General features: G+C 42.5%; 1 protein-coding gene and 1 long non-coding RNA gene across 2 annotated transcripts; both read left to right on the plus strand.

Moving 5' to 3' along the window:
• The first annotated feature begins 37,364 nt into the window (after window positions 1-37,364).
• On the plus strand, window positions 37,365-98,835 carry NMBR (neuromedin B receptor). The gene is made up of 4 exons (XM_053460265.1): window positions 37,365-37,511; window positions 49,025-49,512; window positions 88,187-88,535; window positions 98,437-98,835. The coding sequence occupies exons 1-4, from the start codon at window positions 37,365-37,367 to the stop codon at window positions 98,833-98,835; spliced, it is 1,383 nt and encodes a 460-aa protein (XP_053316240.1).
• A 32,459-nt stretch (window positions 98,836-131,294) lies between these two features.
• Window positions 131,295-131,670, plus strand: LOC128484488 (uncharacterized). The gene is made up of 2 exons (XR_008351160.1): window positions 131,295-131,351; window positions 131,612-131,670. It is a non-coding gene; the product is annotated as an uncharacterized LOC128484488 (long non-coding RNA).
• Window positions 131,671-144,179: the final 12,509 nt, after the last annotated feature.

Raw genomic sequence — 144,179 nt, forward strand, 5'->3', positions numbered from 1 at the left:
CACTCTGCCTACAGAAAAGCCTTATGCCCCCTATATGCCCCTCTGCCTCCCCAATATGCTTTATACCCTCCTATATGCCCCTCTGCCCCATGACATCCCTTTTAACTCCCTTTATGCCACTCTGCCTCCAGATATGCCGTTGACCCCCTATATGTCACTCTGCATCCAGAAATGCCTTATACCCCTATATGCCACTCTGGCATATAGGGGGTTAAAAGGCATATCATGGGACAGAGTGGCATATAGGGGGGTATAAGGCATTTCTGGAGGCAGAGTGGCATAAAGGGGGTGAAAAGGCATATCATGGGGCACTCTGCCTCCAGAAAAGCCTTATACCCCCCCTATATGCCACTCTGCCTCCCTGATATGCCTCAACCCTCCTATATGCCACTCTGTCCCATGATATGCCTTTTAACCCCCTATATGCCACTCTGCCATATAGGAGGTTAAAAGGCATATCATGGGACATTTTTGTTTACTTTATATGGCAAGCCGATCCAGCTTGCCATATTAAATAAAAAATAATATATGCCACTCTGTCCCATGATATGCCTTCTAACCCCCTATATGCCACTCTGCCATATAGGGGGTTAAAAGGCATATCATGGGACAGAGTGGCATATAGGGGGTATAAGGCATTTCTGGAGGCAGAGTGGCATGAAGGGGGTTAAAAGGCATATCATGGGGCACTCTGCCTCCAGAAAAGCCTTATGCCCCCTATATGCCACTCTGCCTCCCCGATATGCTTTATACCCTCCTATATGCTCCTCTGCCCCATGATATACCTTTTAACCCCCTTTATGCCACTCTGCCTCCAGATATGCCTTTTGACCCCCTATGTCACTCTGCATCCAGAAATGCCTTATACCCCTATATGCAACTCTGGCATATAGGGGGTTAAAAGGCATATCATGGGACAGAGTGGCATATAGGGGGGTATAAGGCATTTCTGAGGCAGAGTGGCATATAGGGGGACACACTTACATACACACACATGCCGATTTTTTTTGTTCTTAACAAATACAAAAAACATACAGTACAAAAAATACATTATTTTACTCACCTTCTACTTCTCTTGACTTCTTGGCAGCTGCACACTGTTCTCTATGCTGACAGGATGCCACTGACCTGACATCCGGTGCTGCAGCAGTCTGAGCGCGAGGGGGCGGAGCTTCCACCTCACGCTGCTCCCATCACTATGCGGCCATCAGATTGCTGGGAATGTAATCTGAACGGCCGGTGCGTGCTGATGCCGCCGGCCGGAGCTACTTTAACACTTTTTTTTTTTTATTTATATGGTAAGCTGGATCGGCTCGCCATATAAAGTAAAAAAAAAAAAGTATTAAAGCAGAGGCGGCCGGCGGCATCAGCACGCATTGGCCGTTCAGATTACATTCCCAGCAATCTGATGGCCGCATAGTGATGGGAGCAGCGTGAGGGGTGAAAGGTCAGTGCGAGGGGGCGGAGCTTTCACCCCTCACACTGCTCCCATCACTAGACGGCCATCGCACACGGCTGCTGGGTGCTGATGCCGGCCGACCGCATCAGCACCCAGCGGCCGCTTTGATTAGATTTCGGGCAGCCTGGGGGCAGCTCAGCGGCTGTTTTCATGGCCGCCCAGCCCCCGGACCTTCCGGCCCACCGGGAAATTTCCCGGTATCCCGGTGGGCCAGTCCGGCCCTGGACAGAGCAAGGAACATAACCATACATGATACAGGGCACAACAAAGGACAGGGAACAAGGCAAGGAACACAGGGGAAGGCGTGAGGAGCCGGAATCCTCGGACGCTTCTCCTTTAAGCAAGGATAGGACATATTAACTGGGACATGGAGAGAGGAGAGAGGAACCAGAATCCTCAGATGATTCAGGGAAGAAGGGCAAAGGTACATAAGAGACAGACAAACATGAATACAGGAACTAGCCTAGGACTAAAAGATAACAATTGGAGATTCCGTCACATATATGGCCATAGTATGCTTAGCCCACCGCTATGCCAAAGTACTCCAATGACGGTGGGTCCTAACGCTAAGCCCTGCATACAAAAATACTGATAAACCAAACATTGAATCCAAACACAGAACCGAGAAGGACATACCTTTAGGCTGCAGATTGAGACAAACAGAACAAACGGGTGGGACACACCTTATAAAGGAAACAGAGCTGAAGCTAAGAGCAGACTGGAATCAAGGAATCAGAGGTACAGAACAGAGCATACGGAAATCCAGGAGTGGACCACAGTAAAACACGGGAACTGAGGCAAGGCAGGGAAAAAAGAGATATGCAGCTCTGCAGCCTGGATGGACCCTGACACTCCTGTACTTTTGATATTTTTTGATTTTTTTTTTTCTATCCTCATCCAGAGACTGCCTAATTATAGTTTATACTCAGCTCAGTGTGGTTATACATTTGCAAAGTCATCTTCAGGAGCAAACGCTGTGAACCTGAGTGCAATTTTGCTTGATAATATGCCTATGAAATTGTCTTTAGAAATTTAATTATCATCAATCGTAATTAACGCTAACTATTTATCACGGATGACTTACAGAAAATTGCCTTTTCGACTTTTTAAACGTGATACATCGTATATGGCAGAACTGGAAGAATATAATAAATGCTATTTGAATTTCTATAAAACTGCCTAGAAAGAGAAAAAGCGAGAGAGAAGAGCGAAGAGAAAATCACACAAAGAATCTATTTATCCACCAGTATAGGTGTGGGTTAAATTGTTTCGTTCTATCTGCTCTCACCCAAAAAAGGCTGTTTGTTTACACGTCAATATTGGACAATATCGTATGGCTTTATTCTGCAAATGAGTAAAGAAAATTGAGATAGTGGTTACAAAGCCCTATTTTACTCGTATTCCACAGTCTGCGTGATCAAAAATAATGATAAAGGGAGAATAAGAAAAGGGGGGAAAAAGGGAGGGAAAAAGGAAAGGAAAAGAAAAAGGGAACAAAATGCCTCCAAAACACTCACAGAGCATACAGCAAAAAAAAAAAGATAAGGAAAGAAAAAAATCTAAAATGCATAAAACAGATAAAAGATCCTCTGCCTCAACCTTGGCTTTCGTCTCCCCACATCAATTAAAAAACAAATCATCTAGTAAAAATATGGAAACCTCCCAATCTATGGATGACTCTTCTGAAAGTTTTATGGAGCCTTTAACGCTATCTCAATCATATTTAAAGAACTGTCTAGACTCTCAAGCGAGCGTCTTAAAACTAGAGATTAATAAAAGTACTGAGGAACTGAATAACAAACTGGAACAACTAACTGATAAACTAAAGGCCATAGAATCAAACATAGAAGATTTAACTGAAATAAAACAGACTATAAGAGGGCTGGAAGAAAAAGCAATTAAAATGGAAGACAAAATAAGTGATCTTGAAGACCGAGAAGAAGGAGGAGGAGGAATAATCTGAGAATCAGGAATATTCCGGAAACAATAACTCAAGATAAATTAAAAACCTACTTGGAAGAGTTCTTCAAATCTATGATTAAAGACATCCAGCAACATAACACTCAAATGGAAAGATATCGTTTAAACAAACCTAAAAGTGCTCCTGAAGCAGTACCCAGAGATGTCATTATCTATTTTCAATCTTTCCTTTTTAAGGAACTCATTCTCCAAGCAAACAGAAAAAGGAATATAGAAGATAATATGTATAAAAACATCATGATTTTTCCAGACTTATCATTCCATACGCGTGCATGGAGAAGATCCTTTTTGGAAGAACTAAAAATTTTACGCGACTTATACTTGGGGTTTCCCTAAAAAACTTAAAATCATTTGGGAAGGCCATCCAACTATATTTAACCAAGCTGCTGAACTGAAAAATTGGTTAGAACTGAAAAAAATATTATGAAGCCACCGTTATAAGATATTATATATAATTTATCCTAAATTAATTGACGTTGCCTTTGGGTACCTAGCAGTTAGATGGGGTCTTTGCACTATACTGCTTTGCACCGTTCATGCTATGGACATATTTATAATATTACTTAATTTAAGGTTTCATTGGAAAGAAAAAAAAAAGGGGAGAATTTTTTTTTTTTGTATAATCTATATTTAAAAGTAGTAAGATTCCTGCACATCTTCTCCACCATAAGGCACTTTATACACTAATAAATCAAAAATGTAGGGGGAAAAAACAACACAATATAGTGTAGATGGTATGTTCAATTTTAGTGATTAAGTGATATATTGCACTCACAAATGAAGGAGGTGAATCCAACCCATCAATATGGACTATAAAAAGCTTTAATGTTCTTCATATGAAAATCTAAAAGACAAGTGTACCAATAAGAATGCACTCACAATTTTTCATGCACAAAAGTGCATATGCAGGCGTTTGGTCAAACGTCCATCAAAATGTAAAGTGTAATGAGGTCAAATTGAGTCTTTCTACGCGTTTCGCCCCTTGGGCTTCTTCAGGAAATCAATTGGTAAAGATGTCAGTAAGTTATCAGCAAAAATCAGCGATCTGTGTGTACTTCCGTTCCTTCTATCTGCTCTTTTATAGCCGTTTCTGTATGTGTTTCCGTATTTGTCATTGTGCATTGACCTTTTCGCTTTGTTGTCATCGCGTCTCATCTGTTTTTTTCTAGTTGTTCTCCCGTTTGTTGATAAAGTTTGCCGGCGAAAAAAAACGAACGAAAGAAACAGAGGCCGCACTGCCTATGTACGTGAGGATCTTCAGGATGCGTCACTCGAGGGTTAAATGTCATGAGGTCTGTGGAACATCTTTCCAAAATATTGTTCCACTTATCCATAAAAGATTTATCATCTTGTCCAAATGCTGGGTATTTGTTTATTCTTAAACCTCTAGGTATTAATTTATTTTTGGACCCTTTACAACAACAATTTATTATAAAATGTATCAAGTTCATTCTTACACACAATTATTTTTGGTTTCAATCTAATTACTTTCTGCAATTGTGCGGGACCGCCATGGGGACCAGATTTGCGCCCAGTTATGCCAACCTCTATGTCGCAGACTGGGAGCAGAAACACATTTGGTCCAATAATCCTTTTGACGCAAATCTGGTCCTCTGGTGACGCTATATTGACGACATTCTAATAATTTGGGATGGTTCCAGGGATCACTTGGACTCTTTTATTACATATGTCAATCAAAATGACTACAACCTCCAATTTACCTCCTGCATAAATGAGAAAGAGATACATTTTTTGGATCTCACCTTATACACATGTGGAGAAGACATTTACACTAAGACTTTTTTAAACCAACGGACAGAAATGGTTATATTAATTTTAATAGCTGTCATCATCCAAATTGGCTACAAAACATCCCCAAAGGACAAATGGCTCGGATCCGAAGAAACTGTACAGAGGAAAAAGAATTTATAGCCCAAAGCAAAAAACTAATTACCAAATTTGAAAAAAAGAATTATCCGCAAGACTTACTAGAAAAAAAGCTTTATATCCATTAAACAAAGAAAAAGAGAAGAATTCTTTAAAAAGAATCAACAACAATCGAATAAGAACTTTGAATTTGCCTTTTTCACTAAATACAATGTGTCAGAACCAGAGAGGGAGCGTAGCGCAGGATCAGGTAACCAAAAGGCTTTAATGAATAAGGTAGTTTCAAACACACAGTTCAAAAGACACAAAGCACAGTACCGTAGTTTAGCAAACAATTCCAGGTTCAACAGGTAAGCAGCACAGTTCTCAAAAACGAAGGCACAGTTCCAATTAAAGGGGCAAAGGCAGGTAGAGGAATCCAAGAAAGGGTAGCCAAAGTTCAATCACCAGAAAGTCAAGCAGGGAACATCAAAATCTTCAAGCAGAAGGTCATAGGGTATCCACAAGGAACACGGCTCAACTAGCAAGCCACTAGTGTAGGATTTGCAGGGTCTTTATAGTGTTTCTGATTGGAGATCCCTCCCTTGCGCACCTGATCCCCTTCAGAGCAAACCTGGTCTCCTCCCCTGCACACCTGATCCCCTTCAGAGTAGACCTGGTCTCCTCCCCTGCACACCTGATCCCCTTCAGAGTATACCTGGTCTCCTCCCCTGCACACCTGATCCCCTGCACAGTATACCTGGTCTCCTCCCCTGCACACCTGATCCCCTTCTGAGCACACCTGGTCATCTCTCATGGGCATGGTAATTGGTATGGGAGCGGGAGGCAAGCTCCTCCCCCTCCCTTCCTGATTAGCATCTTCCCTCTGTCCATCTCTTGCCTCCGGGGTGTAACCACGCCCCCCCGCCACGAGGAAAGCGCGCGCTTTTGCTAAGCGCGGTACGCGGCTGAATCGAGGCCGGGGATACGGCCTGCCCCGCGGACAGGCGATCGCGCCGCGAGGCATCTGACGCCCGGGATCCGCTCCCCGCGACGATGACTCCCGCCGCGAGGTAGATAACGGACCCCGGTCCTGACACAATGACAAGGCATTTGAAATTAAAAGAGCAATTAAAAAATGCTGGCCCATTTTAAGACAGGACAACGTCCTGAGAGAAATTATACCTGAGCATCCTAACGTTATATATAAAAAAACTGAGAATTTAACAATTTAAACCCCAGGATTTCACAAATGCGGAAGGTGTAAATTGTGTAAGATATGCAATTTACAAGAGAAGAAAAGCACTACCTTCAGATGCACGAACACAGGGAAGGAGTTTAAAGTTAAGCACTTTATTAATTGTGATACGACTAATGTAATTTACCTATTAGAATGTAAGTGCGGTGCACAATACATAGGACGAAATTGAAAACAAGGGCATTAGAACATATTGGAGGAATCAGAAATAAAATTCCCAAACATAGTGTCCCCAGGCATGCAAACAGTTGTAAAATATTCTCTTTTGATAGCTTTAAAATTATGGGCATCGATACAGTCACCCCACACTGGCGGGGGGGAAACAATTAGCCAAACGAGAAATGGAATGGATATACAAGTTTCAAACACATAAAAAAGCAGGATTAAATATGGAATTAGATATTTTAGCTTTTATGGATTAAACAGCTTTTAGCCTCATTTTAATTAATAATTTATAATATATATTTTATGATATTTATATATTTTACACATTTATTTATAATTTTACTTATGATTATTTTTAGGATAGTTTTAGGATGTTCATAACCATTTCCACATGCTCTTCACATATATATATATATCGGTATAAGGTTTTTTTTACCATTCTCTTATTTATGCACTTTGTAGTTATTGACTTATTTAATTACACACATACATAATTGCATCAATGACGCATATAAAATTGCACACACACTCTAGCATATCAATATACAGTATGTATGCAGTATGTTTAGATATCATTTTTCACTTATTAGCACCCAAATTTATCAAATTTGATTTAATTGATTTATTGCTCTGCTAATCCAATTTACAGATAATTGCACATATATGTTGTGAGCTGGGATCAGGTAACCACACAGTCTTAAGGTTTGAAATACCACATAAGGCTGAATTCTTTTTAGAAATTGTAGTCCTTTTTATTAAAAGGTCTGTAAACAAACATAAATAAAACAAACAAAAAGAAAAGCCTTGCTCTCTGAGCACTGACAAAAAGCCACTAACTCTCGTTGGACGGCTTACCCGCTACCAACAAAAACATTTAGCACAGACCTTTTCGTTTAGGAACCGTTCAGCAGATTCTTTAGGAGAAAAATGCAGTCTCACTCACTGCTTGTGTTTCTCACCTGAATAACTCACAGGGCTCCTTTTTGTAGCAGCCCCCTGCTGCTCATTGGTAACAGGTGAGTAACAATCTGAGAGAATCAGAACTCCTGGACTGGCTTCATCACCTGCTGCAAGTAAACTGTGGAGTGGAGCACTGGCCCTCCCTTCTCTCCAAATGCTCCACCCCAGGGACCCAAACATAACTACAACATTACCATTATTTTGTTGGTAAAAAAACATTCTCCCTGGGGTTATCAAATACATTGCACTGCAGTATTTTCTTAGAAATATATATGTTATCCACCACCATGCCCGGTTCACTGTCACAATGTATATTTATATGTAACAAGATTTAACACAGCACTTTAACACATTTATGACCATTAACACATCAAACATACAAATCAAATTGATTCATCAATTTATTTATTAAATTTTTCAAACACACATTATTCATTAACATTTATTGATTTAAGCAAATCACACACTATTCATCAACATTAATTCATCATTTCATTTTCACATCATCCCTTTATTTATCTATTTGCACATGATTATAATTTCAACACCTTCATTATGAACAAGCACAACTAAAACCTAACGAATTATACATACATTTAGAATTTATTATGTAACTAAGTCTCCTAATTATCTTAATGGATATATTTTATTTGACATTATATTTATTAGAGTCAATTTTAATTGCATACATTCACAGTTCTATATAATTAATTTATACATCTAACGGACCTTTATAGTCACTTTCAATTATAGTTACTCATGGTCTCATATATACATCTCACGGTCCTATATACATATTCTATGGACTTTTTATTTTCTGCAGCCACAAACCCACAGATGACACTGTTCGATACGATCCACAATACGATCTACATTCGCTTTTACAGATACACACTGCAGAATGTATGGTAGATTGTTTTCTCTTCGGGTCTCCTTTTGGTCTTTTATTTTGTTCTGTCCTCTTCATGTTCTCTCCGTTTCTTCCACGCTCTCCCGACATATAAATAGCGATCATCTCTCCGAGGCTGGTAAATGATTTATCTTCTTTCTTTAACCCTCGAGTGACGCATCCTGAAGATCCTCACGTACTGTCAGGGTCCTGCAATACGGATTCGCCGCAGCGACTCACCGGAATACCCGCTACCCGCGGGCAGTGGGTCCAGCGCCGCGTACCCGCTACCCGCGGGTACGGGTTCCATCGCCGTGGCATCCATCTTCTGTTCTTCTCTCCAGCGTGTGTAGCTAGGGGCGCGCACGCGCCCTCTAGCTTAACTTTATTGTTCCCATTCTGGGAACACTGTGTGCACGCTGGGAGACGGTCCCGCCCCTAGGGGCAGGACGTAGCCGAGCGGCAAGTTTAAAACCGAGCACTGAGCTTTGCTCAGTGCTCAGTTATTGTGCTTCCTATACGTACCTTCTGAGTGCTCTCTCTTGCTGATATTCTTCGTGTACCAGACCCGGCTTGCCTTGACTCCTCTCCTGACCTGCCCTTCGTGTACCAGACCCGGCTTGCCTTGACTCCTCTATTCTATTGACCCTTTGTGTACCAGACCCGGCTTGCCTTGACTCCTCTCCTGACCTACCCTTCGTGTACCAGACCCGGCTTGCCTACGTTTATCCTTTTGGTTCCTCCTTGGCGACTTTACGGCTGCTTCACCTGTGTACCGATTTTTGGCTTCCCCTTGATTTCGTTTTTGGGACTGATTTACTAAATACCGTGCCTGTTCTCCTGCATACTGGTCTCCGCTCCTCTGCTGTCGCTACTGTCCAGTATCCTGATACGTACATAGGCGGTGCGGCCTCTGTTTCTTTCGTTCGTTTTTTTTCGCCGGCAAACTTTATCAATAAACGGCAGAACAACTAGAAAAAAACAGATGAGACACGATGACAACAAAGGGAAAAGGTCAATACGCGATGACACATACGGAAACACATACAGAAACGGCTATAAAAGAGCAGATAGAAGGAACGGAAGTACACACAGATCGCTGATTTTTGCTGATAACTTACTGACATCTTTACCAATTGATTTCCTGAAGAAGCCCAAGGGGCGAAACGCGTAGAAAGACTCAATTGGACCTCATTACACTTCACATTTTGATGGACGTTTGACCAAACGCCTGCATATGCACTTTTGTGCATGAAAAATTGTGAGTGCATTCTTATTGGTACACTTGTATTTTACCTTGAGATACTGCACTATTTTAAGTTTGTCTTTTAGATTTTCATATGAAGAACATTAAAGCTTTTTATAGTCCATATTGATGGGTTGGATTCACCTCCTTCATTTGTGAGTGCAATATATCACTTAATCACTAAAATTGAACATACCATCTACACTATATTGTGTTGTTTTTTTTCCCCTACATATGCACCTGCGCCCCATACATTTTTGGTTTGCTTGTATTCTTACACTTTGAAGAAGAGTGTCGTCTGGGCAGCTGCGGTCCATATTAGGGAAGTACCATTTGGTTTATTATTTGACTTATGATTTATCACACTTCACCATAGTAGCACGTATTTTTGGTTTTTTTCACGGTGTTACTTTATACACTAATGCATTATTATAAATTCACTGATTAATTTAAATGCAATCACGTTTTTTTTTGTGTGCAAATAATGGTGAGATTATTATATGTTAACACTTTAATGAAGATTTATGACATTATTATCATAAATCTACTGATTAACCCAAAATATTTTCACTATCGATAACAGCCCTAAAATATTTAGTGGCTAAATATAGTTTATTGTGGGCACTATTAAAGGAAAGGGGGGAAAAAAAGGAGAATAAAACAAAGGAAAGAAAATTGGCTGAGTCACTGATATGCAAGATTTATTATTACGAAATATTTGATTACCTACAAAATAATCTCTTGACTATCGTTTAACAACAAAATTGAAGATAAGGCTTTTTTTTTTTTGATATAACCTATACTTAAAAGTGGCAAGATATCTTCTCCACCATAAGGCACTTTATATACTATTGTATTATTATAAATTCACTGATTAATTTAAATGTAATCACTTTTTTTCCCACTATATACCACTATAAATGGTGGGGAATAGTTATATGTTAAAGAGAGAGAAAGAGGAAGGAAGAGGGGAAGGAGAAGGGAAGGAAGGAAGGAAAGGAAGAAGAGAGGGGTGGGGAGAAAGGAAAAAAAATATATATATAGTAAACACTATGAAAATTTAAGACACACTATCATAAATTTACTGACTAATTTAAATATAGTCACTTTCTGATATTAAATATTTAATAGCTATGTGTATATCACTTAAGATGTTACTAAACACTGCCGGTGTATTGTTTCTATTTCACATAAAAGGCATTAGTAGTTAATTTTATGTTAATTATAACATAAAATAAGACAAGATGTAAAATATATTTTTCATATTATTATACTATTGCAAATAATGGTGAGATAACTATATGTTAACACTTTAATGAAGACTTATGACATTATTATCATAAATCTACTGATCAACCCAAAATATTTTTACTATCGATAACAGCCCTAAAATATTTAGTGGCCAAATATAGTTTTATTTTGGGCACTATATAATAAGAAAAGGAGGAAAATTGGCTGAGTCACTGATATACAAGATTTATCATTACATAATATTTGATTACCGTACAACAACAAAAAAAATCTCTTGACTAATGTGTAACAACAAAATTGAAGATAAGGCCTTTTTTTTTTCTCTTCTTTTTCTTTACTTTTTCTTCGCTCATTTTCTAGTCTACACCTTTTTCCATCTATTGCCACAACCCAAAAAAAATCCCCAGCCATGAGTTCTATATATAGATCTCAGGACCGAAGTTACTGACTTTTGTTTGGTAAATTGTCATAGTCATGACTCATATGGAAAGACTCATATGGAAAGAGTCTAGTTTTTAAATGTTATGTTTTTATGTTTTTTATCATATGGTTGGTGTTAGTAGAGTTCAGGAAGGCTGTGGATAAGAGAGATCAAGAAAAATTCCCTTTATACATCTTATAGAAGATGATTAAAGGTGTATCAGTTAACGTTCAGGGTTTGAATACACCATTTAAAAGGAACAGAATATATGCTTTTTTAAAAAAAGAAAAAATAGATATTGCCTTCCTCCAGGAAACTCATTGGTTAGATAACAATAATAGAAACTGGGGAAGTAGACCCTTTACAAGATTTGTCCATGCCTCTATGACACAAAAAAAGGGGAGTAGCAATTATTTTCTCTGATGCATTAAATATAGGTATCCAATACCAAGAGAAGGACAACGAAGGTAGATATATTATTCTAATAGTAAATATAAATGAAACAATATTCACATTTCTAAATTTATATCTTCCTAATAAGGCTCCTTCTAATTTCTTCTCTAAAATAATGAAAAAAATAGATAAAATCAAAAAAGGCAATCTTTTGATAGCAGGGGATTTCAACTGTGTTCAGGATGTAGATCTGGACAAAAAATTAATGAGATCAAACACAATAGATAAAAGATGAAAAAAAGAAGCAAGGACATTGAGTAATGAAATTAGGAAAAATAACTTGTATGATTTGTGGAGATTATTGCATCCAGACGTTAGGGAATACAAACATTTCTCTAAAGTACACTGTTCCTATTCCAGAATAGATTTAATTCTAGGTGATATCTCTACACAAAAACTAATAGAAAAAACGTATATGTCAGGAACGGGGTCCGTTACCTACCTCGCGGTGGGAGTCGTCGTCGCGGGGAACTGGTCCCGGGTGTCAGATGCCTCGCGGCGCGATTGCTCGTCCGCGAGGTAGGGCGTATCCCCGGCCTTGAGTTAGCTGCGTATCCCCGGCCTTGAGTTAGCTGCGTATCCCCGGCCTTGAGTTAGCCGCGTACCGCGCTTGGCAAAAGCGCGCGCTTTCCTCATGGCGGGGGGGGGCGTGGTTACGCCCCGGAGGCCGGAGATGGACAGACAGAAGAGGCCAATCAGGAGGGGAGGGGGAGGAGCCTGCCTACCGCTCCCATACCAATTACCATGCCCAGGAGAGATGATCAGGCGTGCCCAGAGGGGGATCAGGTGTGCAGGGGAGGAGACCAGGTGTGCAAGGGAGGGATCTCCAATCAGAGACACTATAAAGACCCTGCAAATCCTACACTAGTTGCTTGCTAGTTGAGCTGTGTTCCTTGTGGATACCCTTTGACCTACTACTTAAAGATTTCGTGTTCCCTGCTTGACTTTCTGGTAATTGACCTTTGGCTACCCTTTCTTGGATTCCTCTACCTGCCTTTGCCCCTTTAATTGGAACTGTGACGATGTTTATGAGACTGCGCTGCCTGCCTTTTTCACCTTGGAATTGTTTGCTGGACTGCAGTATTGTTCCATTTGTTTGGACTGTGTGTTTAAATTGCCTTATTCAACCTTTTTGTCACCTGATCCTGCGCTACGCTCCGTCTCTGGTTCTGACAGTATATTAAAGAGAATGTATGGTCTGATCACAGCCAAATATTTTTTGAGTTTAATGGTAAAAATACACATACATCAAAAACAACTTGGCGGCTAGAAGACTCTATGCTATATAGTGAGGCTAATAAAGAACACATTCTGGATACAACCAGAATTTTTTTCCAAGAAAACCAAACAGAAGGTATATCTGCACAAACTATTTGGTGTGCATTTCATTAAATTTTAAAAAAATCAACAAAAACATAATAAAGTCCTAGCAGACCTCTATATAAATCTATACAAACTAACGAGGGATAATAAAGAAAATCCTACAAAAAACAAGTCAGAAGAAATTAAAACCGTACAGGAAAATATAAATCAAATAAAAGTAATAAAAGTAATAAAAGTAATAAAAAATATGGAGAAATTAAAAGTCAAACTATATTATAGAAATAATAGAACAGAAATAATTTGTATAATTTACTAACGTTAACCTCAGAAAATGATATTATTTCATATTTACATAATACAGACATTCCCCAAATAACAGCTACACAAAGGGAATTATTAAATAAACCTATAACTGAGAGTGAGGTAATCGAAGTAATTAATCGGTTGGTGAAATATAAAACCCCAGGGCCTGATGGTTTTGGATTTTTTTTTAATAAAACATTTAAGTTAGAACTAGCTACCCATTTAACAAGGACATTTAATCAAATGGCCTCAGAAGGGAAGTGCCCTGAGGAGATGTTATTTGCTAACATATTACCAATTTTAAAACAAGATAAAATACCTACGGAAATTGCTAATTACCGTCCTATCTCGTTGATTAATGTAGATATTAAATTATATTCCGCAATTTTGGGTGATAGACTTTTGCCAACAATAATTCATCGAGACCAGGTTGGCTTTATTCCACATAGAGAAATCGAAAACAATACTAGACGACTCATAGGCACAACAGATGGAGCTAATAAAAAAAAAACCCTTATTACCCTGTCTCTTGATGCCGAAAAGGCGTTTGACAGGGTAAATTGGAGTTATATGGAACAAGTGATAAAAACCTTTGGGATCACAGGTTGGATATTTAAAGCTATAAAAATGTTATACACTAATCCATCTGCGAGGATAGTGGGTTCAGATATCTGCTCAGAACGTTTTCATCTAAAAAATGGTACAAGACAGGGATGCCCCCTGTCTCCATTACTATATATTCTATCAGTTGAACCCTTGGCTATCAATATAAGAAATAATATAGAAATTAAAGGTTTCCCCACCAAACATCAACAATCAAAAATTTCTCTATATGCGGATGACATTATATTAACTTTAACGGATCCATTTACATCTATAAAAAATTTAATGCTTGAAATAATAGAATACAGTAAAGTTTCCAATTACAAATTAAATTCCAATAAATCTATAATAAAATACAGAAATATAGATATAGTAACAAAAAATTTAGTTAAAAAAGAATTTAACGACTCCGAAAAGGAAATAACCTATTTAGGTTTAAAGATTCCAAAAAATATAGATAGAATTATGGAAATCAATGTGTTAAAATTAATAAAATTTACCAATAAAACCCTAAAAGAGTGGAGCCAAGCAGGTTTATCTTGGTGGGGAAGGATAAACGCTTTAAAATCATATCTTTTACCCAAATGGACATACCTATTTAGATTAATTCCATTGGCAATCCCAAGTAGTTGGCTAGATATGACCCAATCAAGTTTTAATAACTTTATTTGGAAGGGGAAAATCCCCAGGATTAGCATGAACATAATGGCAAAAAAGATTTCACAAGCAGGTACAGGAACTCCAATTCTTAAATCATATTATCAAACCTATGTTCTTCTTCATATCCTCAGGATGCAGGTAGAAGATGCTAACCAAGAAATTTGGTATAAAATAGAAGAAGAATCATGCACCAAAGGAGATCTAAACTATATCATCTGGGGGACACAATAAAGAAGCAAACAAAAAAAAATACCTATAGTCAGCGACAACATGATTCTGAATCAATTAATCCCTATATGGGCAAAATTTAAAATGAAATTAGGTTTATGGAATAAAATAATTGGACATGTTGATGTTAATATCCTAGAACAATGTATGGAGGACCTAGCTATTCTGGAATGGAAGAACAGAGGGATCAAACATATTAGAGATGTGATACTTAACAACACTGTTAAACCCTTTGAGCAGTTGAAATCCGAATTCAATTTATCAAATGATAACATATTTAAATATCTTAGAATAAAAAATTTCTTAAAAGCCCATTGCATTCTAGATAAAGAACTGGTAAATTATAAAAGTGATCCACATACTGGAACAAAGACAAATCAAAAAGTGTGCATCAAGACTCCTTGATGCCCTTCAAGTAGAAAATAATTTGAAAAAAAACCACAAGACTATAAAAAAATGGGAAAATCTATTAAAAGTCCAGATTAATCCAGAGGAATGGAACAAGGCTTTTAGAAATGTATCCAGAGCTGTAAGAGATTTGTCTTTAATTGAAAGACATTTTAAGTTGTGTAATATCTGGTATTTAACACCTAAAAGATTTTCTTACATGTACCCGCAACACTCTAACATATGTTGGAGATGCAGATCAGAAGCAGTCAACTATTTGCATATGTGGTGGAATTGTAAAAGAATTAGAAACTTCTGGGATATAGTCTTTGATTTTTTTGGAGCATACTATGAATATTGTAATTAAAAGAGAACCAACAGAAGTGTTATTACACCAAAGTTGGCCATCTCTTACTCACTGTTTTTTAGCAGCAAAAATAATAATTGCTAAATATTGGAAACAAGATGTAGATTTTTCCCTAGATTTATTAGTAGTACAGATAAAACACCAAATAACAATGGAAGAAAGGGTTAGTTGGATCTTAGATTTAACATTGAAAACAAAGAAAATGTGGAAAGACATACTTACTATTGTTACAAATATTTCTGAGACATCCCTGAACGAATAAGTTAGATACAACTCTTGATCTCTCAAAAACCCCACTAGCCTACCCTGCACTCGTCCAAGATATAATGATTGTGATATATACATCAAACAACAACTGTTGATATGCTATGTGTTAAATATATTTTATGTATATTTTTTCAGTTTTGTCTAATTGCTTTTTGTGTATTTATTTTTGTTTTGTTAAAGAAAAAAGAAAAAGGGGGGATATACCCCTTGGAATAAAAAATAAAAAATAAAAAAAAGGACCCCCCACCTGCCTTTAACTTTGTCGTTTGTACCAACGTGTACTATGACCGCTGGATCATCTCCAACCCCCCCCCCCACAACAATCTGTCTACCTGGTCCGCAATATGTCGAACCCGGGAGACGGCATACTGATTGGCATTCGGGGTCCTGGCGACAGATTACCCTATTAACCTTCCTTATAATTGAATCCCCCTCCCACCAGCACCTATCTAGCCTTCCTAGCCTGCTGGCTCCCCACTATGCTGGAGAGGCTACTCTCCTGGCTGCTAGGAGAGTTAGCCTGCCCCAGAAATGCTTCCTCTGAGCTGGTTTCCCCAGCATCTTCGCACAAACTGGCAAACATGTTGGGCTGATCTAGCCCAGAACAAGCTTTCCTAGCTGTCTGGCCCCTGCTGCCCCTTACACAACTAACCCACCTCTCTGCCCTTGAGACCTCTTCTTCCCCATTTCCACACCCCCCCTCTACACTGGCCCCAGCCAATGCCTGCTCTGTAAGCAGTAAGCTCCTCTCTATGCTGTCTATGTCCCTCAGTGTTGCCAGTTGCCTATTTAGATCTAGTATACTACATTACCAAGTAGCAACCTGCTCACACTTGCAACAGCGTTATGGCCCCTGGGGAACTCCCTCCAAGTGGCATTATCCAACATACCTACTAATGTAAGACACACAGTATATATAAACGGAATTACAAGGATTTATACTTTTCCCTCCTTCTTTGCTTGTACCTCCTCACTTAGAGATGTCGCCCCAGCTCAGGATTCACTTGTTTGTCCAAGCTAAATGCAACTGCAAGAGCCAAGCAGAACTCACAGAGACGGTTATTTAATTAGCAACACACCTGAAAAAGCCCTTTCCCCTTTATTTTTGTTTTTTTCTTTTTCAACAAAACTTTACATTGAACACCACACAAACAAACAAACAAACACAGTGCTCCCCCTTGCAATAGAAATAAATATACTCTCCTTCTTTGCTTGTAACTCCTCACTTAGAGATGCCACTTAGGAGATGGCAGTAAGATTCGTCCCAGCTCAGAATTCGCTTCTTTGTCCAAGCTAAACAGTTAACAAATTAACGAATGAGGGTGTGGTGTGGTCGTCCAATTGAAGCTTTGCATGGGTTATTTAAAGTGGTTTGGAGGCCCCCGTGTCTACAATCCCCTAAAGAAAATGTAGTGAACACTAAATAGAAACGCGCGTCCGGTTTTTATTGATTTATTTATTTTCTTTCTTTTTCTAGTATTAGGAAGTCTTAGAATCTTTTACTGGCGAGGCAGATCAATAGATTAGAGTCCTTCACTTCCTGGAGGCTGCTGGCTATTCCCCGTTTTGGGGGAGAATTTTTCATTTGGACTAGATGTGATACAGACTTGCAGTCTATGGAGGAGGAGTTTTACATTTAAACTGCCATTGATAGCCTGTTTGCATCTTATGGACTGCTACAGTTTAGATAAAGTACATAACATTGTGCTTTTTAAATGACGACAATATTAAGTTTACTTTTAACGGCAGGATTTCAGTTCTGGTGTGTGGGTGTAGTTAATATTTGGGTTTTATTACCTTGGAGAATCCTGCAACAATTTGGATTAATTTGGAGCCTTTCCTATACTGTTTCTTTCAGTTTTCTCTTTAGCCAGAGGAATTCCAGTTTTGCTTATTTACAAAATTCCCCAAATAAATACAAACACACATTAGAACCATCTTGCCCAATAAAGAAAAAATCATCTAAATAATTTATGACAGAACCTACAGCTTAGGGCTGGATTAAGAGCATCATATGCCTGGTGGTGAGGATTTTGGTGGGTCTTTTTATAAAAATAAATAAAATAGATGGAATCTTAACTCCTCTGCATCCATGTGTACTGGATAAAGGTGACATCAGTGCTAGGCAGATAATATAGGATAGAATCTTATGTGATGGGTACATCAGTACACTTAAAAAAAAAGTCATCATGCATTTGATGCCTGAAGCCACAATTTAGTGTTAAGCCTTTTTTAATTAAATAATGGGATTGAAAAAGAATAAATAACACAACACCTTTGCTTTTTCTCTCTCTGATTTCTGGGCCTAGAATCAGAGAGACAAAACGTCTTCTGAAGTGACTGCAAATTCAGTACGGAAATCGTTTTTCACAAATTACACTTGCTACAATGCAGAAAACTTAAAGCCAATTGTTAAAAGACTTAGGTATAGGCCTACAGCGATCTTCTTGACTTTATTTTGCATAATTCAAAATACTTTGAAAGCCAGCAATAGTAAAAGAATATCTATATTTTTTCTTTCACATTTTTGCTAAGGTGATACCCCAATGAAGATAACTCACATGTCAATGCTTCCTTCAGACATACCCATCATTGACCCTATTACTTGTAATTGGAAACCCTCCTATCCTGGGTCCCTTGCTCCCAAGACAGACCTGGACCTTATCTAAACCTTTTGCCCCAGGGAAGCACTTACCGACCCTCGGACCTGCTCCCGCACTGCTTGTACCTTCTCCTGGGTCTTGCCAATCAGACTGCAGCTGCTGAGAGCTGTTATCACTCTTCTTTGCTATAGACTTGACCACAGATGTTTTTTCTTGCTGTGAAGCCTTTTCTTCTTGCTTCCTGACATCATTGGTGTATCGCTTTATTCTGATGAGCCATCCGCTTTCTCCTCAAAAGTCCCTTCTCTTCTCTGCCTTCTTCCTCACGATGACAGAAGCTATGTTCCTGTTCTTCAACCACTGTTGAGCTGTCATTGACGACATCTTCCATAACACACTCCTCGAACGCAGCGAGCATGGCAGCTTCTCAGTTACACCACCCCTCCGCATCTCCTTGCTTCATCTAGATGATGGATGAGTTCTTCCATGCTGTGACGCTCGCTCAGGGATGACAGTGTTACAGATTCACCGTACCCAAGACTGGGTACCCCTGTTTGAGGTCTGAGGAATCACCAGCCAGTCCCTCATACGGATAGCTCCTGCTATCCGCGGATCAGTCAGACCACCATTCATAGTAAAACGAGAATTCTTTTATTTCAAACACACAGAATTTATATATAATCTCAATTCAATGTGCACCAATCCCATCACCCACATCCCATCACAAATCCCATCAGTATACAGGCGATTTATCAGATGAGGGGATTAAGGGATGCAATGGGTTCCCACACCGGTTATCCCCCCTGTAGTGCGGGCAGTAGCGTACCTAGGGGGGGCAGTCCGCCCTGGGTGCCGCTCGTTAGGGGGGTGCCACGGGCTAGGGTGACCACATGTCCCAGATCCCCGTCGCTCAACGCCCCTCAGTCTCCTTCGTGAGGCCTCTAACTCCGTTGCGGTGCCGGCACGTCATGCTGAGCGCCGAAATATGACGTCATATTTCGGCGCTCAGCAATAAAGCGGCAGAGCAGGAAGCAGCGGCAGAGCAGGAAGACGGAGGCGTTGTGCTCTACCTCCGCAGGACTTCTGGATGGTAAGTCCAAAACCTTTAACTACAAAGGGGGAGAGGGTAGATAGTGGGGAGGGAGGGGGGTAGTGGGAAGGGAGGGGGTAGATAGTGAGGAGGGAGGGGGGGTAGATAGTGAGGGAGGAGGGAGAGGGTAGATAGTGAGGGAGGAGGGAGGGGAGTAGATAGGGGGGAGAGGGGGGAGATAGTGAGAAGGGGTAGAAAAGGGGGAAAGGTAGATAGTGAGAATGAGTGAGAGAATGAATGAATGTAACATAGTAACATAGTAACATAGTTCATAAGGTTGAAAAAAGACCAAAGTCCATCAAGTTCAACCTATATACATATTGTGTCCCTACTGTGTTGATCCAGAGGAAGGCAAAAAACCCTTATGAAGCAGATGCCAATTGCCCCATACCAGGGGGGAAATTCCTTCCCGACTCCAAATGTAGCAATCAGAATAAATCCCTGGATCAACGTTCTGTCCCTAATATCCATAACTTGTAACATTATTGCTTTCAAGAAACACGTCCAGGCTCCTTTTGAACTCTTTTATTGAGTTTACCATTACCACTTCCTCTGGCAGAGAGTTCCATAATCTCACCGCTCTTACTGTAAAGAACTCCCGTCTGTGCTGGTGTAGAAACCTTCTTTCCTCCAGCTGTAGAGGATGTCCCCTTGTTATAGATACAGTCCTGGGTATAAATAGGTCCTGGGAGTGATCTCTGTACTGCCCCCTTATATATTTATATATAGTTATTAAGTCCCCCCTAAACCGTCTTTTTTCCAAACTAAATAACCCTAATTCTGATAATCTTTCCGGTTACTGTAGTCCTCCCATTCCCCTTATTACTCTGGTTGCCCGTCTTTGAACCCTCTCCAGCTCCACTATATCTTTCTTGTACACTGGTGCCCAGTACTGTACACAGTATTCCATGTGTGATCTGACTGGTGACTTGTACAGTGGTAGAATTATTTCCTTGTCGTGGGCATCTATGCCCCTTTTGATGCACCCCATGATTTTATTTGCCTTAGCAGCAGCTGCCTGACACTGGTCGCTACAGGTAAATTTCCTGTTAACTAAAACTCCTAAGTCCTTTTCCATGTCAGTCGTCCCCAGTGTTTTCCCATTTAATACATATTCCCAGCCCGGATTTTTCTTCCCCATGTGCATAACCTTACATTTATCTGTATTGAACTTCATCTGCCACATCCCAGCCCAAGCCTCCAACCTATGCAGATCCATTTGTAATCGTGCACTGTCCTCTATTGTGTTAACCACGTTACAGAGCTTAGTATCGTCTGCAAAGATTGATACTTTACTATACAATCCCTCTACAAGGTCATTAATAAATATATTAAAAAGAATAGGACCCAAAACTGACCCCTGTGGTACCCCACTAGCAACAGTCACCCACTCAGAGTATGTACCATTAATAACCACCCTCTGTTTCCTATCACTGAGCCAGTTACTTACCCACATACACACATTCTCCCCCAGCCCAAGCATTCTCATTTTATGTACCAGCCTTTTATGTGGCACCGTATCAAATGCTTTGGAAAAATCAAGATATACGACATCCAGCGATTCCCCCCCATCCAGTCTTGAGCTCACCTCCTCATAAAAGCTGATCAGGTTTGACAGGACCGATCCCTTGTAAACCCATGCTGATATGGAGTCATACATTTATTTTCATTGAGAGTTTACACACAACAGAAGTTAAACTAATAGGCCTATAATTCCCCGGGTCACTTTTTGTCCCCTTTTTGAATATTGGCACAACATTTGCTATGCGCCAGTCCTGGGGAACAGACTCTGCCACTATAGAGTCCTTGAATATTAGAAATAGGGGTCTGTCTATTACATTACTTAACTCCCTTAGAACACGGGGGTGAATGTCATCTGGACCTGGTGATTTGTCTATTTTGATTTTTTTTAGGCGGCACTGCACTTCTTCCTGGGTTAGACAGGCGACATGTACTGGGCATTTATCTCATCCTGCTGTATATTACCTGGCATTTCATTTTCCTCTGTGAATACAGCAGAGAAGAATATATTTAATAGATTAGCTTTTTCCTGATCCCCGTCTATAACTTCTCCCTCATTACTTTTTAAGGGGCCAACGCTTTAATTTTTAACCTTTTTTACTATTTATATAGTTAAAGAACATTTTGGGGGTTTTTTTTACTCTCCATGGCAATGAGTCTTTCTGTCTCCACTTTTGCTGCTTTTATCTGATTTTTTACATATTTTATTTTTTTCCCCGATAGCTTTTTAGTGCTTCCTCACTGCCTTCCTGTTTTAGTAGCTTAAATGCCTTTTTTTGCCATTTATTGCCCCCTTTACATTTTTATTTATCCACATTGGTTTTCTCTTGTTCCTGACTCTTTTATTCCCATACGGTATGTACCTTTCACAGTGAGAATTTAAGATATTCTCCCATTGAGTGTCTGTACTTTTGTTTTTGAGGACATTTTCCCAATTTACAGCGTTAAGGGCTTCTCTTAGTTGATCAAACTTTGCCTTCCTAAAGTTCATAGTTCTTGAGTTCCCTTATTGAATGACAAATTATAATGTATTATATTGTGATCACTATTTCCTAGATGCCCCCTGACCTGCACATTAGTTACTCTGTCAGGTCTGTTGGTTAATATTAAGTCCAGTAGGGTGCCCCCTCTGGTCGGGTCCTGTACCATTTGGGACAGATAATTATCCTTACTTATAGTCAGAAACCGGTTTCCTTTATGTGTGGATGAATTGTCTGTATGAGGGAGATAATTAATGAGTTTGTCAGAATGCATTAATGAATGTGTAAATTTGTGTGAATGAGAGAGAATAAATGATTGTGTGAATTAATTATGTGAATGAAAGTGTGAATTAGTGAGTGACTGTTAAAGTGTTTGTGTGTATGATAGATGTATAATTAATTTGTGGAAAGGCAAAGATTGCACAAGCAGGACGTTTGAGCCTTGGGGACCAAGATGACATAGGCAGAGTGTTTATGTGACAAAGATGGCACAGGCCGGGCTGTTTGGAGACAAAGTTGACTCATGCTGGGCTGTTTGGGGACAAAGATGGTAAATCCTATGTGTGTAACCTGGGTGCTAGTCAGGTTCTATGTGGGCAGTGTGGACGCCAGAGCTGGCTTTGGGTTGTGCAACCTATCATCTATGCCTGTAGTTTTATCTCTTGCTATGTTTCCATACATTATTATTGTATACCTGCAAATACGGGATTTGTATGTCTGATTCTATGCCTCCAGTGCTGAGTTCACATGTGAACAATAATAATAACAATATATATAAATGCTTTGGAAAAATCAAGATATACGACATCCAGCGATTCCCCCCCATCCAGTCTTGAGCTCACCTCCTCATAAAAGCTGATCAGGTTTGACAGGACCGATCCCTTGTAAACCCATGCTGATATGGAGTCATACATTTATTTTCATTGAGAGTTTACACACAACAGAAGTTAAACTAACAGGCCTATAATTCCCCGGGTCACTTTTTGTCCCCTTTTTGAATATTGGCACAACATTTGCTATGTGCCAGTCCTGGGGAACAGACTCTGCCACTATAGAGTCCTTGAATATTAGAAATAGGGGTCTGTCTATTACATTACTTAACTCCCTTAGAACACGGGGGTGAATGTCATCTGGACCTGGTGATTTGTCTATTTTGATTTTTTTTAGGCGGCACTGCACTTCTTCCTGGGTTAGACAGGCGACATGTACTGGGCATTTATCTCATCCTGCTGTATATTACCTGGCATTTCATTTTCCTCTGTGAATACAGCAGAGAAGAATATATTTAATAGATTAGCTTTTTCCTGATCCCCGTCTATAACTTCTCCCTCATTACTTTTTAAGGGGCCAACGCTTTAATTTTTAACCTTTTTTACTATTTATATAGTTAAAGAACATTTTGGGGGTTTTTTTTACTCTCCATGGCAATGAGTCTTTCTGTCTCCACTTTTGCTGCTTTTATCTGATTTTTTACATATTTTATTTTTTTTCCCGATAGCTTTTTAGTGCTTCCTCACTGCCTTCCTGTTTTAGTAGCTTAAATGCCTTTTTTTGCCATTTATTGCCCCCTTTACATTTTTATTTATCCACATTGGTTTTCTCTTGTTCCTGACTCTTTTATTCCCATACGGTATGTACCTTTCACAGTGAGAATTTAAGATATTCTCCCATTGAGTGTCTGTACTTTTGTTTTTGAGGACATTTTCCCAATTTACAGCGTTAAGGGCTTCTCTTAGTTGATCAAACTTTGCCTTCCTAAAGTTCATAGTTCTTGAGTTCCCTTATTGAATGACAAATTATAATGTATTATATTGTGATCACTATTTCCTAGATGCCCCCTGACCTGCACATTAGTTACTCTGTCAGGTCTGTTGGTTAATATTAAGTCCAGTAGGGTGCCCCCTCTGGTCGGGTCCTGTACCATTTGGGACAGATAATTATCCTTACTTATAGTCAGAAACCGGTTTCCTTTATGTGTGGATGAATTGTCTGTATGAGGGAGATAATTAATGAGTTTGTGAGAATGCATTAATGAATGTGTAAATTTGTGTGAATGAGAGAGAATAAATGATTGTGTGAATTAATTATGTGAATGAAAGTGTGAATTAGTGAGTGACTGTTAAAGTGTTTGTGTGTATGATAGATGTATAATTAATTTGTGGAAAGGCAAAGATTGCACAAGCAGGACGTTTGAGCCTTGGGGACCAAGATGACATAGGCAGAGTGTTTATGTGACAAAGATGGCACAGGCCGGGCTGTTTGGAGACAAAGTTGACTCATGCTGGGCTGTTTGGGGACAAAGATGGTAAATCCTATGTGTGTAACTTGGGTGCTAGTCAGGTTCTATGTGGGCAGTGTGGACGCCAGAGCTGGCTTTGGGTTGTGCAACCTATCATCTATGCCTGTAGTTTTATCTCTTGCTATGTTTCCATACATTATTATTGTATACCTGCAAATACGGGATTTGTATGTCTGATTCTATGCCTCCAGTGCTGAGTTCACATGTGAACAATAATAATAACAATATATATATATATATATATATATATAATTGCTAACAGCAATCACACTCCTATCATGCCAAGTCAGCTAGTACATGCTGGAATCTGGGTATGCCTGGGCATGATAGGAGTGTGATTGCTGTTAACAATCATATATATAGAATATATTAATATTGTTATTGAATGTTTTGTCCTATTTTGCTGTGTTACTTACTTTAAATAAAAGTGTGAGATTTTTTTATGGTGGGGGGTCATATTTGGTTTCGGACAATGAAGTGGTAGGCCTACACCACATCAATGTTTGGGTTAGTATATAGTGATAGGAGTTATGCTGCACTATTATCAGTGTCTGGCTCAATGTATAGTGATAGGGATTATACTGTACCACCGTCAATATCTGCCTCAGTATATAGTGGTAGGTGTTATGCTGTACCACCGTCAATGTCTGCCTCAGTATATAATGATAACAGTAATGCTGTGCCACATTCATTGTCTGCGCCAGTATATAATGATAGAAGCTATGCATTTTAAAGTGTTTGTGGGGGGGGTGCCACATACAGGATCCGCCCCAGGATCCAAATACTCTAGGTACGCCCCTGAGTGCGGGTACCGTCTGGGCAAACAGGGCTATGCTGGCTGATTAAGAGGCCAGCCAGGTTAGCTGATTGTTCCTTTGAAAGGCTGGAGCCACATTCAGTCTCTGGGGCTGGTTATAAAATAAAACGCCTTATAAAGGATTACCGGGTCACGGTATCACAAACTGGACACAAAAGTGCTCCATGACCTGGCTACACTACATGAACATGTGAGCCAGCTACCCTGGCCCTGTCACAGACAGTTCTTCAGATCAGCTGAGGTAAGCAACTTAGGCTTTGAAACGGTTGCTATTTAAAATAAAGTTGTCTCACACTGCTGATTGGTTTGTTTTAAATTTTCCCACCAAATGGCTGGTTCAAACCAGCCAAAACCAATATACCTGACTTGCCTGACCTACTGGACAATTACAGCCAGGCCCGGACTGGCCATCGGGCGGCCCAGGGCCGGATTGACGTAGGGGCTGATGGAGCTTCAGCTCCAGGCTCCTACCTTAAAATAGGCCCAGTCAGGACCGGACTCTACGGCCGTCCTTAACGCAGGGCAAAAGGGGCACCTGCCCCTTAAGCCCGCAGCAACTGCGACTGGGCCCGCCACTCTAGGGGGCCCGGGCAGCCCCCACCAGGGCGCCACGGCAGCAGGGGACTTAAATTAAAACATCTGGGTTTGTTTTTTTTTACTTTATTTAACATCCTCCATGTTAAATAAAGTTACAAAAAAACAGTTGTGAGGGTGATCTGACCAGCCAAGGTCCAAGGAGTGCCACACTGCCACTAGTTTTTTTTTCTAAGTACCAACTAAATGGTCAAAGATTAGTTACTGTTTTGAATCTTTCATTAAAGATATAGCGCTTTATAAATTGCATGACGTTATGATCCATTTATTATATATTTATGTAATACTAATTGATTACAGTGACAAAAGCATGCTTAAATATAACTAATAGACAACAGAAAAAAAAAATTTAAATAAATAAAAATGGGCTGCTCAGTCTTAAATGCCCGGGCCTATTTTTTGTCTCAGTCCGGGCCTGATTACAGCGCTGCCTATGCTGCTTGCACTTTTCAATTCTATTTATTCTTTATATTCATTTATTTATTGGCAATTCACTATTAAGAATTTAGGGATCAGTTGATTTACTTATTATATGTATTGATCAAATTCATTCACATAATTTATTTTATTATATATACATTTACAGATGAGTTCACATACTTTTTGTGTTTAGTTTTTTTATATATATATAACCCTTTCATTAAGCACCTATATGATACATGGTTGGAAAAGTTGAACTACAAGAGCCTATGTATGTATTTTGGTGTTCGACTTAGAAGCTGATTGGCAGCCATGCTCCTGCATGCAGGATAGGTATCACATGTTCAACACTTTATAGATAAGAATTGTTGATTGAGAGAAAAGCTGCTACAGCCCACTGCTAATTTTACAGTATTTGTTGCCCTCTCTTTGTAATACAACACAGCTAGCATGGATGGCTGGGCTTGTGGAGATAGTGAGAGCCCAGGTTTATGGTTTGAAGTTTGGGGCTGTGTACTCTCATGGGTAGAGGCAGTCCAACACCTACTGGTGGATGTGAGGGCACAGTGCTGCCCTCAAATGGTGGTACAAGTAGCAAAATTATTACTGTATTTGCTCGATTATAAGACAAGGTTTTTTCAGAGCAAATGCTCTCAAAAATACCCCTCGTCTTATATTCGTAGTGCTGTTCAATGGGTAGACAGTATTTATTAGTACAAGTGAATTAAGTTAAGGTTTATGTTCTATTATGTAAAAATTGCTAACCCATACAGGGACAAATATGCACATTAGTTGTGCAGCAAAAGAGTCAAAAGAGTATATTTCTTAGTGGATTATTACTTCTTTGTAAATATGAATCACTTTTTTTTTAACTGCTTCATTCATGGCCTCAGGTTTGATGATGATTATTTTATCAATAGACATATTTTGTGCATTAACACATTTCCTTTTTTCTAATAAAACTCTTTTGAACACTGACCATTTCAACGGGTATGTATTCCTGTCATGTTTATTGAAGAAATGTATGTCAACACTAGATAAACACTATCCTTCCATCTCAATTTCTTATTTTCTGCTGCCATCTGTTCCAGAAGTCTCTAGCGTGACTGTATATTTGATCATTGTGATTTACAAAGATAAAGTTGATAACAGTCATATTTAGTTATATTTGAACGTTTGTTATAGTCCCGGTATAAATTTCCATCAGCTTCCAATAAGTCCATACAATTAAAAAAAAAACATATTATAAAAGTACAGTGATAAATTAATAAAAATGAATTGACATTTCTCATGATTTGAATTTCCCAGTAATAACATGTTAAGAATATGCCCAGTAACAAAATTATCTGGGCCTAATTAGGGCCTAGTTAAATTGACAATTAGAACTTCTTAGAACATTAATTACTAAATCAAAGGCCCAATAACTGGCATTCATGAAACAAAGGACAGAAGTTAGTTTAGTTGGCAAAGATGTACCCAGGAGCAAAGTTGTAGATTTGTCTGGAAATGTATCATTTTATCCTTAATGATATGGAGTGGATTGGAAAGGTGGTTGGAAAACCTTAGATGACAACAGCATTCTGTATAGTTTATAGGTGAGAGAATTTAGCAAACTTTTATTTCATTTTTGGCGTTTGTTTTGGAATTTGTTTTCCGTCCGTTTGGATTGGAAGAAATTAGGAGGGCTTTTTTATTCGAAAACAAAATTTCTTTCCCACCTTCTGGACTCATCTTTTACTTACAACATCATCTCAAGGTTTAGGAAAAATCCACCTCCAATAACAGCAGCACTACATCAATATATATATATATATATATATATATATATATATATATATATATATAATGTATATATATATATCTATACAGTACAGTATATATAAAATCACTGGCCACTTTATTAGGTACACCTTGCTAGTACCAGGTTGTACCCCCTTTTGCCTTCAGAACTGCCTTCATTCTTCGTGGCATACTTTCTACAAGGTGCTCGAAACATTCCTCTGAGATTTTGGTCCATATGGACATGATGGCATCACGCAGTTGCTGCAGGTTTGTCGGCTGCACATACATGATGCAAATATCCCATTCCACCACATCCCAAAGGTGCTCTATTGGATTGAGATCTGGTGACTGTGAAGGCCATTGGCGTACAGTGAACCCATTGTCATGTTCAAGAAACCAGTTGGAGATAATGTGAGCTTTGTGACATGGTGCATTATCCTGCTGTAGCCATCAGAAGATTGTTACACTGTGGTCATAAAGGGATGGACATGGTCAGCTAGGCTGTCAAGTTTAAATGATGCTCAATTGGTACTAGGGGGCCCAAAGTGTGCCAAAAAAGTCCCTCACACCATTACACCACCACCACCTGCCTGAAAAAGGGGATCACTTTTTAGGACCATGTTGTCCGCCCTCCTGTCTATATCTGTTTGATTTGTCTTTATTACGGCACTGGCTTTGACTTTTTGGGCATTTACTCAGTTGCTGTTTAATGTATTATCTCCCAGTTGTGCTATTGTGTTTTCGAACATTGTGTTAATATAAACAGCGGCAGCAGTGTAGTTCAACAATATCCCTGTTCTGATGATCCAGTGTGTGCTGCCAGCTGCACCCTGAGAATGAGCCTATGCAGCTGAATACCTGACCTGGGTGATAAGGAGTATACTCACCCCTGTCACGCTGATAAAGCATTCTGTCTATCACAGATATTAATAAAGATTTACACAGCCCTTTTTGTGGATTGAAGCAATCTTCACAGAGAGTTTCACTTGTTTTAAAGTGTGGACCACCTTAAAGGGCCCCAGCACATCTGTTCACCAACTGGCACCCATCAGCCATTAGTGTGAAACCTGAGGGCAGCTCTGCAGGTGGTTTGGGAATTGGGAGGGTGTCTAGGTAGGCAGGGTTTAGTGTGTCTAGTCAGCCCTTGTATTTGCCATTTATTCTTTAATACATGTTCATATTGTTGTACTTGTATTACTGTTTGTTCTAGTCATTTATGTTCCTGCCTGGAAAACCCATCCATGTCCTCGATGCCCAATCAGATGGAGGTGCTGCCAATGCTAAGTACCCCGACTCCCGTATAGCAGAGGTTCCGGATCCCCATGTAAAGCAGGAAGATGTAACCGAGCAAGAGGGTCAAGGGGGCAGCCCCCTGGGGCAAAATTCTGTTACATATATATATAGGGGATAGCAGAAGCATCCCCTATATTTATGTAGCATTAATCTACATTCACCAGACACGCCAGATGCCGGACATGCCAGAAGACAAGCTACTTTATTGTTGACCTTATTTGCATGCGCCTACCCAGCATCCACCTTTACCCCACCATAACTTTTGTTATTGTTATTTTTTATATATCCAACAACATACAATGGGACTAAATGTCACCCAAAATTGGACCATTTTGATGAAGGTGATAAAATGGCAGCAGAAATATTAGAAGGGCACTGGCAGGTAGACACACCCAGGCCCATGGTACACTGGATGATCTCTCAGGGTAAGGAAGAAGATTGAGCCGTGGCAGAGACAGGGCAGGCACAGGCAAACAGACCCATCCAACCATATAATACAAGACTAAATTACCCTCACCCCAATATTTAAAAAAAAAAAGGCGTAAGGAAGGACATTGAGCCTCAGAGGCAGAGCACAACGCAGTCAATGCAGACACACATCAATATTGTACTGGGGCACATTTCCCCCAATATTATAAAAAAAAGAATTGATTCCTCAGAGTAAGGATTCAACCCTGTCAGCCCCGATCTGTATTCATTCAGGTGTCATGTCTGTTGCAGCCTCTACAGGCCACTAGTCAGATCAAGAGTACCTTTTATGCTAGTGACCTGACCAGCTGCATATGCTTACCTTAGTGCAACCCTCCCCTTAAATACCTGTCAATTCTACCATTCCGGGCCTTTGCATTGTAGTGTATACAGCCTACTGCTGTTGCTCTGTGTTCTGGTCCTGTGCTACTGCTAGAAATTTTCTGACTGATTCTACCCATTTCCTGACCTTGCTCTCGGGTCCCAATTTGGCTTGTCTTCATGATCTTTGTGATCTCCTGATATTGACCCAGTTCCTAGTCTACTAATTCTGCTTGTTCCTGTGAATTTCCCAGCTTGCCTGACCAAGGGCTTTCCAGCCGTGTGCCCTGTCCAAGGGCTTTCCAGCCGTGTGCCCTGTTCAAGGGCTTTCCAGCCGTGTGCCCTGTCTAAGGGCTTTCCAGCCATGCATCCAGCACCTTATCCGAGAAGACAAATCGATCCTCCATAGTAAGGAAGGACATTGAGGCGCACTTGCAGAAAGACACATCCAGCAACAAGACTGTATTTTAGAATACATATTTGAGAGCCCATCTGGACTAGATGCCTTATGGCTCGGGGAATTTCCTCAGTTTTAATTGATGATGCAAGTGGCTTTTTTGTTCTTGGAACAGTAAATTGCTAATCTTAAACTTAGTCTCAATTTGCTTCAATTGTTTGGCCAGTAAGATATCAGATGTAATATTTTATATTGTTTAGTTTGGTCTTTCTTTAGCAATTATATAATCCGAGATCAGTCATATCTTTTGAACTTCCAAATGCTGAAAACTATGTAATAAATCATTTGTTGCTAATATTCCCTAGTCTGTTTGCATACCTCTCATAACTTTTGAGCCTGTCACAGACTTTGAATTGTAATATATAATGATTTAAATAACTCAAAAGACTGTTTAATGTAGGAAGCAAAAGCTTCTTGTATGAAGAGGTAAGCCAATAAGATCCAATTAGCTGTTTATAGTCCTGTACTAACCATTGGATGTAGCTCATGAATAGTCATGGTGATGAAATGTTATTATCTTGCTTCTGGTCCCTAAAATTTAGAGCAATAATTATTAATCAAACAAGAGGTAGCCATTGTGGATGAATGATGTGTAGTATGTAGTATAAAAGTTTAGCTACAACACTAGGTCCCTGTTGCTTCCTTCTTCTCAGCACATTTGAAGAGGAGCCATCCTATGGATAAATTCCATACATTGAGATCAATTCCATACATTAAAGAGCTGAACCTATGTTTATCTATCTTGCCAAAATATCCTATCCTCACTGATTGTCAAAGGGGGGTATAAGTGTTAACTAAAGTGTAATTTGTATCATAGATGGTGCATATTAAAATAAGATACCTGCCCTGAAGTTCAGTAATCATATAGTACGTACAAAAAAACATCTTTCTATAGTGTATACAGTAGTGCTATATTCTGGCTTAGGCTTGATAGGTCTAGGGTGATAGGTGCAGAGGGGGAGGGTCTTTATATAGGGAGTTCAATGTTCCTCCAAACATAGGTATTGTAGTTCACTGTTACCCACAGTAAATTTGCTAACAGAGATAAATGAAGCATCAGGAACCACAGAACTCAAAGCAGTGACCCTATCGGTCTCACTTCCAGGCTCTGGTGTCGCTAGGATTCCCCTATGTCCCTGTCTAATTTGTCAATGGTTCCTGACACACCTCAGGCCCGCCAGGCAATTGCAGGCCTTCATATACTAGGGGTTTTCCCAGGCCCTCATGCTCGAGCATTGTACTTCCTCCCCCTACAGTACCGTGAGTGGGTTGTTTGATCTGTGTATTCTGTTTTTGACCCCTGGCTTCGGACTCTATGTTCCTGTTCTTGCCCTTTGTACCTCACCTGATTGTGATTATTCAGATGCAGACCTTTCAGTCTCCTATCCTCTCCCAGTTCACTGCTCTGTGTCTGCTGATGGCTTCTAAGAAGAAGGCCAAGACTGCAGTGGACAAGCAGGTAATTCTACACCTGCCTGCCCCATGCCAAGACCTAACCCTGAACCTACAAAGAGACTCCTACCTAATCAAGTACCTGCAGTCGTGAGATGGAGCTACACAATAGGCTTTGGGGCCAGCTACTGACAAATCACCAGAGATATGTTTTATTTGTACTGATCTGGGGAATGAGGTGCCTGATAAATACTCTCTCCACTCTAGTAAGTTTGGTAAGTTGTGTAATCGGAGGGCAATTAAGTGAAGCAGCTGATGGGTCGGTTACAGACCCTACAATTTTAAGAGTTTGTTCGCTTTTTCCAAGGAAGATAGGATCTTAGCTACACCATTTCTACAGATTATGATATTGATTGGGAAAACCTGTAAAGTATGTTGTAATTTCAGATTTTGAGTTTTAGGAAGGCACCTCTTTTCATTTTTCTATTGTGTATAGTGACAGGTCTTGGGACTACTGGATGCATTCAAATTGCAGCTGAGTTAGTGATGTGCCAGTATTTTTGTACAATTGCTGTTTTAATATGGAAGAAATACACTCTAGTTATGACATCTCTTGGCTAGAAATGCACCGGACTGGACAATTTTAAAAACAATACCACGACATTTTCAAACTGCACATAACTGTGATCCATCGAGTCTACGAGTGAATGGAATTGAAAAGATCAGCACAGGAGTGCGAGGAGATAATGTTAAAAAGATTCTAGCTCAAAGAGTGTCGGTGGATTGTCCAATGGGGTACTATAACACCTTTCAGCTTAAATGAGCAATTGTCCTTTTTCGCATTTTTATAAATCTTTCCATTGGTGATTTTAATCAATTTTTTAATTTTCTGTTTTTATTCCTTTGTTGTAGTTTACATATTTAGAACTTGTGAGTACTCCCACTAGGAATCACCAAGGATCCATATACAAGAAAAAGAAAAATAAGAAAAAACAATGAGGACAGATGCCAAAATTAATGTAATTTTTTTTTTTTTTAATTAATCAAAAGTTTTTTGATTTATGCACTTTAGTCTTTTTTGGCATAATGTCCATTTTGGTTAGGAGTGAGGATAAGTAAAAGGCAAGATTGGTTTCATGTTGGATTGTTGTGCGCCGACGCGGCGGTATCCGCCCAGAGTTCCTGTCTTTGCCCGGTGTTTTGACCTGTGTCAAGTAGCCGGTCTCGAGCCTGCACACCACGGGGAAGACCCCGGATACAGAGCAGTGAATAACTGGGTGGAGACGTGGTGCCGGCGCCAAATTGCATCCAACACGTAACTGTCATGATCCTACCCAGGCTGCGGAGCTGCATATCTGTCTTGCTTTAGTTTCCCTGTTTTGCTTCGATCCATTCCTGGATTTCCTTTTGCTCTGATCTTCCATTCCTTGCTTCTGCTTCAGCTCTTTGCTTCAGCTCTGTTTCCTTTATAAGGTGTGTCCCACCCGTGTGTTCTGTTTGTCTCAGTCTTCTGTCTAAGGTATGTCTCAGTGCTATGTGTTTGGATTACATGTTTGGTTTGTTTCGTACCATTGTCAGCAGGGATTAGTGTTAGGACCCACCGTCATTGGAGTACTTTGGCGTAGTGGTGGGCTAAGCATACTATGGCCATATGATGTGACGGAATCTCCAATTGTTATCATATAGTTCTAGGCTAGTTCCTGTATTCATGTTTGTCTGTCTCTTATGTTCTTGCCTGGTCTCCCTATCCCTTGCTTGTTATGTTTCAGCCATATTCTCTGCTTAGCTTCCACACTCCCAGCCTGCAGCATCCCGCACATGAGTCTTGTGCTATGTCTCATGCCTGTTCCAGGGTGCCTGCAGGATTTACCTTCATTTTGGTCTATATCCGCTGCTATATTAGGGTGCTGGTATCTGGCTGCACAACCCTAGATGCTCAACACCTGGGTGAGTGCCGTTTGTCCCGCACCAGGCCCTGTCCTGAGACTCCGCTACTGCATACTGAACTCCTGAACTCCATCTTCGGGCGCGCTGGGTCATTACAGTCGTCCGTATGGACCCAGTTTCCTGACAGTAACTTCCTGTGGGAGGAATATAAATAAACCCACACAATGTAGGAATAGTAGCGGCGCCTTGAGAAAAGCATTTGTTACATTTACAAAATGGGTAAGCACTGTAGCACTTTATGGTAATATTTATTAGCTATGATCGGATTATCTATGCATATATGCTATTTGCAATAGAATAATATGTGGTAATCGATACACGTCATGGTGTTGTTTTTGTGCACTCCATAGTGAGTAATTGATGCAACAACACCCTAGTTTGATTGATATCACTGCCATAAGGCATACAGGCCACTTTATACATGCAATTTTAGCACCTTCACATGCTCGGATCAGTCTCTAGGAGACTTTTTTGTGCAATATTTGAGTGCTGTATGTGTTTTTAATATCTTTGTATAATAAAGAAATATATTTTATATTAGAAGGGCTTGTTTTGAACTCTTTTTTTTTCTTCTAAGTGTACAAGCTATTCATACTTGTTGGTCTTCAAAGATGGTAGCTCTGTTTCCTCACTCTTGACTGCCATGTGTTCTGTGTACTCTCTTTTTGAAAACTGCATACTTTCTCTCTGCAAAGGCTAAAAGGTTTTTGAGGCAGAGATAGTTAGTCAATGAATTATACAGAATCCTTGGTAGGAGGGACATGAAAGATGATAAATTCACAAAGTATATTAAATAATAATTTTGGTTTTTGTATGGGTGCATGTAGAACAATTTTAAAGCTAGAACCTATGTGAACAATAGGAAACAGCAATATTTAGAAACTCCAATATAATAGTACTGACTGTAACATCCTGTACCATATTGTATTGATTACGAAATAGAAAAAAGTAAATGGGGGGGGGACACACATCATTGTACTTAGACATTTTTCTACTTTCATTATGCTCTCTATGTGCACATTTCCTGTGCTTGTCAGAAGGTTTAATTGAGGGTCAATGTTCACTGCATCCTAGCTCTAAAATATAGCTATTAATTTATCTATTGAGACATGTTTTAGTAGCCTTTACAGAGGAAGAATCAATAAAAAAAAAAAGTCTATGCTCATCGTCTTTTTTTTTTTAGTGAAATGAAAAGATCATATACTCTCTTTATTCTCTCCTATAATTAGTTGTTTTTTCCTACATAAGAAAGCACTCTTATTACCTTGGAAACCTATGGATTGGTCAGACTGGCAGGGATATTTCATTGGTTGCTATGGTAAAACAACATGCAATGTTTAATTTTTTGCTTTCATATGTAACCCCTAAATATTTTAGCAATATTGTTGTTCAATCTACACAGTTTACAGTAACCCCTAAGGGATGTAGGATATGTAATTCATAATAATGTGTGACCCTTACTAATTGAACCTTAATCAGGTAGGAAAAAACTGATCTGGGTAAAAAGCAGTTCCATCTTTATTGCTTTATAGCATGCTTTATAGTATTTTATAGGCTTAAATAGAGCTATATAAACTGTCCTCTTGTGAGACCTTATGTTGCCTAGTTACTCAGGTTTGAAGGAACCATATTTGTTGATCCAGAAGAAGACTTTATCCTATATTGTCCAAACAAATCCATCTTGACCCGAAAGGCAAAATCCACGTCACAGATGTTTTAATTAAGTAAATAATTGTTTCATGGGCTTCAGTTGGCCTAAGTATTTAATTATTATTGAATTATTAATATTATTATTATACATTTTAAACATAATTATACATAATTCTGAATATTACTTGATATTTGGTGTTTATTTTAGTGACAATAGAAAGCTCAAATAGAAATCTACTTTAGATATGTTTAGTAGTACAAATTGCATTTAAAACAAGGAAGGCAGTTGTAACTTAATTTATTACCTACTGTATCCATAGTTACAGCATGTGCCTTTAGCAAGTCTTTACTGCGTTTTACTGTCTAAGCTTTTTTTGTTTAACTACAATTATCTTAGGTTAAAACTGCAGCAGTTCCTGGGTTTGTAAGACTGCGTTAAAACAGGTTTTTTTTTAAATTCATATTTATTTCAGAATTTGAAAAGAAGGCAATTTGATGAAGTCAATGTAAAATCTGTCTAAATCCTCCTGCAGAGAAGATGGTTCTCCCTTGTCCAGATACTAGTTCACAGGTATGCTGGCACTCCCTGGGTTTACCAGTTTCGGAGCCATTCCTTTTGGATACGTGCTACTATGGAGGTGGGGCTGCATCCGGATGTTATTAGGTGCATTGGGCAGTGGAAATCCAATAGGTTAAGGTTATACATTAGGCCCTGTATGCTTTGAAGTATGTTGGGTCCAAGTATGTTGCTTCATTTATACGGTGGGTTTGGGCAAGATATCATGTTGATCCTCCACTCATGTACCAAGGCACGGTGAGATAGCTCCCTTGGCACTCTTTCCCATTTCATACCTTATCACCACTATAATCAGATCAAAACCAAGCTGCCTGTGGGAGCGAACCGCTGTCCGCTGTTGCTGAATGAGGACTCAGCAAAGACGTTCTTCAGCCCTTAATCACCTAGCAAGGAGTTGAGACAAGGATTTTAGATAATTCCAACGATGAGGAATGTAGGCTCAGGTGTAGACAGGTAAAGTTTGTTAATGAGTGTAGGATCCTGTTACCTGTATAGGTAAACTGCAAGTTGGAGCCACAGATGAGTGACACAGGATGCCAGGTATATGTAACAATCCGACAAGAGACGGGTCCCATATGCAGAGTGGTGAGCTATCCGGACAAGTAGTTGTAGGAGGAATAGTGGGACAGCAGCGGAACAGTTCAAATAGCAAAAACAGGTCACAGTCCAAGGTCAAGGCAGGCAGCAAAACAGGCAAAGTTCAAAAAGCAATCCGAAGTCAATCCAGGCGGTGATCAGAGAGTAGTCAGGAACAAAGCAGGAGTCATAAAACCAGAATATCAGATATATAGCACACTGAGACAGTGATAACGAATGTACCACACAAGGGCTCAGATTAGAGTGAGCAGGGCGTTTAAATTTGGTGCCAAACAGCTGCAGCAAATAATCAACCAATTAAATAAATAGCGAGAGGGCCCGCCCCCTAGCGTGATGTATGCTGTTGCCGGGTATGGGAATCCTGGCCGCCATGACAGTGTGCACATGTGCACACTTCCAGCTCATCGAGGACGAGCGAAGAACTCCTCCAGGACCCCCGCCGCAGAGCCCCGGCAGGAGAGACCGACGCCATGACGGCCGAGGACGGCGAAGAGGGTGATCCCCGGCGGAGAGCAGCGCTGGATGACCTGATGGAGGATGCCCCCAGCCGAGGGAGCGGGACGCGGGACGGAGGCACGGCAGCAGCGGGACCCCCTGGACAGATTCGCCGGCGAAAGGTGACAGTATAATGCAGAATAAATGGTCAGACACAGCTAAATGGGTGACCATACAAGTCAGAGGTTGGTACACCACGCAGGTAGTCAAAAAAGCAAGCTATGGTACACAGGTAGAGCAATACAGAATCAGAATCACTAGGTAGAAGAGAAGTCAGGCAAGCAAAGGGTCAATAACAGTAAACATGAACTATAACTCCGAAAATGAAATAGCTAGATTGCATCAGGGTGCCTGTGCAGAGTAGTTCCAGATTTTTAAATATGGCGCCGTGCCTCCAGCCAACTGTCACTGGTGTGCCTCCTGGTGCTCGTCACTGTGGTGACATAAGTATTGTTGTCAATGTTTTAGCCAGTTGAACTCTTCCTGTATTACATGTCTTTTGATATGTTAATGAGGGCACACCTACAGTGATTCAATATGCCTGTTGAATGAAAAATCTTCTCTCAGTTCAGTTTCTCTCTGCCCACCAACCTGCATGGATGGGTTAATCGGTGGTGTGCTGGGTTATGTTGGACCTTTACGTTGCAGGTTAGTCTTGGAAAGTGTTGCATTCTATGTTGGGCTGTCACTCATTTATTGTATGTTACTGTGTTTTTGTCTCTTATTAAATATCTGTTAAAGTAGACGGACCTTTGTGAGATATATTTTTATATTTGGTTAAACACCACAGTTACCTGCTGTCTTTTCCAACTGGCGAAGGTTCACAGACAACTGTGATCAGATACCTGTACATGCTGCTTGGGTCCATTGTATCGCTGCTCAATAGATAAAGGAGTGTGCCAGGATCCACATGAGTATCTTGCCCGGATCTGTAAATGAAGCAAAGGTAAATAACCACAGGAACAAACCACCATGCAAATGTAGTTCAATACAGACAAATATAAAGTTATACATTTCTTAATTGTAGACAACTTAGCAATCATGTGCAATGCCAGTCAGCAGCTGCAAAGGCCAACAGGATATTGCCAGGTATAAAACAAGCCACTGATTCATGGGAGGAGGCTATAATCTTGCCTCTTGTTAAGTCCTCACCTTAAATATGCAATGCAATTCTGGGCACCAGTCCCTAAAAAGGACATGGAACTAGGAAAGGTACAAAAGAGAGCCACAAAATTAATAAGGGGAAGCAGGGGCGTAACTAGAAACCTCAGGGCCCTGGTGCGAGAATCTGTTAAGGGGCCCCCCCACCCCCAACCCATCTATCCCTTTCTCACGATCTACCCTCTCCCTCCCTACCCCCCCTTCTCACGATCTACCCACTCCCTCCCTACCCCCCCTTTCTCACGATCTACCCACTCCCTCCCTACCCCCCTTCTCACGATCTACCCACTCACTCCCTCCCTACCCCCCCTTCTCACGATCTACCCACTTCCCTCCCTACCCCCCCTTCTCACGATCTACCCACTCCCTCCCTACCCCGCCTTTGTAGGTCACTTACCCTCAACTCCTGTGTTGGGAGCGTGAGGCGTTTGTCTCGGGTGCCAGCGCTTCACTGCTGAGCGCCGGCATATGACGTCATATGCCAGCGTTCAGCGTGAAGCGCCGGCACCCGAGACAAACGCCTCACGCTCCCAACACTGCACTCTGGGCAGCGCTGAGGCAGGCGGCTGCGGCAGCAGCAGCGGCGGGGAGCGGAGGCATCCTGGATTTCTGTCAGTCAGGGGGGCCCAAGAGTTGCCGAGCGGTCGTTTTCAGCAACCGCTCGGCACCCCTTGGGCCCCCCTGACTGGCAGGAACTCCAGGGCCCGGTCGCAGTCGCGACCCCGGTAGTTCTGCCACTAAGGGGAAGATCATAGTTATGAAAAGAGACTAAAAAGGGTGCATCTATATATGCTAGAAAAACACATCTTAGAGGGGATATTATAACATTGTATAATTTTGTGCAGGGCCATAAAGAGCTCTCCAGTGACCTATTCAGTAACAGAAATGTACAAAGAATCAGGTCGTCCTCTAAGACTAGAAGAGCAAAGATTTCATAGACAACAAAGGAAGGGATTCTTTACATTGAGGGCAATAAAGCTATGGGATTCACTGCCAAGAGAGAGAACTTATCAAATGGATGCCTTAAAAAAGGGTCTGGATATTTTCCCCCTAAATTTTAAAATAGCTTAATTGTGTTTTTTGCCTTTTTTGAATCAAAAGCAGGAAGGATAGGTAGAAGGTTGAACTTGATGGACCTAAATTACAATGTTACTATGTCCCTGTGAACCACAAGAGATCCACCCAAGCGTGACCTGACTTCCTGGACTGGACTAGTTGGGCACACCGGGATCCCAGGCAAGTCTTGCAGGACCGCAAAACGAACCCTAACAGTCTGATCCATATTAGACTGCATCACCCTCACCACGTCCCTGTCTAGCCCCAAATCCTCAAACTGCAAGCCACTGTGAACTTTCATATTTAGGGCTTACCAATATCCCAACATTGAAAGCCCCCAAAAATTGTTCCAAAGACACATGCTCACCTAAGTATTTCAACCAAATCAACTATAAGCTTGTAAGACACCGGCATGCGTGAATCAAGCATCTGGGAACCCTTCTGAAACCCCCCAACCCTTGTATAACCATAAAACCTTTTGTTAAATCCAGCTCACCCTTGGACTTAAACAAGAAAGCCAGAGCTTCCATCGGATGTCCGGGCTAGCAACTGATGCACCTAAACTAGGTCATACCGCATCTACCTGTAAAAGTCTCAGGTAGCCGGGACCAGTGACCTTCTCAAGAGCTTCTCTGCTCCTGCTCGCCCTGCTACCACATCCACCTGGGACACTGCACTCCCACTTGTCACAACTCCAGGTCAGGTTCCTGGTAAGCCTCTGGTCCTTCCACCATGAAGGCTACTGACCCGCACACCAAAGCCCCCCATAGTAAACCCAAAAGCTCACTGATCCAGATACATCAGTCCAGAGATCAATGTCCCCATTCACCAATGGGAACAAATCCCAAACCCATAAGTCCTCCTTCAAACTTTTGGTCAAATTAATAAAATGTGGCAGGGCTCTCACCATGCCATGGACAGGGACAGCCTCTTTAAAAAAAAATCCAGCCCATAGGAAAAACCCAACATACAAAATACAACTGCCCCACCAACAACTGAAGCTGCCAAAGGGTGACCTTAGACAAGTGCTTAAAACTACCCACCAAAAAAAAAACCCAACAACTTTGGACTTCAAAAAGGCTCTACGTTATCTTCACAGAAAATGTATATGCCCAAAAAACTCAACACTGTGCACAGGCCCTTGGTCTTCTCAGGTGCTAAAGGAACACTATATCCTTTTGGAGATACGGTCTCCAGTACTGTACGCAATACTCCAAGTAAGGTGTCACCAGTGCTCTTTTCAACGGCATAAGCCCTTCCCTCTTTCTACTGCTAATATCTCGCCCTATACAACCAAGCATTCTGTTAGGATTTCCTGCTGCTCTATTGCATTTTCTGCCTACCTTTTAATCACCCCTAAATCCCTTTCCTCACATGTTGAGGTTAGGACAGTATCAAATATTATATACTCTGTCCTTGGTTTTTTATGCCCTAGATGCATTACTTTGCATTTATCCACATTAAATGCCAGTTGCCACAGCTCTGACCATTTTTCCAGTTTACCTAAATCAATTACCATTTGGCTTATCCCTCCAGGAACATCAACCCTGTTGCAAATTGTGTCATTAGCACAAAGACATACCTTACCATCAAGACCTTCTGCAATATTGGTAATGAAAATATTAAAGAGAATGGGTCCGAGTACAGATCCCAGAGGTACACTTTTGGTAGCAAGATCTTGCTGTCACTCAGCCATTGCCTATCTATTCAACAATACTGATTGATAAGTCTTCCATGTGGGATAGTGTCAAAAGCCTTTCTGAATTCCAGATACGCAATATCTACTGCACCAGCTTGAGCAATTACTTTTAGTCACCCAATCAAACAAATCAATAAGATTAGTTTGGCATGATCTTCCTGAGGTAAACCCATGTTTTTGATCTTGAAATCTTGAAACCCATGTGACTTTAGATGTTCAACAATCCTATCCTTTAACATAGTTTCCATTAATAAAAAAAAAAAAATGGTAACATGTAAAAATTATTTTCCACTGATGTCAACATCAGGGGAACCTTCCAGTTCCCCCCCAAAAAGGCCAAAAAAGGAAATATATATATATAAAAAATAAATTGGATGAGCAAGTCTTAAAATTAGCACTTTATCTTAAAACAATTCTTGCATGGAAAGTGTTAACATATTGGCATGTTAAATGCCCGTGGGGTGTCTACTTTTTAAAAAATGTCTGATTTGATGCAGTAAATTGCATTGGCCGGGTTCAACAATGTCCGAATAAACACAGGGGGAAGGATGACTACATGTCTAATTTCCAATTTGAAAAATGCGCACGTCCCAAATGTGGCCTTTTAGCCCCCAAGCAACCCTACAAACCCATGCTTATTGCTGAACACATATTGGGTGTTACAGTGTAAGTTCATACCCAAAGTACAACGTGTGTGGGAAAAATACACACAAAAAAATACTACTGCAAACTTTGACAGAGGCTGGTGGTAAAATTTGTGCATGCAAAGTGTTAAAATACCAGCATTTAAAATACCCTGGAGTGTCTATTTTTCAAAAACATATGGTTTTATAGGGCACACTGAATTGACCAGGCTCAAAGATGTACTAAATAGGGCATGGGCAATGGATCTCCAAATGTCAAAGTTCAACATTGAAAAATGCACATGGCCCAACTGCAGCCCTTTTGCCCCCAAAAAGCCATGAATGGGGCATATCACTGTACTCGGGAGATGCTACTGAACACATATTGGGTTGTTGTGTGACAGTGACATATACCAGGAGCTACCCAAAATTGCACATGTGGCAGACCTCCCCAGTCCCCACCAATGGAGAACGCTTAGTGGATGCCCGAACACGCCCCCCTGCCGGCCCCACCACAAAGGTAATTGCACCACGCTACGCGAGGTACGCAAGGCCTAGGATGCGGTGGCGTCGACCCCCATCCCCCGTCGGAACCCGGAGGATGTGGGGACGGTTACAAAAGTAGGGACCCCCTGTGCGGCACAGAGGTGGGACCGGGTGCCTGACACAACCCTTCTCTTTGGCGGTCTAGTATTTGCCATCAACTTAGGTGAAACAAGGTATTTGCATCACCATTTTTCTTCCAAATCTGGTCGTTCTGCCACATGTGCTATTTTAACCCTTTCCATGCACTAATTCTACTACCACCCTTTGTCAAACTTTGTGGTAGTAATTTATTTTGTGGTTTTTTTTAACACAAAAAAAATGCACTTCAGGTATGGATTTACAGCTCCTGTATGTCACTATCAAACAACACCCCAATATGTGTTCAAGGTAAAATATGACATTTAGGAAGTGCAATTTTTTTTTTTTTAACTTGGAACTTTAACATCTTATCCTACTACCTCCATGTCCTAAGTCGGCCATCATTAAAGCCGGCTAATTCAATTTACCCCATGAAATATTTTTTTTAAAACTAGACACCCCAGGGTATTTCAAATGGTGGTATTTTAACCTTTTCCATGCACTGATTTTACCACCAGCCTTTGTCAAAATTTGTGGTAGTAATTTTTTTGTATTTTTTACCATACAAATTGTACTTCAGGTGTGAATTTACAGCTCCTGGTATATGTCACTGTCAGACAACACCCCAATATGTGTTCAGCAACATCTTTTGATTACAGGGATACCAGTGATGGGTTTGTCTGGTGTTTGGGGGCTAAAAGACCACATTTGGGAAGTGCGCTTTTTTCATTTTAGTCAGTCTGTGCCTATGCCCTATCTTTGAACCCGGCCACTCCAATTTACCCCATCAAACCATAATTTTTTTTAAATTAGACACCCCTTCGGTATTTGAAATGCTTTTATTTTAACTTTTTTCATGTCAAGATTTTTGGAAAGATACAGCGCTAATTTTAGGTCAGGTGAGGAAGGAGCCCTTGTCGTTATTTTTCATCTTTAAGGCCTTTACTGGCTAGCCACCCAGTGAAGACTTCTATTCATGCGATAAAGCATTGTCCTGCATAAAGGTCATGGACTTTTTTCCCTGTACCACTGCTTGAAGAAAGTGTCTTCTAAAAACTGGCAGTAGGTTTGCGAGTTGAGTTTGAGTCCATCTTCAACCTGAAAAGGTCCAACTTGCTCATCTTTGATAATACCAGCCCATACCAGTACCACTCCTCCACCTTGCTGGCGTCTGAGTCTAAGTGGAGCTCTGTGCCCGTTACTGATCTAGCCATGGGCCCATCCATCTGCACCGTCAAGAGTCACTCTCATCTCATCAGTCCATAGCACATTTGAAAAATCTGTCTTCAGATAAGTTCTTGGTCCTGTCTTGACGTTTCAACTTATGTGTATTGTTCAGCGATGGTCAGGTTTCAGCCTTCTGTACCATGGCCATATCTCTGAGCACTGAACACCTTGTACCTCTGGACACTCCAGGTAGGTTGCAGTTCTGGAATATGACAGCACTGGAGGACAATGGGTTCCTGGTAGCTTCATGTTTGATTCTTCTCAAATGGCAGTTAATTTACGTCTTTTATTTTCAACACGTTTCTTGGGGCCCTGTTGACTATTTGCAACAAAACGTTTGATGGTTCTGTGATCTAGCCCCAATATCTTAGCAATTTCAAGAGTGCTACATCCCTCTAAAATACTTTTTTTTTTTTTTTACAATTTTTGATCTTTCAGAGTCAGCTGAATCTCTTTTTCTGCTCATTTTGCCTGAGAAAAGGAAGCTGCCTAATAATAATTATGCACACCTTGACATAGAGTGTTCATTTCCTTAGGCCACACCCCCCCTCATTACACAAATACACATCACCTGATATGCTTGAATCCAATAAGTATTCAAGTTTATATAGCTTGGAGTTGGAAATAAGTAACATAACAATGACGATATGGTCAAAATACTCATTTGCCTAATAATTGTGTACACAGTGTAAAAAAAAAAGATATCCCCGGATTTCATGTTTAAAATCTGGTCACCTAAAACTAGAAAGTATACCAAGAGTTGCTACCTTATCTTCCTGGCACATTTTTGTGAAGCATTAAAAGATGGATGTCTCCAGAAGTGTTCTCTATTTCTTGCTGTCCAGGCAATGGGATCTGACTTCCGACCCGCTCCCGTTCGCCATCAGAACAGACTTCCTAAAGATCCTGGGAGTCTGGTTCGGCAGAGATGTCATGGCCCTGAAAAGCTGGGAGGAGAGACTCGCTAAAGTAAAGCAGAAATTTGGACTGTGGAGCCTCAGACACCTTACCATCGAAGGGAAAGTGCTGGTGCAGCGCAGCGACATCCTTTCTGTGATGGGTTCAGGCCTGGCCCTTGCTGGTCACCATACACTGAGCCATCAACAGAGCAGTTTTTCACTTCATCTGGGGCTATCAAAACCCTCAACGCTTTCTTCACCGGAGTACCCATTTCTAGCAGGTACCTGGCCATGTTCACTGCCAGCTGCTCAAACCACCTCTGCTGTATCACCACTCTGCTTGCCCACATCTAAACATCAGTATGATTTTGCAAAGGGAGTGTGGCTTAAAGGGGGGTTGCTTAACGGGAAGCTGATTTAAAAGCCAGCATTGAGCCTTTGCTCAACGGAAAACAGAAAATGTAATCCATACTTAACATATTTTTCTTTTCCTGGTTACTTTCCATCATATCATTTCCATGTTAGCCAGGGGAGTGATCCAAAATAAGTATGTCTATGAACAGGATAACTCAAGAGAGGTAATTGCAGATCTCTGCAAACTATTAGCAGTCTTGTCTTCACCTTCAGTACCCCGTTTCTCAAACGTTATTGCAGTAACTGTCGCTAGGTGGCACTGCCTCGCTTATATTTAAAAAGCTGTTCAATTTTGTACTAACTGTTGGTTTACACGGCTAGCTGAGAAAGTGTTTACTGCTGAGTTACTTGTTGTTACTGCGTTACCTGTGGACATGTGCAGCTTCCTAACATTTTAAATTGCATCTTTATTTTTACCGTCTATTTTATTTTGGTTTCAAGGGTCTGTAAATAACAAAAAAGAACCATAGTGTATGTGTGACTTGTGTCTGGAAAACTTGCTAAATGTATTTTATACATGTGCAGACAGAAACACATGCAGACAATGGTCCATTCTGCTTTCAAATACAATTGTCTTCTTTTACTTTGTAAAAGGACAGCTGAAAGGTAATACAAAGGGGGGGGTAAGGGTAGATAATAGGGAGGGGAAGGGTAGATAATAGGGAGGGAGGGGAAGGGTAGATAATAGGGAGGGAGGGGAAGGGTAGATAATGGGGGGGAGCGGCAGAGGAAGGGTAGATAATGGGGGGGTGGCATTTTAAACTTCGTCCCAGGCGGCATTATGTCTTGGGCCGGCCCTGAGACGACCCCACAAAATTTGAATATTAATTTAGGAAAAAAAGCCTGACTATAAGACTACCCTATAAGAAAAAAAGTTTTACTAGTAAATATTAATTCACATGTAAACTATTTTTTCATATTTCATAAAAACTATGATCGAGAAAAATGCATTTTTTGTATTTCCTTTTATTTGCCAACCTGCCCTCAGATATGCCTTATACCCCCCTAAATGGCACTCTGCCTCCCAGATATGCCTTTTAACCCTCCTATATGCCACTCTACCCCCCCAGAAATGCCTTATACCCCCCTATATGCCACTCTGCCTCCCTGACAATCCTTTTAACCCCCTATATATCAGTCTGCCTCCGTGGCAATCCTTTTAACCCCCTATATGCCACTCTGCCTCCCTGATATTCCTCTTAACCTTCTATATGCCACTCTGCCTCCCTGATATTGCTTTTAACCCCCTACATGACACTCTGCCTCCCTGATATTCTTTTTAACCTCTATATGCTACTCTGCCTCCAGAAAGCCCTTTAAAGCCCCCTCATACGCCACTCTTACCCTCCCCCGACTTACCAGTGCTTCTTTAGACTTCTTCCCATGCTCCAGATTCCTTGGTGTGTAGTGGAGGACCTAATTTGCTGCTGCCGGCACTTCCCCTGGAGCTTCTATGAATGAGCACCAGAAGGTCATGTGATATCACGGAAGCCCCAGCAGAAGTGGAGGTTGCAGCCAGAGAGGAAGATCCAGGTCCCCTGCAGTGTTGCAAATCGAGCAAATATGGTATTTTACACATCTGCTCGCTGTTGATAAATACCATCCCTAGCCCCCACAGCACAACCACTCCACAAAATCTAATTTAAGCGCAAATCGAAGTCGCTCAAATTCACATGTAATGACATTGTCTCTAGCAGTTCTGGAAGTAATTGTCAGAAATGGGTCAATCCAAATACTTTGATACCATCATATCACTTATTGAACCAGGCCTGATGGTATGAAGACGCTTTTGTAAAACAAAACCTTGAGGTAAAGTATCAGGATCACGTAGCATGCTAGTACATGAGCTGTAATCAGTGGCGTCTCCAACTTTCATGGAGGGGGCACATGAGGGGACAGGGACCAAAGTAGGGGGGGCAATTATAAAACAATACATATACACTATATATATATATATATATATATATATATATATATATATATATATATATATCTGTGTTAGACATGCATCTTTAACTACATAATATGTAGTTTTTTTAATATCTGTTTGAAATAAAGACCATGATCGCAACATGATTTTAAAATGAGAACAGCTGAACTATTTTTCATTCTTTAATATTAGACCCGGCTGCCAATATATATAAATATTAGACACTGCTGCTAGATTATTTATTAATATTAGACCCTGCTCGCTGCCAATATATTTTAATATTAGACCCTGCTGCCAATATACAGTATATAAACATTCCAGCCTGAGTCAACTTTGTCCCCAAACCACCCAGTGTGAGCCACCCCTGACCCAAAACATCTATCCCCCTTTTCTCACTACCCCTCCCACTTCTCACTATCTACCCTCATCTTTCCCTTCTCACTATCTACCCCGTCTTCCCCCTTCTTACTATCTACCTCTTCTTTCCCCTAGTCACTATCTTCCCTCTCTTCCCCTACCTCCCTTCATGAGGCGCCGGCACAGCGGCTGAGACAGAGGCCTCGCGGAAGAGACTCCTGCGCGTCAATCAGTGCTCTCTCACTGGTGCACAAGAAAAAAAATGAATGTACACCACTGGCTGTAATGTGGTTTTAGTGAAAATCATCAAATGATGAAGACTGTAGGCTTTCGGTTTATTTTTCAGTCTTAACTGAATGGTACAACATGCTAACCACAAACTAAAGGAGATCTAAAGGAATATTTACAGAGAACGTGGCTATGCTATACGGTTGTTTCTGTGCGTGCATATACACAAATATATGTGTAGAGTTAAAGAAAATGTGCGAAGAAAGAAATATGAATGTTGCCACAGAGACAATGAGTTGGGCAGATATATATTTCAGCTGATCGGTATGACTGTATAATATAGTTTTCATATAAAGTGACACTGTCAAAAACGCATCATATTTTTATTAGTCAAAAAAATAATCTTAGCCGTTATATAAATCAGATGACTGTTGAACATGACTATTGTCATTACTGATAATCTAACAAAAATAGTAAAAACATCACATTTTCAGGTGAGTGTGAGCATAGAATAAAACATACATACTTTAACTCAGATTTTGCAGGTTATGAGATGGTATCTGCATAGTTATGGTTTTAATTAACATTTTCTCTTTAAATTTATGACAATTTTTTTTACGTATTTTTTTTAACAAATATTTACAGTAACCACTAAGCTGCTAATAAACTCGTTTTGCTGTTCGTATTCCAAGTTAATATATATGGAACATTTAATGAATTTAGGTGCATAAAGTTGGTACATAGTGTTTAATTTGTCAGCGCCCCCACATTAAAGAGTTTCTGCATTAAGAGGTGGACAGCTCCTTGCTGTGTTAGATATCCACGAAGAGAAGTACCAAAACAAGAGTTAAGTGACTCATCTCGGTTTTAGGTGAAGTCTAGCCAGATACTAGCACTTGAATATGGGCATATAGTCTGCAGGGAAACATTTACTGATAAAAATTAAATCACAAGAAGCAGGGACTCGGGAGTGATTGAGTATTTGCGATGAGCGCCTCATACAAACTGTTTGATATGCATGAACGGCGGGAAAAAGCACCTCCCCTCTTGGAGGATAGCCGAGACAGTATAAAACCACTCAGTGGAGGAAAGAGCCGCATAAAAGCTTAATTTGCTATTTAGACTGAACAACCTATAGTTCATAAATATATTTCAAAGGTAATAGTACATAATCTGCATTAAGAAGTTATCCAGGGTTTGTTCTTATTACACGCGAGACGTGGTATGTAGGTTTTGCATTGTTGAGTTTTAATTGCCGCTGTTGACTGACTGAAGAGCAAGGATTCGTTACCTTAAATGCCAGGGCAATATTATTATAACAAAATTTAGGGCCGTACAGTGAATGACATTTGCAGTGCCGAAGAGCTGAAGAAGGAGATTTCATAAGAACCACCCTTCTCTGTTGGTGTTCGTTAAGGATGCAGTATACGCGTCGGAGTTTCTAAGACGAGTTGATTCCTCTGATGCACGATCACTGGTGAAGAGGATGATTACCGGACAGATATCGTCAAATAGTACCCTGATACAGCTTAATGGAAGTAATCTAAAATCAAGCGTGTTACCAGAGGCTGGTGTATCCAATGACCGTCAAATGGCAGCTTATATTATTCGCTGCGTTATTCCTTCTTTGTACCTGATAATTATTATGGTTGGGCTTCTGGGCAACATTACTCTGGTGAAGATTTTTATTACCAACAGTGCAATGAGAAGTGTGCCAAACATTTTTATTTCCAGCTTGGCAGTCGGGGACCTGTTACTGTTGGCCACCTGTGTGCCTGTGGACGCCTTCCGCTTCTTCTTTGAGGAGTGGATGCTCGGGGAAGTGTGCTGCAAGCTCATTCCAGCCATTCAACTCACCTCTGTAGGAGTGTCGGTCTTCACACTGACTGCACTCAGCGCTGACAGGTAAAAGTGGCATCTACTTTCTTAAGCATTATATAATACTAATAGCAATCCCTATTGTAAATGTTTGACTAAGTATTCATACAAGTGTTATTTTAACCATTGTTCTAGAAGCCATTATGTTCTCATTAAAATTGTTTGTGTGCCCAGTAAATTGATAAACAGGTCCATCCATTTTGAGCATTAAGTTATTATTACAGACCGTTCCCATCTAGTGCCTTGGAAGTGTTTGATGTTGGATTGAGTCTGTACTGTATAGCAGAATCATGTCCACAAATCTCAACACTGGGTATACATAACAAATATTTTTATTTCACGCCTAGTAATACTGGCAAGCAGTCCGCTTGCTTTGATAGTAAAGTGTTCCCCAATATTCACAGATTTTAAAAAATCTAATACCAGAAGTATAATTCTGTGTGTGGGGTTGGATTTTATATGTAGTTTGCATGCACAAGAATTTACCCTTCTTTTTTTTGTTTGTTGTTTTATTATTAAGTCTTTGTTTCTTAAATACTGCTAACACCAACCTAATGAATAACATTAGAATTATGTACAATGTAAATTCTTTGCATATAATTGCACCCAAATATATGAGTTTATGTTAAGCCTAAAAATAATACATTCATATGGCCATTGTTTATCACTGTAGATGTTACACAGAAATACTAAACACACAGTGGGATCTTGTGATAATGTTACCATTTCATTGTGTCAGCAAGTGAAATGGTAACATTATCACAAGATAATCTTGTTTTTATTTCCTTTCATTTGCCAACCTGACCCCATTTATGCACATTTGACTCCAGTTATGCACATCTGCCCCAGGCTTGCCACTCTGACCTCTAATATACCACTCTAATAACCCCCTAGACTGACCAATGCATTCTCAGACTTGCCCCTGTACTCCAGACTCACTGGTATCTAGTGGGGTAACCCAGTGGATGTCTGCGTGATGCGCGTAGACTACCTCTGCTGCTGCCCGGCACTTCCGCCTTCTATGACGGAGCATATGACGGCTAAAGTGCTGGGCAGCAGGGGAGGTTGTCCACCGGCTGTCCCACTGGACACCAGGGAGTCTAGGGGGTATTAATTTTCTCTTAAATTAAACTTATTTTCTGAAATTGAGAAGGACAGTCTCATATCAACCTTATTACCATATTTCTACTATATTATATAAACAATTTATATAAATACATTTTGAATTACGAAGTATAATCACACCTTTATTGACGCATGCACTGAATGACCTAGACCATTGGCATAATCTGCTACTTAATTTTGCAGGCAGGGTGAGTTTGATAGAAACATAGAATTTGATGGTAGATAAGAACCATTTGACCTAGTCTTCCCATTTTTCCTGACTCAAATACAAGTAGCGTATTGCCATTTCAAAACCATTTTTCCAAATCTGGTCATCCTGCGCCATGCCCTATAAGAGACATCTTTGAAGCCAGCCAATTAAATTTGCCCGCATCAAACCATATATTTTTTAAAACAAGACACTCCAGGGTATTTCAAAGGCTGGTATTTTAACACTTGCCATTTACTTATTGTTACACACATTGTACTTCAGGTATGAATTTACCTGGTATATCTCACTGTCAAACTACACCTCAATATCAAGGCATTGGAGCAACACCTTTGGGTAAAGAAAGCAATCATTGATCACTTTCTACGCTCGTTTAACCCTATGACATGCCAGGCACGCACTAGTCCTAAACTTGATTTTCTTTCTGTGACGTCCCTGGTATGTCATTGGTCATTAAGGGGTTTTAATGTTTCTATCACATCTCCTCTTTCTATTATTTCCTCCAAGCCATAAGTATTCAGTTCCCTTAGTCTTTCCTGGCTTTTTACCCTGCAGACTATTCACCACCTCTGAACTCTCTTCAAAATGGCAATACCCTTCTGGAGATCGGGGTCTCCAGAACTGTACACAATACTACTCTTCCTGCCACTAATACTCAACCTATACAACCTAACTTGCTTTTTTGTGATGCTCTATTGCATTGTTTATTGCACTCTGCTGATATGAGCATCTTAGTCATGTTCAGTAAGTGAATTATCAAACTCTTCTTATATTTTGCCACTACAATAGCAGTGAGATGTAGGAGAGCTTCCATTGGGTCAGCAGTTAGATAATTTCCTGGTGGTAATATTTAATATCTTTGACCAGAATGGTATAATTTTTTTCCCAGTCTCGTCAGATGTGTATAAAGGAATTTGGTTCTTTTCCGTATCTCCAGCACTGGGGTGTGTGGGAAGATTTTGTGCAAAACTATTCAGGTGCGGTACCACATCACCATTAACTTGCTGATTCCTTTATGCAATTACTTATTATAGTATAGTATATTTCAATCTTGGTGCGGATTTATTCCACATGTAGCGTGCAATTATGCCTTTTATCCTGGCCCAAAACTCCTTCGGGATCCGCACTGGTAGAGTTTAAAGGGTTTTCAATATTCTTGGTAATTTATTTTGATTATGTTTATGCTCCTGTCGATGTGAAGTGTGGTAAAGAACACTGTGCCAGAACTATCGATTAGAGATGCAAAGTTAAGGTCAAAGACCCTTGCAGGCAGGTTTACCCCAAGATATTTCAAATGGTTGTGGCACCAGCAAAAAGAGAAATTACGTTGGAGCATTGTTTTTCCCTCTCCAATACATTTGTAATCAGGATTTTGTGTAATTGACTTTCAAGTTTGTGAGTTTCCCATTTTTGCCAAACCTGTCCAGCAGAATTGTGAGTGCCACATGTGGGTTGGTTACTGCAAATATCATGCGGATATTCTACAATCCTTACTTTCCCTTCTGCTACTGCAAGACCCCTGATATCTGCACAAAGTAATGCCTAGAAAAGTCCAATCCATCTGACAATTAGGTGTTCCTTGCATTTGCAAGATGGATTGTATTTAGAATTTTGGTGATATTGTCAATTGCCTTTAGACCAGGGATGAATCCCACTTGGTCAGGATGAATGAGGAATGGCAGAAACCTCTTAATTCTGTTTTAGCAAACATTTTCAACTCGTGATATGACCATTTGTGGTGTCAAGTAATCTGGAAAAGTTTTATAATAAAGCAGTCCAAACCCATCAGGTCCTATTCTTTTATTGCTGGACAGATTTTTTTTATTACTTCTAACAATTCTTCTAGAAGGGACCTCCATAGACTCTGCATCTTCCTGACAGAGTAAATATTCAGGTATGTTTTTATTAAAGTCTCCCTCTCAGTGCTTGAATGAGAATATGAACTTGAATATGTACAGAGGACTTACCTTGCACCCAGACTGCACTCAGCATCTAATGTCTCCAGGGGAGGGCTGGCAGCTTAAGGCCTGGGGGGCAAGTCTAGTCAACTGGCCCATTGCACCATCAAAGCGGCTGCGAGCGACATTGAAAGCGGCCGTCGTGCGGCAGTCACTCCACCAGCGCCTAATGAAATTAAAGTGGCCGGCGTGGCCGTTGGGTCTGACTGCCGCATGATGCAGGGGCGTACCTAGAGTATTTGGCACCTGTGGCAGATCCTGTATGTGGCACCCCCCCACACACACACTTTAAAACTGCATAGTTTCTATGGTTAGGCAAACATTGACAGGGGTACAGCATAATTGTTATCATTATATACTTAGGGATTATGCGGTACCACCGTCAATGTGTGCCTATACATTGAGCCAGATACTGACAATACTGCAGCATAACCCCTATCACTATATACTAAGCCAAACATTGATGTGGTGTAGGCTTACCACTTTAGTGACTGGCATAGTATATAGTAGGGATGCACCGAAATGAAAATTCTGGACTGAAACTGAAAATTCAGCATTCACTTGGCCAAAACGAAAAAAAAAACCCAAAAAAACTTTAAAATACTTTATTAAAAGTAACACCAAAATTAGACGAAAAAAATCAATAACAATATTAACATATATATATATACATATACATATATATATATATATATATATATATATATATATACACACACACACACATATATATAACAACAATCACAATCCTATCATGCCCAGGTTCTAGCATGTGCTTCATTCACAAACATTCAGCGTAACACCCATCACTCTCACACACTTACATTCAGCATAACATCCATCACTCTCACACACTTACATTCAGCATAACACCCATCACTCTCACACATTTACTAATCCACTCTCCCTGAATCTTCCTCTTCTTCCTCTTCCTCTTCTTCCTCTTCCTCTTCTTCCTCTTCCTCTTCCTCTTCTTCCTCTTCCTCTTCTTCCTCTTCTTCCTCTTCCTCTTCTTCTTCTTCTTCTTCCCCCGCCAGGTACGCTACTGGCATGACGGCCGCATTCAATCCTGCTCGCAGCCACTTAGTGTTTAACTTTGCGGCTGCATTGAATGCTCGTCTGCCGGCAATTGCCCCCCCGGCCCAGCCCGCCCCTGAATGTCTCCTCTTGATCCTTCCATTTCTTACCCACCCACCCCTTTTTGTATTGATTTAGATGTGATTCCCCCACCACCCTGTTGTGTGCTTATAACCCTCAGCCGCCCCCTTTTTGTATTATTAAATTGTTGCCCCAAGGCATCCCCCCCTTTGCATATGGGTCCCCTTCCACCTCAAGTATTTTTTTAAATACTTTTTTTGCCGGCTTCTTCCCCTGCCGACCACTCTCCTCTGACATGCTCTTCTCCCTGTCACGAGGAACTCTTCTGTGTGAGCGTCATGTCACATTGCGTCACGTTGCATCTTCAAAGGGGCGGGATGAAGAGCCTCATTAAGGCTCTGGGCGACATGGTACCTGCACACCTGCATGAACAAGGCGGAGTCACAGGAAGTGACGTCACATCACGTGAGACGCTGTGAGGGAACAACTCGAGGGCAGCCTTGCGGGACTGCGTGGGAAATCAGGTAAGGAGGTGGGCGTGATTGACCACAAATGTGGTGGGAGCGTGCGGGATTGGCCACAAATGTGGCGGGAGCAGGCGGGAGCGCAACACCCACATTGCGGGAGCGGGCGGGAGCGGGATTCAAAACAGCGGGAGTGGGATTCAAAAAGCAGTCCCGCGCAGGGCTCTACTGCATACCTCCCACTGCTATCACGGTCCTGGTATGCGGCCACACAATCCTGATGGCCCAATACACAAGGAAGTGTGGTTACTCTGCATCTGTTCCTGTGTCTCCGCTCTTGCACGGTGACTCCTGCAATACCATCATCGGGCGCTCTGGGTCGTTATAGTCGTCTGTATTAACCCAGTACGTGCCACGCAGTGGCGGTTGTAACCGAGGCATTTCAGCGACACCATTGCAGTAGGAAGCAATCGTTGCTCATCTGCCGCCATACAGTGTATGGTGGATGTTGATGCCCTGGGGAGAGGCCAGACATGGCCCCTAATGATGATCTCGGTGTTGTTGAATGCATCGACATTTAAGCGTAGATCACTTTCTAAGCTTGATTAATTAAATTACGTGCCATTTACGTAAATGATTAGTCTCACCTCAAATAATATGGGATTTCTGTTATAAACCTTATAGTTTTCAATATTAAATTATCAGTTCTTCATTTTTCAAATAAATAGTGAGAGGAAAAAAAAATAAACAAACAAAAAATAAATAAATAAATAAACCAAATATGCATCGTAAAGAAAATACCACACCACAGAATGAGTGATATATGTTTTGTTATAACTCTTATGACTTATCTATCTATATATTATTTATATTGTGCTGTGGTTATGAGTTTTATATTTTATAACCTCTAATTTAATTAGAATTTATCAAAACTTACCAAAGTGCTAAGTTATACAAAAGAAATTTTTTTTTTTATATAATATTACAATTCAGTTTCCTTTTATGATATTATGCCGCAATTTTTATGTTATTCATGTTCAAGAATATATTACAATTCTTGTTATTCGTGTGTTCAGAAGTATATTACCGTATTTGCTCGATTATAAGACGACCCTGATTATAAGACGACCCCCCATAATCTGAATATTAACTTAGGAAAAAAAGAAAAAGCCTGAATATAAGACGACCCTAAAGGAAAAAAGTTTTACCAGTAAATGTTAATTCATGTAAACTATTTTTTTTAATAAAAGCTATGATTGAGAAAAATATTTTTTTTTTGTTTTTATTTCTTGTATTTTCCAACCTGTCCCCCAGTTACGCACATCTGCCCCCAGGCTTGCCACACCAATATGGCACTGTGGCCCATGATATGCCTTTTAACCCTCTATATGCCACTGTGCCCCATGGTATGCCTTTTGACCCCCTATGTGCCACTCTGCCTCCAGAAATGCCTTATACCCCTATATGCCACTCTGGCATTTAGGGGGTTAAAAGGCATATTATGGGGCAGAGTGGCATATAGGGAGGTATAAGGCATTTCAGGAGGCAGAGTGCACTATTAAATGCCCCCTTAACGCCACTCTGCCTCCTGAAATGCCTTATACCTCCCTATATGCCACTCTGCCCCATAATATGCCTTTTAACCCCCTAAGTGCCAGAGTGGCATATAGGGGTGTAAGGCATTCCAGAAATGCCCTACACACACACACACACACACACACACACACACTTACTTACCGGTGCTTCCAATTTCCTGCTGTATTGCCGGGGCAGCGGGTTGACGTCTCATTCCGCGGCAGCCGGAAGGAGGTGGAGTTGGCAGCGGGGTTTGTATGCGTCCGTCGCAAATACCTTCCCCGGCTGTCAGAGATCAGGAACTCTGGAACTCTGATCTCTGACAGTCGGGGAAGGTATTTGCGACGGACGCATACAAACCCCCGCTGCCAACTTCACCTCCGGAAGCACCGGTAAGTGTGTGTGTGGGGGGGGGGGGGGCGACGACAGGAGGATCCAGGTCCCCTGCAGCGGTGCGGGGGATCTGGATCTTAGTCTCCTAATCAGACCTCTATTTGAGGTCTGATTAGAAGACGACCCCGATTATAAGACGAGGGGTATTTTTCAGAGCATTTGCTCTGAAAAAAACCTCGTCTTATAATCGAGCAAATACGGTATATTCATATTAAGCTAACATTAATATGTACCACACCACAGCAAGTGATATATGTGTTTTGTAGTAACTCTTCTTATGACCTATCCATGTATATTATTTATACTATACTTATGAATTTTATAACCTCTAGTTTAATTTTAATTTATCAAAATTTACCAAAAGTGTTGTTATACAAAAAAAGAGAAAAAAAATTCTCCGTAACCCTTCCTACTTATCAACTCTACTGACAAAGTCCCCTTATATTCTCGATTCTTACGCTGACCATCTAGATTTTCATTTAACCATTCCCATGCCTTCTCTACTGTAACCAGGCTAAATGGCTGCTTTCCAACACTAATAATCAACTTGACTGGAAACCCCCAAGCGTATCTAATATGTCGGGACCTGAGGACCGCAGTCACTTCTTTTAAGGCCCTTCTTTTTTGACGAATGTCCAGAGATAAATCTTGGAAGAACAAACTATTATATCTCAGCAAAGATTCTGCAATATTTTTAGGTTTTAGTATCCTATGTACCCGTTCTATTATATCTTCCCTCTCTGCCTCCTGAATACCCATATTTCTAAATAAGCCAAGTAAATGATTTCTAATAAGTCTTGCTAAGTCTTTCTAAGAGTCTTGCTCTATTTTCTCTGATATACCGCATATTTTTAAATCCTTCTGCTGTATTCTGTCTTCGGTGTCCACCGATTTGAATTCAAGGGCCTCAATCTTATGTCTCATCTGAGTAAGTTCTTCTTTCATAGTTTTTAATTCAAATTCAACATATTCATTTTTTTGCTTATTTGTTTGAACTCGATTACCAAGTTTGAACAATTCCTCTTGCCATTCAATATGTAGTTTCACTAGTTCTTCCTTAAATAAAGTCAGCTGTGTCTCAATGCATTGCTGTAAATATTCCTGTGTAATAAAATGAGGTACTTCTGTGCTGGGGCTGAGAGATTATCTTCCAGATTCATCCATATTAATTTCAGATACACCAAGAGAAGTATTTCTAGAGTCCTCCATTTTTTTCAAACCTTGTGGTGAAAAGATTGATGCAATTTTTTCTCCCTTTTCCATTCCAGGTCTTTCTTTTCTCTCTTTTTACCTTTTACATCATCTTTTTTTGTTGTTGCCATTTTACTCCCTTTTTTCCATTACCTCTCCTGTTTATTTGTAGCTTTAAAGTTAAAGGAGTAAGTATACTATTTTAATGTATATTGTATTCACTGTTGTTAATTTTTATAGTATTGTTATTCAGTCTGCAGCGTGATTAATCCATCCATTTATCAATATAGTATCAATAAAATGTGAATACAAATCCTACCAAGAGCATTCAATTAACTTATGCTGCAATAAGGCCCAAGATCGTGGATTAACCATGAATCAGTTTGGAATCTTCTGACCAGTCCAATCCAATTTTGCAATACCACTTTCAGATTCCAGCATGTACTGGACTTAGCATGAAAGGAGTGTGATTGCTAACAGCAATCACACTCCTATCATGCCCAGGCTCTAGCATGTACTAGTTGCCTGGGCATGATAGGAGTGTGATTGCTGTTAGCAATAACAGATATATATATATATATATATATATGTATATATATATATTAATATTGTTATTGAATTTTTCTGTCCAATTTTGCTGTGTTACTTATTTTTAATCAAAGTTTAATCAAAGTTGATTGACTTTAAGCTGGTTGGAGGGAGATCTTTGATCTCTCCAACCGAGCCTGCTCCTCTAGCGGCGGACATTACTGTCCGTCTCTGGAGGGGTGCGTCCGTGGTGGCACCCCCCTGATGTGCGGCACCCGGTGCGACCCGCCCCCCGCCCCCCGCAAGGTACGCTACTGCATATATTATCTTCTCCAGATCTTCCCAGCAAAAATCCAACCTGATCTATGCGTATTAAATCTGAAATTACCCTTTATAGTTTCTTGGCTAATAGCTTGGAATATATCTTAGCATCTAAGTTAATCAATGCTGAAGATAGTTCTTAATAACTTTTGGCTGTCTATATTACCTGTGGAACTTCTAGATGAGCAGGGGGAATGAAACAGCTACCCTGCTTTCGGTCTTCTGCTGTTCGAGTTGGTAGAGGCTCCTGCATGGTATGGAAATTCGCATCTCTGCATCTGAGAGTCAGCAAATGCTCTGAAAAATACCCCTCATCTTATATATATCTCATAATCAGAAGAGGGGACCTGGATCCTCCTCTCTATAGGGTAGTCTTATATTGAGGCTTTTACTTTTTTTTTCTAAATTAATATTCAAATTTCGAGGGGTCGCCTTATAATCAGGCGAATACAAACATTCCAGCCAAGTTCTGAGTCACTCATTGCCGGGTCTGGTACTCGAGAGGTTAATGTAATCAGGATAGCCGGGTCTGGTACACGAGAGGTTACCGTAATCACGATAGCCGGGTCTGGTACACGAGAGGTTAACATAATCATGGTAGCCGGGTCTGCTACACGAGAGGTTAAAGGAATTCGCATCTGAGAGCACGTCTACACAGCACAATAACTGAGCACTGACAGAGTCTCAGTGCTCAGTGTTTTAATTGATCCCTAGTAGACACCACGCCCATGGGCGTGACGCTATGCAAGTGTGTTCCCTGCCATCAGTGTCGGGGAACACATAAAGTTAGTGAAGACGCGCGCGCGTCTAACAGAAGGCGTATGAGCAGTGGAGGCTGAGGAGGAGGAAACCGAGGACGCGAGGTGGGACCTGGTGTTCGGACCGAGTGGGTATTCAGGTGAGTTACTCCGCTGGACCCCGGGACCCTGACAGTTCCCCCTGCCAAGGAGAGGCCTCCGGACTCTCGAAGGACCGGGACGATCTGGACGGCGGCAATGAAAGGAAGATATAAGAGTGGGAGCATGGACCTCACCAGCGGGTTCCCATGAGTCCTCATCCGGTTCATACCCCTTCCATTGGATAAGGTATTGCAATTAGTTACGATGGTATTGGGAGTCCAAAATATCTTCGCCTTTATATTCAGGACTATTATCAATAATGATGGGAGGAGGGGGATTAGCTATCCAAGGTTTCACCAATGATACGTAAAACACCGGGTGGATGGACATAGAACTGGGTAGTTTCAATTCTATGGCTTTCGGGGAAATTATACGGGAGAAAGGAAAAGGACCCATAAATATGGGACTTAGCTTCTTAGAGGGACACGTAAGTTTCATGTGTCTGGTAGAAAGCCATACCTTTTCGCCAAGTTTGTATGAGAGTGCGGGGCAATGGTGTTGGTCTGCAAAGTATTTGTAGCGAAGTTGAGCCGAGGTCAAGGTATTGCGAAGCAGAGAGTAGGTATTGGTGAAGTGACATGCTCAGAGACTGAAGGCACTGGGCTGGAGATTGGTGACCCAGGTAACATAGAGGGATGGTATCTGTAGTTGTCGAAGAAGGGCGACATGTATATGGAATGGTGGGTATGATTATTGTGTGCAAATTTTGCCAAATTCTGCAATCATCCTGAAGGTGAGTGGTATAACAGCGGAGATATTGTTCTAATGTTTGGTTTGTACGCTCGGTCTGACCATTACTTTGTGGGTGAAAAGTCCAGAAATGAGAGGTAAATTGAGATCCTCGATTGGCGACGATGGTGTCGGGTAATGAAAATCCATGAAATCCATGGAGATATTAGCCCATGGTCTGGTAGGAGTAGCAAGAGGTTGTAGAAGGCCAGCTGGTTTATTATGAGATTCCTTGGACCGAGCACAGGTAGTGCAAGAGGATATGAACATTCTTATGTCTTCTTTTAGGTTTGGCCACCAGAAGGAACGTTGAATTAATTCTTGGGTTTGATTAAAAACACCGTGCCCGGCCAGAGGCGTGTCGTCTGGCAAGGTGGTCGCTGTTTTTGCACAATTCCGGCTACATATAACTTATCGTCCGGGCTCCCGTAACGTTAAAGCCGACTCCTTATCTCGCATGTACGACTCACCATCCACACCTGCTCCTAACCAAGCCACGGTCCTATCACCCAATCGTTTCATCGCAGTCACTCACTCTATGGGACTCCATTCGCAAGTACTCAGTTCATTCTCACTCCCCAAGAATCCCTGGACTGCAGTTTCGACAAGGACCATTTTATTGCGAAAGTTGCAGTCCAGGGATTCTTGGGGAGTGAGAATGAACTGAGTACATGCGAATGGAGTCGTCCTCTTCTCACTCCCGGCAGAAACGCCGGCACCGCTCGATGGCACATGAAGCAGCAGCTATGAGGGTGAGCGCCGACTGGATTCCGCTGCGTCGCTATGGCGACGCAGGACGCGATCACGTCCCGGACGTCGGGGAACGCCCCCCCGGGCTATTTAAACCTCTCTCACCATGTCCTCAGTGCTCAGTTATACTGGTGCTTCCTTTATCTCGTGAGCCCCTCCAGTATTCCAATTTGCTTATCTCGTTTATCCGGTATCCGACCCTGGTCTGCTTAACGGTTCTCGTGTACTTCTGGCATCCTGACTCTGGCTATCCTATGACTCTGTGTATCTCTGGCATCCTGACCCCGGCTCTCGCTACGACTTTGTGTACCTCTGGCATCCTGACCCTGGCTATCCATACCGACTTTGTGTACCTCTGGCTTCCTGACCCCGGCTATTTCAAAGGCTCCTGTGTATCTCTGGCATCCCGACCCTGGTCTACTAAGCGGCTTCGTTCTGACCACCCGTGCTTACAGTTACACTGCCAAGCGCCCTGTTACCCTCACCAGGCCCCTTATGTGTGTTCTGTTCTGAGCAAGTGTGTTCCATTCCTGCATTCCGGATTCCTCCTGGTAAGACGAACCTCACAGTGAGTGACTGCGATGAAATACACTGAAATGAAGTCCACAACTAGTAACGATGCAGTAAAAGTTGTTATTTATTGTTATTCAAAATGTATACAAAAATGCAATGCAGGACAGTGAAAGCAACCACTTCCACACATTTTGGATTACAATAAATAACTTTTACTGCATTGTTACCATTCATTAAATTTTGCTTTTGATTTCAGTGTGATACCCTTCACCATTTATTTTGTATACTTGTCTATACACTCACTGGCCACTTTATCAGGTACACCTTGCCAGTACGGGGTTGGACAGCCTTTTGCCTTCAGAACTGCCTTCATTCTTCATGGCATACTTTCTACAAGGTGCTGGAAACATTCCTTAGATATTTTGCTCCATATGTGCATGATGGCATCACGCAGTTGCTGTGGATTTGTTGGGTGCACATCCATGATACCAATCTCGCATTCCACCACATCCCAAAGGTGCTCTATTGGATTGAGATCAGGTGACTGTGGAAGCCACTAGACTGAAGTGAACTCATTGTCATGTTCAAGAAACCAGTTTGAGATGATGTGAGCTTTGTGACATGGTGCATTATACTGCTGGAAGTAGCCATCAGAAGATGGGTATACTCTGGTCATAAAGGGATGGACATGTCAGGTCAGCAACAATACTCAGGTAGGCTATTGTGTTTAAATTATGCTCAATTGGCACTAAGGTACCATTATACCATCACCACCAGCCAGAACCGTTGATACAAGGCAGGATGGATCCATGCTTTCATCTTGTTAACGCCAAAGTCTGAGCCTGCCATCTGAATGGCATAGCTGGAATCAGTACCAATGTAGAGATAGTGGAACAGCACTACAATATTTCTGGTGCTTGAACTGGGCTCCACCAGCACCCCAAAATATCACAAATAAAGTCGCTTAGCACTCCAGTAGTTGTAGTGAGTAGTGAGGTGTATTTAATTCAGCAACAAGGACAACGTTTCGACCTTACGGTCTTTATCACTGATATTTGACACAAAATACATTGTCTCTTTATATATTTGTAAATGATTGTTTTTCACATTTATGCAATTGTATCACTTTGTTATAAATGAATATATTCCCATGTGTATGGAATCACTTGTTTTGATCTGATGTTTGCATTGTCACTTTAAATTACACACATGGTTAATGATTGTTGCATTCACGTGTTTGCCATGGCTCGATAAAGACCATAAGGTCGAAACGTTGCCCTTGTTACTGAATTAAACATACCTCACTTAACTACTGGAGTGCTGAGCGACTTTATTTGTGATATAGCTGGACTCATCTGGCCAGGCAATTATTATTATTATCTTTTATTTATATAGCGCTAACAATTTACGCAGCACTTAATACAATACATATATTCAAGGGGTATAACAAGACGAGAATTGACAGACTAAGACAAACCAATACATTAGGTAAAGAGGGCCCTGCTCGCAATCTTGAGGGAATGGGGTGAGAACAAACATAAGGCACAGAGAAAGGGTAGAGAGGTAGTGTGGGGTTGTATCAGTGACAGGGAAGTTCTAGCTGCTAAGATGGTATGCTTCTCTGAAGAAGTGGGTTTTGAGATGTTTCTTGAATGTTGAAGATTCGGTGGAAGTAGATTCCAGAGATATGGGGCAGCTCGAGTGAAATCTTGTAGACGGGAAAAGGAAGAAGTGATAGGTGAGGAGGAGAGCCTTAGCTCACGGGAAGGATGTAAGGATCGAGTAGGAGAGCATTTGCTTATGAGAGCAGAAATGTATGGAGGAGCAGGGTTATGGAGGACCTTACTGTGAAGGAAAAAAATATTTGATCCCCTGCTGATTTTGTACGTTTACCCACTGACAAAGCATGATTGGTCTATAATTCTATTTAGGTTTATTTGAACAGTGAGATACAGAATAACAACAAAGAATCCAGAATTTGAAATAAGTTAGAAATTGATTTGCATTTTACTCAGTGAAATTAGTATTTGATCCCCTATCAGTCAGCAAGATGTCTAGCCCCCAGGTAGAGGGTTAAAAAGCATATTATGGGGAAGAGTGGCATATAGGGAGGTTTAAGGCATTCAGGAGGCAGAGTGGCATATAGAGGGTTAAAAAGGCATTTCTGGAGGCAGAGTGGCATTTAGGGGATTAAAAGGCATTTCACAGAGCACTCTACCTCCAGAAATGCCTTATGCCCCCCCATTTAACACTCCCCCACCCCCCCAAACTTACCGGTGCTTCTGACTTCCCTGTCATGTAGCCGGGGCAGCATGTAGATCCCACGCACTTAGGCTGCAGCCGGAAGGAGGCGTGGCTAGCAGCGGTGGTTGTCTGCGTCCATCGCGCAGACCTTCCCCGACTGTCAGAGATCAGAGTCCTCCGGTGCTGGGAACTCTGATGTCTGGCAGCCGGGGAAGGTCTGCGCGATGGACGCAGACAACCCCCGCTGCTAGCCACACCTCCTTCCTGCTGCAGCGGAAGTTGTCTACGTGAATCGCGTAGACATCTACACGCTGCCCCAGCTACACACCGGGGACTCAGAAGTACCGGTAAGTGGGGGGGGTGGAGACGGGAGGATCCAGGTCCCCTGCAGCTGAGGTCTGATTATAAGACGACCCCGATTATAAAACGAGGGGTATTTTTCAGAGGATTTGCTCTGAAAAAAACCTTGTCTTATAATCGAGCAAATGCGGTATATATATATATATATATATATATATATATATATATATTGACAAACCCTGTAGCACACAGGCCATAAATGTAACTTATAGGGATCTTAAGCATCCTCTAGGGCAATAAGGCTCAGGAACACATATTTGCAGCAAACTGTGATTTATTTGGTGGTGTGCAAAACACAAAATATCTCCAAAACAAACCTACACATCCCAAGGTATTTTAGATGGTGGTATTTTCACTCTTTCCATGCACTCTTTTTACCACCAGCCTTTGCCAAAGTTTGTGGCAGTCATGTGCTGGTGACTTGGTGGGATCCAGGGTCAAGATAGCTTGCAAGGTACTTTATGGTGAAGCAAGGAATATAACCACCACTACCAGGGCAACCATAATTGCCATTGGTGCTACCACTACCACACCTGACTCTACCACTACCATAAGCACTGGCAGCACTATCGAGAGCAAAGATGGGCTGCCAGTGACACTGTCAGATGATAGCAGAAGATCTATTATCGTTCCAGAGGTTAGTGAGGAAGAAGTGCCCAAGTGGAAAAGATATGGTAATTTTTTTTTATGTTTAGGACGACAATGACCAGGATTTAGATTATGAGCCAGACTTGGAGGAGTTAAGCGGGACATCTTCCAGTAATAATTTGTATGTTAGATGTGTTGCACCTTCAACTCTGCAGAAGCAACAACACGTCACGGGTTCCACTACATGCTCTGGCAGCACTGCCACCACCATCACAACCATCATGAGTACAATTATGCTTCTTTCTCCTTGATTGAGTGAGAGCCCCTGCCAGTGCCTGTCTGCCAGTGCCTGGACTGTGCCCTGCACCTGCATCTTAATTCCCTTTCTTACTCTGGGGAAATAATTCTTGTTTTTTCTAACATGGAGGGAGGATCTGTCTTGTGGCTGGATGTGTCTGTTAGCCAGTGCCTGGCTTATCCTGCCCTGTGCTCTGCCCCTCCGTGCCCTTCCTTATTCTGGGGGGACGAATTCTTATTTTTGCTACTATTGGGGGATTAGTCTTGCAGCTGTCTGCTGTCTGCCTGCCAGTGCCTGTCCTGGTCTGTGCCCTGCCCTGTGCCTCAACATCCTTCCTTGCTTCGGTGGATCAATTATTGTTCTATTTTCAAATGGTAGGTGGAGTCTATTCAGTCTGCTAGTACCTGCTCTGTTGATCTAGCTCAATCTTCTTTCTTAGTGAAAAGGAAAGAGTGATACTCAGCGCTTAAAATGAAAATGCCAGATATCTGGTGTAATGACACAACTTAAACAAGTATAATACCTTGGTGCTGCAGAACCAACACACTGACCACAAGTGTGTAAAGGATAATACACAAAACAAAGAAATAAAGTGCTGCGCAAAATTTACAAACGACACCACAATATGTGCGGAAATTAAATAATACTTAAATTCATTAAAATGGATTCTTCAATAGGTTCCTCTGTTGAGAAGCCCATAGAGCCCCTTCTGGGGAATGGAGTTTCTTCTTTGTACTGGTGTACCAGAAAAGACCGGAGGAGAAAGAGTTAAAAAAGTAGTAGCTTTAATATAAATAAAAAAATATAGTATCTTACATATAAGAACACTTTAACGCTCCCGTGGGAAGGACCGGAATAATGCTGTGTTATAGCAGGAACAGCTTGGTTCTCTCAGGATTCCTCTGTGTCCACTTCCTCAATGGGCGTATTCAGCACAACGCGTTTCACCAATCGGCTTCCTCAGGTGCATAGTCTCTCCACCTCCAGTCTTCCCATTTATAGAGCCATTAACCTCTTCTTTACCAATCACTTGATTAATTGAGTCCATTAACCCCTTCTTTACAAAATCACTCAATTACCATAAAAATATAGTTAATAGATAAAACACATAAAAACACATAAAAAATACCAGTGTTCTAAATGAGGTAATCACATATGAAATAGCCACAAATATATCATACAGATCTTTTGACGCAAATAATTACATATGTTCAAAAAGTGCTGCATAACGTGCAAAAGGTTAATTATAGCAGAATACTGGTGTTGCAATGGTTAATTTTTAATTGGTAGACCCACCTCATCTCCTCCTGACCTATCCTTCTAATAAAATCACCTCCCCTCCAGTTTCTAGTGACGGCATAGATTCCCATGAAACTTAGGTCTCTAGGATTGCATTGATGGTAGCTGCCAAAGTGAGCAGACACACTGTGTTTACCACATCCCTTTCTGATATTTCGCACGTGTTCACCAATTCGAACATGTAATGGTCTAATGGTGCGGCCTACATACTGTAGTCCACACTTACAACTCAATGTGTAAATAACATTTTTCGTATGGCAGGTAATAATTGTTTTTATAGGGAATTCTTTATTGGTTCTAAAGGATTTGACCAGCAATTCTGGTTTGTTATATTGTAAGCTGGTGCTAGTGCATGCTAAGCATGTACCACACCTATAGAAACCTTTTCCCCAATTTAAGAAGTGTTTTGGTGTGTTAATCTTTCTTCTTCTTTCTTACTCCAAGAGATAAATATTTTTCTAAATTTGGGGGGAGTTGGTGGAACTGTTATGTAGGGTGAGGGTAGATATGTGCCTGTATCTACACACTCTCAGTGCCCTGCTACTACTGCTGCTACTGCCATATCACCTTCCTTACAAACTGGTCCAACTTTTGGAGAAATTGAGTCCCAATTGGTGCAGTGCTTCTGTTGACGGTGGTCCTGCAAAACCGAGTGACGGTGCTGCTGTAGGTGAAGGGACCTCATCATTTTCGACTCAATAAAAGTCGGGGGGGGGGCGGTCCGCACCGGGTGCCGCTCATCAGGGGGGCACCCGGCACCCCTCCAGAGACGGACAGTAATGTCCGCCGCTGGAGGAGCAGGCTCGCAAGGGAGCGGTATCGGATGTCTTTAACAGACCTCCGGCTCCCTTGAGTGATTTTAAGCCGGTTCAAGGATCTCCCTTGTGATCCGCGCGGCAACAGCTGCTGTGCGCCGGGGCTTGTTGTCAGATCCCGGCGCACAACACTGAAGCCGAGCCCACCGCTGTCCGTGTCCTCTGACCCGGAAGAAGAAAGAAGAACTGAAGAAGAGGAGCGAAGAGAAGGAAAAGGAGCTGTAAGGAGAAAAGAGGAAAGGTAGGAAAGCATTCAGTGAGAGTGGATTGGTGTATGTGTGGATTAGTGGATGTGTGGATTAGTGGATGTGTGGATGTGTGGATTGGATTAGTGTATGTGTGGATTGGATTAGTGTATGTGTGGATTGGATTAGTGTATGTGTGGATTGGTATACGTGTGGATTGGTATACGTGTGGATTGCCATACGTGTGGATTGGTATACGTGTGGATTGGTATATATGTGTGGATTGGTATATATGTGTGGATTGGTATGCGTATGGATTGGTATGCGTGTGGATTGGTAAATGTGCGAGAGTGATGGGTGTTATGCTGTACCATTTCCAATGTCTTTTTCATGATCTAATTATGCTCTAAAAGTACATCATAACTCCCATCACTCTATACTGTTCCATACAGTGGCAGAGCTGGGAGGCAGAGGCCTTGCACCCCCACCGCAGGTAAGTGAACTTGAAAGAGGGAAAGGGTAGATAGGGAGAAGGGAGTGAGACAGGGGAAAGGGGGTAGATAGGGAGAAGGGAGTGAGAAGGGGTAGATAGGGCAGAAGCGAGTGAGAAGGGGTAGATAGGGCAATCATACTCGCATCATGCCAAGTCTGCGAGTACATCCTGGAATCTGGGTATGCCTGGGCATGATAGGAATGTGATTGCTGTTAATAATATATATATATACATATACATATATATATATATATAATATTGTTATTTAATTGTTTTGTCCTATTTTGGTGTGTTACTTACTTTAAATAAAAGTGTTAGATTTTTTTATGGTGTGTGGGGGGTCATATTCGGTTTTGGCCAGGTAAATGCTGCACTTTCGGTTTCAGTCCAGAATTCGTTTGGTGCATCCCTACTACTAAGCCAGACAATGAAGTGGTAGGCCTACACCACATCAATGTTTGGCGTAGTATATAGCGATTAGGGTTTTGTTACAAGTTTTTATTCCTTTCTTTTTTGGGGATGGGGGGGCGCCAGAGGAGTAGTCCGCACAGGGCGCCAGAACACCTAAGGCCGGCTCTGCCAACTGTTAAACAGAAATTTAACCTTGCTTTCTTTATGGAGAACGGCTTCAAGCCAATCCATCTGAAACAAAAAGCGTAAGCGCGACAGGACCATAGGCAATAAAGGTGGCTGAGGAGCAATCTAATACGCACTTTTTAATAAAAATTTTATCTTCGCTTATTATAATTTTATATTCAGTGGGTTATTACCCCCCAATTAAATATATCTTTTAAAATAAATTTATGGTTACTTACCCTCATTTATTAAATACACCATGGAGTTTTCTGACGGAACAGCGTGCAGTACATATCGGTGAATTCTTCGGCAAGGAAGGATAAGAGTTACCCCCGGAGTATAAGATGCGATAAGCACATTTGATTGATGTGCCACAAGCTGTGTGAGTGCAAACTTTCTCCAAATGCACACTAAGTTTGCATGCTACACTATTGCGTCTCTTTTTGCTGTTTCCATTTAGACGCTCTGAAAAGGAAACAAGAGAGGCTTGAAAAAAACGTTGATTATTGTAAGTGCATTGGGTTATCTGTGTGGTTACAAAGGATACATTGTTGCAATCTGCACTATTATTTTGTATCTCTTCTTTTTTTTTTATTTTATGTGAGCGCCCCCTAGTGGATTTTGGGACTTATTAGCAAGTCAGATTCAAAAGGCATTTACCCTGACACGATCTAGGTACTATGGCAAGGGCGTTGAGGAATAGACAAAATTTAGTGGCAAGTGGCAAGGGCGTTGAGGAATAGACAAAATTTAGCATTCATCCCTAAAACACCAAATGCCAAGGGTACCCTTGTATTTAAAACTGATAAAATAGCGGAGTGTTTCCATGACTATTATCAGGCTTTATATAATATCGGGCGTCAGGAACGACACCCGAGTTTGGGGGTCGTTTGGAAGATTACCTAAATATGTGAAGTTGTGCTTGAATGAGGAGGGTGAGATATTACTCAAGAGGAAATAGAGGAGGCCATTAGGTCTTCCCCTTCGGGTAATAATAGAGGAGGCCATTAGGTCTTCCCCTTCGGGTAAGAGCCCGGGGCCTGATGGGATTACTATCACGTATTATAAGACTTTTCGTCATTTATTGGCTCCGCACCTTGTTAAGCTGTTTAACTCCCTGGCTGGGGGGTCTAGGCTCCCTTTAAAGGCTTAAGAGGCCTTTAGGTCTTAGAGGAGGCCATTAGGTCTTCCCCTTCGGGTAAGAGCCCGGGGCCTGATGGGATTACTATCACGTATTATAAGACTTTTCGTCATTTATTGGCTCCGCACCTTGTTAAGCTGTTTAACTCCCTGGCTGGGGGGTCTAGGCTCCCTTTAAAGGCTTAAGAGGCTCACATTGTGATTCTCCCAAAGCCTATAAAAGACCTATTAAATGTGGACATAAAACTCCTGGCAAAGGTTCTGGCACTTTGCTTGCAGTCGCTTATTCCTGGGTTGGTTGGGGGAGATCAGGCTGGTTTTGTCCCTTGAGGGGAGGCCAGCGATAATACTACGAAAATACTAAATGCCATACATTGGTCTAAGGTCTGGGATACCGCATTGGCGTTATTATCTACCGACGCAGAGAAGGCCTTTTATAGAGTGAGTTGGACGTTTTTATTTTCTACACTGCAGCATTTTGGTTTTGGCCCCAATATCTGTCATTTCTGCTTTGTATCATTTTCCTTCAGCCAGGATTCCAGTTAATGGAGAACTTTCCAGGCCGTTTCTACTCACTAATGATACGAGACAGGGTTGCCCACTGTCACCCATATTATTTGTCCTTACGCTGGAGCCTCTGTTGCATGTGATTAGGGCGGCAACGGATTTTGTTGGGATTGGCAGGAGAAACCACAAGGTCAGTGCATTTGCAGACAACCTCTTATTCCTGGTTACAGATGCAATGATGTCTTTCCCTGTCATTATGTGAGAAATAGAGGTTTTTGGATCCCTGTAATACTTTAAAATAAATTATTCTAAACCGGAAGTGCTGGATATTTCCATCCCTAGGGATCAAGTGGTAAGACTACAGAGGCTTTTCCCCTATGAATGGGAATAGGATCATGGGCTTAGGAACCCCTAAAAATCTGGGGGGACAGCATTTCCCCCCATCAGATCCCCATTTTCTCCCCATCTCTCACACTATCTACCCCCTCTCCCCCTTCTCACACTATCTACCCCCTCTCCCCCTTTCTTACTATCTACCCTCCCTTCTCACACTATCTACCCCCTCCCTTCTCACACTATCTACCCTCTCCCTACCCCCTTCTCACTAGCTACCCTCTCCCTACCCTCCCTTCTCACTAGCTACCCTCTCCCTACCCCCCCTTCTCACTAGCTACACTCTCCCTACCCCCCTTCTCACTGTCTACCCAGGCAGCCAGTACATGGCAGTACAGGCAGGGTGGCTGTAAGTGATGTGCAGACCCCATACTGCTGGCAGCATCAATACACAAGGGGGGCAGCTAGCTAGGTTTCAGCATGTACTGGCTGACTTGGCATGATAGGAGTGTGATTGCTTACAGCAATCACAGTCCCATCATGCCTAGGTTCCAGCACTTACACATCCATGCTATCACACACACACAAATTCATTCATTCACAGATTAATTCCCTCAATCACGCATACTCATTCAAACACCCTCCCCACCCCCTTACCTGCACTGCAGCTCCTCGATGCCGCTCACAGACTTCAGCAGGGGGCGCGGCCTCCCTCTGCGTTCTCTCGTACTGCACAGATGAAGCAGGACTGGAGCAGAGTCATGTGATGTCACGTGAACTCTGCTGGGTTCCGCTTCCTCTGTGCAGGACAGAAGACCCTCCTACAGGTAAGTAGCAGGGCTCTTGTTGTAGCAGGGCTCGAGGTGCGGACCGCGGACCTGGCTGCGGACCTGGCTGCCGATCTTACGCGGGCCGCACCTCAAGGTCTCGCGGGCCGCATTTTTATTGGGGGGGGGGTTCCTACAGCCCTGGGGGGGGGATTTCTTCATTATCAGTCCCCCCCGCATGAGTTACTGGGGGGGATCTGTCCCCCCCGGTTCCTACGCCCATGAATAGGATTAAGTATTTGGGGATTACGTTATCTCCGGATTTGCATACCCTTTGCGGTTTGAATCATGGGGTGCTCTTACACACCTTGCGGGTGGATCTTAGATCTTGAAACAAAAAACCTTTACGTGGTTTGGTAGGGTCGCCGTGCTTATAATGAAGTACTGCTGAGGGTGCCTTACCCCTTATGGGTATTGCCCATTGCTCTTCCCAAGACATTTTTTAGGCAACTGAAGTCAAGACACACCTTATCACTAAAGGGGGTCTAATTCGATCGCTGTCCCTGATGTCCCCTTTCACCCACAACCCTGATTTTTCCCTGGGCCAGAGCGGGGGGGGGGCTTTATCACGCATTTTCCCGAGGGATATTCAGTTTCTTCGTCTGGGTCATGTCCTCACTGCACAAACCATGAAATCTTTGTCGGCTTTCTGCCCTGACGGTCCATGGGCTTTTGCTGATGAGTTTACATATTGTCAATTGTCCCATTATATCAACTCTCTACAACGCTCGGTCACACTACCCACTGACATGACACAGTTTGAGAAGGTTTCCTTTGAATCGTCTCCTCCGACTGGGCTGGTCGCAATGATTTGTAAGATTTTTGTTGAGGAGCAGTCCAGGTGGGTACCTTACTTTATGGGGAATTGGGAGAGGGATCTGGGTACTGCTCTTACCTTCAGAAGATAGGGATAAAATATTCCTAATTACTCAAATATGTTCCATGTCTGCACTCGACCAGGAGGCGGCATATAAACTTCTTATTAGGTGGTACCAAGTCCCAGCAGATCTTCATAAAATATTCCCCACCAGGCTGGCTGTATGTTGGAGGTGTTTGCGGGGGCGGGGCACTTACCTTCTCATTTAGTGGGACTGCACAGAGTTGAGATCTTTCTGGGAAGCGGTGGTGTTCGCGACTCTGGCCGTGGTGTTGTTACATCACACTCCGAGGTCTTTGGGAGCCTATAAGAGATCGTTGACGGTCTATTTGTTAAATGCAGTGAGGGCGTTGATCCTTCTCCACTGGAAACGGGTATCCGGTCCCTACGGTTGGGGAATGGGTGGCGGAGGTGGACAGGACTCAGGTGTTAGCATCGGATCGCTTGGATGAGATGTAATGGGAATGCACTTTTTATTGAGCATGTGATGGTGCTTTGCAGATATTTGGGGCATGCAGCCGTTGAGACTCTGAGAGGCAATGCGAAATTTCTTTGTTCCGTTGTGTTAAGTGTTTCTTTTTCTTTTTGGTTTGTTACCTTACTCATGCTGTTTGTCTCAATGATACCTTTGTATACTGATATGCCGTCCTTCTTTGTATCAGTGAAAATATGACGTATTATTTTGCTTCCATGTATACTTTGTTATACCAATTTTTCCACATGCCTTCCATGTCAATCCACTGTTGTGACGGTAATTATTGATGACATACACAATAAAAAATATATTGAAATAAAAGCTTTTCTTTATAGTTTACAAACAAGTGCAAAGACAGAGCGGCAGGCTCCCGCGCTGCCTGGTTGTTGTGAACTTTTGCGTCCAAAGCAAGAAAGGAAAATTGTGCCCATTCAGCTATTTTTTTACAGAGGTTATTTTATTGACACTGTTCTTACACACAGCTGCCCATACATGCTGCCTTTACACACGCCTGCCCGTAAACACACATAAAAACATACACTGACCTTACATGCTGCCTTTATACACACCTTCCCATAAACACACATATACAGATACACTGCTCTTAAAAGGAAATACTTATACACACTACCTTTTACAAACATTTACCTATAAAAACACACATACACCATACACTGCCATAACACACGACTGCCCACACACACACACTGCATTTACACACCTGTCCATAAACACACATATATGCATAAACACTGCCTTCACACACACACCGGCCTATAAACACACATATACACACACTTCCCTTACACAAGCCTGTTCATACACATACACATGTATACACATACACTGCCCACACAGCCCTGCCTTTACACACACATATACACATACACACACCAGCTAACAAACACACAAATACCTACTCTGCTCTTACACACACCAGCTTATAAACACACACATATATACACATACTCTGCCCTTACACCCCTTTATCCCCATCCCTTACTTTTCTCATCCTCAATCCTGTGGTGGGGAGCAATGTCTGTCATTTGAGACCTCTGCTTAAGACGTCATATCCCGGCACTTGGCATCAATTGCTGGCATGTAGTGATTAGGGGACACGGAAGTCGAGGTCTGAAGTGATATACCTCGCACTCCCTAGTTTTGGGCCGTTTAGAGGGGGATTGTGAACTTCCCAGCTAGCCCTGCTTGGATACCCGTTGAGCATGGCTGGTTGGGGAGATTACAATCTTATACCTGCCTCGGTGTGGCCCAGAAGACTGGCCCATTGGAGGCGTCCTCTCCGTTCGCCCGCTGAAAAAAAAACTGGCCAACATTATTAAATATATATATGATTTATAAAATAAGAAAAGTTTGTATTTATTTTCTCCTTTATTATTCTTTTATAAACTCCCAATGTATGACCTTTGGATATAATCTGTCTGCTCAGTAATGGTCCTATTTTTAAACTAGTCCACCCCTTTTCTATTTGATTCCTCAGTATTTCTTCTACTTTTACCCAGCTCACTACTAATATCTTATATCTGCTTTGTGTTATTTGCCTTTAGTCTGAACCCATCTCACGTAAACATTTTTTTCTTATTACCCTTGGGGATAACATCTTGAGTTTTCATATAAAAACTGTGTGGACACATCATCTGTTTTGTTGTGTAAAAGTGGAATCAGGCAGCTTTGTAGCTGTTCTTATATTAATTAAAAGCATTTGCTTATAGAATGACCTTTCATTGTTAGTGCAAAAGCAGGAATCCAGATTTGATTCATGCTAAACTAAATGTCTAAAATTCAACTTGTTTGTCATTCATTATACATAGTTGCTTCCTTGTAACTGAAGGAATGCAATTTAATCTGATAAGCCTTAGTATCAATAAAGCTAAATTGAAATTGTGCTTCTAAGCATGATACATTATCCTGGTCTCTAGAAAATCTTAAAGCTGCTGGCTTCATTGGCAGGCTAATACTACAAATAAATGCTTATTCTGTTTTACATTTAGATTACTGTCAAAAATGCTGATAAATGAAAGTTCGCCTTGTGCAACTGTGATGAATGCATACATTTTTTTGTAATCTATGTTCAAGACAATCTGTTTAACTGATGGTAAGACAATCTTTCTAGCATTTCTTTGGCAGAAAATGTTTACATGCAAATTGGTTGTTTCACTTAGCTGACATAACGAGACTTATTAAAGTTACATCATGCCTTGTATTGCAGATATATGATATATGATATGAATATTGATGTATTCATTATATTAATGTCCTACATTACTTTTTTATATATACTAATTGGTCTGTGCACCTTTCTGGCAGAACCAGCATTAACCTTTTCAGCAATTTGAGCTACACTAGCTCGTCTGTTGGATTTGACCACACTGGTCAACCCCCCCCCCCCACATGCATCAATGAGATCCTCTAACCCAGTCGTCTAGCCATCACAATTTGTCCCTTGTCAAAGTAGCTCAGCTCCTTATGCTTTCCCAATTTTTCCTGCTTCTAACACATCAACTTTGATAGAGTGAGTTGGATGTTCACTTGTTGCCTAATATATCCCACCCACTGACAGGTGCCATGATAACAGTGGTCTGCTAACATCTTGGTGCCAGATACCACAGCACACCTTCAGAGATCTACTGGAGTCCATGCCTCAATGGGTCAGGGCTGTTTTTGCGATAAAAAAGGGGTACCTACACGATATTAGACAGGCGGTCATAAAATTATGGGTGATTGGCGTCTTCGGGCGGACGTGAAAACGAACACGAAGAGTCCGTTTTTTTGTTCGTTCCGAAGAAACATAGAAGAGAATACAGTGCCGGTAAAACGTAAGCGAAGACGAAGACACACACGAAGAATCTTCGTCTTCGTCTACTAATCTCCCCGGTCCCTTCCCCATCTAGCCTACCTTATCTTGACGCCATCGCAGGAGTTGACTGAAGCGGAAATCCGCAGGTTCGCCGTCAAGGGTTACAGGGCAGTGCGAGTGAGCCTATTGGTCACCTGCAGGGTCTTCCTCTGGCATCAACCAATTGGTTGATGCCAGAGGAAGACCCTGCAGGTGACCAATAGGCTCACTCGCACGGCCTTTTTAACTCCTGATTTCCGCTCCCGTTAACCTCTGCGATGCTGCGTTGGATAACGGGAGCAGAAATCCCTAGGTTAAAGGGCTGTGCAAGCGACCAATAGGCTCACTCGCACGGCCCCATTCCACTAGTTGCTATGCAGAAAAAAAAAACCTGGGACCCTGCTGCAACAGTTAAAAGTCCGTGCCAGCGACCAACCCTTAGGTAGATAGGAAAGGGCCCAAAGAAAGAGCCAATGTTGAGTGTAGGAGCAGAGTAGGGTTTGTAGCTGTGTAAAACATGCGTAATATGCCCAGTGGGTCTGGGTAGGTGCTCGAAAACAGGAAAAGGGCCAGCAGCAAATGAAGCGAATGAGTAGCTTGACCCACACACAAGCCTTATACCCCCTATATGCCACTCTGCCTCACTGATATGCCATATACCCCCTATATCCCACTCTGCTTCCTGATATGCCACTCTGCCTCCCTGATATGCTACTCTGCCCCCCAGATATGCCTTATACCTCCTATATCCAGCTCTGCAGCCCTGATATGCCTTATATCCCCAGATATGCCACTCTGCCCCCCCAGATACGCCACTCGCCCCTCCCCCAGACTTACCAACACATCCCCAGACTTGCCCTTCTTGCTCCAGACTCCCTAGTGTCTAGTGGGGGCAGCCGGTGGACGTCTGCGCGATGCACATAGACAACCTTCGCTTCTGCCCGACACTTCTGCCGGGGCTTCTTTGACTGAGCACCGGAAGGTCATGTCACACCAGTGCTCCGTCATAGAAGCCCCCGCGGAAGTGCCAGAGAGAAGCGGAGGTTGTCTGCGCGGATCGAACAGACATTCACAGGCCGCCAGAGAGGATGATCCAGGTCCTCTGCAGCGCTGCGAGGGATCCTCCTCTCTGGCAGCATGTTAACATCTGCATGATGCAGACAGACAACCTCCGTTTCTGCCCGGCACTTCCACTGAGGCTTCTATGATGGCGCACTGGAAGGTCATGTCATGCCAGCGCTCGGCCCCAGAGGAACTGCCGGCAGGAGCGGAGGTTGTCAGAGAGGAGGATCCAGGTCCCCTGCAGTGCTATTTGAGGTACGATTATAAGACAATCTCGAATATAAGACGAGGGGTATTTTTCAGAGCATTTGCTTGGAAAAAACCTTGTCTTATATTCGAGCAAATACGGTAATCAGTATGGAAAGAACTGCCCATTTGTCCCTAAAACTTTTACCCACCTCCTCTCCCAGGACATAAAACCAGTGGAGCTGGTGCAGCTCTGTGAAAACGAAACCCCTCCCCCCCGCACATAACTCATACGAATAGCTTTGTAAAGCAGCTCCATGTGACAAGCCCTAGGACATGAAAGCTAACCGGAACACCTGCACTGCTAAGACTGATCCTGTACTCCCACCCTGTACAACTGCTGCTGCTCGCCTAGTGGAGGAAAAGGAAAAAGCTTACATGAACCGAAGACAGAGGAGGGGGGGGAGGTGGTTGAGGAACAGTGTCTGGCTGTGCAGCAACAGAACGACCCTGAGGTGAAACAAGAGGCTCCTGGCAGAGACTAAATGCCATGCTTGATCAAACAGAGACGCCTAGTGGAATCCAACGCCCACAAACGTAATGCCCCAGAGGACATGAACATAAATGCCCTGAAGGAGGGGATTCTGAAAGGGGGGTATAAATACCCCTTAAAACCCCTCCCACAAATACGGGCCTTTACATATATAAATATATATATGTATGAAGGCCGATTTATTGGCCTGTATTTGTGGGAGGGGCGTTAGTAGCACTTATATACCAGGCAGGGGCCTCCCTTGGGTGTGACGGCAGTGCTGTGTACCTGGAGTATCCCGAATCAGCTGACACGTCACGAGAGTTCCGGGTCAGCAGGTTCCCTTTCGAGTCGGCGGTTAGGAACTGACACTAAGGTTGTTCCGGTCCCGGGTCAGTGTAAGCTGCGCGCTCGAGCAGCACCGTCTATTTTGCTGTCCGGTCGGCGGTGTTTCCTTAGGTGAGGGGGAAGCTGGGCACCGCATCGGAATGTTCTGCCTGGCAGCCCACATCGTGCCTCCCGTGCGGCAGTACGGCTAGGGTGCAGGAGTCAGCGAGACTCCGTCTCGGTTTGTCTTGCAGGTTTCCCATGTCTTGCACGGGCCGTGCTTTACGGGGGTTGTAGTTGTGTTGTTTTGCCCTCTTTAGGCACGTCACGAGAGTTCCGGGTCAGCAGGTTCCCTTTCGAGTTGGCGGTTAGGAACTGAAACTAGGGTCATTCTGGTCCCGGGTAAGTGTACGCTGCACGCTCGAGCAGCATTGTCTATTTTGCTGTCCGGTCGGCGGTGTGCCAGTTTCCTTAGGTGAGGGGGAAGCTGGGCACCGCACAGGAACGATCTGCCTGGCAGCCCACGTCATGGCTCCCGCGTGGCAGTACGGCTAGGGCGCAGGAGTCAGCGAGACTCCGTCTCGGTTTGTCATGCATGTTTCCCATGTCTTGCACGGGCCGCCATGCTTTACGGGGGGGGGGGAGGTAGTGCACTGGCCACATCACTGTTTTCACTTCACACAAACAGATTTCTCAGCCTGTCATTACAGCCAATGCCGGCTGCTTCACGTTTGCACCAATTGTTTCAGAGTTCATCCTAAAATAGCGTGTCCATTAAAATGATGTCTCTCGCATTTGAGAAATTGGTCATGTAAGTGTTGTTTGTAATAAACTGTTATGTATCATTTAGCTGTGTTGTTTTGCCCTCTTTAGGCATTCCTCCTACGCAACGGTTATGGCACAATTCAAGCCGCTTAGTTTAGTTAGTTAGGCAGGTAGATGGTAGTATGTCATGTAGCTATACACGTCACAGGTAAGCCCTGACCACAAGTATGAAGGCCAATTTATTGGCCTGTATTTGTGGGAGGGGCGTTAGGAGCACTTATATACCAGGCAGGGGCCTCCCTTGGGTGTGACGACGGTGCTGTGTACCCTCCCAACCCACCCTACTTTCATAAACATCTCACAGGGTATGCCCTCTTTAGGCATTCCTCCTACGCAGCGGTTATGGCACAATTCAAGCCGTTTAGTTAGTTAGGCAGGTAGATGGTAGTATGTCATGTAGCTATACACGTCACAGGTAAGCCCTGACCACAAATATATATACACACGCACACTGGCCAGTTTATTAGGTACACCTAATTGGCTAATCAGCCAATCACATGGCAGCAACATAATGCATTTAGGCATGTAGACGTGGTCAAGACAACTTGCTTAAGTTCAAACCGGGCATCAGAATGGGGAAGAAAGGGGAGTTAAGTGACTTTGAAGGTGGCATGGTTGTTGGTGCCAAACGGGCTGATCTGAGTATCATAGAAACTGCTGATCTACTGGGATTTTCGCACACAACCATCTATAGGAATTACAGAGTAAAAGAGAAAATATCCAGTGAGGGGCAGTTATGTGGGTGAAAATGCCTTGTTGATGTCAGAGGTCAGAGGAGAATGGGCAGACTGGTTCCAGATGACAGAAAGGCAGCAATAACTCAAATAACCAGTCGTTACAACCAAGGCATGCAGAATACCATTTATGAACACACAACACGTCACACCTTGAAGCAGATGGGCTACAGCAGCAGAAGACCACACCAGGTGCCACTCGTGTCAACAAAGAACAGGAAACTGAGGCTACAATTCACACAGGCTCACCAAAATTGGACGATGGAAGACTGAAAGAACATTGCCTGTCCTGATGAGTCATGATTCCAGCTATGACATTCAGATGGCAGGGTGAGACTTTGACATTAACAAGATGAAAGCATGGATTCATCCTGCCTTGTATCAACGGTTGAGGCTGCTGATGGTGGTGTAATGGTGTGGGGGACATTTTCGTGGCACACTTTGGGCCCCTTAGTACCAACTGAGCATCGTTTAAACACGACAGCCTACCTGATTGTTACTGACCATGTCCATCCCTTTATGACCACAGTGTATCCATCTTCTAATGGCTACTTGTCACAAAGCTCACACCATCTCAAACTGGTTTCTTGAATGACAATGAGTTCACTTTGCTACAGTGGCTTCCACAGTAAAGTGACCAGATTTTTTAAATTAAATCCGAGGACATATTTTTAATTGGCAAAGGGTAAAAAACTATTTTATAACCATATTTTCTTCAAATTGTATATGCAGTGTATCTAGTATGTGTTTATGAAGTGATTGTATGTGATATATCCATTATTTGTTACATTCTGTCCATCAATGTCTGCATCAATGTATACTGGAGACAGATTACATTACATTACATTTATTTGTAAAGTGCCGAGCACTGTTACAGTCAGTAGAACAATTTATAAACACATACAATAACAAATTGGTGCAAAGGAGAAGAGGGCCCTGCTCTTGCGAGCTTACAATCTATTCGGTGGTTGAGGGGGGAGTGAGACAATAGGAGAGGACTGCTTGGATGGGGATGAGTTGATCTGGTTCCGATGATGTGTTGAAGCTGTTGATTGTTCAGATGGCTTGATTACGATGATGGTTGGGAGTAATGGGAAGGAATATTGTATGCTTCCCTCAACAGGTGGGTTTTCAGAGAGGTTTTGAAAGTTGCGGATGAGAAAGTCTGACGGGAAGGGAATTCAAAAGGAGGGGTGCGGCGCGGGTGAAATTCCGAATGCGGGAGTGGGAAGAGGTAACAACAGTAGAAGATAGCCGCAGGTAATGAGGGAAGCGAAGGGGGCAGGTAGGGGTGTATTTAGATTGGAGGATAGAGATGTAAGGGGGTGTAGAGTTGTTGAGGGCTCTAGAGGCCAGGGTCAGAAGTTTGAATTTGATTCTGATGGGTATGGGGAGCCAATTAAGTGATTGGCATAGTGGAGCAGCGGATGAGGAACCGCGGCAGAGAAAAAATAATCTGGCTGCAGTGTTGAGGATGGATTTAAGTGGTGAAAGGCGGGAGACCGGTTAGTAGGGAGTTGCAATGGATGTGGGATCAAGGGAAGATTTCTTTAGTATTGGGGAGATGATGTTTGAATGAGGATGGGAATACACCAGAGGAAAAGGAGAGATAAAATATGTGGGTTAGGGTTGGGGTAAGGACACTAAAGAGGGGGGGGTAGGAAATGTGAAGGTTCAGGGTCGAGGGGAAAGGTGGTGAGGTGGGAGGACAACAGGACCTAGGAAACCTTAAAGGGTGTAACTGGGCTGAAGCAGGTGAGGATGGATTGAGGTGAGGAGGGAGGTTGAGATACCATATGATTGACACTATGGGGGAGGATGTTGTCCCTGATGGTGTCAATTTTGTTTTTGAAGTAGGTGGTGAGACAGAACCCTCCATCACTGGGGCCCCTGGAGAGGCCTGAGAGCCAGCCTCCTCCCTATCAACTATGGGCCCAGGCCTTGTAGAGACTTCTGTGTGTGGACACAGGGGGTCAGTTTCTACTGATTTTCTCCATGTTTTACTACTCGGAGTCTCAAAACTGTAATGTCAGCTGGACATCCTGTTGTAGGAAGAAGGCTGATTGTCTTTCCGTTGTTGATGTTATAGATGTGAAATGTTTCCGTTGTTATTGTGTGAGTTAGCCCTTGTCTTAAGACCCCTTGTAGATATGACTAGGTGTCACTGCTGTACACCTAATTATCAATTACACAACAGGTAGCTGTTAATCCTGTGAGCTCCTGTTATCTCTGTGTCCTAGCCATTGACTGTCCCAAGCCAATTATATGTCTATCATCGTTCCATGTCTACGTCCCCAATTAATCTAATTATTTATGCCTTATGTCATTCTGTCCTATCCCTGGATATTGTGTTGCAGGATTTGATCTAATTACTTCCTTCCTAACATGGTAATTGGATCATGTGATATTTGTCTTGCCCCTTTTCTTACTTGTGTATATATAGCTCTGTATTTGGTTTAAATAAAGGAGTCCTGTTTTCACCTCAACATGAGTGTTGCCTGATGATTGGGGTGGGCTGCTATGATCCTTTATTGTCCCTTTCAGGACAATAGCTACAGTGTGTAGCTAAGCTTCGGATAGCCATAGTGCAGCGACGTCCCCCCTTCTATCTACAACGCTGGTTCAGCCTGGCATTGAAGGGGTTAATTGTTGGTGTCCTGGCAGGAGGAAGCAACGATTGGCGGGAGTACCCAGTGGGGTACAGGTCTGTCCCATCACAGGTGGCAAGCTCTTGGGCAGAGAAGTTGGAGGGCAAGGGAGGTGCTGTGGGCCTGAGAAGGGTGTTAAAAGTGGAGAATAGAGTTATGGGAAAGCGAGGTGATTAACCCCTTCAATCCCAGGGGTTTTTGGTATTTTGCCATTTTTACGCTATATTGGTTCAGTGATTATTCTGCTTTCCTGTGAATAGTGTTCGCATGTAAACTACCGTATTTGCTCGATTATAAGACGAGGTTTTTTCCAGAGCAAATGCTCTGAAAAATACCCCTCGTCTTATAATCGGGGTCGTCTTCTAGTCAGACCCCCAAAAAATGGCTGGGGCCATGCTGCTTACCGGTCGCGAGCAGCGTCTCTTCCGTTAGAAGCAGGAGGACAGGAAGCTTGTAGCTTCCTCACAGAACTCTATCTCCCCCTCCCTCCTCTGGGGGCGGGGCCAGAGAAGTTGCTGGTACAGCCGGTCCCCTGCAGAAGTCTTCGAGTGAGAGATCTGCAGTTCAGGTAAGGGGGTGGGGGAGGGTTTTTGGGTAAGTATGTGTGATTAATGTGTGAAGTATGTGTGATTAATGGAATGAATGAGTATTTAAATGTTTGTGAATGTGTGTTTGTGTGTGATAGCATGGATGTGTAAGGGGGGTGGGGGTTGTAGCATGGCATAGGGAGGCTGTAATCCCACAACTATCATCCCCAGGTTCCAGCATGTACTGGCTGCCTTGGCTTGATAGGAGTGTGATTGCTGTTAGCAGCAATCACACTCCTATCAAGCCAAGGCAGCCAGTACATGCTGGGTTAAAAGGCATATCATGGGGCTGAGTGGCATATAGGGGGTTAAAATGCATTTCTGGACCTCCAGAAATGCATTTTAACCCCCTATATGCCACTCAGCCCCATGATATGCATATATACCTCCAGAAATGCATTTTAACCCCCTATATGCCACTCAGCCCCATGATATGCCTTTTAACCCCCTATATGCCAGAGTGGCATATAGGGGTATAAGGCATATCATGGGGCAGAGTGGCAAATAGGGGGGGTATAAAGCATTTCTGGGGGCAGAGTGGCATAACTGGGGGGGGGCAGGTTGGCAAATAAAAGGAAATTTAAAAAATATATTTACATGAATTAATATTTACTGGTAAAACTTTTTTTCCTATAGGGTCGTCTTATATTCAGGCTTTTTGTTTTTTTCCTAAATTAATATTTTGATTTTGGGGGGTCGTCTTATAATCGGGGTCGTCTTATAATCGAGCAAATACGGTATATATTGTTTTTCAAGGAGAGATAGAGCTTTCTTTTGATACCATAGCTGGATGATTAGTTGAAAATTTTAAATGAGAAATTTAGTAAAAACTAGCCTAATTTAGAAAAAAACACCTAATTTTTTAAAAAAAATTTCCCTCTGAATCCTCACAAAATTAGGTAAAGTGATGGAAAATCCCCTCCAAGTTTATCAATTCATGTGTCTCTGCTGACCACTTCCATGTCCCTGTCTCCTTTACTGAAGCTCCATTTCTTCTCTTGCCTGTTCTTCTGTCTTAATTACCGTATTTGCTCGATTATAAGACAAGGTTTTTTCCAGAGCAAATGCTCTGAAAAATACCCCTCGTCTTATAATCGGGGTCGTCTTAAAATCAGACCTCACATAGGTCTGACTATGAGACTAAGATCCAGATCCCCCGCAGCGATGCAGGGGACCTGGATCCTCCTGCCCCCCCCGCCCAATTTACCGGTGCATCTGCGTCCCCGGTGCTTAGTCTGGGCAGAGCTCTACACGCTGCCCGGACTATGCACCGGGGACACAGATGCAGGGGACCTGGATCCTCCCCGCCAACTTACCGGTGCTTCTGAGTCCCCGGTGCTTAGTCCGAGCAGCGTGTAGAGCTCTGCCCGATTCGCAAATCGGGTAGAGCTCTACACGTTGCCCAGACTTAGCACCGGGGACACAGATGCAGGGGACCTGGATCCTCCCCCCCAACTTACCGGTGTTTCTGTGTCCCCTGTGCTTAGTCCGGGCAGCGTGTAGAGCTCTACCCGATTAGCGTACATAACCCGCAAGGGTTATCCTAAAAACCTAACATACCCAAAGCAGAGGCGTGGCACTACCAGTGCTATGCACAGTCAGGAGCTGTTGGCCCTCAGGTACACTGGCAGGAAGGATGTGTATATCCTCTCCACTATACACAACGAGAAGGTGGTACCTGTCAGTGTACGTGGGGAAGGTCATGCACAGGGGCTCAAGCCTCAGTGCATCACCGATTACATGGGGAGTGTAGCTCTTTCTGACCAGTATCTGCAGCCGTACCTGGTGCTGCGTAAGACCAAGACCTAGTAAAAAAGGGGGCAATTTACCTCACCCACGTTGCCATGTACAACACATATGTGCCACTGGGAAGATCTACACCTTCCTAGAGTTCCAGTTTAAAATCCTGAGGGATGTCCTCTTTGAGAAGCCAATCCCTAACGTGCAGGATGAGAATGTCTTGCGTCTTACCGGCAGGCATTTTCCTCGTACAACCCCCCCACTGGTGCAAAACAGAAGCCTCAGAAAAGATGGAGTCTGTTACAAAAAGGGTATAAGGAAGGACTCCAGGTACCACTGCCTTTCCTGCCCCTCTTTGCCAGGACTCTGCATCGATGAGTGCTTCATGATCTACCACACGATCTACCACACCGGCTGAACACTTTAGGCTGGATTTCTCTGCCATAACGTACACCATGTGCAAAATATCCTAAGCAACACGCATGAAATTATTGCTACGGCTGACTTTGGCAGTGATTGATGGCCAAATGGCTGCATGGAAAATGTCCAAATGCTCCTGGTGAAATACTCTGGTAGACTGCTTTCCAAAAATGTATACTTTTATGGGAACATGTTCTCCTGTGATCCAGTATGCCGGCACGTTACAACTTATGCCCTGTAATGTCCAGAAAACCACAAATAAACTAGGCATGTGGGGTATTTCCGTAATCAGAAGAGGCGGCTGAACAATTTAGGATAGATTTCTCTGCCGTAACACATACCCTGTACAAAAAATCCTAACAATACTACAAAATACTAAGACGTGTTGGTGAAAAAAGTGCAGGAACTCATTTCTGTGGCCACCTTTGACAGTGTTTGGTGGCCAAATACCTGCATGTAGAATGCCCAAATACGCCTGATAGGATAGCCTGGATTGTCTGCTTTATAGAAATATATACCTTTGTGGGTGTTTTTGTTTTATTTGTTTAAAATTAGAGTTGCAGTCCCATCACCTAATGTAAAAATGTGGAATTTAACAAATAATAAAAATATATAAAAAAAATAAAAAACCTTATATCCCATTGCCCTAGCATCAGGGGAGGGCTGGCAGCCTAAGTCCTGGGGGGCAAGGCAAGTCAAGTGGCCCATTGTGCCACCGAATCAGCCCACAATACAGTCCCATCTTTTCCTGATTTTCTAACGCATATTGATTATAAAAATACAAAGATGATTCAACATAAGTAAATGTAATAGCAACAAAAGATGGTAAAAAAAATCAAAACCTAATGTCCCCCTGATGCTCAGCCAGTTAAATGTTCCCCATGATACTGGCTGAGGATTATGGGAAGTATAGTACACAGCAGCAGGAAAATTGTAAAGGCTAATATTAGTACCCTACCAGGATCATACCCTAAAGTGGGCACTGGGAGGGGCTGATTGGGGACAGGTGACACTGGGGAGGTGAATGGGGACAGCAATGACATTGGGGCTGAAAGGGGACAGAGGTGACACTGGAAGGGGCTTATTGGGGCAGAGGTGACACTGGAAGGGGCTGATTGGGGACAGAGGTGATACTGGGAGGGGCTGATTGGGGACAGAGGTGACACTGGGGAGCTGAACTATGTTGTTTGTCCCCCACGGACACACATACATAAACACACATACCTATTTTTTTTGTTTTTAACGAATACAAAAAAATATATAGTTTGTAAAAATATATTAATTGGTTTACTAACCTTCTACTTCTTCTACTTGGGGGGGGGGTTCGTCTAGGCCTCCGTCCTCTGATAGCAGCAGAGCGTTTTCTACGTGAACAGGATGCCAGTGTCACGACATCCGGTGCTCCAGCAGTGCGAGGGGGCGGAGCTTTCACCCCTCACGCTCCTCCCATCACGATGCGACCATCAGATTGCTGGAAAACTGATCTAAACGGCAGATGCGTGCTGATGCCGCCAGCCGAGCTACTTTAATACTTTTTTTTTTTTTTATTTAAAATGCCAAGCCCGATCGGCTTTCCATATTAAATTTTAAAAAAAAGTATTATAGTAGCTCCGGACGGCGGCACCAGCACGCATCTACCGTTTAGATCAGTTTTCCAGCAATCTGATGGCCGCATAGTGATGGGAGCAGCGTGAGGGGTGAAAGCTCCGCCCCCTCGCACTCACCTTTCACCTCTCACGCTGCTCCCATCACCAGGCGGCCATCGCACACGGCCTCTGGGTGCTGGTGCCGCCAGCCGGCGCTACTATTAAATAAAAAATAAATATTATAGTAGCGCTGGCCGGCGGCATCAGCACCCAGCGGCCGTTTAGATTAGATTTCGGGCGGCCTGGGGGGCAATTGCCCCCCTGCCCCCCGGCCCAGCACGCCCCTGCCTAGCATAACATCTACCCAGTATAAGCCTCCTGCCCCTGTTCACAACCTCCAAACCCGTTAAGCCATAAGCACACCTGTACACCTTATAGTATATTCCCTGGTTCTGGGAAAAGTATGGAAAATGTATATAAATTAGGTATTTCTGAAATCAGGACACCTGAATTGATAAACTTGGAGGGGATTTTCCATCACTTTACCTAATTTTGTGATTCAGAGGGAACATTTTAAAAAAAATTAGGTGTTTTTTTCTAATTTTTGCTAGTTTTTACTAAATTTCTAATTCTAAATTTTCAGCTAATCATCCAACTATGGTATCAAAAGAAAGCTCTATCTCTCCTTGAAAAAACAATATATAGTTTACATGAGTACACTATTCACAGGAAAAGAGAATAATGGCTGAACTGACATAGCGCAAAAATGGCAAAATTGCTCCGGGCTTTGAGGTACCAAAAACCCCTGGGATTGAAAGGGTTAAAGAATGAAAACTGCCAGTTCAGCTGTTATTTTGAAATCCTATTTCGATCATGGTCTTTACTTTATGTAATAAGTACATTATGTAGTAAAAAATGCATGTCTAAAGCATATTTATATATGTAGTGTATATGTAGCGTCTTATAATTGCCCCCCTACTTTGGTCCCTGTCCCCCCATGTGCCCCCCTAAATTTGAAAGCTGGAGACGCCACTGCACCACCAATATTTACAGAGAAGATATGTTTAAAGCAGACAGCCAAATATGGCTGCTGTGTGGCAACAATTGCTTGAAAAAAGTGTCTGCATACTTCCAGCTAACATTTCATTTTAAGATGAGTTGGCTTTATTGCTGTTAAAACAGCCTGATCCCTGCTATCATTCGTCACTACACCCTCAATAAGTGTAAACATTTTTCTTAATCTGTATAATGGACAGATCTGTCATTCATGAGCTAGAATGATGATGAGGGTGATGAAAGCGGTAGCATCGCAGGGATTAACAGGATTGAAAATCCGTAGGTTCGCCGTCAGGAGTTAAAGGGCCATAAGAACGCTTTATTGGTCGCCGGCAGGGGCCTCCTCTAGAATTAACCAATAAAAATCGCTCGCACGGCCCTTTAACTCCTGACAGCAAACCTACGGATTTCCGCTCCCGTGTTCGTTTTCATGTTCGCCCGAATACAAATACTCAAGTCTAATATGTATATCCTTGAATCCCCTATTAAAAATGATCAATGTTTTAGACTCCCATCGCCACTTTCATATGTCTATATACTACTAATTTAAAGCATGCAATTCAGCATAAAAAATCTAAATACTAATTGAAGAAAAATTTTTATTCAACATTTCCAGGGTTTTTTCATATACCTTTAAAAACTTACCTCTATTTTGCTAATTTTCGCTGCTGCCAAATATGCTACACTGTAATATTGTGACTCTTTTTTTTAAACTTCTTAAAAATTTTATGCCATTTTTGAAATCTCATATATTAAATATATTTAATTGCTGGAACTCTTAGAGGCCAGCCCAGTACACCACATGTCATAAATGCACTCTCACTTTTATACAAAAGGTTACTAAAAATGCTCTTAAAGATCAACGTTTTTGACTACTTGTTAGATTATTCTTTGTCTTGAATATCTAAACTTCTCCAGTGACCAAACAGCAATCAAGACCACAGCCTCTATTCGATTACAAAGTATCAATACATACCGTACTGGTTGCTGGAACAAATGGTGTTATTTGGTACTGTAGGCTCAGTATTCTTGGTGAGATGAAGGTGAAAGAGCGTAGAAAGAGACCTTGTCCTTGTAACCATGCCTATTTATACCCCTTTACATTTGGTTAGGGTATACGTTAAGGAATCCTACTGGCATTCCACAGAAGACCCTCTAAGCTACGTCACATAATTGATAACATATGTTCCTTACACTCAAGTTGCATTCAGGCCTAAAATGTACAGAACAAAATAAAAGTATAAAAATTATTTCTTACACTATGTAACACAGATAACCAGATTAATGATAACTTGGGTGAATATTAGTATTTAATAATGTTACATTTCTTAGTATGTAATCTTACAATCTTGACTGTTTTTTTTTATTGTTTCAGATATAAAGCTATAGTAAAGCCAATGGACATCCAAACATCAAGTGCTGTTCTGTGGACGTGTGTAAAAGCTACAGCTATTTGGATTATTTCAGTGCTTTTAGCAGTTCCAGAAGCAGTGTTTTCTGAAGTGGCCCACATCAACGCAACAGACAATGTCAGCTTCACAGCCTGTATACCTTACCCACTATATGATGAGTTGCATCCTAAGATCCATTCTGTGCTTATTTTTCTAGTCTATTACCTTGTTCCACTTACTATAATTAGTATTTACTACTATCATATAGCAAGGACTCTCATTAAGAGTGCCCACAATATTCCAGGAGAATTCAGTGAACATTCCAAACGACAGGTGAGTCATTTTCTAATGATATAGTATTGATTTGGATGACATTTTCTTTAGTTTTTGTGCTGCATTCATTTTCAGGCAACTGTGATGGAGACCCGTACCCCAACTGAATAGCTCCGGCGTAGAGATCTCCCTTGCCGCTTAAAGCTCAATTGCTCAAAGGATTAACCCTTTATATTCACCCAAGCACTAGCCGAGAGTTAGTGTAGGACACAAACAGAACTCAGTTTATTGAGGACAGCACAGAAATGTATACATGTAACAAGTTGCTTAGTTAGGGCGATGGATACCCTATTTACCTTTTGCCTGTCCCTCAGGATAACCTCTGGCCTCAGAAGGCTAATAGATGGATTTTTGTCTCAGATCACAAAAGTAGTAATGACCACCATCATTGTGAAGAACAAATTGAACATTTTATTGTTGTAAAACATAGCCTTATAGTTCCACAGAATTGCGTAGATAAACAGATGCCAGTATACAACTCAACCTTAATACCCCTTAGTTATCAAATCTCCCCTGGCAGCAATCTTATTAATGGGGTTTGTTTATACAATGGAGTTCCTACCCGTGCTATCTTTATTTGGCAACCAGACTGGAGCTATCTCTGAGTATCTTGGGGTGGTATCTTTACACTACTCAATAAGGGGCGCGGTGGTTTAGCTAAGGTTGCACTGGAGGGGTTGCGGCTTGAGATATGGTCCGGGGTCGGGGAAACCCAAAAGAAGCAATAACAGTAAAACAAAACAAGGAGTGGGGGAACAGGATAACAAAGTGCGCAATGACTCGGGAAGCTTCACCTGATGGGGCCAAAAAATGTCCCATAATATATTCATGGACTGAATACATGGTTATTGGAACAGGCTGTCCGATTTTAGTTCCAGGTGATTAGAGCCTGTTGCTGGTACAGCAGTATCTTGGGAGCCCTGTCTGACAGGTCATTCTATCACAATATAAAAAAAATATTAGGATTAGGAGTATCTTTTCAATCACCAGACCAGGCACCGCCATACAGTTCTATGGCCAGTAATGCCCACCCAACAAAGAGTCACTATGTAGGGGTGATCCCAAGGGAGCAGTGTCAATCTAGGGAATAGTCCGCAGGGTAGCCAGGCCAGAGTTCCATTTCGGTGGCTGGGTAAACCTGGTTCCTAAAGATGTAATCTCAATCAATGTATTGTCAAAAGAGCAACGTGGTGGGACAAAGGGTGTCTGTAGTGACGCAGTTCCAATTGTTGCCGGGCATCGCTGCGGTTCCTAGATGAGCACAGAGTGACTTAGACATAGGAGGATACTGGACATGCAGGTAAGGAGACTCCCCAAGAATCCATCAGTGCCCCATCCCAAGCTCAAACATACCCCCATGTATCCTCAGCCTCAGGGGGTTACCGTGACAGCAACAAACTGTGACAGCAACAAACTTAGTGATTCAGATGAATTTTTGGGGGTCTTTTTTGATTCAGAATGGCATTTAGGGGGAGTTCCCAAAGGGGAGGACACTGACACCTTCTGAACTTACCTTTCACCTACAGCAGCAGCACCATCTCGTGATTTAGAAAGAGATCCAGACTCGCGTTTTCACTGAAGGACCACCTCCACCAGCAACAGCAGCATCGCACCAATGGATACACACATCCAGCAGCAACTATTTTCATGAATTCATCCCTCAGGAAGGTGATAAGACAGTAGCAGCAGTAATAGTAGTAGGGCACTGGGTAGACATGATGCCGGCAGATAGACAGATCAAGCCCCAAGGTTTGGGAAATCGCACACAAAATCATAGAAATATCTGAAGGATCCTTTAGAGGAAGGAAGGAGATTGAGTCACAGCAGCAGAGGCATGGCAGGCACTGGTATACAGACTGAACCCTCTATATTAGGAAAAAAAAGAATTGATCCACCAGAGTCAGGGAGGACATTGATGTGAGTGGGCAGGCACTGGTAGATAGACACACCCAGCCACAAGACTTATGCCATTCCATTGTTTAGAAAAAATAGAATTGGTCCCCTAGAGTAAGGTGGGGCATTGGGACACCCAGCAGGGCACGTGGCAGGCCATGCACTGGCAGACACATTCATCTACATGACTGAACCTCTAATATTAGAAAAAAATAAGAATTAATTCCTCAGAATAAGAAAGGGCATTGAGGTACAGGGTAGGGCACAATACCAGGTCTGGCATTGGCAGACTCATCAAACACTTGGGTTTGAGTATGTTGCCTGTTGCCACACAGAAAACCCTCTTGCTTTGGTCACTAGTGGGCAGGCATGAAAGCAACTACTGGACCACTAAGAAGAGTCCTGGCCATATAACAGCTTTCTGGTCCCATTAAGATGGAGGATTAGTACTAGGAGGCAGTGGCAGTGTCTCAAGACTTTGACCATTTCAGAGGCCCTATTCTGACTCTGGGAGCTGGGATGGTACTAGTACCCACTAAAGTATCAAGGGCTACTTCACAAATGGCTGATGCTCTGGTGGATCCAGTACAGCTACTCTGCTTGGGTTCAAGGGATTGGACACTGATGTTGGGAATTTCCATTTTCAACTCCTGCATCTCTCCTTCGGTTAGCATGGCCCTTTTGTGCTACACCTCACAGACTCGATGGACAAGTATGTCCCTCCAAGTTTAAACATTTTTAAGGAACAACAGGAAAATGAACATGAATAGTGCGTTTTTGTTGTTCAAACCGAATAACGAAGAAACGAACATGACTGCAGCAAAACATACACAAAGACGAAGATACACAAAAAGAAGATTCTTTGTTTCTTCGTGTTTGTCTTTGAAAAATTGGTGGACGCGGTGTGAAAACAAAGAAGAGGAGGGACATTGAGTGAGCTGATCTTGGTTGGTCCAATCAATTCTTGTGGCATCATGCTGATGGCTCGTCCAATGTCTGTGCTGCATTTTTTTTAAGTAGGAAACAGTCTATATAAGAGAAGAGCTTACATGAGATCTATTCATTTTTGCTGTGACTGCTTTTGCAACACTGATTTGCTACATCAGAGCATTACAGATAGAGGAGAGATTGTTCTGTGTGAGACCGGTAATAGTCTCAGCCTGCCATTTCTTACAGTGTACTCAGTGTACTGAGGTAGGATTTTTTCAGTGCTTCTGTGAAACTGTCAACTGTGTAGTACTTTATTTATAAAGCGCTGACAGATTACGCAGCGCTGTACAAAGAAGAAATTGTTAGACGACAAGTACAATACAGCATTTGACATACAGATACAAGAGGAATGAAGGGCCCTGTTCCCGCCGGAACTTACAATCTAGGTATAAATATTAAATATCAATCATAGTATACTAGTGTAGACGACTAATAGTGTGTTAATTATAATTAATAATATTTTAATTCATTTTAGCTAGCTAAATTACCGTATTTGCTCGATTATAAGACGACCCTGATTATAAGACGACCCCCCAAAATCTGAATATTAACTTAGGAAAAAAAGAAAAAGCCTGAATATAAGACAACCCCAAAGGAAAAAAGTTTTACCAGTAAATGTTAATTCATGTAAACTATTTTTTTTAATAAAAGCTATGATTTCTTATTTCTTGTATTTTCCAACCTGTCCCCCAGTTACGCACATCTGCCCCCAGGCTTGCCACTCCAATATGGCACTGTGGCCCATGATATGCCTTTTAACCCTCTATATGCCACTGTGCCCCATGGTATGCCTTTTGACCCCCTATGTGCCACTCTGCCTCCAGAAATGCCTTATACCCCTATATCCCATTCTGGCATTTAGGGGGTTAAAATGCATATTATGGGGCAGAGTGGCATATAGGGAGGTATAAGGCATTTCAGGAGGCAGAGTGGCATTAAGGGAGTTAAAAGGCATTGTATAGAGCACTCTGCCTCCAGAAATGCCTTATACCCCTATATGCCACTCTGGCATTTAGGGGGTTAAAAGGCAAATTATGGGGCAGAGTGCCATATAGGGAGGTATAAGGCATTTCAGGAGGCAGAGTGCTCTATTAAATGCCCCCTTAACGCCATTCCAGAAATGCCCTATGCCCCCATTTAACAGACACACACACCCTATACCCCCATTTCACTAACACACACACTCTCTCTCTCTCTCACCCCTCTCACCCCTCTCTTACCGGTGCTTCCAGCCGGGGCAGCGGGTTGACGTCGCCTTCCGCTGCAGCCGAAAGGAGGTGGAGTTGGCAGTGGGGGTTTGTATGCGTCCGTCGCGTATACTTTCCCCGGCTGTCGGAGATCAGAGTTCCCCGCACCGATGCGGGGAGCTCTGATCTCTGACAGTCGGGGAAGGTCTACGCGACGGACGCAGACAACCCCCGCTGCTGGCCACACCACCTTCCGGCTGCAGCGGACGTTGTCTACGCGGATCGCGTAGACGTCAACCCGCTGCCCCGGCAACACAGCAGGAAGCACCGGTAAGTGTGTATGATGGGGGGGGGGGGTGAGACAGGAGGATCCAGGTCCCCTGCAGCTTGTGCGGGGGATCTGGATCTTAGTCTCCTAATCAGACCTCTATTTGAGGTCTGATTAGAAGACGACCCCGATTAGAAGACGAGGGGTATTTTTCAGAGCATTTGCTCTGAAAAAAACCTTGTCTTATAATCGAGCAAATACGGTATATATACCGTATTGGCTCGGATATAGGCCGCCCCCGTATATAGGCCGCACCCTAAAAGTTTGGTACTTTTTTAAAGAAAAAGTTTTTTTCTTTAAAAATGCACCAAAATAAACATGCTGCCACTCTGCCCCCCCGAGATATGCTGCCACTGTCCTCCCTCCCCGAGATACGCTGCCACTGTCCTCCCTCCCCGAGATATGCTGCCACTGTCCTCCCTCCCCGAGATATGCTGCCACTGTCCTCCCTCCCCGAGATATGCTACCACTGTCCTCCTCTGCCCCCCCCCCGACTTACCGGAGCAGACTCCCGGGTGTCTTGCGGGGCCGGAGGGGGACATCTACGCAATACAACTTCCGGTGCCGGCACCGGAAGTTGTATACGCGTATTGCGTAGACGTCCCCCGTCGGCCCCGCAAGACACCCGGGAGTCTGCTCCGGTAAGTCCACCCGTGGGAAGTGCTGGCAGGGGAGGCTGTCTGAGCGTATCGGGGAGTAGGATGCAGGTCCCCTGCACTGCTGCGGGGGATCTGTATCCTAACCCCGCTGCCTGCCCGGCGCCCGGGACTGCATGTCCCGGGCGTCGGGCGCTAGACCCCGAATATAGGCCACACCCCCACTTTAAAGACTTAAAGTGGGGGAAAAAAGTGCGGCCTATATTTGAGCCAATACGGTATATATGTAATAGTTATAAAAAATGAATAAATATATATACAAAAATAAATAATGTGTATATATATATATATATATATATATATATATACTAAAAGATAAATAATGAAAAATAAATATGTATATGTGTGTGGGAAATTTAATAAATAGATGTTAATAAATAAATGTTAATATATTCAACATTAAATTAAAAACATAAATCCATTCTGTTTCTTTTTTGGACAGCATTTCTTTTATGTCTCCACCACGCCAATGTGGGGATACTACGTCAATCCCTATCATTTTAAAATCTGGGGAGGAGAACATTGTACAATTATTACAGTGTCTAGGAACACTATGTTTCATATTATTGTTCCTTATTCCTCCCAGATGTTCTAGGCCTCGTATTTTCAGTTCTCTTGACGTCCAATATATTGGATTCCACATTTACACTCTAAAAGATAGATAATATTTTTTTCATTTACAATGTATAAAATGTATAAAAAAACCCTCTTTTTTCGTAATCGTACATTTGAATGAGGTAATTTTTTTGTAAATGACACGTTTTGCAAAATTTGCATATCACGACAATAGAAACCAGGAGGCCTGTGTGATAGAAAATGTTCTTCTCCGGTTTTTATCCTTGGGAGTGCACTGGGGGAACTTTGGGTTCTTCTGGAAGATGATTTTGTAAAATACTGTCCCCTTGTAGTATTGGCCAGCATTTTGTAATAGCCTTTCTAATGTTAAATGCTCTGTCATTGTATTGTGTAAGAAAAGCAAAATTCTTTTGTAACTTATTATTATGTAGCAGATCTTCTCTATTGATGTCTCTAATTTCTGTCAGACTATCAGTTAATAACTCCTTGGGGTAATTCCTCTCTTCAATTGTTTTTAATTAAATGCTGACTTTGAGAGAAAAAATCTGTATCCTGAGTGCAGTTCCTACGAATTCTCACTTATTGACCATTAGGGATATTTTTCAACCATTGTGGATGATGGCGACTTGAGTAATCAATAAAGCCATTCCCATCGGTGGGTTTAAAAAAAGTTTTAGAGCTAATTTTATCACACCGGTTAATGTGAGATCCAAAAAGTCAATCTGTTCTTTATTTATGTTAGAGGTAAATTTCAAATTGTATTAATTTTGATTGATTATGATTAAGACATCATCAATGAAGCCAACTTGTTTGTAAGTTGTTCCGCTTTTTATATTAAATATTTACGTAAACATACTGCACCATCTGTGGTTTCTCACTTACATTGCAGACCTTAAAAAGAAAAGAGTTTCTTTTAATGAGCCTCCCTATGAAGTTATTTTTGTGAGTGCATTAGATAATTCACTAAACATATATATTTTTTTGAACCCCTCTTTGCGCCCCTCTTATTGATATATAGGTAAATCCAATAGACAGATCCAGAGTCTGGCATGAACTGTGGCTTCAAAGAACTTAAAGAACCCTAGAATTCAAAGAGAGTGTACTTTCTTTTTCATAAGACTGTAGTATTGTGCTCCTCCCCTGCCCTATGTGTGTTGTGTGAGGACATTTCACTCGGAGCTACATTAAGGTCAGAAGGAAGGAAGACTACCGACTCTGGCAGTCTCCTCCTAATCTGTAGAGTCAGTGCTGCAACTCATTTTGTTTTGTTGTGGGGTGTTTTATGTTGGAGTGATGGGCGTGATTGTATGCCAGGGAGTGTGGGGGGCCCAAGCAAATGCTTGCACAGGGTCCAATCAATATTAAAGCCAGCCCTCCATCACACTAGGGGGCCCTAAGAGATAAATGTGTCCACTCACGAGGGGGCGGAGTTGGCGTTCAACGAAGATGGCCGCTTAAGCCGCTAGCTCTGCTCACCGTCCGACTTTTCCGCCTGTTTTTTTTCGCTTCACCCGGCCGATGAGGAAAACTAGCTGTGTGGGGAGCACCCCACGATCCTCTGGGACGCGGGACAGACCGTCTAATCCCTCTGTCCGGTCCTATTTCCACGGTCCGCCCGACCAAGACTCCCGGGACTCAGAGCCCAAGATGGCGCCGTCTCCTGCTAGCCAAATCAGTGAATGCTCGGAAGATGGCCTTCGTGACCAAGATGCGAGCTACCTACCTTCGTTGGCGGCTGGACCATCCTGGCAAGAGGCTCTCAAGGCGCTGCAGTCGGTGTTCAACTCGTTCCTCAAACTGCCAGATGATGCGCCTATCCAGTTCAACAGGGCCCACCGTGCTCTATGACCGAAGGGTTCTCCATCTTCCTCTCCGAGAGACGTGGTGTGCTGTTTCCACGAATACTCGGTCAAGGAGGCGGTGTTGAAGGCTTGTCGCACCGCTGGCGCTGTGGAATATGAAGGGGAAAAGCTCTCTGTCTACCAGGACCTCTCTCCACTTACTCTCCAGAAGCGTAGGGCGCTGCAGCCCATCACAGCAGCGCTCCGGGAGGCTGACGTTCCCTATCAGTGGGGCTTTCCGTTTATGCTGATCGCACGACGGAATGGCGACACCTTCACCCTGCGACACCCGGGCGAGTTGAAGTTCTTTCTGGAGGATCTACGCCTACCTGCTGTGGAGGTTCCCGATTGGGAAGAAGCTCCCGCGTCTTTGCCACCTTTGTCAGATCCGGCCTCCTCCTGGATCCTGCACTCCAACCGGAGAAAGAGGACCCGTCGCAACCCTGTGGCTCCTGAAGATACCGGCTGAACCTCTTCTTTCCTCAGTGTTTTGGAGGCCCTGATCTTCACCTTGGGACTTTTCCGCTTGTGAGTGTTTGTGACTCTCCTCCCGTTGAACTTTGCTTTTCCTCGGCTGTCTTCATGGACTGGGGCTCTCGCCCTCGATCGGGTATTTTGTTTTTCGGCCTTTATTCTATTGTTTTTCGCTATTTTTCGTTACACGGCGGTTTTACTGCTCTCGTTTTATGTTTCGCATACACTACACATTCTACACGATTTACCAGTGACATGTTTGGCAGCGGCTCCCTCATGGTCGGCCGCTTCTGCCCAGCACTCCTTGCTCCTCACACACTCGACACACACGACACGCACACATACGGAGTTGATCACCCGATGGCCCTGTAAATATTGCCCTGCTGGGCTGGTCTCGATCGCGGGATCGCAGTGCCCCTCGTTTCGGGGCTTTCAACATTTATATTGCCCTCGGTCTGTCGCCCTTTTCCCCTTCTTACCCCCTTTTTCCTTTCTCCCTTCTGACCGTTTTATTTTTGCGATTTTGTGACTCTTTTTACCATATGTGTGTGTCCTCTCCCCCCTACGGCGCCTTACGCATCCCCTTTTAGGGTAGTGAGGGATTGCTTGTCCCTCTTCCTCATCCCCTGTGAATGGCGGGGGCCTTCCCCCTTTTTTTCTGCCCTCTCGGACGGTGGTGCAGAAGCAGAGGCCCTTTTCCCTTTCCTTGCTCTTTCCTATTCTCCCGTTTTCTCCCCTCCTTGCCTGCCTTTCCTTCCTAACCGCTTTGGTGGGCCTTCCTCCCCCAAGATCCCCTGTCCTCCTGTGGACAGTGATTTTGGGACTCTCTGTAGTCCCTCGGCTCATACGTTGTCGACACTTCGTGTCGCCATGATAGGTGATTCTATGGCCTATCTGCACTTCACACATATGTTTATTTTATTGTTGTATTTTATTGTTTTTCGTTCTTGGTTTGTTTGACCTGTGGTGGCTCATTACCCTAATTCTGTACTAGACCAGCTCCAACTATGTCATCTAACCACTTACACTTTGTGACGCTTAATATAAGGGGCTTAAATAAACCGGAGCAACGTTCAAAAAACTTTGCTCCTTTCTCCGTTCTTCTAAATCTCACATTGCTTTTATTCAGGAGACCCATTTTAAACAGGGCAATGAATATAGACTCTTGGATAGGAACTTTTCTCACTCTTTCTTCTCTAGCTCCCCTTCCTCGAGAACTAAAGGTGTGGCTCTCCTTATACATAAGGTAGTCCGCTTTCAACTCTTAGACGAATGGGCGCTGCATATTTGTCAAAGGTTATGTTGGCTCCCAGAAGGTCACCCTGGCGAATCTCTATGCCCCTAATAAATCGCAGGGCCGTTACATCATTTCGATACTTAATAAACTGGCGCACTTCCAGGAGGGGGTTACTATACTGGGTGGGGACTTCAATATGGTATTCGACCCTCTGGTGGATACTTCCTCTGGTAGGTCGCATCTCCCGTACTCTATTATTCGCAAAGTCCTCAAACACCTTAATTTCAATCAACTCATAGATACTTGGAGGACCTTACACCCCGAGGAGAGGGATTATACCCAAATTTTCCCATTCAGAAACAAAATTAGTTGCTACTCACTCTTATTCACACTCTTTCACACTCTTCCTCTCATGCTCTCTCACACTCTTTCATGCTCTCTCTCACACCCTCTCTCTCATTGTCTCCTTACTTTCTCCACTGACTGCTTCCGTGTCCCTGTCTCCTTTTCCCCTCTTGCCTCTTCTTGTTCTTCTGTCTTCATTCTTCTATATGCCTTCTTTCTTCGTCCACTTCTCCCAGACATCAGCTCCATTTTCCAGGTACTTAAGTAAAAAGGACATCATCACAGCACAGTATTCACAATTTGAAAAAAATGTGCTAAATAATGAGCATACATTGCATTAAGAATAATACTTTCTACTGTTCTTATTCCTGCAGATGGAGACCCGAAAGCGCCTGGCTAAAATTGTATTGGTGTTTGTTGGATGCTTTGCTCTCTGCTGGTTTCCTAATCATGTTTTGTACATGTATCGTTCCTTTAACTACAAGGAAATTGATCCATCTTTGGGGCATATGATCATCACATTAGTAGCAAGAGTTTTGAGTTTTTCAAACTCATGTGTAAATCCTTTTGCACTTTACTTGCTTAGTCAGAGTTTTAGGAGACACTTTAATAGCCAACTCTTCTGCCGGAGGAAGAAACAGCATGAGAGATTGACCAGTTACACCTTGAATTCCTCTGCTATCCGAATGACTTCTCTGAAAAGCAATATAAGGAACACAGTGACCAGCACCTCTTTCCTGAATGGTCATAGTCATCAAGAAGTATCATTGTGAATTAAAATGAAATATGACTGGAATCATATCCAGGTGATAAAATATAATAACGATCATTGAAAATTGGTACGAAGACTGCCAAATAATTTAGTTATCACCAAATATTCACTTAAATGGAACAATTGAGGTAGAAACTTACATTACAGATTGAAATGGAGGCATGAAATATAATTGGTTTTATATTATATCTATATACACCATATAAGATACTGTATGTATCCCCCTAAGATTTTTAAAATCCAATTACTAACAACTTTTTATTTTTAATATTTTTTTACATACTCTACATTGCCTCTTCGAAAATCCCGTAGTATGGGTGCACTAGTTTTTTCTTTACTTTATAACGAGTGGTGGTTCCATTGGCTGTTCTCAGAAAGGACACTAGCTTTCTGTTATGCTAGCATAGACACCAAGAAACACAAACTAACATATCCAGACATTCGCATTATACACGCACACTAACATAACCACACACATTAACATAACCAGGTAAATTCACCCTTGTCATTTTGAAAGGTATCTTTATAGGCTGCTGATGCTTTAGAATGAAGAGCATTAATTTGTATCAACAAACAAAGGTGTAAAAGTTTTAATGGTTATTCCATGATAAAACATCAGCAGCATTATATAAGGTACCACAGCAAACCAAGTGTAAAGCATTGCTACTTTGAAATATTTCATAGTAAAATTACAAACATGCCAAAAACAATTGATGTTGCACTACTCATATGGTTTTATTGACATGTTTTGTTTTGAGGAGTATGTTCCTCTGGTTAAAATAGCTGCTACATTTCATTAATACGCTTAAATCACAAGCTTGGTAGATAGTTTGTTGAATATCAAATTAAATTCTCATATTTTTATTTCATGTCTCCTAATTGCATTGCCCACATTTGTCAGCTGTATATATCATTGACCTTTGATTATTGTCCCAATTGATTATGGTGTAAAAATGGTTGTGGGCTATCCTATAATTTAGAACCTAGAAATAGATAAACATATTTTACAAATATCATTTTCTGGTAAGTTCCAATAACTTCTTGCAGATTTTATATTTGTACATATGTAAAATGTAAAATAAAAAGACTGTAGCCTGTGCAATGATGTAATTTGGACAAAAAGGCAAGTCCAGCTCTGTGATTGCTACATTTCATGTTACAGGTCTATTTCTGGCACATTTGAAGCAGTTAAACAGTAAATAATGAATTTTCCTTACAGTCTAGCATGCGGGGTATTGAGTGGAGTTATCTTTACAGAAACGTCACATAACTATACATTTAAAAGAGAATACTTTCTTACATCAGGCAAAATAAGTATCTGTAATATGATATTGTTTGATACGTGTCTTTGTAAAATCTAAATATCTTCCTATTATTCCTGCAGAATTATTTTATTCTGCAAAATGAAAGCATGTAAAGTTATCAGTGTGTTAAGTTCAGTGTGAATATGTCTTATGAACATGGACCATATCAATTTCTCATATATATCATGAGAACACCATGATTAACAGAGTGATCATACTAGGAGAGGCTTATTTCTTATGTATTCCTAGTCAACCTAAGACATTTCAAGTTACCATGCATGTGCCCATTGTTTCTATAGTAAAAAAAAGTATTTTTAGGAATGCCATTCATGATGATGTATTCTTATGTACACGTTGTTTGTTAATATTGATTAAATTAACTCAGAAATGAGTAATAAATATATTTCCCATGCGAAAATAAAACAGTAAATATATGGGTCAGGCGTGGAAAGGGAATTGGGTGGGAAGTGGATATGGCTAAAACCAACACTTTACTCGGATACTCCTGGTAAAACCCAGAGAGTTCCCAGGTATGCCTATCCTTTAACGTTACAATTAGGTGATAAGCACAAAGGCTCCTGTTACGCTTTCTTCTCCAGATAAAAGAGTACTATATAACTCTACAACTTCCTTGTCTATTTTAGTATAACCTCACATATTCAACCCATTTGGCAAGACACCTATCCTCTCATGATGTCATTACAAGGGAAGTAGAAGGCTAGATCTCTAGGCTTGGGTCGATATATTGCTTCCAGAGGCAGTTTGAAACTCAGCAGTGAGTCACGATTTTTATGAGCTACCTACTTTGGCATTATGCGGCCCGCTCTGTTAGTGTGCATGGTCTACAGCTTCAGGGGTGAGCAATTGTTACTGTAAATTTCACAATAATATAATCATGGGCGTAGGAACCCCTAAAAATCTGGGGGGGACAGCATTTTCCCCCATCAGATCCCCACTTTCTCCCCATCTCTCACACTATCTACCCCCTCTCTCCCTTCTTACACTATCTAGCCCCTCTCCCCCTCTCACACTTTCTTACTATCTACCCCCTCCCTACCCTCCCTTTTCACACTATCTACCCTCTCCCTTCCCCCCTTCTCACTAGCTACTCTCTCCCTACCCTCCCTTCTCACTAGCTACCCTCTTCCTACCGCCCCCTTCTCACTAGCTACCCTCTCCCTACTGCCCCCACACACTAGCTACCCTTTCCCTACCCCCCCTTCTCACTGTCTACCTCAGGGGTGTCCAAGTTTTTTCTGCAGTGGGCCACTTCACCAGAATTGTATATGTGCGCGGACGGCACTCATTTTTCACTGTGAGAAAATATGGCCTTTAATAAATTATGCAGATTAAAATAAAGTAAATGACACAAAATCTTTACTTTTCCTCTCACTGATTTCTGGGCCTAGAAAGTTTTGTGACTACTAATTCAGGACTCAGGATAATTAAAAATGAAATAGTTCTATTTATTCTAGGGATGCACCAAAATGAAAATTCTGGACCAAAACATTCACGATTCACTTAACCAAAACCGAAAATGACCCCCCACCTTTAAAAATAATAATAAGAACTCACATTTTTAATAAAAGTAGGTAACACACCACAATTGGACACAAAAAATATCAATATGACTTGGCATGATAGGAGTGTGATTGCTAACAGCAATTACACTCCTATCATACCCAGGCAGCCAGTACATGCTGGTACAGAGTGGCTGTAAGTGTTGTGCAGACCCCATACTGCTGGCAGCATCAATACACAAGGGGGGCAGCTAGCTAGGTTTCAGCATGTACTGGCTGACTTGGCATGATAGGAGTGTGATTGCTAACAGCAATCACAGTCCCATCATGCCTAGGTTCCAGCACTTACCTAGGTTCCAGCACATCCATGCTATCACACACACACTCATTCATTCATATACTCATATATATTCATTCACAGATTCATTCCCTCAATCACGCATACTAATTCAAAACCCTCCCCACCCCCTTACCTGCATTGCAGCTCCTCGATGCCGCTCACAGACTTCAGCAGGGGGCGTGGCCTCCCTCTGCGTTCTCTGGTACTGCACAGAGGAAGCAGGATGTGATGTGATGTCACGTGAACTCTGCTGGGTTCCGCTTCCTCTGTGCAGTACAGAAGACCCTCCCACAGGTAAGTAGCAGGGCTCTTGTTGTAGCAGGGCTCGAGGTGCGGACCGCGTAAGATCGGTTGCCCTGGCTGCTGATCTTACGTGGGCCGCACTTCGAGGTCTTGCGGGCCGCATTTGCGGTGTTTCTACTGGGGGGGGTTCCTACGGCCCTGGGGGGATTTCTTCATTATCGGTCCCCCCCGCATGAGTTACTGGGGGGGATCTGTCCTTCCCGTCCCCCCCGGTTCCTACTCCCATGATATAATTATAATTAATAGTGCATCAAGGAAGATCTAGCAGGGCACAAATTTAAAAAACTGACTTGTAGAGAGTCACTTAGCTCTTCAGTATGACCCATTCTACTGCCAATGTTTGTGGAGATGGCATGCCTTTGTGCTTGATTTTTTTTACACCAGTTAGTAATGGGTGTGACTGAAACCTAAACTCAATAAATAGCATGGGTGTCCACGTACTTTTGGTCATATGCTGTAGTTCAGGGTGATTCATTGGATGAGTTTTATTTAAAATTTTCAAAAACTTTTGATACAGTTCCACATGCAAACTGAAGAAGATAAGATTAAAAGTTAAGTCTCAGTCTTTGCAGATGACACAAAATGATGTAAGCTAATATAGCCTGGGGTAGATGTTATTTTCCTGAAATGATAGTTGATCACACTGGAAGACAGGGCAGTCAAGTGCCAGATGGGATTTAATACTGACAAATTCAAAGGTATACAATTTGGGAAAATAAATGTGCAAAGAATTAAACAATTCTCACTCAGAGTTCCCCTACACAGCTTGACACAGAGCTAAAGTCTTTTTACATACCACACGGATGAGAAGGTTGATGTTGATCCAGGGTTCATTTACACATCAACCAAGTGCAATACATGAGTAAAGGTACTGAGGTAATGGAACAAATAGAGTATAGAAAAATAGCATAATTGGTACATAACACAAAATGGAGACTGGCTAAGTACTAGGGTAACATAGATACTAAACGAGTAAATAACATCACTGAGGATACAAATATAAACTGGGAGGAATTAGTATAAGAATACTTACAGACAAATACATGTGAAGAAACCTCTCAGGTGACAATAATAGCTTGAGTTAACAACAGAATGTTGAACAAAATTGGTACTGCGAGTATCAGAGGTAGCAGTTGCTTTGAATAAAGAACCAGATGCAAAAAAGTACAAATACAGGAAGGTATTGCTAGGTGGCACTAAAATGGCTTTACTTAAATAAAGGAGCCATTGGGAGGAGTGCTGTAACATCCTGACAGAATCTTCCAGACAGTCCAAGATACAGAGTTGTTTGCAGCAAAGTTTGCTTTAAACAGTGAAGAGATTTAAAGCTGAACTGACCTGATTGCAGACAGTGGAGTGATAAGCCTGAAATCTCGTCCTCTGTTTCCAACCTGAACTTAGTCACACAAATAAAATACTTTGATCTCAAGTTTTACTGACATACTGAAAGTATAAACCGTATTGGCCCAAATATAGGCCGCACCCCCACTTTAAAGACCTAAAGTGGGGGTGTGGCCTATATTCGAGGTTCAGTGCAGGGATGCACAGTTCGTATCGGCCGATGCCCAGGACATGCCGTTCCGGGCGCCGGGCGGGTGTTTTTCTTTCTTTTTCATTTAGCCCTGCTGTGGGCAAGGAGCAGGGTTAGGATCCAGATCCCCCTCAGCACTGCAGGGGACCTGGATCCTCCTCTCCGTTACCCGTGGATGTCTGTGCGATGTGTATAGACAACCTTCGCTGCCGGCACTTCCGCCGGGGCTTCTATGGTGGAGCACCTGTATGACATAACCTTCCGGGGCTCCACCATAGAAGCCCTTGTCGGAGGTTGTCTACGCGAATGCGATGCAAGTAGACAACTTCCACTGCCGGCACTTTCGCCGGAGCTTCTCTGTCATAGAAGCCCCAGCGGAAGTGCCGGCAGCGGAGGTTGTTTGTGTGCATCACCGGTGATAAGCCGGCCCTGCTAGACACCAGGGAGTCTGGGAGTGCATTGGTAAGTCGGGGTGGTGCACTTCTAGAAAGCAGAGTGGCATATTAGGGGGGCAGGGTGGCACCTCTAGGGGGCATAAAGCATATTTGGGGAGCAGGTAGGCATTTCTAGGGGGCATAAAGCATATCTGGGGGTCAGAGTGGCATATCTGGGGGCATAAAGTATCGGGGTTATAAAGCATATTAGGGGCAGAGTGGCATTTCAGGGGGGCAGAGTGGCATTTCAGGGGGGCATATCTATAAGTAAGGTGCATTATGAATTAAGGGGGACACACCTTAAAATGGCTATTAGTTTTCTGTTTGTATATAACATATGCTGACTAACTGATACCAAAAATGTTAAAATACATGTATTCCTGTTCATTAGATAAAATACTGTTTTACCATTTCACTAATGTGTATTTTTTTTCTTTAAAATAGCACCAAACTTTAAGGGTGCAGTCTATAATCGGGTGCGGTCTTTATTCAAGCCAATACGGTAATTCAAGCCATACTTAAGATACTAACTCTATGTTATGTGCACCAACTAAAGGTACCCAGCGGCTGCTAGGGCGAAGATTAGGGTGGGCCACAGTGATTGTGATGGGAGAAGCTCATATTATATATATATATATATATATATATATATATATATGTATATATATTATATATCTACCTCCCAACATTTCAAAATGTGAAAGAGGGACACTTTTTTTTCAAAAACTCACAGATACAAGCAATTGCACTTTACAATGCGCGCTTGCATCGCCACTTAAAACACGCTTCATTTTTGTCAGCACAGTCATGCATATTAAAAATAACCAACACATTGAATTGAATTCCCATGAGGCTCAGCCAGACATACTACTTCCATGATGCTGGCTGAGCGTCATGGAAAATGCAGCAACAGTAAAGCTGCAGATGCTAGCTGTGAACTAAAATTCCCATGATGCTCAGCCAGCCAGGTGTCCACCATAGTGCTGGCTGAGCATCATTAGAAGAGTAGTCCACAGCAGCAGAGATTTTTTTTTAAATTAATAAAGGCTAATGTTAGCCTCCCTCCCAGGACCCTTACACACTGCCTTTACACACACCTGCCCATAAACACACATATACACGTACACTGCCCTTACACACACACACATATACACGTACACTGCACTTACACACACATATACATGTACACTACCCTTACACACACACATATACATGTACACTGCCCCTACACACACACACATATACACTGGCCTAAGCGATCTCCCAGCTAGTCTGCAGGCTGCAGTTGCTGATCGGGCGGCTGTGCGACCCCCCGCAGCTGCACCTGACGTGAGTATGGATCTCGCCTCACCCTTCCTCTGCCCCTGCAAAGTGGGACTGGTGATTGGGCCCTCCCCTTTCTGCTTCCCAGTCCCTCCCTGCCGTCATACTGATGATTGGCCCCACCCCTTTCCATATAGCGTCCACCCTGCTCAGCAACTCATCTAACAGTAAGTAAAAAAATTAATATTTGGGCTGCTGAAAGTTAGGGCAGGTGGCCAGTGTCATGGAAATCTCTGTGCCATGGGCTCCTGGAGGGGACTGAGTGCCAGCCTCCTTACTACAGACTATGGGCCCTGGTAAGGAGTGCCTTGTTATCCAAATCATTAGAGACTCTAAAGACTGTGGAGCTCGGAAACAGATTTGGGGTTCTTACATTTAGGGACTGTGACGTTTCCTAGAGTCACATGTATTTTATTATTGCCTTATTTCCTAACCGTTTACACACAGCACACTAAGGTCTGAGAGATAATCTAATCAAGACAATGTGTATTCCTTATGTTAGTGATGTCTGTGTCCTTTTGTATTGTTAATCCCTTTACTGCCCCTGTTGTCTCTGGGAGGCAGATTAAGGGGGCGGTTTGTATCCCAGTCAGGGCCGGCCTTTGGGGTGTGCGACCTGTGCGACCGCACAGGGCGCCACACTCCAGGGGGCGCCGCCGCCGGGTCCTCCCCCGCCGCCGCCACGTGGTCCGTCCCCCGCTGCCGCCGCCGCGGGGTCCTCCTCCGCTGCTGCCGCCGCCGCCGCCAGGTCCTCCTCCTCCGCCGCCCCCTCTGCACCTAAATGAAAACATTGTTGTTTTTTTTTGTTGTTGGTTTTTTTAACTTTATTTAACAACCTCCATGTTAAATAAAGTTTTTTTTAACTTTATTTAACATGGAGGATGTTAAATAAAGTTAAAAAAACCAACAACAAAAAAAAAACAACAATGTTTTCATTTATGTCCCGGGCAGGGGCGTCGAGCGGTTGCTCGTGAAGTTCTCAGCAACCGCTCGACGCCCCTTACTCTCCGTGACTCCGGCGCGGTGCGGGCGCTCAACATGAAATGCCGGCAGGACTCCTCAAGGTAAGTTAGGATAAGGAGAAGTAGGGAGAGCAGGGGGATAGTTTGAAGGAAGAGGCAGAGGGGGGGTAGTTTGAAGGGGCAGAGGGGGGGTAGTTTGAAGGGGCAGAGGGGGTAGTTTGAAGGGGCAGAGGGGGGGTAGTTTGAAGGGGCAGAGGGGGGGTAGTTTGAAGGGGCAGAGGGGGGTAGTTTGAAGGGGCAGAGGGGGGTAGTTTGAAGGGCAGAGGGGAGTAGTTTGAAGGGGCATAGGGGGGTAGTTTGAAGGCACAGGGGGGGTAGTTTGAAGGGGCAGAGGGAGGGTAGTGAGGGGGGGCGCCAGAGGAGTAGTTCGCACAGGGCGCCGGAACACCTAAGGCCGGCTCTGATCCCAGTAGCCTGTTTTATGTTAATGTGTATTAACATAGTAAGAAGGGGAGGGGTAGATGGGGAGAGGGGGTAGTGTGAATGCGTACGAGAATTAATGAATTCATGTGTGGATGAATTGCTTAAATCATTTGTGAGACTGCATTAATGAATATGTGTTAATGATTTGTGTGAATGAGTGAGTAAGTGTTTGTGTCTATCATGAATGTTTAAGTGATTTGGGGAAATGCAAAGATGGTACATGAAGGGTGCGCTTTAACAATAAATAAATAAATAAATAAATAAAAATGGGCTGCTCAGTCTTAAATGCCCGGGCCTATTTTTTGTCCCAGTCCGGGCCTGGTCATCACATAAATCAATACACAATGTGGGGATGTATGGTGGGATAAATATACAATCCAGGGGTAATTTTTATGTTGCTGATTTTGTATGGCCTGTGAATGATGATATAAATATATGTGGGGAAAATGGCTAATGCTGACAGAGTGACCCAAATTCCTTTGACTAAATCATTTAACTTAAATGCATGAACTGGGTGGCTTGTGTTTTGGTCTACGTGGTTGCTAACAATTGCTTTTCTCTCCCTCACCAAACAACAACAACAAAATACATAATGGAGAAGAGAGCTGAGAGAAAGTTCAAGCTGGAGCACAAGGGAATTGACCCCAGGACCTTATAGACTCTAGTTTAGCTCCTTAACCATTACTCCACATAGCCATACGAAAACAGCACCTAGCTTGTCTCCCACACAAACACAATAAATAAACTAAAGACGGGTAGCATGTAAGGGCAGAGACTGGACGACTTATGTTTTGGTCTACCTGCAAAACAGAGACAGAAGACAATTCAAAGGGAAACATAACAGAAGTGAACTCAGGATCTCAAGTGCCCTAGTCCAACACCTTACGCGCTACACTAGCAAACCTGTCCCCTGCAAGCAATCCATTGTTTTTTTACCTCAATGCAATCTTGTAGCTTGCCTTCCTCCCAAACAAACACACCAAATAAATCAATTAGAGTGAATTGAACCCAGAACCTCAAAAACTAAATCCAACATCTCAACCATTGCAGCACAGAAAACAGGTATAAGGCCCTTTAGTTTTTACAGTCCTTTAGCTAGCCTGACTCCCAAACAAATGTACTAAATAAACTAAAGAAGGGTGGCTTGTAAGGGCAGAGACAAGATGGCTTATGTTTTGGTCTATGTGCTTACTTAAAAACAAAAGCACAGATACAGTTGAAGACTTGAACTCACAACCTCAAGAAAGCAAATCCAACACCTTAGCCGCTACGCTACAGAGACAGAACATACAAGGCTGGAGAAACGATCCTTTAGTTTTCACCCCAATACCATGCTTTAGCTGGCTTGACGTCCAAACAAACACACTAAATAAACTAAAGAATGGTGGCTTGTAGGGGCAGAGACAAGATGGCTTAAGTTTTGGTCTACGTGGGGATCCATATAAAAAATAATCCTTATGGAATTGAACCCAGAACCTCAATAATCACCTAAACCTAAACTAAAATCACCCTAACACATAAGCCAATACACTACAGAGACAGTCACAGACCAGTATCTCTGGCTTAGAGTTGTGGTTAAGGTGTTGGCCTTCCACCCTGTTGCTCGTAAATTCAAATCTGGCTACTGCTGGCATCCTCCCACGCCATTAATGTTGCAATTACCTTAGCGCCCGTAATTTCAAGCAGAAAAAATAAAAAGTTTCTCGTTATTAATGATTCATTTAATAATTAATAAATAATAATAAGTGCCATGCGATATGATACCTCTCTCTATGACATAACACACCAGGAGGCTAGGGCTGAGGGGCAGCCGCTAATTGGCTGAGCCTAGTCAGCTGACTCCAGCAACCAATCAGCAGCTGGCCCAGGTTCGCCTCTCTTTGATTGGTCAGCCCTGGTCAGGTGACACCACCCACCAATCAGGATGCTAGGGCTGAGCAGCCTAATCAGCTGACTCCAGCAACCAATCAGCAGCTGGCCCAGGTTCACCTCTCTCTGATTGGTCAGGTGACTCTATCCACCAATCAGGAGGCTAGGGCTGAGGAGCAGCACCTGATTGGCTGAGCTAAGTCAGCTGACTCCAGCAACCAATCAGCAGCCGGCCCAGGTTCACCTCTCTCTGATTGGTCAGCCCTGGTCAGGTGACACCACCCACCAATCAGGAGGCTAGGGCTGTGGGACAGCACCTGATTCGCTGAGCCTAGTCAGCTGACTCCATCAACCAATCAGCAGCCGGCCCAAGTTCACCTCTCTCTGATTGGTCAGCCCTGGTCAGATGACATCACCCACCAATCAGTAGGCTAGGGCTGAGGGGCAGCTGCTGCTTGACTAGGATAAGCCTGTCTTGGCTCATCGGGCGGGAGAAAGTCTTCAGAAGTCACTTCCTTAATTGGAGAGTATTCCCTGGATGGAGGGTTGACGGGAGAGTCCAAAGGGCCCATACTTACAGGTTCCTCTTGCTAGAAGTGCTGAGCTGCTTCTGTATAGCACATAATTAAAAGGTCAGGGATTTTCCAGCGACATCTCATTGACTTAGGTATGCATTATACAGGGCCAGCCAAGCTCTTTACGCAGCAGAAACGTATGAATAATTTGGCAATTAGAATGCATAGCAAAGTCAAGGAGTTTAAATCAGGTCTCTGCCGCAGACTTGCTTCTGATATTGAGGTGGTTTGTTATAGCAACAGTCCACAAATAGCAAGGACTATCTTGCCCAGAGCTGCAAATTCACTCAAATTAAAACCCTATGTTTGTTTTTGTACAACAGTTCACAAATACTCACACTGGAGGAGGGAAAGCAGAGGGCTTCACCAAGCTGGTTCACTAAGCAAATTAGCATTTTCTATAGCCTCCCTCTAAAGGTACAGACGCAGCACAATCTGCGGTGACAACTACATACCAAAGAAATATATGTTTAAAAAAAAAAAAAAAAAAAAATACACACACACACACACACACACACACACTTAAATTCATTTTATTTCCATAAAAGATAAAAAATGTGAAGTTCCTTAATGTGCCACGTCAAGTCACTTGGGAGTTGCATCTCTATTGGCTCAGCAAGACTCCATTTGTGATTGGGTGTAGCATTTTCCATACTTCTGTTACCTCCAAACTGGGATAGGTAGACAATTGATGCAGGACACACCACTTGTCTTATCCCACAGGTCTGTGCTGTTAGCTGAGCCCTCAGACATGGGGGTGTTTTGTGGCCATTAACTTGGAAGCAGAAAAACACCACTTTACTACCAACAACAAGAACGGGTCCTGTCCCTGTCTTCTCTTTCCAACCTGTTCACTATCCCTGCTCCTGAAAATCAAATCTAACATTTTAGCATTTGTAACATTTTTACTCATGGTACATAGACTGTGAAGGACCAACTTATAACATGCTTTTCTGACAAGCATAATGAGCTTAATAGATGATTTTCTCATCCATCTTCTCATCAATCTGTGCGTTGTCAAAGGATTTTGAGCAGGTTCTCCAGGGCACAACAGTTGTTCCAAGTCGACATAGCAGCTCATCCTGCATTGACCTTGAAAGAGGAAAAAGAAATAAAGGTTAGCATGAAATGGAAGCCACATTCCAGTAAGATTTGAATAGCCCCCAACCACTCTGAAGGCCTGACTCCAAGGTATGAGGGGTGCATGGTTTCATTGGTTGATGCTGGCAGAGTGACCCAAATCCCCAATTTTAATGCGTGAACTGGCTATTACACCTGCACTACGGAACACTTCATAAGAAATTTTTAAGATTGTATAATTATCGATTATAAAGAACGTTATAGAGAGAGAGTTGATACGTACCAGGGTTTTTACGTGTTTTCAAATGGGTAACCTGTACCTTTGATTTGGAGTAGTGGTTAAGGCATTGGTCTTCTACCATAAGGCCCATAAGTTCAAGTGGCTTGTTCCCACACCAGTGACATTCTAGTAAACTAAAAAAGTTGCGCATGTCTCCGCTGGCTTAAAGGCCAAAGGGAGAATAATAGATGGGGTGATCTCTACACTCTGGCATGGCAGCTAACTAATGCTGTGTCACAGTGGGGTGGGGGCTGCAAAGGTAAGCGAAAATGTAAGGTGTTTTCAAGGTCACCAGGCAGCTAGCTGTGATGTATCCCTTTAAAATGGATTGAAAAGCGGAGGCGGCTTATCCATGGTGAATGGTTTGCAGGAAACAATTTACTACAAAGACTAAATACCTTATAGGAGAGAGATAAGGTGTGACAGAAAGATTGAAATACTTCAAAGGATTTAACAAAGTACAGGATGGGGTTTTTTGGTTTTTCAAAGGAGGAGAAATGTGGGAATAAGAAGTCATAATCTAAAAGAAAGGGGTCAGAGGTTTAGATGTAATAAATGTTTTTTTTTTAATCAGAGGATGGAAATCGATGCAACACCCGGGCAGCTAAACTGGCAGAGGCTAAAACAGTGGGGGAGTTTAAACATGCACGGGCCAGGCTCACTCTAAGACGAGATCAAGGACTTGGATTAAGGTTAGAGTCTTTACATCAGGAAAAAATGGGCAGACTAGATGGGCCGAATGGTTCTTATGGAATCAAAGTTTTTAACAACAAGGGTAAGGGACCTGACAATTTTAGGCTGGTAGTACATTTAGCTGTAACGTGGCCACTGAGATCAGATCGTTAAGGGAAGAAAGAAAGAAAGAAAGAAACAAAGAAAGAAGGAAAGAAAGGATAGAGGGGGGGATATTACTAAATTGGCAATGCTATGTTAAATAAGTAGGGGAGAATGGGCAAGGGGCAGTCAGTATGGGTTGTTAAAAGTAATGATTGGTGAAACAAGTGGCAAAAGGGAGCGTCTTCCTTAAAACTTCTAGGCGGGGAGGTATTAGAGGACTGAAGCAGATGAAGGAATTATTTTGGGGGGTCCCAACACTTACAGAATTAAGCAAAGAGAGAAGCATACAAAAGGGGAATGAAATAGAGGCAAAGAAGCAGTTGTATCAAGGGAACAAGAGGAAGGGGAGCAGGGGAGGGCTGGCAGCCTAAGGCCTGGGGGGCAAGTCTAGTCAACTGGCCCATTGCACCATCAAAGCGGCTGCGAGCGACATTGAAAGCGGCCGTCGTGCGGCAGTCACTCCACCAGCGCCTAATGAAATTAAAGTGGCCGGCGTGCAGGCACCGCATGCCTCAGCTCTTCATCACACCCCTTTTAAGACGAATAAGAGGATCTGAGGCATGGCCATTGGGTCTGACAGCCGCATGATGCAGGGGCGTACCTAGAGTATTTGGCACCTGTGGCAGATCCTGTATGTGCCCCCCCCCACACACACTTTAAGTAGGGATGCACCGAAATGAAAATTCTGGACTGAAACTAAAAATTTAGCATTCACTTGGCCAAAATTGAAAAAAACCCCCAAAAAAACCTTTAAAATACTTTATTAAAAGTAACACCAAAATTAGACAAAAAAATCAACAATAATATTAACACACACACACACACACACATATATATATATATATATATATATATATACATATATATAACAACAATCACAATCCTATCATGTCCAGGTTCTAGCATGTGCTGGCTGACTTAGCATGATAGGAGTGTGATTGCTGTTTGCAATTATATATATAAATATATATATATATATATATATATATATATATTAATACTGTCATTGAATTATTCTGTCCAATAAAAGTGTTAACACACCGAAGTTGGACCAAAAAATAATTTATAACAGCAATCACACTCCTATCATGCCTAGGCAGCCACTACATGCTGGAATCTGGGCATGAAAGGAATGTGATTACGGACTCCCTATGCCAAGCTATCCCCCAACACTTACACATCCATGCTATCTGAAACTCTCATTCACAAACATTCAGCATAACACCCATCACTCTCACACACTTACATTCAGCATAACACCCATCACTCTCACACACTTACATTCAGCATAACACACATCACTCTCATACACTTACATTCAGCATAACACCCATTACTCTCACACACTTACATTCAGCATAACACCCATCACTCTCGGACACTTACATTCAGCATAACACCCATCACTCTCACACACTTACATTCAGCATAACACCCATCACTCTCACACACTTACATTCAGCGTAACACCCATCACTCTCACACACGTACATTTAGCATAACACCCATCACTCTCACACACTTACATTCAGCATAACACCCATCACTCTCACACACTTACTAATCCACTCTCTCCTACCTTTTCTTCTTTCACTCTCACTTTTCCTCTTCCTCCTCTTCTTCTTCTACTTCTACTTCTTCTTCTTCCTGTCCTGTGCACTGAGCGCGGAAGACGGTGGGCGTGGCTTCAGTGTTGTGCGCCGGGATCAAGTCCCGGCGCACAGCCACAGTTGCCGCGCGCACCGTTTCTGGAGGCGTGCCGGCATGGTGGCAGCCCTCAGATGAGCGGCAGCCGGGGTGGACCGCCCCCCTCCCTCCCCTGCCAGGTACGCATGACGGCCGCACTCAATCCTGCTCGCGGCCGCTTAGTTTTTAACTTTGCGGCCGCAGCCGCATTGAATGCCTGTCTGCCGGTCGTCCGTCCGGCCCACCGGCCCGGATTTAGGGCGGCCTGGGGGGCAATTGCCCCCCTGCCCCCCGGCCCAGCCCGCCCCTGAAGAGGAGGGACTGTCCGCAGCAAAACTGTTTGATGGGAGAAAGGAACAGAAGGGTGACATGGAGAGAGAGCCACACAGACGGTGTTGGTACTTAATCAATAAAAATAAACTTACATGTTCATATTCACTGGTTGAAAGGATCACTCATAGGTTGGTTCCACACTCTGCGGCCACACACAATGGTGGTTTTGCAAATGCTTGCACAACTACAGACTATCTGGCCTGTGATCGCAAGTTTATGTTAGTTTTACCAGCTGCAAGGGCTCACGACATGTCCTAGAATGTCAGATCTTCTCATCATTGCCAGGGTCTCTGCCAAATCTATGTGGAATCAACAGAGTCCACCACTGTAGCTTGTAAAGCAGAATAAGAAAACAAGTTAATGAGCCACCTTAAAAGGCTGTTCTATTGAGGCAAGCAATTTGCCTTACCACCTAGCCCTCTTTTACCCAATAGTGCACTGGCCCAGGCAATAGCCCGATGCATAGATGACCATGCAGCATTCAGGAGCATCACAGGCCTTAATGGCACTTGCTCTTGCTTTTTTACTTGGTAAACACAAAAGCAAAAGAACCATTTTCAAAATGCTAGAAAGGTATGATTTTCACAAATATTAGCCAAACATATCTCTCTTGTCTATGAGATCTCCACCAAATCTTGTCTTAGACAATGACACGAAATGCTTATCTTACAACCTTGTGATAAGCAGGTCCTCAACACCAACAGGCACCTGGGGACTAACGAGTCTATCTAAGGGAAAGGATTTTATTTCAATTGCCACCAGGGTGGTGTCTGTGGGGAAGGCCATTAGAATACAACGGTAACCTACATGGCAACAAATATTGTAAAACACCCACTGCTCTTTACACACAGAGGGGAAGATGATTTTTGTTAAGCAAAAAGGTCTTACCTTTAATGAAGGGCTAAGTCTTCTCTTTAGCCAGTGTCCATGGATGGGTTGCAATCATTTCTTGCTCTATTTCAGGAAAGTATGACAGTGTTAAATACTTTACTGTAATTAAGGTGCCAATATTCTTAAGAGATATTTTGGTGCCACACTCCCTTGGCTATTGTGAGGTACCCTATGGGACCACATTGGCAATTTTTTCTTCCAAAACGAACAGACATAGAGAGATTGAATTACAATACGAACCATTGGTCCCATCTAGCCTGTGTGTTTCTTAACGCTGAAGTCCTTGTCTTTGTTTCAGGGCAGCTGTATGATTTCCGGGCAAATGTTTAACTTCCATTACCCTACTAAACTCTACCACTTCTGATTGAGAGGCTGTACAACTGATCTACAACCCCCTCCAACAAAATAATGACATTTTCAGAAAGAAAAATCATATACAGGATCCATGTGACTGACCAGAACAGACATGGAGAGACTGAGGATGGACACAGACTTAAGGGAAAAAGGGATTGTGGAAATCTCCTATGGAAATACCCTGGTAAAGGCATGTGAGATGAAGACGGTGCACTCACAGCCAGAATGATCATGGCATTGCAGAAAATGGCACAGCTCCATGGAGTCTGCTGGCGCTATATAAATAAATGTACTGACAAGGGGGAAAGAAAAAAGATTAGGAGCTAAAAGCAGAGTGGAAACAAACTGTTGAGGGAGACTTCTCAATTTAATAGAAGTAGGGCTGCAACTAACAATTATTTTCATAATTGATTAGTTGTCCGATTATTTTTTCGATTAATCGGATAAAAATAATTGAATGTACATTTTTCATTGATTTAAAATAATTTAATAAACAAATAATGCTAAATACAAACAGCAGAATAAAAAAGACTTTGATAAAATGTATTTCTTGTCTTTATTTCCCAACCAGCCCCCCCAATTTATGCACATTTGAGCTTGCCACGCTTCTTCACAGACGTTCCACTCCACTCTACCCCCACATAAGCCACTCCACTCTACTCCCACATATGTCACTCCACTCTACCCCAGATATGCCACTGTGGCCCCTGATATGCCTTATACACCCTGATACACCACTCCATCCTCCACAGACATGCCACACTGCCTCCCAGACATGCCACGCTGCCCTCCCCACATATGCCACTCCACTCTACCCCCCGATATGCCACTCCACTCTACCCCCAGATATGCCACTGTGGCTCCAGATATGCCTTATACACCCTGATACACCACTCCATCCTCCCCAGACATGCCACACTGCCTCCCAGACATGCCACACTGCCCTCCCCACATATGCCTTATATACCCTATATGCCTTATACCCCCAGATATGTCACTCCGTCCTCCCCAGATATGCCTTATACCCCCAGATATATTCAGCTATGCTAGCTGACCGATTGAAATCGATCAGTCCACTTTTAATTCATAAGGATCAAACAGGCTTTGTTAAAGGTCGCCAATCCAACGATAATACGTGGAAAATCATTGATCTAGTGGAATATGTATCTATTAATAAAAATCCCTCAATATTTTTAGCCCTGGATGCTGCGAAGGCTTTTGACAGGGTCAGTTGGACTGTCCTTGCGGAAGCATTTACAATGTTATGGCTTTCGAGAGGAGTTCATTGGCTCTGTCATGTGTTTATACACCAAGCCGACTGCTAGCCGACCTAGTGAGATGCAACCCTTGGGAGCTTTAGCTGTTTGGTTACCCATGGCGCTCTTTCTCACTTGGGGTTTGAGAGGGAGAAGGCACCTTTGAGAAGTGTCTCCATACAGACAGGGCCTATCCCCCTTTTTGTTTTTGGGAGACTAGTGACTTAGACCTGCGACCTCTAATGACTATGCTGTGTTAATGGGTATCTCGAAGGACCTGGGGGCACCTGCGGACTATGAGAAACTATCACTCCTCTTTAAAACAAACTTCCTGAATGCTAATTCAAGAAGCTTGTAAATATAAAGTGGCCATTATGTGTATTCAGGAAACTCACCTAGCAAAGTCAAAACACCCCTCTCTGGCATCCACATATTACCCTACAGAATATCATGACATGTCCGATAGCTAGAAATTAACGTTCGCGACACTCATGAGCAAGAAAGTCTACTTTCAATTACATTCAAAATTATGTGATCCACAAGGTCGATATTTGATCCTCAACAGTTAATGGATCATTGTACCCCCTCATGAACATATATGCCTCAAATGTAGATCATCTGTTTTTTCTAGACCCAATCCTTACAAAACTTCAGGCCGCCCTTGAAGGAATGGTCATTGTTTACAGTGATTTCAACATAATACTAAACTAATTTATGGATTCTTTATGACATGCCTTTCTAGATGTTTGATGTGGGGATGGTATTCTTGGGGTCATAGGCAGCTTTCGTCCTCCTCCAAACACGGCTAGTTGGGTTGATGCGAATTAGCTTGATTATGGTCTAATCTGACCACAACACTTTCACCCAGTTCTCCTCAATCATTCAGATGTTCATTGGCAAACATTAGATGGGCCTGTACATGTGCTTTTTTGAGCAGGGGGACCTTGCAAGCACTGCAGGATTTCAATCCTTTGCAGCGCAGTGTGTTACCAATTGTTTTCTTGGTGACTATGGTCCCAGCTGCATTGAAATTATTAACAAGATCCTTCCATGTAGTTCTGGTCTGATTCCTCACTGTTCTCATGATCATTGAAACTCCACGAGGTGAGATCTTGCATGGAGCCCCAGACCGAGGGAGATTGACACTTTTCTATGTTTCCTTCCATTTGCGAATAATTACACCAACTGTTGTCACCTTCTCACCAAGCTGCTTGGTCATGGTCTTGAAGCCTATTCCAACCTTGTGTAGGTCTACAATCTTGTCCCTGACAGCTCTTTGGTCTTGGCCATGGTGGAGAGTTTGTAATCTGAATGATTGATTCCTTCTGTGGACAGGTGTCTTTTATACAGGTAACAAACTGAGATTAGGAGCACTCCCTTTAAGAGAGTGCTCCTAATCTCAGTTCATTACCTGTATAAAAGATACCTGAGAGCTAGACATCTGATTGATTGGGGATCAAATTACTAGTAAAATGCAATTCAATGTATAATTTATTTCAAATGTGTTATTAAGGATTTTTATTGTTATTCTGTCACTGTTCAAATAAACCTACCATTAAAATTATAGTCTGATCATGTTTTGGTCAGTGGGCAAACATACAAAATCAGCTGGGGATCAAATATTTTTTTCCTTCACTGTAACTTGCAAAAAAAAAATAAAAACATTGGGTATTTCTAAAAGAACAAATAGTAGAATCTATTTGGCAGGTCTTTTCATTTGCTTTTTTAGATGAGTAAAAAAATTAAATGAAAGTGAGAAAAGGTGCTTTTTAAAAAAAAAAACCAAACATATTTTATTATTTTTATAGGAAATTAGATGCTATGATCGAAAAATGATATCTGAAACCAACAAAAACGTTACACAATTAAATCTCTCCGCCTTGATCAAAATATAAGCCTTATATTGGAAACAATTCACCTGGTCAATGAGTTTATAGTTAATAATCCAGCAACAAATAATATTAAACAAATATATCAATAGCTGGCCATGCAGGTGTCCTAAACTAATTGGAATTTGGCCCAATTGACTGTACCAAATACAGATGCTTATACTCAAAAAAAACAAAAAAAAAGATATTAAGGTCCTCTATGAATATCAAACACGTTAATAGTCTGGTCTTCTCACAGGTCTCCTTTTCCTTTTCAGTTGGTACCTATTTTTCTGAAAAACTAAAACCCTAACCCCTAATTTCTGTTTTTTTTCTATATGTGTTTAGCTGTAATTGTCATTAGTCAATTGTCAAAAATCAAGAAGGGCTTTCTTTAGACACCATTATTTTGATCATATCATCTAATTTACTATAAAAAAAATAAAATATGGTGAAAATTTGAAAAAGTTGTTCTTTTTTGCATGTTATAGAGCTATAGGTACAAGTAGCATTTTGCTATGTGGCACATGCAGGCTGTGTGGGGGCAGAGATGGCACAGGGAGGCTGTTTGGGGCAAAGATAGCACAGGAAGGCTTTTTGAAAAACCACAGAGGTGGCCAGTACAGGGTGCCAGAACACCTAAAGCCATCCCTGATCCTGTCTCGCACTCTATTTACAGTCACTCGCCGGACTTGCACCATTCATTTGCTGTGCAATCTGCATAGTATTGTGCTTCTGTGTCCTGAGTGTGTAGGCAGTGCTAAGTCTAGGGTCACTACAAAACAATGTTTGGCGCCCCCAAGAGGTGTAGCAATATTGATAACTCATCCCTTTACAAACATAACCCCTCTAACCACACCAATTTTCTATGGTAAATCATTCCACCTCTTTGGACCTCCAGACTTCACCATGTAACATATCAATCAATTCCCACAGTGTCAGCTTTGCCCCCAAACTGTTCATCAGTGCCATCTTTGTTCCCAAACAGCTTATTTGTGCCATTTTGGGCCCAAACAGGTCATCAGTGACATCTTTGCCCACCAAACAGAATTACACTAATTGTGTCAGTGACTTTAAAGGCTGAGCCCAAAGCAAGAACATAAAATTATTACTCCCACTATGTCTTTACAGAAGTTATTTTGAGGAAAATTTGTCCAACATTTATATTTTCGAAAATCCCATTTGTTCGTCCCGGTTGCTATGGAAACAAAAACTAAACAAGTAGAAGTTGAATTAAAATGGTGAGATTCTCCTCCTCTTAGTGTAGTTAAAATGATGGCAACCGCGACAAATGAAGAATTTCATATTGTGCATATACTTTTTCAGCATGAAATGGATTTGTAAAAAAAAAAAGGGTAATATTAATCACTATCACTAGTTAACCACATGTGCTGGGCAATTGGTGCTAACTTTCCTAGTTTTGACACCAAGTAGCTGTAGGTAAAATGTGTCCAATAATTATAGATTATGAAAGACCAGTTTAAAAATATAAAACGTCCAGCTAGAAGAAACTATAAAAGGTCGGCCCATCAAAATGCACATTGATTTATCACAGATTAACAAATTAAATTTTTATAGTGTTATCAATGTTAGTAAAAAAGCCTACCAAACCTACAAATCTCCCTTTTACCGTCCAAAAATGAAGGGTGCGGGCTCTGTTCCTTCTATGTGGATGTGGACAAAGAAAGAAGATACCAGATTAAGAATGAAGATAGGAGGGAGAAGATAGAAGATCTAGAAGATGCAGAAGAACATGTGGAAGTGGTGTGTGAGAGTGTGAGTCAATGCAGACCTGCAAATTTCAGACGGAAATTCTGAGCTTTTTGCCGATACATTAGCCTGTTGAACACGGATAGGTGCCCAAAGGGGTTTATAGCAATGGTAAATTCCATGGGTGCCACGGCAAGTCCTGTGAGTGTGCAATAGCAAGTCACTGGGTGGAGTTGCAAATCCTGCTCGTGCAATGACAAGTCAGTTTGTGATTTAATCTGCACCATAATAACAAGGTGCAGCTAAATTATGCTAATTGGGTGGGTTGAGGAGAGTGGGTCAAGCTGTAGGGAAGTGTGTGTGGTACATTTTCACGTGAGTAAGTATTTGATAGCTGTGCTGCAAAGTATCCCTGGAATCCCCCCCCCCAAATGTTGGTACCTATGCATACCTAGGTCGAATAGAATGAACACATAAAATATATATATAGGTTCTATTTCAGTTGTCTAAGGTAAAGACAAATAAGTCGATGGGGCCTGATGGCATAGCAAAACCGTTAACTGATATATTTAACAAACCATTGGTAAGGGGAGTCGTCGGAATATGATAGAAACATTTAACATACTTAAAGGGAATCAACAAGATAAAGGAAGAGAGTTTATTTAAAAGGAGAAATACTACCACAACAAGAGGACATAGTCATAAGCTAGAGGGGCAAAGGTTTAATGGTAACATCAGAAAACATTACTTTATGGAAAGGGTAGTGGACACATGGAATAGCCTTCCAGCAGAAGTGGTAGATGTTAAAACAGTAAAGGCATTTAAACAAGCACGGGATAGGCATAAGGTCAAGCTAGATATAGGATAAGGGCAGGTACTAAAGGAAAGTACTCAGAGGTTGTGCAGACTGGATGGGCCTACTGGTGTTGCTGTAATGCCTCAATGTAGAGGCATTCAGCAACACCGAGATCAGCATCAGGGCCCCGTGTGGCCCCTCCCTAGGGTGTCAACATCCACCATACACTGTATGGTAGGCGGAGGTCCATTTTAAACAAACCTAGGAGGAGATGAATGATGGAGGCTACAATGGTGTCGCTGAAAATCCTTGATAGCGAGGCATTCAATGGCACTGAAAACCCACCCCAGAATGCACTGTGAGCGCTCACAAACGCCTCTGCGAGAGACTCACAAGATGGGGTCGTCCTTTAAAAAAATAAACAAGTTTCCAAGAGGGTATCTCCAGACCCACTCTGAGAACTCTGGATTCTACCTGCAAGCTGAATACAGGTACTGCACTCAACTGTGCAAGTCAGAGGAGTCCAGCTTTCTAATTACAATGTGATTAGTAAAATATTAAAAAAATAAGTAAAAAGATTGAAAAAAAAAAAAATGTTGTAGCATTTAAAAATACATGTGCCGTGATATCACCATCAGGGGAAGCATCCAGTTCCAACAAAATGTAAAAAAAGTCCAAAAATATTTAAAAAATAAAGTTTATTTTTTGAGCAAGTGCTAAAATTAGCCCTGTATCTACCCAAAAACCGTGACATGTAAAGAGTTAAAATACTAGCATTTCAAATACCCAAGGGGTGTCTACTTTAAAAAGAATTGATGGGGTAAATTGGAGTGGTGGGGTTGAGAGATGTCCCAAATAGGGCATAGGCCCAAATGAAAAACTGACCAAAATGAAAAAAAACACACTTCCCCAATGTGGCCTTTTAGCCCCCAAACAACCTGACAAACCCATGCATGGGGTATCAACGTACTCAAGATATGTTGCTGAATACATATTGGTCACAGTGACGTATACCAGGAATGGTAAATTCATACCTGAAGTACAATGTGTGTGAAAAAAACACACAAAAAGACCACCACAAAGTTTGACAAAGGCTGGTGGTAAAATTAGTTCATAAAAAGGGTTAAAATACCGTCATTTGAGCATGGATAAAAATAATAATAAAAAAAAAATAAAATAATAATTTATGGAAAGTGTGCGTGAGTGCGCTCTAGAAGCGCGTTCCCCTCTGTAAGAGAGAAGCCCAGGTAGGAGGTAATCTCACATTAGGAGGCGGGACAGAGAGTGCTAATTAAAGCACAGTGTGTAGTTAGTGGCTGAAATAAATGCGCAGTCCCACGGCGCAGCGGTAATACCGCAACCACCGCGAACGGGGAGAGAGCAATGAGAAATGCCTAGTGTAGGGAAAAAAAAAAAATTATGGAAAGTGTGCGTGCATGTGCTCGGGGACCACGGTACCCCCAGTAAGAGAGATGCCCAGAGAGGAGGTAATCTCACAGCGAGAGGCGGGACAGAGAGTACCGAGTAAAGCACAGTGGGTAGGCATTGACGTAAATAGACGTGTAGTCCCACGAAGCAGCGGTAGGGCCACAGCCACTGCGGATGGGGAAGGAGCAATAATAAATGCTTAGTGTATGTGAAAAAAAAAAAAAAGAGAAAAGCAGGATACCGTATGCATGAAGTGAAAAAACAATGTGTAATGTGTAGATAGTGGTGTAGAGATATGCTCTGTCCCACGATACAGTGCCGCTCCCCAGCCGTTACTGGCGAAATGAGAGCAGGAGTAGACACATGAAGGTGGGGAGAGGTGTAAGTGCTCAAAGATGTGCCCCGGTGGGTAGTAAGCAGTACCCTCGGAGAGGGTGCGGTGGCACAATCACGGTAGTACATCATCAAGATATCCAGGGCATGACATGCACATAGGTTTACAGTTGAAAGACACCAGAGCGCAGTAAAAGCATCAGGTATGCGTCGGAAGGCAAAACCGTGACCCCCTTACTAGGCAGGGGGAGCGAAGAGGACAGGCACATTACGACGATGCCGAAAAAAAAAAAAAAAGTCCGACAAGAGTCCCACGAAAGCAATAACCGTCCGGAGCAATAAAGAAGGCGAAACAAAATCACGAAAACACGGATCGAACACTTAGCTGTCCTCCACGATGAGAGCAGGGACGATCCCGAACAAGGGCCAAAAGATTCCCCAGGACGCGCGTTGAAACAGCCGCAGGGGTCAGCAGGGTCTAAGCCATGTCCTGAGGCGCTTCAGGGCTGTCAGCCGGGCGGGGTGACGATTGGCCGTGGCTCCAAAGCCTGTGGAGTACGTCCCTCTGATCGAGGCGATGCTGCCGTCTCGAGGAGTGGTCGGTCCAGGTCAGCAGGCGGCCAGAGTCCCAGGTGGCGCAGGAACGGCCCAGCATCGGCAAGCTCTCGTAGTTGGAGAAGTAGACCGCCCTTCTGTACTAGGAGCTTGAAGCGGAAGCCCCATCTATAGGGGACCCCGCGCTCCCTCAGGAAATCTGTGAGCGGTTTCAGGGCCCGGCGTTTACGAAGGGTAGAAGGGGCAATGTCCGCATACCACACCGGGGTAATGCCATCAAGCTCCCGTGAAACATTCCGTGTCGTGCGGAGGACTGCCTCCTTTGTTGTAAAATAGTGGCATTTGAGGACGATGTCCCTGGGAGGCTCGCCATGTCCCGGCTTGGGTCGCAGAGCTCTGTGGATCCGCTCTAGGTGCAGCTCCTCGTCTGGCACATCGTGCAGGAGTTGCTGTAGGTAGCGATGAATAAACGAACGAACGTCTGTCAGGGTCTCCGGAACCCCCCTCACCCTCAGGATGGAACGCCGAGAGCGATTGTCCATATCTTCCACAGCGTCCTGGAGGTCAGCGCACGTGGCCTCCAAGCGAGCAATGGCGTCATCACGGTCCTGTTGAGCAGAGGTAAGGTGGTCAACCGCGGCTTCAAGGTGGACGGTCCTGGAGGCTAGACCAGTAAGATCCGCCAAAATAGCCGACAGGCCAGCTTTAAGATCCGATTGTAGCTCCTGTTTCACCGATAACATGCAAGCCTTGAGGTCCGCGATGTCGCTGCGTGTGCTCAGGCCTGCTTCATCCGCGCTCCCTAAGCCTTCACCCCGCGCATCGTCTTTCTTCTTAAAAAAGTCTGGCATCTCAGAAGAGGCCCTACGGGTGGACATCTCGTTGCTGGACGACAGGGTAGCAGAAACAGTCGTGTAAGGCTAATTATAAGGGCTGTAAGAGCTGTCGTTGCCGGGTGAGAGCAGGAGCTCACTCAATGTGCGTCCATCTCCCTCGAGCACCAGGACACGCCCCTGAATTTTATCTGATTTAGGATGTTCCCAATAGGTATTATCTCTTGCTGTTTCCAATTCCTGACAATAACTATTTTCATAGTTAAAAAACATTGCATGACCAAAGCCATCCTGTTGGGGGGTATAATGGCCATATTGAGATGCAACAGTGCCAGTTCCGGCGACAGTACCAAGCTAATGCTTATAAGATTAGAAATAATACTAAATATTTATAAATCTAATCTTGGGACAGCTCCACCATATGTGACTGAGAGTCCCTTGTTTCAGCCTACATCTCCAGCAATCAGATAGAGAACCTGGGGTAAATTTTGCTATCTTAACTGGAACTAAGTACCATCGTAACAGAACTTTATAGTATAACTCGACCATATTTAGGCAATGCGTAGTTCTTTTAATTTCCAACATGCTATTTATCCATTAATAGTGCTTATTAAGACTTCCAACTTATTATGGTGTAACCATAGCATACATTCTAAATTGGATGTACCAATGAGTTCTCGCTTTATGTGATACCAATTTTCCTCTTTACTTGTTTATATTGTATCTTCGAAATGTGAGATAATATACTGGCTTGCACATATCGTCCTAAATGGGGTACATTTAGCCCGCCTCTATCTTTATTGGCAAAAAGAATATTCCGCGATATACAAGGTTTTTTATCTGCCCATATAAATCTCTCAATGTTTTTTTGAAATAGTCTTATCCACATTACAGGAAGTTGTATTGGTATCATCCTTAATAAATAGAGCCATTTAGGAATTATGTAGGCTCTTACTATGTTCATTCTGCCTAACCATGAGACGAATAAGCCTTTCCATTCTCTAATTTGTTTGCACAGATCTTCCCGGAATCCTGAGTAATTAATTTCTATTATCTGAGAAATCTTGAGCGGGATAACAATCCCTAAATAATCTATTTTACCAACCTCCCAAATAAAATCATAACTCTCTTCCAAATTATGTTTCACCGATTGTGCAATAGATACTAGTCTTAGATATATTTAATTTATGATTCGAAAATTTACTATAATTTGAAATTTCCTGCATCACTGAGGCCAATGAATTTTCTAGGCCATAAAGAGATAACAAAATGTCATCAGCGTATAGACTAATTTTGCATTCTAAATCTCCGATCCTAATTCCTTTGATGTCAGTGTTATTCCTTATTCTAGATGCTAATGGCTCCAATGTTAAGACATATAAAAGAGGAGCCAAAGGGCACCCCTGTCTACTGCCATTAGTTATCCCAGACTGGTTGGAGTTTATCCCCTGTCCTATTACTCTAGCAAAAGTTTTCGTATATAGGGACATCACTGCACCAATGAATTTATCTCCCAGGCCATAACAAAATAAGACTTCCTCAAGAAAAGACCAGCTTACTCTATTAAAGACCTTTTCGGCGTCTAGGGCTAAGAATATTGAGGGAAGTTTGTATGTTGAAACATATTCAACCAAATTGATAATTTTGCGTAGATTATCATTCGATTGATGACCCTTTATAAAGCCAGTTTGATCCTTATGGATTAGGAGTGGGCATACCGGTTTTAGTCTATCAGCTAGTATAGTTGAGTAGATCTTTAATCAATATTTAATAAAGAGATCGGTCTAAAATTGGATATCATAGTATTATCCTTGCCCGGTTTAGGAATTGGAATTATGGATGCATCAAGCATACCGTCTGGAAAACCCCCCATTTCTTTAATTTCGTTAAATATGTTAGTTAAATGAGAATAGAGCAATTGCGTCATTTTTTTTATAGAATAATGCTATGAAGCCATCTGGGCCAGGAGCCTTGTTAATTTTCAATGCCTTAATTGCTCTAAGTTTTTCAATCTCATTAAAGGGGGTATCAATTGAGTTGTGATCTGGGATAATTCCTCAATATTTTCATTGCTTATCAGAAATGTATCCCTGAGTTTCCATGCTCGTATACCTGTGTTATACTTTCTGGTGATTTCGAGACAAACTGGATCATGGTCAGACCAAGCTGTATTTCCTATTATAATCTTTTTACAGTTTTTAAGGGATTCAGCTCTTGTCAGGATCATATCTATCCTAGAAAAGGAATGATGTCTATGTGAAAAGAAAGTAAAATCTTTATCTAAAGGTCTTATGGTTCTCCATATATCGTAAAGTTCATACTTTTCATAAAGTATCGCACAAAGCTCTAGTTAGACCCCTCTGTCTTTGGTCGTTTCTAATTGGGTTTTTACTCTGTTTGTCCCATTCTTGGTCAATCACGCAATTAAAATCTCCCATACACAAGAAGGTACTCTGAATGAAGTCATGCATTTTTTGTAAAGTACTATTTATGAAGTGTATTTGTCTGGAATTTGGAGCATATATATTTAGAAGTGAAAATAATCTATCATCCAGCTTACACACGACAAAAGAGAATCTACTAGCTGTTCCGCTCTGTTTATAAATTACTTCGACCTTCATATTATTAGAGATCAATATGGCTACCCCTAGTTTTTTTTTCTTTTCCAGTGATGAATGATTTATCACCGTATATCTTTTGTTATTTAATCTTAGAATATCCTCCCCCCTCATGTGAGTTTCTTGGATGCTACAAACATCGATATGTTCTTTGAACAGGTAATCGATCAAATAAAAACGTTTCTGAGGGGAGTGGAGACCTTGCACATTTAGCCTAATCATTTTAATTAGGTTTTCCATTCTGCATATATCCTGTTATAATTGTGATTATCGAGTTCCAAACATATATCATACTCACACACACTCATACAAGCAACCTAAAACAAGGGTTTGAAAGACCCTTGATACCCCAAAACTATGTAAAATATAGGAAAAGACTCCTAATAACACCATATACATAGTTATTTTTGACGCAAAGTGAGTGGCAACGCGGGCGGGTGTATTGTGGGGAAGGAAAATAAATAAATAATTTTTTAAAAAATTGAGTATATGTGTAGTATGTATAATGTGCTATGCTATATTCACCACTATGTATTCGTGATATTACATTTTACTATTAAGCATAAATCCATGTCATTGTGTAAACTTAAATCGTATATATTTGTGTAAAATTGTTTATCTAGCACTAAACTATAGGACTAGATTATCCACCCTAATAAATTTGTCAAAAGGTGTGTAAATAAAATTCTAATTACTAAATTGTGCTTAGATTACGTCTTCCCTAATTCTTAATTCATAATACATTTTAAATAATACATAAAAATTCTTAATACGTCATAATTCACAATGCCTGTTCATAATGTGAAAAAAAAAATCCATTTATATCTACTCTTGACCATCTGCGTTTTCATTCTTATCATTAAACCATTTCCAAGCTGTGTCTGCTGTAGGCAAACTCAGCGATTGCTTTCCTGACCAAACAATCAATTTAACCGAGAACCCCCATGCATTTCTAATGAGACTGGATCTCATGGCTAAAGTCACATCTTTGAATTCTTTCCTTTTCAATCTGGTAGAAAAAGACAGATCCTGAAAGAATAGTAGGTTCTTAAATTTTTCATCTTTTGGAACAAAGTCACTGGAGGCCTCCATGATCTTTTGACGTACACTGAAGGTAGAGAAGCGGATTATTCTATCCCTTGGTTTAGAATCGGCAACGTTCTTTGGTTTTGGGATTATGTGGACTCTTTCTATGATATCTCTCTCTCTGCTTCCGAAATACCCATATTATTAAATAAGTCAGTTAGGTATTTTCTAATTGTATCTTGTTCATTTTTTTCAGATATACCACGTATTCTTAGATTTTCCATGCATTGTTGTAAATACTCTTGTGTAATCAGATGAGAGGGTCGTATATTAGGGCTAAGGGATAACCTTGCTGATTCATCCAGGTTCCCATCAGATAAAGCAAGAGAGATGTTTCTCTGATCTTCAATTTTCTTAGAGTCCTGGGGTGAAATTTTTTTTTCTCTTTTTTAGACTCCAAGTCCCTTTTTTCTCTTTTTTTACACTTGATCTATTCTTTTTTTTGTAGCCATCTTATCTTCTGTTCTGTTATATATTACTTTATATTAGTTCACGTGGTATAAATTGTTAATATTCCGCTTTTATAGCACCGTATAAGGAAAGTGAATGCCTTAATTAAAGTACTAATATCCAGCTGGAGTCCAAGTTTGATTGTTATCAATTAGAGGTGCAGATGGTCTGAAATATTTACCTTCCACTATCCTTTATACATAAACGGCTTTTTAATCTTAGTACCGCAATGCAAGCAGACCACTTTTCTAATTACAATTACTCAATTATATAGTAAATGGAATATTATGCCGATGCGGGTTTTTATTAGACTTGGGCACCAGGGGGCTCTTCGTGCTCGTCTTCGGGGGAAAAAAAACCTTCGTATTCCGCGAATATTCGCCCGTTCCTGTCTTCTCTTCGGACGAATATTCGCGGACATTCTTCGTGCTCGTTTAATCTTCGTTTCCTTCCCGGTTGCCTAGCAGGGGTTAATACGGGGTTAACAACACATCGGAGCAGCAGCATCTGCCGTGAAGGAACGTGTGTGCAACTCTATTGGTCGTTTCGGCAGGGGGCTGGTCTGGCATCAACGAGTGAATTGCAGAACGCACTTCATTCGTTGATGGCAGGCCAGCCCCCTGCCGAAATGACCAATAGAGTTGCACACACTTACTGAGGTGTACTGTACACAAAATGACCTAGAGACAAATGCTCCAAGGAACTTGGCCTCCGTTTATCATACACAATCACACATCCATAGATGTTTAATAAAAGAATAGGGATTATTTTACATTTTTAAATTGATTTTGGACCACTTGTAATACATGCCTAACATTTGCTACCTATTTACAATGGCATACTTTGCAACAACCCAACTTTTACTGGACAGAACTGGAAAAAAGCAGGACTGTCCACCAAAATCTTGGGTGTGTTGGCAGGTATGCGGATGGAAAAATGTTGGACAAGAACTAAAAAATAGCTTAGGGTTAATGTACGGTTATGTTTAAGATTAGTAGCAGTGCACTGATTTGGTTAAAGATGTATTATGTCTAAATAATAATTTAATTTTAATGGGTTTTAAAAAAAAAAATAGGAGTTTATTTAAATGTATTTTAAAGTTAGATTTATTAGTTAGTACTTTATTATATTTATTTAATGTTTATACTAGTGCTACCTACTGAGCTATAACTACCAACGTGTATTTGCATACCTAGTTTAGCTAAATTAGATGGGACAGGACTGGAAAAAAGCAGGACTGTCCCTGAAAAGGTTGGGTCTGTTGGCAGGTATGTGGATGGAAAAATGTTATAGTATGAAGTGTGAGTTACAGCGTTAATGCTAGTGAGTGTAGAAGTGAAGACCAGGACAAATAACAAGAGGAAAGGTCCTTGTGATTTGTGCATTGTACGTGTATGTGTTATGTGTGTTATGTGTGTTGTCATTGTGTTATATGTGTTATGTGTTATGTCACTGTGTTATTTGTGTTATTGTGTGTGTTATGTTTGGTTGGTTGGTTGTGTATCAGAAGGAAAATAATGAAATGGAAATGGAAAAGGAAATGGAAAAGGCGAATGAGTGGGCAATTGGCGACCCACTCACCTGTTTCACCCCAGAGCAAAGCATCCAAACACTGTCAGTCCTAGACGTTTGGCAGCGGACTTCCAGAGCTCAGACACAAGCCCCTAGCGTAAGCTGGCCACTCCGGCGGAAGTAGCAGGCGTTGCCACACCGCAAACAGACGCAGCCAGGGGGGAGAAACTGTCCTTACCACTAGGGACATTTTGGGCATGACTCTAGCCAGGAAGCGAACTGGCACAGAAGAGATGCTGGCACCACCACAACCAGCAGCAGCATTGAAAAATGGGAAAGGCGAATGAGTGGGCAATTGGCGACCCACTCACCTGTTTCACCCCAGGGCAAAGCACCCAAACACTGTCAGTCTTAGACGTTTGGCAGCAGACTTCCAGAGCTCAGACACAAGGCCCTAGCGTAAGATGGCTACACCAGCGGAGGTAGCAGGCGTTGCCACACCGCAGCAAGTGCAACCAGGGGGGAGAAACTGCCCTTACCATTAGGGACATTTGAGGCATGACACTAGCCAGGAAGCGAACTGGCAGAGAAGAGACGCTGGCACCACCAGCAGCAGCAGCAGCAGAATTGGGAAAGGCGAATGAGTGGGCAATTGACGACCCGCTCACCTGTTCCACCCCAGAGCAAAGCATCCAAACACTGTCAGTCCTTGGCGTTTGGGAGCAAACTTCCAGAGCTCAGACACAAGGCCCTAGCGTAAGCTGGCTACACCGGCGGAGGTAGCAGGCGTTGCCACACCGCAATCAGACGCAGCCAGGGGGGAGAAACTGCCCTTACCATTAGGGACATTTAAGGCATGACACTAGCCAGGAAGCGAACTGGCAGAGAAGAGACGCTGGCACCACCATCAGCAGCAGCAGCAGCAGCATTGGAAAAGGTGAATGAGTGGGCAATTGACGACCCGCTCACCTGTTTCACCCCAGGGCAAAGCATCCAAAGACTGTCAGTCCTTGGCATTTGGGAGCGGACTTCCAGAACTCAGACACAAGGCCCTAGCGTAAGCTGGCTACATTGGCGGAGGTAGCAGGCGTTGCCACACCGCAACAAGTGTAACCAGGGGGGAGAAACTACCCTCTCCATTAGGGACATTTGAGGCATGACACTAGCCAGGAAGTGAACTGGCAGAGAAGAGACGCTGGCACCACCAGCAGCAGCAGCCGCATTGGAAAAGGCGAATGAGTGGGCAATTGACGACCCGCTCACCTGTTTCACCCCAGGGCAAAGCATCCAAAGACTGTCAGTCCTTGGCGTTTGGGAGCAGACTTCCAGAACTCAGACACAAGGCCCTAGCGTAAGCTGGCTACATTGGCGGAGGTAGCAGGGGTTGCCACACCGCAGCAAGTGCAACCAGGGGGGAGAAACTACCCTCTCCATTAGGGACATTTAAGGCATGACACTAGCCAGGAAGCGAACTGGCAGAGAAGAGACGCTGGCACCACCACCACCAGCAGCAGCAGCAGCATTGGAAAAGGCGAATGAGTGGGCAATTGGCGACCCGCTCACCTGTTTCACCCCAGGGCAAAGCATCCAAAGACTGTCAGTCCTTGGCGTTTGGGAGCAGACTTACAGAACTGAGACACTAGGCCCTAGCGTAAATTGGCCACACCGGCGGAGGTAGCAGGCATTGCCACACGGCAGCAAGTGCAACCAGGGGGAGAAACTACCCTCTCCATTAGGGACATTTGAGGCATGATTTCAGCCAGGAAGCGAACTGGCAAAAGATACTGGCACCACCACCAGCAGCAGCGTTGGAAACGGAAAAAGGTGAATGAGTGGGCAATTGACGACCCGCTCACCTGTTTCACCCCAGGGTAAAGCATTGGAAGACTGTCAGTCCTTGGCGTTTGGGAGCGGACTTCCAGAACTCAGACACTAGGCCCTAGCGTAAATTGGCTACACCGGCGGAGGTAGCAGGCATTGCCACACCGCAGCAAGTGCAACCAGGGGGAGAAACTACCCTCTCCATTAGGGACATTTGAGGCATGATTTCAGCCAGGAGGCGAACTGGCAAAAGATGCTGGCACCACCACCAGCAGCAGCGTTGGAAAAGGAAAAAGGTGAATGAGTGGGCAATTGACGACCCTCTCACCTGTTTCACCCCAGGGCAAAGCATGAAAGTCTGTCAGTCCATGGCGTTTGGGAGCGGACTTCCAGAACACCGGCGGAGGTAGCAGACGTTGCCACACCACAAACACGTGCAACCAGGGGGAGAAACTACCTTAAACATTACAGAGAAAAAAAATTAACTTTCCAAGCTAAGAGCTGGGTAACCCAACTTGGGCAGATTGAATTTAAGAAAGGCAATCTGCTCCATCAGATGAGGTGCCATGCGTGAGCGCTGTGGACTCAGTATGTTTCCAGTCATAGAAAACACGCGCTCACTTTGAACAGTGGTTGGCGGACATGATAGTAGCTGCTGCTCAACCCATGAGAGTGCAGGCCACACACTCTTCTTTTCATCCCAGTAGCTAAGAGGATCAACATTAGGCGCAGAAGGAACTTCACAGAGGTAAAGTTTGACCATTTCAGCAGCACTACTCTCCTTTCTGCTGCTAGCTCTGTCAGATGGTCCAAATATACTCCCAAGTGCCTCTTCCCAAAACGCAGCTGCTCCACTCAGCTGTGTTGTGCTGCTTGTGGCACTGCTGCTGATGCTGCTGCTAGGAGTAGCAGACCACATCATCTCTTCCTCCTCCTGCACCTCTCCCTCCTCGGACAGCATTCCCATTTTACGCTGCCAGTCACGCACCTTGTTGACCAATTGCTCCCGGTGGCTACTGAGAACATTGAATTTCAAAGCTAGCTTTCCCTTAATTCTTGGATCGCAAAGGCACGCTAGCATCATTTTGGGACTCTCTTCCATTCGTTTGCGAAGGTGTACTTTTAGCAGATCCTTCAGCTTCCTGACTATGGCTGCTACGTCAGGATGTAGAATGCCACCTTGCACAGCCTCACGGTTTCCAAGGAACACATCCATCTTGCTGCCTAGATGGGAGAACACTGGGATTACCTGGGCCAGACTGGCAGTGTTTGAGCTTAAATTTTCTGTGGCATCCCTGAATGGTTTAAGGACTGCCACTAGCTGGGCGATCACTGTCCAATCCCCCCTATTCAATGGAGAGGTAATCCCAATATTGTGCTCTGAGGCAAGATTATGGATTGCTCTCTGCTGCTCCAAAATCCTCTCCAGCATGTCTAACGTGGAGTTCCACCATGTACTGACATCCTGACGTAGGCAGTGTACGGGAAGACCTGACCTCTCTTGCTCTTCCCTCAAAAGTTGGCTAGCCTTTCACACTATGGTGAAAGTGCCCAGCGATCTTTCTGCAGCGGGACAGAACTACTGCTGCCACATTAGTTCCTTCTGACATTGCTGCCTTCACTACAAGATGGATGATGTGGGCTGCACAGCGCACACCAACAATATGACCATCTCGCAGCACTTTCACCATATTGGCACCTCCGTCAGTTACCACAAAACCAACTTCAACATTGGTGCCCGCCTCTGCTCCCACCCAAAGGCTAAACATTTTCCTCATTGCATGCAGAATATTTTGGGAAGTGTACTTTTCATCCATCACTTCTGCATGGAGAAGGAAAGATCGGTAGCCTGCTGCAGCAGCTTCCTTAGACACACCGGGCTGCCACCAGTGTGCTATCAAAGAAAGAAAGGCATGCTGGACGCAAGGTGCACTCCACAAATCTGTAGTGAAATGAACAGACTGACCAGCAGCCTTGGAAAGCTCCTCTTTCACTGCTGCAACACAGGACCGATACAATGAGGGGACAATGTTCCTGCTGAAAGTGGAACGTGACGGAACTGTATATTGTGGAGCCACAGCCGCCATCAATTGTTTGAAAGGCTCCCCTTCGATCATAGAGAAGGATGCCCCTCCAACAGCAATGAACTGACCAATCAGTCGCGTTACTTTATTGGCCTGCTGTTTGGGCATTGACCTTTTGGATTGGAATGCCAGAAATTGTTCCAAGGTGGGCTGGACATGCAGTGCTCCAACCTGCCTTGGTCTCTGGCTGCCAGCACTAGCTGCTGCTGCTGCTGCTGCTGCTGCTATTGGCTCAGAAGAAGAAGCTGGTTTTTCCACGGCCACCAGCTATGCTGCCTGCACTAAGTTTTACTTCTGCATCTTTCCCCAATAGCACAGCGTTGTGTTGAGTGCTGAGGTGATGCTTCATGCTAGCACTGGTAAAATGGCCAGACACTTTCCCTCTGCTTATTAGCTTCCCACAATGTTTGCACTTTCCATAGCGCCCTTCTTCAACATTTTCAAAGTGCTCCCAAATTGGGGCGTGCATAGCCTTGGAGTGTGCCTTGGGTGCTGCTCCTATTGCTCGGGGTGGATGAACATAGGCAGAACTAGTGGTGGTGGGACTGGTATTAACAGTACTGGCCATAGTGGGACTGCTAATTGCTTTAGCTTTAGATTTGCTAGGTTTTGCTGCTGCTGGTGGTGGTGGTGATGGTGATGATCGTAGCGGAGAAGGTGGAGGCTCAGGGGAAAATTGTGCACTAGTCATTTGGACACTGCTCCCTGAGGAATCTGATTCCTGACCACTCATCTCCTCTACTTCCTCTGGCTCATAGTCTAGCTCTTCATTAGACAGATCGAATAGAATTCCTGCTAGGCTGGAGCTAAGACTGATATCGTCGTGAGACTCGTGACTAGTAGTAGTGCGAGCAGGAAGAATAGACTCTGCACTTGGCCTCTCAGTCTCAGGCTCCTCTGCTACATCGCTAGGTGGAGTTCCACTATGTGTAGCCCTCTCTCTAACTGTCTTTACAAAAATTTTGTAAGGACTTGGTGGCTTGCTAGAGGTACTAGGAGGACATGGCGTGGCGGTACCAGTGGGAACAGTAGGCGCAGCACTAGTGGTGGTAGAGGCGGTAGAGGTGGGAGTGGTGGTGGTGGTTTTTTTCCCTACAAAGCAATGAGATCGCTTTGGTTTGCGACCTCTCTGAGTCTTGCTGCTAATTTGGCTCTGCTTGGTACCTTGCATGCTGCTTGTGGATGGGGAAGATGCTGCTTGGGGCAAAAGGCACTTCTTTTTAGTCACTGGGCTGGTACTACTTGTGCTACCCTTTAACTTTGAACGTGCTTCTGGTGCTTTAGGCTTTCCGTAAAAAACCATAGAGCTTGTGGGCCTAGCCGCACTACTACTGCCTGCTTTTGGTGCCTTTCCTTTACTTGATGATCCTTCAAGCAATGCTTCCCCAAATGATAAGCGAGAGCTTGGCCTACTTGGCCGACTTTACTGACGCAAAGGCTGCATCTTAGAACTGGTGGTTGTGCTGGTGGTGGTGGTGGTAGATGGAGCTTGTCCCTCCTTAGTCCCAAAAGGAGGATCCATTTCAAATTTTTTGTGTTGTGTGTGTAGTGTAGTGTAGTGTTTAAAAAACTATAAAAAAATAAATAAATAAAAATAAAAAAAAGGAAAAACGAATTAAAGACAAAAAAATTAGAGGAAGTTCTCTTCAGTGCTACTGCTTAAAAAGTAAAACTATGCACTACTGCACTGTGCTGTTGTGTGCAATCTGCCAAAGTGCTAAAGTTATTTAAATTATTAACTCAAGATTAACTATTTAATAACTAGCAGTATTTTATTTTTAATTTGAATTTACACGGGCCTAAGAGCTTAGCCTACTACTATGCTAGCCTAAAGCTATATTTCCTTACTATAAGTTTACCTCTAGGCAGACACTCTCAAACCCACTAACTTTGCTTAGTACAGCTCGTCACAGTAAATTTTTCTTGAAAAGAATTAGAAATAAAATAAAATGTCACAGCAAAACAGTTAGCTTCACTGCTTGCTGAACAAAAACACACAGCACTTATGCGGCTGCACTCACTAGCCCAACAAGTTCACTTCACTGATGGACTGAGGTGAGCAAAACCACTAAGGGTACTTTTAATAAAATTGAAATAAAATGTAAAATAAATGAGAAAATCTTTGCAAAACAGTTAACGTCACTGCTTGCTGATCAAAAAAAAAACACAGCACTTATGCGGCTGTACTCACTAGCCCAACAAGTTCACTTCACTGATGGACTGAGGTGAGCAAAACAAATGAAATAAAATGAAGGATTAATTAAGAAAAATTGACTTGGTCTCTTACTGTTGCTAAAACAAAGCACAAACTATAGAGCTGCAGCACCAGTACTAATAAGATTAGCTGAACTATACGCTAGTAGTAATTAATTAATATTATTACTTTTATTTATAGCTAATTTAATTAACTATTAAGATAAGAAAGAATTATAGAATTACTGATATAACTGATTTTAGATTAGACACTAGTAGATGTCTTGAATGTCTACAGTACACTCTACACTAGTATACTACTACTAACTATAACTGACAAATATATATATAATTTTATAATGAATTCAATTATTAATTATATTAATTAATATTACTGATTTTAAATTAGACACTAGTAGATGAATGTCTACAGTACACTCTACACTAGTATACTATAATATATATATATATGACTGACAAATATATATATATATATAATATTATAATGAACTATTAAATTATAGATTCTATTAAATTATTATTTATAAATTCTATTTAATTTATTTAAGCAGGACAGGCAGTAGGCACTAGTGCCAGCCCAGGGCAAGGGCACCCCAGTGCCACTGAGGCACTGGGTGCACTGTCAACTCAACAGCACTTACACTACAGTTGATGACAAATTAAAAAAAATAAATTTAAATTAATCAAATTATTATTATTAATTATATTAAGTAGCACTGAAGTGAGGATGAAGTACACTGTGAGAAATGGCAGGCTAAGGCTTACCAGTCTCACACAGAACAGAACAATCTCTCTGTAACGCTCGGATGCAGCACAGCAGTGTTGCCAAAGCAGTCATAGCGAAAAATGAATGGATCTCTCAGGCAAGCTCTGGTCTTATAAAGGAGCCTTCAGAATTCAAAAAACAGCAGCACAGGCATTGGACGAGACCCTTAGCGTGACGTCACAAGAGTGAGCTGATTGGACAGACGAGATCAGCTCACTCCTGTTTAAAATTTTGGCGGCTTCGCGGCAAAAACGAAGACGATCATGAAGAATCGAAGAATCGAAGGTTGTGAGTCTTCGTCTTCTCCTACATTTTGCCGGCACTGTATTCTCTTCGGCGTGTCTTCGGAACGAACAAAAAAACGGCCTCTTCGTGCTCGTTTTCATGTTCGTCCGAAGACAAATGCGCAAGTCTAGTTATTATCATTCCGCTATTATTCTGCGAACTGAAGGATTAAGGCTCCACTCTAAATAAATAACAAATAGTAGTGCAGGTAAACCTTTATCTTCGTCCAGTCTTAGAGATATGCATCACAGGTCATGTATCCTCACCATCAGCACAGCTTTTGAATTGATATTTCTCATTTACATGAATAATAAAGTCCAATTCACTTAGTAGTTCATCCCCTTAATATTGTTATATATTTAATCCGGTTAATTCATGGTTAACACTGCAATATATATTAGATTGCAATTCAGCACACTTCTTTTATTCATGTATTGATCATTTCTTAGAGTGTATAGTAAGTTGAAATGTAGAGGTTAAATTATAAAACCCGTTACTCACAGCTTTACACTCTCCGATGATCAAACTGAAAAGCTTTGTCCGGATCTGGATTAAAGATGGCTATCGGAATTTCGGCGAACTCCGAAGCTAGCTGTGTTCCCGTTGTGGTGAAGTTAATTTCACTGCCGGATAGAGGTCTGCTGCGTGCTATTAGTCGGGACACCCGAGCTCGGTGTCTCTAATCGGCCCGTCTTTGCTCCCAGTCGCGGATGAGCGGAGTTAGAGCAGAGTCGAAGTGTTCATTCCCCGCCCGTGTGGTCCTCGAGCGCTACTTCCTCGAGCATCTCACATCATCACGTCTCACTCCTGAATATGCAGTAAACTTGAGCATCTGGATTTATAAGAATTAAAATTTAAATGAAAGTTGCCAGTTTCGTCAATTCATATGAATCTCCAAAAACAAGGAGGGAAACAAACACAGAATTTTCATTTCATTTTTTTTCTTTTTTCCCCATGGCTGTCCCATTTTGCAGAAGTCCACAGAGAGGTGAGATTACCGTATTTGCTTGATTATAAGATGACCCTGATTATAAGACGACCCCCAAATCTGAATATTAATTTAGGAAAAAAAGAAAAAGCCTGAATATAAGACGACCCTATAGGAAAAAAGTTTTACCAGTAAATGTTAATTCATGTTAACAATTTTTTTAATAAAAGCTATGATTGAGAAAAATATTTTGGTTTTATTTCCTTCTATTGCCACTGTGCCCCATGATATGACTTTTAACCCTATATGCCACTGTGCCCCATTATATGCCTTTTGACCCCCTATGTGCCACTCTGCCTCCAGAAATGCCTTATACCCCTATATGTCACTCTGGCATTAAGGGGGTTAAAAGGCATATTATGGGGCAGAGTGGCATTTCAGGAGGCAGAGTGGCGGATAGAGGGTTAAAAGGCATTTCTGCAGGCAGAGTGGCATTAAGGGGGTTAAAAGGCATTTCATAGAGCACTCTCCCTACAGAAATGCCTTATGCCCCCCATTTAAACACCCTCCATCCTCCTCCCAACTTACCGGTGCTTCTGAGTCCCGGTGCGTAGCCGGGGCAGCCGGAGGGAGGTGCGGTTAGCAGCGGGGGTTGTCTGCGTCCATCGCGCAGACCTTCCCCGGCTGTCAGAAATCACAGGGAACTCTGATCTCTGACAGCCGGGGGTTGTCTGCGCGATGGACTCAGACAACACCTGCTGTTAACCGCACCTCTTTCCGGCTGCAGCGGAAGTTGTCTACGTGAATTGCGTATGTGGTGTTAAAACCGTTTATGGGGACAAGACAAGTTACCACAGCGTAGACGTCTACCCGCTGCCCGGACAACACACCGGGGAGTCAGAAGCACCGGTAAGTTGGGGGGGCATAAGACAGGAGGATCCAGGTCCCCTGCAGCGCTGCGGGGGATCTGGATCTTAGTCTCATAGTCAGACCTATTTGACGTCTGATTATAAGATGACCCGATTATAAGACGAGGGGTATTTTTCAGAGCATTTAGAATCGAGCAAATACGGTAGTTTGGTGTAGAAGAATTTGACTGGACTGCATGGAGCCCTGACCTCAACCCTACCGGACACCTGAATAAACTGGAATAAATATTACAAGCCAGGCCTTATTGTCCAACATCAGTGACTGACCTCACAAATGCTCTACTGGATGAATGGGCAAAATTTCCCAAAGGAACACTCCAAAATCTTGTGAAAAGTCTTCCCAGAAGAGTGGAAGCCTCCACACTTTTTGGCAGCTCAACGAACACAGCGTTATGCCTGGGCATATCCAAAATTGAGATTGAATGCCATTATGTAAGGTTTCGTACAATCCACATCTTATGGATCCCAAAACCTTTGTTACATCAAGCAGGGAATCTTTACATAATACAGATCGCATGTGGTTTATGGAGATTATAGTCTTTTGAAGCTTTCTGAAGGACTTCAGAGTGGAGCAGAGTGGAGATTTATGTTAAGGGCATTATATTTACTATGATTAAATTTGTAGGCTATTTTATATAGGTTAGGTTATGACATCAGGGGGGTGGATAAAGTTAACAAAATGTAATCTGCAAAAAGTCTAACGTTATAACTGGTATTGCCTACTTAAATGACCTCTACTAGCAGTTCAAGGTAGATTGCAAACAATAGTGTCTGTATGGGTGACGAGGGGGTTGCGTAGGATGCACCGCCACTCTCTCCAAACAGTGGCGACTCTAGAAACAATATATAGGGGGGGGCACACAAGATACCAACATGATCATTCAACATGGGAAGCCTGAAGCCACAATTTAGTACGACTAATCCTTGAAATTTTTATATATTTTATAAATATAAATTTTATAGAGTAAATATAAATTTTATAGAGTAAATATAAATTTTATAGAGTAAATAATACAATACCTTTTCCACTAAATGATTTCAGGGCCTTGAATGTTTTGTCCCCTGAAGTCACTACAACTTCTGGAGGGCATTTTATCTCTGGATAAGTATAAATATAATAATTCCAACTGTAAGTTAAGTGCCAGGAAACAGATGACCAAACACACACACCAACACAGGCTCTGTCACACCGACACCCGGACACACACACCAGGACAGGCTCACACCAGGACAGGCTCTGCCACACCAATACCCAAACACACATCAGGACAGGCTCTGCCACACCGACACCCAAACACACATACAGGACAGGCTCTGCCACTCGGACACCCAAACACACACCCCAGGACAGGCTCTGCCACACCCACATCCAAACACACACACCAGGACAGGCTCTGCCACACCCACATCCAAACACACACACCAGGACAGGCTCTGCCACACCAACACCCAAACACACATACCCCAGGACAGGCTCTGCTACACTGATAACCAAAAACACACAAACAGCAGGACAAATCTATGTCATTGACATCTACATCAGGATGGATTTTTCACACTGCATTGTTGTTTATACCCCCTTTGTGTTTTTGACCCTTGTGTATTGATGCCTCAGCCAGCACCCTTTTAGTATAGATTAATGTGGTGCCCCCACACCCTTGTATGATTGCCTCCAGCCACCACTATTTGTATTAATGCCCCCAGCAAGCCCCTCCCTTTATTATTGATTAATGTGATGGCCCCATCATATATACGCGTTAGACATGCATTTTTAACTACATAATGAGTACTTATCTCTTTGAAGTAAAGACTATTGAAACATTAACACACAAACCCAGCTTTGCATGTATAGATCAATTGAGATTCACTTGTGATCTAAGCACTGAAGGTATATATATCAAATAAACAGAATCAGACATACAAATCCTGTATTTGCAGGTATACAATAATAATATATGAAACGTAGAATTGCAGGTATAGATTAAATAAATACATGGAAACAGCATTGCAGGTATTGATCAACTGAACATGACATACAAACCCTGTATTTGCAGGTATACATAAATAATGTATGGAAAAATAGCATAGCAGATATGGATCTACAGAATAACACAAAAAACAGCTTTGCAGGTATAGATCAATTGGAATTCACATAAAAACACGGCAAATTACAGGCATAGATCACAGGTTGCACACCCCAAAGTCAGCCCTGGCGCCCACACTGCCGACATAGAACCTGGCCAGCACCCAGATAACACACATAAGATTTGCCCTCTTTGTCCCCAAATAGCCCAGCACAAGTCAACTTTGTCCCCAAAGAGCCTGGCCTGTGCCATCTTTGTCCCATATACACCCTGCCTGTGCCATCTTGGTCCCCAAGGCTCAAACATCCTGCTAGTGCCATCTTTGCCCTTCCACAATTATACATCTACGATATACACAAACACATTAACTCATGGTCTCCCTCATTCAGACTATTCATCCACATAGTAACTCATGCTCTCCCCCATTCAGACAATTCATCCACATATTAACTCAAGGTCTCCCACATTCAGACAATTCATCCACATATTAACTCATGCTCTCCCTCATTCATACAATTCCTCCACATATTAACTCATGCTCTCTCTCATGCAGACAACTCATCTACATATTAACTCATGCTCTCCCTCATTCAGACAACTCACCCACATATTAATTCATGCTCTCCCTCATTTAGACAATTCATCCACATATTAACTCATGCTCTCCCTCATTTAGACAATTCATCCATATATTAACTAATGCTGTCACTCATTAACACAATGCATCCACATACTCACTCATTCACACTTTACTTATTTCAGTATTCTTACTACCCTCTTTCTCACTATGTACCCCCTCTCCCTCCCTTATCACTTTCTACCCCTTCTCCCTCCCTTATCACTTTCTACCCCTTCTCCCTCCCTTATCTCTTTCTACCCCTTCTCCCTCCCTTATCACATTCTACCCCTTCTGCCTCCCTTATCACTTTCTAACCCCTCTCCCTCCTCTTTCCCTACTTACTATCTACCCTCTCCCCCTTTGTAATTCACTCACCTTTAAGTCCTGCGGCAGGAGAACGAGGCTTCTGTCTTCCTTCTCTGCCGTGGCGCGCGCTGCTTCACTGCTGAGCGCCGGATATGATGTCATATTCCGGCCCTCAGTATGATACGCCGGCACCGCGACGGAGGTAGAGGCCTCGTGGAGGAGACTGAGGGGGGCCGAGCGATTGCTAGGCGCCCCTCTCTCTCTCTCCTCAGCGTAAAAAAAAAAAAAGTGTTTGAGGCTGCCCGGGACTTAAAGTCCCATTGCGGGACTGTCCTGGGCAATCCGCTGGGTGGTTCCAAATTCGGCAGGGGGGCAAGGAATAACCTAGGGGGGGCATTTCCCCCCCCTTGCCTCCCTGTAGCGACGCCACTGTCTCCAAATGGTATAGTGTTATTGTGTTGGGCGTGGTTAGCAAGGTAAACATTTTCGTTCAATCCCGTTGGGACTCAGAAAGGTAAGAGAAGTAGCAAAAGAGTAAAAGTAGAGATAAAGGATAGGTAAAAATAAAAACATGTTAATTGAAACAAAAAAAGGATAGCATGCTTAGTATCCAACCATAATCAGTTACTAAACATAATGAACTGTAGCTCCTACAATCTTTTCCACCTTGGTAAAATAGCAAGGGTTAACTTTTGTATGAGCATGATGACTTTATAATAAAGCTCTGGGGGGGAGGGGTGTTTTTTAAGTCCCCTTAAACCAAAGTACACAGTCTGTATCAAGCCACTAAGCTTTGTAGTATAAATTAAATTATATATGTATTTTATGAACTAATGTCTCTTGTAAAGTTTTGAAGTTTAACTCCATCTTGCATTTTTTCATTTTTGTAGAAACGATTGCGCAGTTTCTATAAGGTCTGTTCTTGTGCCAACCTCCCCCAGTTCTTTCTTTAGATCCAACAAGCCCTGCTGAATATTTGTTTTAAGATCAGCTTTGACTGAGAGGACCAGTTGCTTTACATTCTTAATATCCTGTTTTATGCAGGCCATGGTGCTCATGTCTGAAGTCGCATAATGGCTACAATGTGGTATTTCACTGACTTTTAGGCTCTTGTTATGCAGCCATTTGAAAACTGCTTTCATGCTCACCAACATGTATTCATCTGTCCCTCCAGATTATCTTTTGGGCATTCTACATGACATGCTCATTTCACTGAATGTCAGTAGACAGCATAGCCATAGGGCAAGGTAGGCGCAAAGAAAAAAAGGATTAAATGACAAAATACACTATACAAACACCGTTTAAATTTAAAAAAATCACTAGTAGCCAGCATTTTGCTATTCAGGCGCACCCGCTTTTGTGAAATGCAACTCATTAGCCTGGCCGAGGATGATGGGAGTTTTAATCCACAGTCATCAGCCCATTTTAAAAAAAAGACCAAAATATGAGGATATTTTATGATTTATTTTGTGATTTGCAGGTGGGGAGGGGGGCTGGCTGTGGTTTAATTTCTGATCCACTGTATGACAGTATTTATGAAACAGTTTTCCCAGTGTTCCAGCCAGATGGTCGAACTATAGGCCAGCTGGCAACCTGGCACACTTTTTTTTAATGTATTTTACTTGTATTTTGTGGTAGGCTGTCTACCTACTGCATTATTGATTTATGGTTTAGCAGCACCTTTAGACTTGTGCGCAATTTCTATAGTGTAGGGAAAAGTAAGTCCATCGCATCGTATCTGGACTGGATGATTTTTATCATTGCAATTTGCCTGCTGAGGAAAGCTTTTTGTTCAAGTAAGTTAATATTGTTAACAGGAGGATGTTCCTCAGCTTTCTGGCAGTTACATTACATTCATTTATAAAGGGCCGACAGATTCCGCAGTGCTGTTACGGTCAGTAGAACAATTTCACATACAAAAACACATACAATAACAAACTGGTGCAAAGGAGAGGAGGGCCCTTCTCTTGCGAGCTTACAATCTAGTCTGAGGGGGGAAGTGAGACAATAGGAGAGGACTGCTTGGATTGGGATGAGTTGATCTTGTTCCAATGGTGTGTTGAAGCTGTTGATTGTTGTTCAAGTTGCTTGATTATGATAGTTGGAAGAGGTTTCCAAGAGGTTTTAAAAGTTGTGTGTGAGGCAGAAGGTCTGAACGGAACAGGGAAGAGAATTCCACAGGAGGAGTGCGGCGCGGGTGCAATCCTTCTTTCTGCAGTGGTACTTGGTATGTAGTTTCCCTCCAGTTTAACTCCAGTGTAACTCCTAACTGTCCGCTTATGAAGAGTCCACGTGGGAAGAGGCCACAGCAGCTACATTTCCAAGTGAGGCCTAGGAATTTATAGGGCTGCCTCACAAGTGGTCAGAGAAGGTGATTGGATACAGGAGGCAGATGTTTCACACCTTGGTTAACAAACGCAATTAAGCCAGACTAGAGGGCACCACATTTGAGAGCAGCAGGGTATGGAGACATGCAGGATATAGACATACCAGGTGGAAAACAGGGGCAACAGTAGGAGATGAGGGGTTCAAGTGGAATATGTTATATTCATACCAGGTGGAAAACCAGGCTAACGGCAGGAGATGAGGGGTTCAAATGGAATATGTTATATTCATACCTGTAAGAGTAGGAGATATGGTGATTGCCAGAGGAGTAGCTGGATGAAAGCATGAAGACCAGGGATGTCTGGATAGTCCAGTGTAACTCTTAACTATTTACTTATGATGAGGCCACTTGGGGTAAGGCCACAGCAGCTACA

Source organism: Spea bombifrons, chromosome 3 (assembly GCF_027358695.1).
Source record: "Spea bombifrons isolate aSpeBom1 chromosome 3, aSpeBom1.2.pri, whole genome shotgun sequence".
Lineage (NCBI taxonomy): Eukaryota > Metazoa > Chordata > Amphibia > Anura > Pelobatidae > Spea > Spea bombifrons.

What these genes read in the sequence shown, in the direction of transcription:
- NMBR (XM_053460265.1), top strand. Translation starts at nt 37,365, where the DNA reads ATGACGGCCGAGGACGGCGAAGAGGGTGATCCCCGGCGGAGAGCAGCG. An exon ending in ACTGCACTCAGCGCTGACAG is followed by an intron (nt 49,513 to 88,186) that starts GTAAAAGTGGCA and finishes TTATTGTTTCAG; the next exon opens with ATATAAAGCTATAGTAAAGC. An exon ending in GTGAACATTCCAAACGACAG is followed by an intron (nt 88,536 to 98,436) that starts GTGAGTCATTTT and finishes TTATTCCTGCAG; the next exon opens with ATGGAGACCCGAAAGCGCCT.